At 47.7% G+C, this 144,179-nt stretch overlaps 2 protein-coding genes and 1 long non-coding RNA gene across 3 annotated transcripts; all 3 read left to right on the forward strand.

Moving 5' to 3' along the window:
* The first annotated feature begins 30,245 nt into the window (after positions 1 to 30,245).
* On the forward strand, positions 30,246 to 42,613 carry LOC116991889 (pancreatic secretory granule membrane major glycoprotein GP2-like). Its single transcript, XM_033050866.1, has 4 exons — positions 30,246 to 30,429; positions 30,561 to 30,708; positions 32,028 to 32,104; positions 42,317 to 42,613. Exons 1-4 carry the CDS (start codon positions 30,246 to 30,248, stop codon positions 42,526 to 42,528), a joined length of 621 nt encoding a protein of 206 aa, XP_032906757.1. The 3' UTR covers positions 42,529 to 42,613.
* A 13,214-nt stretch (positions 42,614 to 55,827) lies between these two features.
* LOC116991892 (mucin-7-like) lies at positions 55,828 to 71,737 on the forward strand. Its single transcript, XM_033050867.1, has 4 exons — positions 55,828 to 55,915; positions 58,801 to 58,896; positions 69,451 to 69,561; positions 71,613 to 71,737. The coding sequence occupies exons 1-4, from the start codon at positions 55,828 to 55,830 to the stop codon at positions 71,735 to 71,737; spliced, it is 420 nt and encodes a 139-aa protein (XP_032906758.1).
* Positions 71,738 to 89,241: 17,504 nt separating this feature from the next.
* On the forward strand, positions 89,242 to 96,464 carry LOC116991950. The gene is made up of 4 exons (XR_004416939.1): positions 89,242 to 89,309; positions 91,150 to 91,227; positions 91,839 to 91,945; positions 96,340 to 96,464. It is a non-coding gene; the product is annotated as an uncharacterized LOC116991950 (long non-coding RNA).
* The last annotated feature ends 47,715 nt before the right edge of the window (positions 96,465 to 144,179 follow it).

The raw sequence follows: 144,179 nt of genomic DNA on the forward strand, positions 1-144,179 counted from the left end.
AGTTGAAAGGCACTACTTACTGCAAATGGGGGGCGTGGGTGCATTGGCTTGAAGTTGAAAGGCACTAACTGCAAATGGTGGCTTGTGTGCTTTGGCTTGCAGTTGAAAGGCAGTACTTACTGCAAATGGTGGGTTGGGTGCAATGGCTTGAATTTGAAAGGCATTACCTACTGCAAATGGTGGCATGAGGTTGAAGCACTACTTACTGCAAATGGTGGCTTGGGAGCTTTGAAGTTGAAAGGCACTACCTCCTGCAAATGATGGCTTGGGTGTGGCTTGAAGTTGAAAGACACCACTTACTGCAAATGGTGGCATGAAGTTGAAAGGCACTACTTACTGCAAATGGTGGCTTGGGTGCTTTGGCATGAAGTTGAAAGGCACTATTACTGCAAATGGTGGCTTGGTTGTTTGGCTTGAAGTTGAAAGGGACTACTTACTGCAAATGGTGGCTTGGGAGCTTTGACTTGAAGTTCAAAGGCACCTCTTACTGCTAATGGTGGCTTGGGTGTGGTTTGAAGTTGAAAGCCACTACTTACTGCAAATGATGGCTTGGATGCAATGGCTTGAAGTTAAAAGGCATTACTTACTGCAAATGGTGGCTTAGGTGCATTGGCTTGAAGTTGAAAGGCACCACTTACTGCAAATGGTGGCATGGTTGAAATGCACTACTTACTGCAAATGGTGGCTTGGGTGCTTTGGCTTGAAGTTAAAAGGCACTACTATAAATGCACTTACTTCCTGTTTGCACTGTATATTGATTTTAGATAAAACGCTACCACTTACGGCTGTGATTTTTGGCCATCTTACTCAGTCCCCCTCCGCTGAGCAGATGCAGAGAATTCTTCCCATCAATGAAAAATAAAAGTGTTATTAGTTTAAAAAAAAAAAGCTGAGAATCTCTCCCCTGTCAATACTCCATGAAAGCCACACCTTTTCCGGTGGGGGGGGGGAGGGGTTATAAAACCCGGAAATGTGGGTGTGGCTCAGTCTCTGCAAGATGGAGGAGGGAGAGGTCACGACTCGCTGTCTTTAGTGGCTTCGCACCCTACTTCAAATGGTATGAAACTGCACTTGAAATTGGTGGCCTTGCACCCTGCTAGAAGTGGTAAGAAACTGCACTTGAATTTGGTGGCCTTATACCCTGCTTGAAATAGAATTTCAAGGATTAGCCGTGAGTCAACTACCAGCCCACCAGCCGTGAGTGAGTGAGTTGCCAGCACAACAGGCTTGGTTGACTGAGACACCAGCCCAAGAATCCATTTGGCGCACAATTTGCATACTAGCCCTCTGGAAACCAGTCCCTTCAGCCCACAACACCCATACTAGCGCTCCAGAAAGCCCCGCCCCCCCCAACTGGCCACCAATATTAGAATTGGTGGAGAGGTGGAATATTAACCATATAATAACCATATAACAATTAAAGCACGGAAACAGGCCATCTCGACCCTTCTAGTCCGTGCCGATCTCGTATTCTCCCCTAGTCCCATATACCTGCGCTCAGACCATAACCCTCCATTCCCTTCCCGTCCATATAACTATCCAATTTATTTTTAAATTATAAAAACGAACCTGCCTCCACCACCTTCACTGGAAGCTCATTCCACACAGCCACCACTCTCTGAGTAAAGAAGTTCCCCCTCATGTTACCCCTAAAATTCAGCCCCTTAATTCTAAAGTCATGTCCCCTTGTTTGAATCTTCCCTACTCTTAGTGGGAAAAGCTTATCCACGTCAACTCTGTCTATCCCTCTCATCATTTTAAAGACCTCTATCAAGTCCCCCCTTAACCTTCTGCGCTCCAAAGAATAAAGCCCTAACTTGTTCAACCTTTCTCTGTAACTTAGTAGCTGAAACCCAGGCAACATTCTAGTAAATCTCCTCTGTACTCTCTCTATTTTGTTGACATCCTTCCTATAATTAGGCGACCAAAATTGTACACCATACTCCAGAATTGGCCTCACCAATGCCTTGTACAATTTTAACATTACATCCCAACTTCTATACTCAATGCTCTGATTTATAAAGGCCAGCACACCAAAAGCTTTCTTTACCACTCTATCGACATGAGATTCCACTTTCAGGGAACTGTGCACAGTTATTCCCAGATCCCTCTGTTCACCTGCATTCTTCAATTCCCTACCATTTACCATGTACGTCCTGTTTTGATTTGTCCTGCCAAGATGTAGCACCTCACATTTATCAGCATTAAACTCCATCTGCCATCTTTCAGCCCACACTTCCAACTGGCATAAATCTCTCTGTAGACTTTGAAACTCTACTTCATTATCAACAACCCCACCTATCTTAGTATCATCTGCATATTTACTAATCCAATTTACCACACCATCATCCAGATCATTGATGTACATGACAAACAACAGTGGACCCAACACAGATCCCTGTGACACCCCACTCGTCACTGGCCTCCAACCTGACAAACAACCATCCACCATTACTCTCTGGCATCTCCCATTCAGCCACTGTTGAATCCATCTTGCTAATCCACCATTAATACCCAACCATTGAACCTTCTTAACCAAACTTCCATGAGGAACCTTGTCAAAGGCCTTACTGAAGTTCATATATACAACACCCACTGCTTTACCCTCATCAATTTCCCTAGTAACATCTTCAAAACATTCAAGAAGATTAGTCAACCATGACCTTCCAGGCACAAATCCATGTTGACTGTTCCTAATCAGACCCTGTTTATCCAGATGCGTATATATATTATCTCTAAGTATCATTTCCATTAATTTTCCCACCACTGACGTCAAACTAACAGGTCTATAATTGCTAGGTTTACTCTTAGACCAAAGCACTGCTGTAATATCTTCCCTGATAAGCAATGCAACACCTCCACCTCTTTCCCCTCCAATTCTATCACACCTGAAGCAACAAAATCCTGGAATATTTAGTATCCAATCACAGCCCTCCTGCAACCATGTTTCACTGACCGCCACAACATCATACTTCCAGGTGTCAATCCAGGCTCTAAGTTCATCCACCTTTCTTACAATGCTCCTAGCATTAAAATATACACATTTAAGGAACCCACCCTCTCTTATTCTCTGTTTATTGTCTTTTTCTTCTCTCTCCCCTACATTTTGGGTCAGAGTGCTACCATGCTCTGCCCCCTGCCTCACACACTGACTGCTAGCTTTCCCAATTTGAGTCCCTTCCCCCAACCATACTAGTTTAAAGTCTCCCCAGTAGCCTTTGCAAATCTCCCCACCAGGATATTGGTCCTCCTCGAGTTCAAGTGCAATCCGTCCTTTCTGTACAGGTCGCACCTTCCCCAAAAGAGGTCCCAATGATCCAGAAACTTGAATCCATACCCACTACCCATTGCGTTGGATGACCAGCCCTCCTGTGTGATGCTGGGACCCAACGGGTCCCACTTAGTCTAGTATATTATATAATTAGTCATGTCATATGTCACAGAAATGGGACCGACACATGTTCGCCATGATGTTCCATCTGCACTGCTAATTCGGCCCGTGTCTGTCTAAACCTTTCATGTCCTCTCATCAGCAGCTGTCAGCACCCATCGGGGGAAGGGGGGGGGGGGCTTGTGTTTCCAGTCCAGAACCTGGCACCCTAGGGTGTCAGCACCAGGAGCCGGTCTCAGGGAGCAGGGGCTGCTGTGGGGAGTGTGGGTGGGGAGGGTGAGGGCAGCAGCTCACCGCTGACTGAGGCAGGTCAGACCCGACCGTGGCTTATGATCACTGCTTTACACTGGCTCCACATTCACATTCCTCACCGCACTGTGGCACCGGGTACATTTTACAATGTTTATAATCCTCATTCCAGGTCCCCATCCCAGCGTGGGAGACGGAGAGGTAACCAGGACAGTCTGTTTCACCAAGGATGGAAAGCTCTGTGAGAAACATCTGGAGATCAGGGTGAAGAACTGCACCAGTTACTTTGTGTATCAGCTGTGGCCGTTATGCCAGAAAGACACTGTGTATTGTATAGGTAGGTCCACGTTCCCCATTTACATTGGTTGTTGGGGTTGTAGAGATATTCTGTGATGTACCACGTCACCAACACACACAGTGGGCTGAGTGTTCAGCTTAGGGGTCCCCCGCCCCTGGACGTGTCCCCTCCCCTCCCACCCTGGTCCCAGCTTCGTTCCCTACCATCTTTGCCTCAGCACGGCTACTTCGCCCCCACCCACCTCGCTCCTGGCTTAGACCCCTACACTTCCACCCTCACCCTGTCTTAGTCCCCACTCCCTGGCCGCACAGTTCCCTCCATGCCCCCCCCCCCCCCTCACAATGCAAGACCCTCACTCGTGGACCTATCTCTCCCCTCCCCCCCTCTCTCCAGCATCGGAACTTCTCTTCCCTCTCCCATGCTCCGTTGGGACTTTCCCATTCAACCTGCCGGTTTCACAGTGATTCTCCTGTGTGATGGGGAAGTGCGAGTGAAGGGAGTCGGTATCACTGTTAGGATTGAGCAGAGACAATATGGGCTGTGGAAGGAATTTCACGTTGCACAGTCCCTGGAGTACGTTGAGGACACGTCCAGTAGAACAGATGAGGGAACCAGTGGCTGGGCTGTGGTAGATTTTCAGAAAGCGTTTAGTATGTTCCTGCACAAGAGGCTGGTCAACAAGATCAGAGCACATGGAATTGTTCACACACTGACATGGATTGAGAATTGGCTTTTGGACCGAGAGCAACAGGTGGGAATAAGCAGATCATTCTCAGGTTGGCAGCAGTGACGTGTGGGTACAAGAGGGCTCAGTGCTTGGGCCCCGGTGAGTCACAGTCTGTATCAATAACTTGGCTGGGACGATCAACTGTGGACTGAGATACACCGTGATATCTCCCACTGACCAGCAGTGTCCCTCACTGTCCACAGTCAGTTCCCTGGGAACTGAGATAAACTGTAATATCTCCCACCACCACAAAGTGTCCCTTTATAGAAACATAGAAAATAGGTGCAGGAGGAGGCCATTCGGCCCTTCGAGCCAGCACCGCCATTCATTGTGATCATGGCTGATCGTCCCCTGTCAATCACCCGTGCCTGCCTTCTCCCCATATCCCTTGACTCCACAAGCCCCTAGAGCTTTAACTAACTCTCTCCTAAATCCATCCAGTGACTTGGCCTCTGTGGCAGGGAATTCCATAAATTCACAACTTTCTGGGTGAAAATGTTTTTTCTGTCATAAATGACCTCCCCTTTATTCTAAGACTGTGGCCCCTGGTTCTGGACTCGCCCAACATTGGGTAGGGGGGGGGGGGAATTCTGCATCTAGCTTGTCCAGTCCTTTTCTAATTTTATATGTTTCTATATGATTCCCCTCATCCTTCGAAACTCCAGTGAATACAAGCCTAGTCTTTTCAATCTTTCCTCATATGACAGTCCCGCCATCCCATGGATCAATCTCGTGAACCTACGCTGCACTGCCTCAATCACAAGAATGTTCTTCCTCAAATTAGGAGACCAAAACTGTACACAATACTCCAGATGTGGTCTCACCAGAGCCCGATACATCTGCAAAAGAACCTCTGTACTCCTATACTGAAATCCTCTTGTTATGAAGGCCAACATTCCATTAGCTTTCTTCACTGCCTGCTGCACATGCAAGCCAACTTTTAGTGACCGGTGTACAAGGACACCCACGTCTCACTGCACCCCTCCCCCCTTACCTAACCTAACCCCATTGAGATAATAATCTTCCCCCTTGTTTTTGCCACCAAAGTGGATAACCTCACATGTATCTATATTGTACTGCATCTGCCACGCATCTGCCCACTCGCTCAACCTGTCCAGGTCACCCTGCAACCTCCTAACATCCTCTTCACAGCTCACACTGCCACCCAGCTTTGTGCCATCCGCAAACTTGCTGGTGTTGCTCCTAATTCCCTCTTCCAAATCATGAATATATATGATAAACAGTTGCGGCCCCAACAGCGAGCCTTGCGGCACTTCACTCGCCACTGCCTGCCATTCTGAAAAAGACCCGTTCACTCCTACTCTTTGCTTCCGGTCTGCCAACCAATTTTCTATCCATGTCAACACCCTACCCCCAATACCATGTGCTCTAATGTTGGTCATCCGTCTCCCGTGCGGGACCTTATCAAAGGCTTTCTGAAAATTTAGATACACTACATCCACTGGCACCGCTTCCTCCATTTTACTTGTCTCATCAAAAAATTCCAGAAGATTAGTCAAGCATGATTTCCCTTTCATAAATCCTTGTTGACTTGGACTAATCCTTTTACTGCTATCCAAATGCCCCATTATTATCTCTTTAATAATTGACTCCAGCATCTTTCCCACCACCGAAGTCAGGCTAACTGGTCTGTAATTCCCCATTTTCTCTCTCGTACCTTTCTTGAAAAGTGGGATAACATTAGCTATCCTCCAATCCACAGGAACTGATCCTGAATCTATTGAACACTAGACCAAGTGCAGACCCGTTGGGTCTGTTTCCCCAACGCGCGGTTGCGGGGGGGGGGGGGTGGGGTCTGCAATTCCACACACACACTAACCACCCCCCCCCACACACACACACTAACCCCCCCCCCCACACACACACACACACACTAACCCCCCCCCCCCTTGTATTTATATTATATTTATATTACGCATTCGCTCCTTTTATCCCATCCCCCGCCCTATCCACTCATGCACAGCCTCCCGCACAGGCGCGGGTAGAGAGGGAGAGGGGTGGGTGGGTAGAGCAAGGGGGTACAGGGACACAAAGAGATGGGCAGAGAAAATAACATGATTAAAAAGGACAATTTAATCTTTTGTAGATATTTATAACCTTTTAAAGATAACATTTATCTTTCAAACCATTAACACATAATTAAAAAAGACATTGTGCTGTGTTTCGATTTTGCAAATTTTGAGGGAGGAGTTTCATATACGGCTTAAATGAATATTCGCGAATTAGAACTCGACACCAACAAACAAGAGTTTTAATCGTACTAGACCAAGTGCAGACCTATTGGGTCTGTTCCCCCAACGCGCGGGTGCGAGGGGAGGGGGCGGCGTGAGGTGTCACACACACACACTAACCAACCTCTCACACACACACACACACACACACACACATTAACCACCCCTCACACACACACACTAACCACCCCCATTGATACTATATTAATATTGTTAATTCACTCCTTTTATCCCATGCCCTGCCCTATCCACTCTCACATAGCCCCCAAATCGCAGGCACGGAGGGGGAGACGGAGGCACAGAGAGGGAGACAGAGGCACAGAGAGGGAGACACGGAGGCTCAGAGAGGGACTCGGATGCACAGAGAGAGACACTGAGGCACATAGGGACATGGAGGCACAGAGAAGGACACGGAGGCACAGAGGCACACAGAGAGGGACACGGAAGCACACAGAGGGGCACAGAGAGGGACACGGAGGCACACAGAGAGGGACACGGAGGCATACAGAGGGACACGGAGGCACAGCGAAGGACACGGAGGCACACAGAGGGACACGGAGGCACACAGGGAGGGACACGGAGGCACAGAGAGGGACACATAGATAGGGTCTCAGAAGCACAGAGAAGGACACGGAGGCACAGAGGCACACAGAGAGGGACACGGAGGCACACAGAGGGGCACAGAGAGGGACACGGAGGCACACAGAGAGGGACACGGAGGCACACAGGGAGGGACACGGAGGCACACAGAGGGGCACAGAGAGGGACACGGAGGCACACAGAGAGGGACACGGAGGCACACAGGGAGGGACACGGAGGCACAGAGAGGGGCACGGAGGCACACATAGAGGGTCACATAGGCACAGAGAGAGTGGCCCTTGTGGCTAAAGTGATCAGGGGGTATGGGGAGAAGGCAGAGATGGGATACTGAGTTGGATGATCAGCCATGATCATATTGAATGGCGGTGCAGGCTCGAAGGGCCGAATGGCCTACATTTTCTATGGTTCTATGTTTCTATGAAAGGGAAGGAGGGAGATGAGGGGAGAGAGGGGTGTTTGAGAGAGGGGGTGGAGGGAGGGGGGAGATGGGATGGAGAGGGGGGGAGGGGTGGAGAGACAGGAAGAGGATGGGGCAGATAGGTTGGCGGAGACGGTGAGATGGAGAGGGGGAGATGGAGGTGGGGGTGGGGTGAGAGGGGGATGGGGTGAGAGGGGGGAATGGGGAGGGAGAGGGGGGGGAGGGAAAGGGAGAGGGGGATGGGGAGGTGAGCGGGGAGGGGCAGGGGAGGGGGAGGGATGGAAGAGGAGGGGGAGAGAGGAGTGAGGCGAGGGGGTGAGGGGAGAGGGGTGTGGAGAGAGGGGTGAGGAGAGTGGGGTGAGGAGAGAGGGGTGAGGAAAGAGGAGGATGAGAGAGGGGGAGGTGGAGATGGGGAGAGATTGAGGAGGGGGGGAGGGGGGAAGGGAGAGAATGGGGATTTGGGAGGTGGAGAGGGGATGTGAGAGTGGTGGGGAAGGGGTGGAGAGAGGGGATGGGGAAATGGAGAGGGGTAGGGGAAGGGAAGGGGAGATAGAGTCAAGTCAAGCAACATTTATTTATATAGCACATTTAAAAAACAACTCTCGTTGGCCAAAGTGCTTAACATTTGTTATAAAAATTGTATAAACAAACAAACTACATACATATATACATATAACCCTCGCTCAGTGGACGTCAGGAAAGGCTTGGGAGTATAGATAAGATTTTAGTCTTGACTTAAAGGAGTCGATGGAGGGGGCAGTTCTGATGGGAAGCGGGATGCTGTTCCACAGTCTCGGAGCTGCAACCGCAAAGGCGCGGTCGCCCCTAAGCTTATGCCTAGACCGCGGGATATTCAGCAGCCCCAAGTCGGCCGATCTGCGGGACCTGGATGTGGAGTGGTGGGTGGGAAGACTTTTAATGTAGGAGGGGGCAAGCCCATTGAGGGCTTTGTAGACATAGAGGAGGGTCTTGAAATGTATACGGAACCGCACAGGGAGCCAGTGGAGAGAGGCCAGGATCGGGGTGATGTGGTCCCTTTTTCGGGTGCCCGTCAGGAGTCTCGCTGCGGCGTTTTGGACCAGTTGCAGGCAGGACAGGGAAGATTAGCTGATGCCAGTGTAAAGAGAGCTGCAGTAATCTAGGCGGGAGGAGATAAATGTTTGGATGATCTTTTCGAGGTCATCAAAGTGGAGGAATTGTTTTATTTTAGCTATCGTCCGAAGCTGAAAGAAGCTAGCTTTTACCACGGCATTGACTTGTTTGTCAAATTTCAGTGCTGAGTCAAATATCACACCAAGGTTTTTGACGTGAGGTTTGAGTAGTGTGGTAAGGCTTCCAAGACTGCCTGCTATCATTTTGATTGAGTCCGAGGGGCCGAGAAGGACTCAGACTTACTCTCATTTAGTTGGAGGAAGTTCTGGGTCATCCAGCACATTATATCCTCGAGGCAGCGGGTAAGGTTAAGTAGATTTGATTGGTTTTGGGGCTTCAGGGGGAGATAGAGTTGTGTATCGTCAGCGTAGCAATGGAAGGAAGAGGTGGGAGAGGGGGGCAGAGGGGGGGAGATAAGGGGAAGAGGGCGGAGAGAAGGGGAAGAGTGGGGAGAGAAGGGGAAGAGTGGGGAGGGAAGGGGAGAAGCGTAGGGGGAGCGGTGGAAGGGGAGAGAGGGATGGGGAAGAGAGGATGGAGGGGGAGGGGTGAGGAGAGGGGGCGATGGAGAGGGGTGATGAGAGGTGGGGAAAGAGGGGCGAGGAGAGAGAGGTGAGGATAGAGGGGTGAGGGGAATTGGGAATGGGGGAGAGGGGGGAGGAGAGAGGGGGAGGAGAGAGGGGGAGGGGAGAGGGGTGAGGAGAGAGGGGTGAGGAGAATTGGGAATTGGGGAGAGGGGTGAGGAGAGAGGGGGTGAGGGGGGAGGAGGGGGGAGGAGAGGGGTGAAGAGAGAGGGGCGAGGAGAGGGGAGAGGGATGGAGCAGGAGGGGTGAGGGGTAAGATGGGGAGAGAGTGGGGATGGGGAGGAGAGGGGAGGGAAGGGGAGGAGGAAGGGAGAGAGAGGAGGATGAGGGGAGGAGAGCGGGGAGGGTGAATGGGGAGAAATGGGTAGATGGGGAGAGGGGTGAGGAGAGGAGGAGGTAGGAGGGGTGATGAGAGGGGTGAGGGGAGAGGGGGAGGAGGGAGGGGTGACGAGAGAGGGGAGCGAGGAGCGAGGAGAGAGGGGTGAGGGGAGAGGAGAGTGGGGTGAAGGGAAAAGGGAATGGGGGGAGAGGGGTGAGGAGAGAGGGGAGAGGAGAGAGGACTGATCAGAGCGGGGTGAGGATAGAGGGGTGAGGAGAGAGGGGGGAGGAGAGGGAGAGGAGGGGGAGAAGAGTGGTGAGGAGAGAGGGGTGAGGAGAGGTGGGGAGAGGGAGGGAGCAGTAGAGGAGAGGGGGAGTTAGGATTAGATGGGGAGAGAGTGGGGAGGGGTGGGAGAGGGGAGAGAAGGGGGAGGGGAGAAGGGAGAGAGAGGAGGATGGGGGAGTTGGGGGAGTGTGAAGGGGAGACGGGGAGAGATGGGTGAGGAGAGGGAGATATATAGAGGAGGAGGAGAGAGTGGTGATGATAGAGGGATGAGGAGAGAGTGGTGGGGATAGAGGGGTGAGGAGAGTGGGGTGAGGAGAGTGGGTGAGGAGAGTGGTGTGAGGAGAGTGGCGTGAGGAGAGAGAGGTGAGGTGAGAGGGGGAGAGAGGAGTGAGGACAGAGAAGTGAGGAGAGAGGGCTGATCACGCGCTTCGACACAGGTGGCGGGGGGAGGGGGGGGGGAGCTGGGGCTGGAGCAAAGGGCCAAAAGGCCTACTCCTGCACTTATTTTCTACTAGACTAAGTGGGACCCGTTGGGTCCCAGCATCACACGGTAGGGCTGGTCACCAACGCAATATTCCACCTCTCCACCAATTACAATATTGCTCGCCAGTATGGGGGGGCTTTCTGTTGCACTATTATGGATGTTGCGGGCCGAAGGTACTGGTTTCCAGAGGGCTAGTATAGACGTTGTGGGCCGAATGGATTCTTGGGCTGGCAGCCAACTGTTGCAACGATTTAAAAAGCCAAGCCAAGGCAAACAATTCGGCTGCAGCCACCCGACAACCAAAATTCATTTTGTGAACACAAACTTTTTTAAAAGGCGAGGCAAACAATTTGGATGCAGCCACCTGACAACCAAAATTCATTTTGTCAAAACAAACTTTTTAAAAAGGCGAGGCAAACAATTGGGCAACAGCCACTTTACAGCCGCATCGAGGGGACTCGCCGTGGAGTACACGTGCGTTCAGTGTTATTTGCAGCTCAGAGAGCCGTGACCCTCTCGCTTCCTGGGACTGGCAGAGACTGAATGAGGGACTACACTTCCGTGTTTTATAGTCCCTCCCCCCTGCCGCCAGCGGAGGCAGCAGAGAGAATGGGGAATTTAAAAAAAACATTAATATATCTCTGATTTTTCATCGATGGGGAAAATCCTCCAGTCCCGAAATGCGGAGGGGGGCTCTGAGCGAGGTGGCCAAAAATGACGGCTGTATGTGGCGGCGTTCACTCAGAAATCGCAGCACAGTGGGCCAAAAGCGGTCAAGATCAGACTTTTAGTAATATAGATTTGGAAAATTATCACCAATGCTATTTCTAGAGCCACTTCCCTGAAGACCCTGGGATGCAGACCATCAGGTCCAGGGAATTTATCATCCTTCAGTCCCATTAGCCTACCCAATACTATTTCTCACCTAATGAAAATGTCTTTCTGTTCCTCTACCCCCTTACTCAATCCACAGTGATGCTACCTCGTCAGTCCCTATGTCTTCCCTCGCAAGGGACTAAATTCCATCCCTCACCAGCAGAGCTACCCCCCTCCTGTGCCCACCTGCCTGTCCTTTCTATAGGATGTATAACCCTGAATATTAATGTCCCAGGCCTGATCCTCCTGCAGCCATGTCTCAGTAATCCCCACAATGTCTTTAGTCTTGCAGCTGTCTACAATCTCCCAGTACATTTGTTCATCTTATTCCCGCTGTCTATTTGAGGGCCTATCGTGCACTGCCAACAAGGTGATCATCCCCTTTTCCGTTCTCAGCTTCACTGGATGAACCGTCAGTAATGTCATCTCCAACGAGCTTCTCATTAATTAGTAAAGCAACTGCCCAGGCTATTTTACCACCACCTCTATATTCCCTGCCCCCAGTACCTACTCCTCAGCCACGCATTCATCTATTAATCCTCCTGTTCCTACCCTCACTAGCGTGTGGCACTGGCGGCAATCTAGACATTACTACCCTGGAGGTCCTTTTGCCTAATTCCCTAACTTCAGTCCACAGGACCTCATCCCTTTTCCTGCCTCTGTCATTTGTGCCGACGTACACAACAACTTCTGGCTGCTCCCCCTCCCCCTTGAGAATGTTCTGCAGCGGCTGGGAGACATCCTGGACCCTGGCACCAGGGAGGCAGCACACCATCCTGGATCTCATTTGCTGCCCCAGATTCTCCTGTCTGTTTCCCTAACTAACGATTCTCCAATTATTTGGGGACATGCCAAACTTCCTTACTTCTAAGGGAGTAGAGACGTTTGTGTGCATTGATATGGGTGGTCTGCGACAAATTACTGGTGATATTTACTCCTAGGAATTTAAACCTTTCAACCATCTGGTCTACTCCGTCACTCAATCATGGTTGATCGAACTTTCCCTATCAACCCCATTCTCCTGCATTCTCCCCATAGGTTATGAGGTTCTCAATCTCCTTCCTGTACTCGTTATTAATTGACATCTGGCCCACAATGGTGGTGCCGTCTCCGAATTTGCAAACTGAGATGGATTTGTATTTGCCTGAACAGTCTTGTGTGTACAAGGAGTAAAGAAGGGGACCAGAGGTCGTCCATATGTAGACAGCTGCAGTCCACAATCAGTGTTCCCTGCAGACTGAGATACACCGTGATATCTCCCACTGACCCCCAGTGTCCCTCACTGTCCACAGTCAGTGTCCCTGGGGGCTGAGAAACACCGTGATATCTCCCAGTGACAATCGGGAATGGGAACACATTTACCCTGAAGTCTCACCATTTCCCGTTTAAAGGATTCCCACATGTTGCGTGTTGTTTGATCCATGTAACTGCTTCCAATCTACTTTGGCCGGGTCCTGCCTTACGTTATGGAAAGGGGCCTTCCTTTAGCTTACAATGTGGGATATCCAAGCAACCTCGAGATGGGACTGATGAGATTGATCACCTGGACACTGGCATGAAGCTGATGGGCCGAGTGGTCGACCTTGTGGCAATCAGTTCATGGTGGGATAGCGATAAAGCTGGTTTAGAGACGTGGGATTGGCGCCTGCGTTTATCTGGGAGATGGTGTCATTGGTCAGGGAGTGACGGGAGATTATTGGTGCTCGGGGTTGGTGAGGGTGGAGATGCAGATGAGGGAGGTGGGGAACAAGAGGCTGGGGACATGAGCTGAACTTGACATTAACACCGAACATCATTCTGTCCCTCAGCCACAGACTCCGCACTCGGTGACCCATGTGTGAACCACACCGTCCTGGATCAGCCCTGGAGGAGCACGAATTGTTCCAGCCCTGAGTGCAGCGGTGGGGACATGGATGGATGATGGAAATCTTACAGTGGGATGGTACAGATTTAACAGGTAACGTGAGGTGATCATTGCTGAGAAATTGGACACTGATGGAGAATGTAAACGGGAGAATGAGGGACATGTGAAGGGGAGATGTAGAGACATGGGGATCATCAGTTGCTGCAAAGGGTCAATAGACAATAGACAATAGGTGGAGGAGGAAGCCATTTGGCCCTTCGAGCCAGCACTGCCATTCAATGTGATCATGGCTGATCATCCCCAATCAGTACCCCGTTTCTGCCTTTTCCCTATATCCCTTGACTCCTCTATCTTTAAGAGCTCTGTCTAGTTATCTCTTGAAAACATCCAGAGAACCAGCCTCCACCGCCCCTGGCAGAGAATTCCACCGACTCTCTGTGTGAAAATGTTTTAACTCATCTCCGTTCTGAATGGCTTGCCCCTTATTCTTAAACTATGGCCCCTGGTTCTGGACTCCCCCAACATCGGGAACATGTTCCCTGCTCCAGTGTATTCAGACCCTTAATAATCTTTTATGTTTCAATAAGATCCCCTCTCATCCTTCTAAATTCCAGAGTATACAAGCCCAGCCGCTCCATTCCATCAACATATGAAAGTCCCGCCATCCCAGGAATTAACCTGGTGAGCCTATGCTGCACTCCCTAAATAGCAAGAATGTCCTTCCTCAAATTAGGGGACCAAAACTGCGCACAATATTCCAGTTGTAGTCTCACTAGGGCAATGTACAACTACAGAATAACCTCTTTGCTCCTCTACTCAACTCCTCTTGTTATGAAGGTCAATATGACATTTGCTTTCTTCACTGCCTGCTGTACCTTCATGCGCATGTTGTTCCATTGTTTAAAAAGAGGTCTAAGAGTAAACCTAGCAATTATAGACCTGTTAGTTTGACGTCAGTAGTGGGCAAATTAATGGAAATGATACTTAGAGATAATATATATAAACATCTGGATAAACAGGGTCTGATTAGGAACAGTCAACATGGATTTGTGCCTGGAAGGTCATGTTTGACTAATCTTCTTGAATTTTTTGAAGAGGTTACTCGGGAAATTGATGAGGGTAAAGCAGTGGATGTTGTATATATGGACTTCAGTGAGGCCTTTGACAAGGTTACTCAAGGAAGGTTGGTTAATAAGGTTCAATGGTTGGGTATTAATGGTGGAGTAGCAAGATGGGTTCAACAGTGGCTGAATGGGAGATGCCAGAGAGTAATGGTGGATGATTGTTTGTCAGGATGGACGCCAGTGACTAGTGGGGTGCCACAGGGATCTGTGTTGGGTCCACTGTTGTTTGTCATGTACATCAATGATCTGGATGATGGTGTGGTAAATTGGATTAGTAAGTATGCAGATGATGCTAAGATAGGTGGGGTTGTGGATAATGAAGTAGGTTTTCAAAGTCTACAGAGAGATGTATGCCAGTTGGAAGAGTGGACTGAAAGATGGCAGATGGAGTTTAATGCTGATAAGTGTGAGGTGCTACATCTTGGCAGGACAAATCAAAATAGGACGTACATGGTAAATGGTAGGGAATTGAAGAATGCAGGTGGACAGAGGGATCTGGGAATAACTGTGCACAGTTCCCTGAAAGTGGAATCTCATGTAGATAGGGTGGTAAAGAAAGCTTTTGGTGTGCTGGCCTTTATAAATCAGAGCATTGAGTATAGAAGTTGGGATGTAATGTTAAAATTGTACAAGGCATTGGTGAGGCCAATTCTGGAGTATGGGGTACATTTTGGTCGCCTAATTATAGGAAGGATGTCAACAAAATAGAGAGTACAGAGGAGATTTACTAGAATGTTGCCTGGGTTTCAGCAACTAAGTTACAGAGAAAGGTTGAATTTGAAGAGGGCTTTATTCTTTGGAGCGCAGAAGGTTAAGGGGGGACTTGATAGAGGTCTTTAAAATGATGAGGGATAGACAGAGTTGACGTGGATAAGCTTTTCCCACTGAGAGTAGGGAAGATTTAAACAAGGGGACATGACTTGAGAATTAAGGGACAGAAGTTTAGGGGTAACATGAGGGGGAACTTCTTTACTCAGAGAGTGGTGGCTGTGTGGAATGAGATTCCAGTGAAGGTGGTGGAGGCAGGTTCGTTTTTATCATTTAAAAATAAATTGGATAGTTATATGGACGGGAAAGGAATGGAGGGTTATGGTCTGAGCGCAGGTATATGGGACTAGGGGAGAATACGTGTTCGGCACGGACTAGAAGGGTCGAGATGGCCTGTTTCGTGCTGTAATTGTTATATGGTTATATGGTTATGCTTACTTTCATTGACTGATGAACAAGGACCCCCAGATCCGGTTGTACTTTCACTTTTCCCGACTTGACTCCATTTAAATAATAATCTGCCTTCCTGTTTTTGCAACCAAAGTGGATAACCTCACACTTATTCACTTTAAACTGCTCTGCCATGCATTTTCCCACTTACCCAACCTGTCCGTCACCCTGCATCCTCATAGCATCATCCTCACAGTTCACACTGCCAACAAGCTTTGTGTCATCTGCAAATTTGCTAATGTTACTTTTAATCCCTTTGTCCCGTTAATAGCATCATCCAATACCAATAACCAATCCTCAATGCCAATTTTGCCCACTAATCTCCTATGTGGCAACTTATCAAATGCTTTCTGAAAGTCCAGGTGCACTACATCCACTACTCCATTGTCCATTTTCATGCTTACATCCTCAAAATATTCCAGAAGCTTAGACAAGTACGATTTCCCCTTCGTTAATCCATGCTGACTCGGACCGATCCTGCTACTGGTATCCACATGTGCTGCTATTTCATCTTTTATAATTGACTCCAGCATCTTCCCCACCACCGATGTCAGGCTAACTGATTCAGAATCAGATTCAACTTTAATTGTCATTGTCAGTGTACAGTAGAGAGACAACGAAATGCAGTTAGCATCTCCCTGGAAGAGCGACGTAGAATATGATTTCAATAAATAAATCTATTTACATGCATACAGTCATAGTGTTTTTCCTGTGGGAAGAGTGTCCGGGGGTGGGGGGCGGGGGGGGGGGGGGGGTGATTGGCAGTCACCGAGGTACATTGTTGAGTAGTGTGACAGCCGCAGGGAAGAAGCTGTTCCTGGACCTGCTGGTCCGGAAACAGAGAGACCCGTAGCGCCTCCCGGATGGTAGGAGGGTAAACAGTCCATGGTTGGGGTGAGAGCAGTCCTTGGCGAAGCTGGGCGCCCTTCGCAGACAACGCTTGCTTTGGACAGACTCAATGGAGGGGAGCAAGGAACCGGCGATGCGTTGGGCAATTTTCACCACTCGCTGCAGTGTTTTCCGGTCGGAGACAGAGCAGTTGCCATACCATACTGTGATACAGTTGGTAAGGATGCTCTCGATAGTGCAGCGGTAGCAGTTCACCAGAATCTGAGGAGACAGATGGACCTTCTTCAGTCTCTTCAGGAAGAAGAGACGCTGGTGAGCCTTCTTGACCAGAGTTGAGGTATTGTGGGTCCAAGAGAGGTCATCAGAGATGTTGACCCCCAGGAACCTGAAGCTGGAAACACGTTCCACCTCCGGCCCGTTAATGTGGATGGGGATGTGCGTGCCGCCCCTAGACTTCCTGAAGTATACAATGAGCTCCTTGGTCTTCTTGGATTTAAGGGCCAGGTTGTTATCAGCGCACTATGCTGCTAGGAGCTGGACCTCCTCCCTATAGGCCGACTCGTCGTTGTTGCTGATGAGGCCAATCACCGTTGTGTCATTTGCATACGCGATGAAGGTGGTAGTACCATGTGCAGGTGTGCTGGTCTATAATTCCCTGTTTTCTCTGTCCCGCCTTTCTTAAAAAGTGGGATAATATTAGCTACCCACCCAGGAACTGATCCTGAATCTATAGAACATTGGAAAATTATCACCAATGTGTTCACGATTTCTAGAGCCACTTCCTTAAGTACCCTGGGATGCAGACCATCAGGCCCTGGGGATTTATCAGCTTTCAGTCCCATCAGTCCACCCAACACCATTCCCTGCCGAATGTGAATTTCCTTCAGTTCCTCCGCCACCCTAGATCCTCTGGCCACCAAAATGTTCCCAATGTTGGGCGAGTCCAGAACCAGGGGCCATAGTCTTAGCATAAATGGGAGGTCATTTAAGACTGCGGTGAGAAAAAAAAAATTCACCCAGAGAGTTGTGAATTTATGGAATTCCCTGCCACAGAGGGCAGTGCAGGCCAAGTCACTGGATGGGCTTAAGAGAGAGTTAGGTAGAGGTCTAGGGGGCTAGTGGAGTCAAGGGATATGGGGAGAAGGCAGGCACGGGTTATTGATAGGGGCCGATCAGCCAACGGCTGAATGGCCTCCTCCTGCACCTATTTTCTATGTTTCTATGTTTCTAATACATCAGGGAGGTTGTTTGCATCCTCCTTAGTGAAGACGGATCCAAAGTACCTGTTCAACTCATCTGCCATTTTCTTGTTCCCCATAATAAATTCACCTTATCCAGTCTTCAAGGGTCCAGCTTTGAACTTAACTAATTGTTTCCTCTTCACATACCAAAATAAGCTTTTACAATCCTCCTTTATATTCTTGGCAAGGTTACCTTCCTATCTCATTATCTCCCCGTATGGCCTTTTTAGTTATCTTCTGTTGCTCTTTAAATGCTGCCCAATCCTCTGGCTTCCTGCTCATCTTTGTTAGGTTATACCTCTTCTCCTTTATTTTTATACTGTCTTTGACTTCCCTAGTGAGCCACGGCCGTCCCTTACTCCTCTTGGAATCTTTCTTCCTCTTTGGAATGAACTGATCCTGCACCTTCTATATTATTCTCCGAATATACCTGCCATTGTTGCTCCACTGTCATCCCTGCAAGGGTATCTTTCCAGTCAACTTTGGCCAGCTCCTCCCTCATGGCTCCATAGTCCCCTTTGTTCAACTGTAATACTGACACCTCCGATTTACCCTTCCCCCTCTCAAATTGTAGATTAAACTGTACCGTATTATGGTCACTGCCTCCTATTGGCTCCTTTACCTCAAGTTCCCCTATCAAATCCGGTTCATTATACAACACTAACTCCAGAATTGCCTTCTCCCTGGCTGGCTCCAATACAAGCTGCTCTAAGAATCCATCAGAGAGGCACTCCACAGACTCACTTCCTTGGGGTCCAATACCGACCTGATTTTCCCAGTCTACCTGCATGTTGAATGCTCCATAGCAGTACCTTTACGACATGCCAATTTTAACTCTTGATTCAACTTGCACCCTATATCCAGGCTACTGTTTGGGGACTGTAGATAACTCCCGTTAGGCTCCTTTTACCCTTACAATTCATCAGTTCTATCCATACTGAATCTACATCTCCTGATTCTATGTCACCCCTCGCAAGGGACTGAATTTCATTCCTCACCAACAAAGCTACCCCACCCCCTCTGCCCAACTGTCTGTCTTTTCAATAGGAGGTATACCCTTGAATAATCAGTTCCAGCCCTGGTCCTCTTGCAGCCATGTCTCTGTATTCCCACATCATACTTGTCAATTTCTAACTGAGCCTCAAGCTTGTCCACTTAATTTCTTATACGTTGTACATTCACATACAACACTTCAACTTCGGTATTCACCTCCCCTCTCACTCCGCTCACAATTGGCCCTGGCCGTACTCTCTTATCCCTTCTCGAACTTTATTTCCCATTAATTCGGGAATCGTTTGTAACTTTTCCTGTACTCAATTTCCCTTCAACTCCATCTTTATACTCCCAATTTGTCAATCCCTCCCCCCCCCCCACTATTTAGTTTAAGCCCATACGTGTAGCACTGACTGCCAGGACGTTGGTCTCCTCCAATTAAGGTGTAACCCGTCCATTTTGTACAGGTCACCTCTACCCCAGAACAGTGGTCTATAAAGCTAAAGCCTTGCTCCCTGCACCAGCCGCTCAGCCACACATTCAGACCCCCTATCTCCCTGTTCCTGTCCTCACTAGCACGAGGTACTGGAAGCAATGCAGAAATAACCAACTTAGAAGTCCTACTTTTCAGTCTTCTTCCTAACTCTGTAAACTCGCGTTACAGAACCTCCTTCCTCATCTTCCCAATGTCGTTTGTGCCCACGTGCACAACTACTGCCGGATGTTCACCTTCTCTCTCAAGGAATCTACGGAATTCGGTTTGTGATATCTTGAACCCTAGCACCAGGCAGGCTACAGACCATCCTCACGTCTCGGCTGCTGCTACAGAATCTCCAGTCCGTACCTCAGACAATGGAGTCACCCACCATTATGGCTCTGCCCGACGTTAGTCAAGTCTCATCGCTAGGATTGAAGCCACCAACCTGTCTGCCGCTCGGACTGGAAGCGTTGTCTCCCCCGACAGTTCCTAATGCCCACTTAGGAAACCTGAACGGAAACCTCTGGAGACTTTGCGCCGCACCCAAGGTTCTCGTGCGGTTCCCGGAGGTTTTTGTCAGTCTCCCTAATGGTCAAAAGTGGTTTCCACTTCTTCTATGCTCCGCCGATTATTTCAAAAAATTCAAAACCGGCCGCAACTAAAAATAGGTTGCCGTTTTAAAAATCGGTAATTTTTTAGTCAAAGCCAATTGCGATGCTAGTTGACGGTGGTTGCCGGAGGTTGCAGGTAGTGGAAGGTAAGATCTCCCTGGTGAAATAAAACTGGGTGAAAAAAAGGTCTTACCTTTCATTAGGCACAGCCGCCTGGGTCTCCTGCACTCCACTGTTACTCCCCTTTCTCACAGTCACACACCTTCACTCTTCCTGAATCCTGGGCGTGACCACCTCACTGTAGGTCCTGTCTAGTTAATTCTCGTTTTCCTGTGAACCTGGCCACACTTGCCACAGTTGTAGCAGACAGTGGCTCCATCCGTGTCCCTGGCCTGCCTCTTCCTCACCGACTTCCAGCCAAATCTAGCTCTGGCTGCTCCTGCTCTTCCACCTTCTCGGTAATGCTTGGATCGGGCTTTTGCCGTGCTTTTTAAATCTACTTTCCCTCTGACTCACCGAAGTCCAGCCAATACTAGCTCTGGCTTCTCCTGGCTTCTTCTGCTCTCCCACCTTCAGGGTAACCACGGGCAGGGCGTCAATACTGAGAATGGCGAGATCCCACATTATGGAGAGATAGACCGGGAAGACGGAAGCAGAAGGAAAACAACATTGGATTCCGGGGAATGTTGAACGGGGACGGGGTGCGGTCAGAATGGCCCTGATGCTGGATCTTTCTCTGGGTGAACAAACTCCCTCAGTTCAGGGGCTGACTCTCTGATTGTTGTTTCAGTTCCGGTGGATGGAACATTCCGGAGACTGTCGTTCCAGTGAATCACTGCTCCGGGAAGTACCCTGGCTGGTTAGACGGTAGGATCAGAGTTTACAACAGATGGTCCCAGTTATTGTTAGGGAGGGTCAGACTGACGACCTAGATCTCTCCAGAGGGCCCCTCCTACGGATCCCATCCGCCCGCTGTCCCTGCTCCAGATCAGAACCGGAGCAGTTTCAGTGGAGGAGCAGCACCCAGGGAGTTGGGCCCGTCTCAGGACACCCACCGTTCAGCAACGAGGCGGAGAAATTAAATACACACAACATTTAGTACAAATGTGTTAATGATGTGTGAATGAAATGTTTGTGATGTTTGTGGCTAAAATTATTGCAATCTAGTGACATTTCAGATGAGGCTGAACTACAAAATACATACTGTAATTAGTGATGTCACACGCCACGGAAATGGGCCGACCATGATGTCCCATCTGAGCTACTAATTCGGCCCCTGTCCCTCTAAACATTTCATGTTCGCTCATCACCAGCTGTCAGCACCATCGGGCCGGGGGGGGGGGGGGCTTGTGTTTCCAGTCCAGACCCTGGTACCCTAGGATGTCAGCACCAGGAGCCGGTCTCAGGGAGCACGGGCTGCTGTGGGGAGTGTGGGTGGGGAGGGTGAGGGCAGCAGCTCACCGCTGACTGAGGCAGGGCAGACCCGACCGTGGCTTGTGATCACTGCCTTACACTGGCTCCACATTCACATTCCCCACCGCACTGTGGCACCGGGTACATTTTACAATGTTTATAATCCTCATTCCAGGTCGCCATCCCAGCATGGGGGACGGAGAGGTGACCAGGATAGTCTGTTTCACCAAGGATAAAAAGCTCTGTGAGAAACATCAGGAGATCAGGGTGAAGAAATGCACCGGTTACTTTGTGTATCAGCTGTGGCCGTCACACCACAGTGACGCCGTGTATTGTACAGGTAGGTCCCCGTTCCCCAGTCACACTCCTGAACTTCCACCCTCACCCTGGCTTAGTCCCCACACCGTGGTCCAGCTAAGTCCCCTACACCGCCCCCCCCCCTCACTCTGCAAGCCCCTCACTCATCGACCTATCTCTCCCCTCCCCCCCCCCCCTCGCTCCAGCATCGGAACTTCCCTTCTCTCTCCCATCCTCCGTTGGGACGTTCCCATACAACTTGCCGGGTTCACAGTGTATCCCCTGTGTGATGGAGAAGTGCGAGTGAAGGGAGTCGGTGTCACTGTTAGGACTGAGCAGAGACAATATGGGCTGTGGAAGGAATTTCACATTTCACAGTCCCTGGAGTACGTTGAGGACGCGTCCAGTAGAACAGATGAGAGAACCAGTGGCTGGGCTGTTGGGGGATTTTCAGAAAGTATTTAGTACATTCCTGCACAAGAGGCTGGTCAACAAGGTCAGAGCACATGGAATTGTTCACACACTAACATGGATTGAAAATTGGCTTTTGGACAGAGAGCAACAGGTGGGAATAAGCAGAGCAGATTTAATATGGTTCCACAGGAGATTAGTGGGCAACATTAGGGCACATGGTATTGGGGGTAGAGTGCTGACATGGATGAAAAATTGGTTGGCAGACAAGAAACCAAGAGTAGAGATTAACGGGTCCCTTTCAGAATGGCAGGCAGTGACTAATTTATCCGCAGAGAGTGGTGAATCTCTGGAACTCCCTGCCACAGAGGGTAGTCGAGGCCAGTTCATTGGCTATATTTAAGAGGGAGTTAGATGTGGCCCTTGTGGCTAAGGGGATCAGAGGGTATGGAGAGAAGGCAGGTACGGGATACTGAGTTGGATGATCAGCCATGATCATATTGAATGGCGGTGCAGGCTCGAAGGGCCGAATGGCCTACTCCTGCACCTAATTTCTATGTTTCTATGTTTCTAATGGGTACTGCAAGGCTCGGTGCTGGGACCGCAGCCATTTACAATATACATCGATGATTTGAATGAAGGTATTCAAAGTAACATTAGCAAATTTGCAGATGACACAAAGCTGGGTGGCAGTGGGAACTGTGAGGAAGATGCTATGAGAATGCACGATGACTTGGACAGGTTGGGGGAGTGGGCAGATACATGGCAGATGAAGTTTAATGCGGATAAATGTGAGATTACCCACTTTGGTATCAAAAACATGAAGGCAGATTACTATCTAAATGTCGTCAAGTTGAGATAAAGGGAAGTACAACGGGATCTGGGGGTCCCTGTTCATCAGTCTATGAAAGTAAGATTGCAGGTACCACAGGCAGTGAAGAAAGCGAATGGCATGTTGGTATTTATAACAAGAAAAGTCGAGGATAGGAGCAAAGAGGTCCTTCTGCAGTTGTACAGAGCCCTGGTGACTCCACACCTGGAGTATTGTGTGCAGTTTTGGTCACCTATTTTGAGGAAGGACATACTTGCTATTGAGGGAGTGCAGTGTAGGTTTCTAAGGTTAATTACTGGGTTGGTGGTAGTGTCATATGCTGAGAGAATAGAGTGGCTGGATGTACACTCTGGAGTTTAGAAGGATGAGAGTAGATACTATTGAAACATATATGATTGTTATGGGTATGGACACGCTAGAGGCAGGAAACATGTTCCCGATGTTGGGGGAGTCCAGAACCATGGGCCACAGTTTAAGAATAAGGGGTAAGCCATTTAGAACAGACGAGGAAACACTTTTTCTCACCGAGATTTCTCATGGATTTAAGAGCGAGTTAGATAGAGTTCTAGGGGCTAGTGGAGTCAAGGGATATGGGGAGAAGGCAAGCACGGGTTATTGTTCGGGGACGATCAGCCATGATTACAATGAATGGCGGTGCTGGCTTGAAGGGCCGAATGGCCTACTGCACCTATTGTCTATTGTCTATCATTCTCAGGTTGGCAGCAGTGACGTGTGGGTACAAGATGGCTCAGTGCTTGGGCCCCGGTGAGTCAGTCTGTATCAATAATAGGGCTGTCTCACAGGAGGAGCTGACCCACGAGGTACCCCGAGTGAAAGACTCGTGCTTGTGTACGAGATTCCAAGTGTATGATCAAGAGTTTAACTGAGTTCCCACCGGTATGACAAGTTTGCCGTTTACTTGTCATTTCTGCGATGTTCCAAGTTCGTCTCCCGAGTTACTCGTTTTAATAAGCAACAGTGATGTTTTAATTAGCAACAGTTAAAGAATACCTCTCCATCCTGTGACTTTGTTTTAAAGATAGAATTCAGCGCGGCCGCATCTATTGATGTGACCTACAAAGGAAAAATGCGCACCATCAAGTGCCAGAGCAGTTATACTTATGATTTGTTTGTAACACACGGGTTTGATAAGTTTTAATTGAATTTCCTGCCATGTCTACACACTGCGGGGAGACGGGAGATGAAATCTTTGAATGTGGACGGATGTGCACATCAGATTGTTGGGAGACGGAGCTCAGGGTTCGCCTTTTGAGCTGCTTTGGTGCCCAGGCGTGAGTTGAGGTGGAGAGAGGTTTGGGGGGGGGGGGGGGGGGGGGCTTCACTAATCTGTCTGGGGTGACATGGCTCTTAGGGTTAGGCTGGGATAATTCTCTGCGGGATGATCTTAGTGCGGGAGACAAGTGTAGGAGAGGTGTACTGACTGTGTGGGCAGACACTTTGGAAGTGATTGCCCACCAGTCTCAAAAGCCACTGTGTCTCCCTGTCCCTGGGATAGCAGGGGGGCGATCAAACAGCACAATACCCCCACGCCAACACGAAGGGCAACGATCCCAAGGCTTTAGCGTCAGGGACAGCGGGCAGGCAAAAATCACCTGCCATAGTATAGAAGTTGGGATGTAATGTTATAATTGTACAAGGAATTGGTGAGGCCAATTCTGGAGTATGGTGTACAATTTTGGTCGCCTAATTATAGGAAGGATGTCAACAAAATAGAGAGAGTACAGAGGAGATTTACTAGCATGGTGCCTGGGTTTCAGCAACTAAGTTACAGAGAAAGGTTGAACAAGTTAGGGCTTTATTCTTTGGGGCGCAAAATTGTTAAGGGGGGACTTGATAGAGGTCTTTAAAATGATGAGAGGGATAGACAGAGTTGACGTGGATAAGCTTTTCCCACTGAGAGTAGGGAAGATTCAAACAAGGGGACATGACTTGAGAATTAAGGGACAGAAGTTTAGGGGTAACATGAGGGGGCACTTCTTCACTCAGAACGTGGTGGCTGTGTGGAATGAGCTTCCAGTGAAGGTGGTGGAGGCAGGTTCGTTTTTATTATTTAAAAATAAATTGGATAGTTATATGGACGGGAAAGGAATGGAGGGTTAAGATCTGACCGCAGGTATATGGGACTAGGGGAGAATACGTGTTCGGCGCGGACTAGAAGGGTCGAGATGGCCTGTTTCCGTGCTGTAATTGTTATATGGTTATATGGATATAACGCGAGAGAGATCATGCACTGTTGTAGGTCTCCTTTGCTCGTCGGTGTTTCTGTCTGTCTCCACACATTTTTGGCCCTATCAGTCACCACCCCCACCTACACCCCTCTGCTTCCCAGCCATGTGTGTGACCCCTTCCCTCCCCTCTCACGCTCCCCGCCCATTGCACCGGGCGCGGGGGCTTTGCACTGTCTTCACGTCGGCGATGCCAGCAAGAAAGTGCCAGTCTCCCCGGGGCAGTCGCTCCCTTCAGTTTCCCAGGGGGTCGGGACGGGACTGGAGTTGGGAGGGAAAGGTGGGGGGTGGGGTGGGGGCGGGGATAGGTGGGTTAGGTGATCAGGAGTGTGGGGTTGTTTGCAGTTGCAGAGGGAAGGGGCAAGGGCGGTACAGTTCCCAGTCTCAGCTCCTGTCCAGGGGGGTAGCCGGAGACGTCAGGACCAGCGGGACACCGACCCCCAGGCCCACCAGGCCCACTGCAAGCACGGAGAACCCAGAGACCCACAGCCAGCAGCAACTCCAGCCCAGCCCCGCTCCAACTACAGAGGAACCCGCCCCCCGATGGGCAGCTACGGCGACAAGTGGCAGTTCGCCCACAGCCCGAGCTGCGCCCCCTCATCCGCCACCCCAAGAACAAGACATACCATGCACACGACCAGCGTCTGCCCCTACGGTACCCGCTGCCATTTCATCCAACCGGCAGCTGCAGGAGCTCGGTGTCGGACTGAGGGGAGGGGGTGGAGGTGAAGGACTGCAGGCTCACACATTACTCATGACAGGATAGATATTACTATTATTTAATAACAGGAACATTTTACAATGAAATGCAGAAAATATTAAAGAGCCAGCATGCCTGCTGACTCCCACCCTCTGGGGGATAGCAGCGGGCACACCATGAGCCGCCGCCAACCAAGCCACCCGTCCACGTCCACGTCCACACGCTCGGTGGAACAGGAGCGGAGACTGGGAACTGTACCGCCCTTGCCCCCTCCCTCTGCAACTGCAAACACCCCCACTCTCCTGCTCACCTAATCCACCCCCCCCCCCCCGGCCTTTCCCTCCCAACTCCAGTCCCGTCCCGACCCCCTGGGAAACTGAAGGGAGCGACAATCAACTGGGGGGGGGGGTCAGGTTAAACAGCTGTGCATGGAGCCCGCCACCAGAGTCGTGTATGACTGCCTGGGTAGCCTGAGGATGGCAGATGCACCCTGTCTGTGGAGTGGCCGCGGAGAGACTGCGGGGGGAGTACCTCACTCTGACTGTGATAGGGAGAGACAGAGGCGCGCGCACACACACACACACACACACACACACACACACACACACACACACACACACACACACACACACACACACACACACACACACACACACACATCCACACCTGTGTGTGTGTGTGTGTGTGTGTGTGTAGGGGAGAGAGACACAGAGACAGTGTGGACCTCTGACTGTGTAGGAAGGAGAGAGGGGGAGGGAGACAGAGAGAGAGGCACAGAGGCAGTGTGATGTACTTCGACATGACTGGGGGAAGCGAAAGAGCGCACAGGACCTAGGTCTATCTGTGTGTGTGGGAGGGTCTTATTGTGTGTGGGGGGAGAAAGAGAGAGGTGGGGGGAGACGTACATACACACACAAAGCAGAGTTTTACTGTGTATGTGGGAGACAGAGATGGACTGAGCACAGTACCTTGGTCTTACTGTGTGTGGGAAAGGGGGAGAAAGAGAAGTACACTCACAGAGGCAGAGTCTCTCAGCTTGTGTGAGAGGGATGGAGAGAGAGACACGCACACACAAGGTGGATGTGAAATTTCACCTGCTTGTTTCAGTGACAGCACCCGCCGCCAGTAAATGAAGACACCGCCATCTTCCCCCCCCCCTCCCCTCTCCCCGGACTCTCCACCCTCTTTTACCCACCCCTTCCCCACTGTGCCTCAGAGCCGGGTTTGATGCCACAGACCTGACTGCTGCTGCCCTCCCCTGGCCGCTCACCCCCCCCAACAGTATCCAAAGGGACAAACCTGTTGTCGAGGGGAATGGCCACAGGAGATTCCTGCACTTTCTCACTACTCCCTTTCCTGGTGATCACCCGTCTACTTTCTGCCCCTACCTGAGGCGTGACCACCTCACTGTGACTCCTATCTGTGACATCCTCAGTGTCCCGGATGATGCTGAGGTTATCCAGCTACTGCTCCAGTTCCCTAACACCATCTGTAAGCTGGACACATCTCCCACAGGTATAGTCCTCAGCAACACTGAAGGATTCCCTGAATCCCCACATCCTGCAGGAGGAGCACTAACTGCCATCATTACTGCACGAGACCACGGAGAGTGTATATTAGAAAATTAACCACAAACCAGACCTTATCCCGCTGTCACCCTGTACGCCGAAGCCTCTCAAGCCAAAGCCTCGCACTTACCATCCACACGGCACTTGCAAGTAAACACGGCCGCTCCGTACAGGCCCCTCCACTTGTATCTACCTTCCCTTTATACACCCACTAAGGAGCAATCACTCGGGATGCTATGTGTTTTCAGCTTCTCCAACTGAAACTCACATCTCATTAACTATGGGGCCTCTGTAACCAGATGGCCTATTTAAATGTCCCTCTCTTCTACAGATAGTCAGTGTTCCCTAAGGACTGAGATACAACGTGATATCTTCCATTGACACTTCAGTCTCTCACTATCCACAGTGAATTTAGTTTAGTTTATTGTCACATGTACCAAGGTACAGTGAATAGCATTGTGTTGTGTGCTATCAAGTTAGCGGAAAGCTTATACATGATTTCAATCAAGCCGTCCACAGTGTACAAACACAGGATAAAGGGAATAATGTTTACTGCATGATAAAGTCCAGCAAAGTCCAATTATAGATCGTACGAGGGTCTCCAATGAGATAGATGGGAGGTCATTACCACTCAATAATTGGTGATAGGATGATTCAGTTGCCTGATAACAGCTGGGAAGAAACTGTCTCTGAATCTGGAGGTGTGCGTTTTCACACTTCTATACATCTTGCCTGAAGGGAGAGGGGAGAAAAGGTAGTGTCCGTGAGTGAAGGTACACAAAGGAAGTGTCCGTGAGTGAGACTGGGTCATTGATTATGCTGGTGGCCTTGCCAAGCAGTATGAAGTGTAGATGGAATCAATGGAAGGGAGGTTGGTTTGCATGATGGTCTGGGTGCCTCCACAATTCTCTGCAATGTCTTGCAGACTTGGATGGAACTGTTCCCAAACTAAGCTTTGATGAATCTGGATCAAATGCTTTCTGTGGTGCATCTGTTGAAGTTGGCAAGACTTAGGGACATGTCGAACTTCCTTACTTCTGAGGAAGTAGAGACGTTTGTGTGCTTTCCTGTCCATTGCATTGATATGGGTGGTCCAGGACAAGTTGCTGGTGATATTTACTCCTAGGAATTTGAACCTTTCAACCATCTCTACTTCGGTTCCCTCAATGTATGTGAACCGCTTTGCTTCATAAGTTTATTGGTTTCTGAATGCCGAATACGGCTATTTGGCCAATCAGGTCCACTCCGCCACTCAATCATGGTTGATCTAACTTTCCCTCTCAACCACATTCTCCTGCATTCTCCCCAAAGGTTATGAGGTTCTCAATCTCCTTCCTGTACTCCGTCTCGTTATTAATTGATATCTGGCCCACAATGGTGGTGCCGTCTCCGAATTTGCAAATTGAGATGGATTTGTATTTGCCTGAACAGTGTTGGGTCCACTGTTGTTTGTCATGTACATCAATGATCTGGATGATGGTGTGGTAAATTGGATTAGTAAGTATGCAGATGATACTAAGATAGGTGGGGTTGTGGATAATGAAGTAGATTTACAAAGTCTACAGAGAGAATTATGCCGGTTGGAAGAGTGGTCAGAAAGATGGCAGATGGAGTTTAATGCTGATAAGTGTGAGGTGCTACATCTTGTCAGGACAAATCAAAATAGGACGTACATGGTAAATGGTAGGGAATTGAAGAATGCAGGTGAACGGGGGGATCTGGGAATAACTGTGCACAGTTCCCTGAAAGTGGAATCTCATGTAGATAGGGTGGTAAAGAAAGCTTTTGGTGTGCTGGCCTTTATAAATCAGAGCATTGAGTATAGAAGTTGGGATGTAATGTTAAAATTGTACAAGGCATTGGTGAGGCCAATTCTGGAGTATGGGGTACAATTTTGGTCGCCTAATTATAGGAAGGATGTCAACAAAATAGAGAGAGTACAGAGGAGATTTACTAGAATGTTGCCTGGGTTTCAGCAACTAAGTTACAGAGAAAGGTTGAACAAGTTAGGGCTTTATTCTTTGGAGCGCAGAAGGTTAAGGGGGGACTTGATAGAGGTCTTTAAAATGATGAGAGGGATAGACAGAGTTGACGTGGATAAGCTTTTCCCACTGAGAGTAGGGAAGATTCAAACAAGGGGACATGACTTGAGAATTAAGGGACAGAAGTTTAGGGGTAACATGAGGGGGAACTTCTTTACTCAGAGAGTGGTGGCTGTGTGGAATGAGCTTCCAGTGAAGGTGGTGGAGGCAGGTTCGTTTTTATCATTTAAAAATAAATTGGATAGTTATATGGACGGGAAAGGAATGGAGGGTTATGGTCTGTGCGCAGGTATATGGGACTAGGGGAGAATACGTGTTCGGCACGGACTAGAATGGTCGAGATGGCCTGTTTCCGTGCTGTAATTGTTATATGGTTATATGGTTATATGGGTGTACAAGGAGTAAAGAAGGGGACCAGAGGTTGTCCATATGTAGACAGCTGCAGTCCACAATCAGTGTTCCCTGCCGACTAAGATACACCGTGATATCTCCCACTGACCCCCAGTGTCCCTCACTGTCCACAGTCAGTGTCCATGGGGACTGACATACACCGTGATATCTCCCAGTGACAATCGAGAATGGGAACACATTTACCCTGAAGTCTCACCATTTCCCATTTAAAGGATTCCCACATGTTGCGAGTTGTTTTATCCATGTAACTGCTTCCAATCTACTTTGGCCGGGTCCTGCCTTGCGTTATGGTAAGGGGCCTTCCTTTAGCTTACAATGTGGATATCCAAGCAACCTCGAGATGGGACTGATGAGATCGATCCCCTGGACACTGGCATGAAGCTGATGGGCCGAGTGGTCGTCCTTGTGGCAATCAGTTCATGGTGGGAGAGCGATGAAGCTGGTTTTAGAGACGTGGGATTGGTGCCTGCGTTTATCCGGGAGATGGTGTCATTTGTCAGTGAGTGAACGGGAGATTATTGGTGCTCGGGGTTGGTGAGGGTGGAGATGCAGATGAGGGAGATGGGGAACAAGAGGCTGGGGACATGAGCTGAAGTTAACATTAACACCGAACATCATTCTGTCCCTCAGCCACAGACTCCGCACTCGGTGACCCATGTGTGAACCACACCGTCCTGGATCAGCCCTGGAGGAGCACGGATTGTTCCAACACTGAGTGCAGCGATGGGGCATGGATGCATGATGAAAATCTTGCAGTGGGATGGTACAGATTTAACAGGTAACGTGAGGTGATCATTGCTGAGAAATTGTACACTGATGGAGAATGTAAACGGGAGAATGAGGGACATGTGAAGGGGAGATGTAGAGAGATGGGGATCATCAGTTGCTGCAAAGGGTCAATAGACAATAGACAATAGGTGGAGGAGGAAGCCATTTGGCCCTTCGAGCCAGCACCGCCATTCAATGTGATCATGGCTGATCATCCCCAATCAGTACCCCGTTTCTGCCTTTTCCCTATATCCCTTGACTCCTCTATCTTTAAGAGCTCTGTCTAGTTATCTCTTGAAAGCATCCAGAGAACCAGCCTCCACCGCCCCTGGGCAGAGAATTCCACCGACTCTCTGTGTGAAAATGTTTTTCCTCATCTCCGTTCTGACTGGCTTACCCCATTCTTAAACTGTGGCCCCTGGTTCTGGACTCCCCCAACATCGGGAACATGTTCCCTGCTCCAGTGTATTCAGACCCTTAATAATCTTTTATGTTTCAATAAGATCTCCTCTCATCCTTCTAAATTCCAGAGTATACAAGCCCAGCCGCTCCATTCCATCAACATATGAAAGTCCCGCCATCCCAGGAATTAACCTGGTGAGCCTATGCTGCACTCCCTAAATAGCAAGAATGTCCTTCCTCAAATTAGGGGACCAAAACTGCGCACAATATTCCAGGTGTAGTCTCACTAGGGCCCGGTACAACTACAGAAGAACCTCTTTGCTCCTCTACTCAACTCCTCTTGTTATGAAGGTCAATATGCCATTTGCTTTCTTCACTGCCTGCTGTACCTTCATGCGCATGTTGTTCCATTGTTTAAAAAGGGGTCTAAGAGTAAACCTAGCAATTATAGACCTGTTAGTTTGACGTCAGTGGTGGGCAAATTAATGGAAATGATACTTAGAGATAATATATATAAACATCTGGATAAACAGGGTCTGATTAGGAACAGTCAACATGGATTTGTGCCTGGAAGGTCATGTTTGACTAATCTTCTTGAATTTTTTGAAGAGGTTACTCGGGAAATTGATGAGGGTAAAGCAGTGGTGGAGAATGTAAACGGTAGAACGAGGGGCGTGTGAGGGGAGATGTAGGGAGATGTGGATCATCAGTTGCTGCAACAGGACGGGGCGTCAATACTGAGAATGGGGAGATCCCACATTGTGGAGAGAGAGACCGGGGAAGACGGAAGCGGGGGGAAAACAATATTGGATTCCGGGTAATGTTGAACGGGGACGGGGTGCGGTCAGAGTGGCCCTGATTCCGGGTCTTTCTCTGGGTGAACAAACTCCCTCAGTTCAGGGACTGACTCTTTGATTATTGTTTCAGTTCTGGTGGATGGAAGATTCCGGAGACTGTCGTTCCAGTGAATCACTGCTCCGGGAAGAGACCAGGCTGGTTAGCCGGTAGGGTCAGAGTTTACAACAGATGGTCTCAGTTATTGTCGGGGAGGGTCAGACTGACGACCCAGATCTCTCCAGAGGGGCCCTCACACGGACACGGAACTCAAATTCCCTGAGAGGTACCCCCACAGTCACTCAGACCCTGGATCCTCACAGAGTGCGGTGGGGAAGCTCCAGCTTCCTGGAGTTTCCCGGCAGTGGCGCTACGGATCCCATCCGCCCGTGGTCTTTTTGTAAATGTAAAAATAAACGTTATTCAGGTAATAAATATAACAATACATGAACCGTGGAAATAATTCATCGGAAATTCTCGGAGTCTATACATACATTCAATACAGTTTTCCCAAATAACAATTTTACCCTTATTTTGAGGGGCGTCTCCAGGAGGGCCTGCCCCCCTTGTCCAGCAGCGGGAGGACCCTAGACTGTGGTCCTCCCCCACCAAGCCTTGGCATTGGCTGCACCGAGCTTCAGTGCGTCCCTCAGCAGGTACTCCTGCCGTCTACAGCGGGCCAGTCGGCAACATTCCCCGACGGACATCTCGCTCTGCTGGGAGGTCAACAACACTTGGGCAGAACAAAGAGCGTATTTCACCGAGTTGATGACCTTCCAGCATCACTCGATGTCAGTCTCTGAATGTGTCCCTGGGAACTGTTCGTAAATCACAGAGTCCTCTGTGACGGAGCTATTCGGGATAAACCATGACAGGGACACTTGCAGACCTCTTCAGACTCTCTTTGTGAATCCACGCTCTGCAAAGAGGTGGGCAACCGTCTCATCTCTAAAGCAGCCGTCCCGAGGGCAACGTGCGCTGGTAGTGAGGTTCCGACGGTGCAGGAAGGATCTGACTGGGAGGGCTCTCCTCACCGCGAGCCAAGCCAGGTCTTGGTGCTTGTTGGTGAGTTCTGGCGATGAGGCATTTTGCCAGACAAGCTGGGCAGTTTGCTCTGGGAACCACGCCACAGGATCAAATGAGTCATTTCCCTGCAGTGCCTACAGTTCATTCCATGCTGACCACGGCCCGATGGACTTGGGGTCAAAGGTGTTGGTCTGGAAGAACCTTTCCACCAACCACAGATGAAGTGGCAATGTCCAGCTGACTGGCACATCCTTCGCAACACTGGGGACAGGTAGAACCTCAGCAGGTAGTGACATTTGGTGCCCACGTGCCTTGGCCATCAGGGTGAGGAGCGACGTTGGGCACGCTTTTACCCCCGTTGTCTGCCGACTTGTACATTATGGCCCGTCGCACCCGATCCATTCTCTACCCCCAGATGAACAGCCCGCGTGATTCCTGTGGGGTAGGAGGGAGGGACAGGCCACACTTGCACCAATTACAGCAGCCCCGAGAGCACCTCACATCTGATTACCACAGTTTTCCCCGTTACGGAGAGGGAGAATTGCTTCCACAGCTCCAGCTTCTTCCCCTCCTTGGCTATCCGCTCCAGCCAATTCTTGTTACACGCCTCCCCCCCCCCCCCCCATCTCCCCTACCCCCAACCAGATCCCCAGCACTTTCAAGAAGTCAGGCTTGATGGTGAAGGGGACAGAAGATCGGTGGGCCAGTTGCCAAAGAGCATGGCCTCGCTCTTCCTGCGGTTCACCCTGGCTTCAGTGGCTGACTCAAACTGGTCGCAGATGCTGATCAATCTGCTGACCGACCATGAATCCGAGCAGAAGACAGCAACATCGTCGATGTACAGGGAGATTTTGACCTGAGTGCCCCCAATGCCTGGCAATGTCACTCCTCTTTTGCTCGCATCCTTCCTGATGGACCTGGCAAAAGATTCAATGCAACCGATGAACAAGACGGGGGAGAGAGGGCAACCCTGCTTGACTCCAGCTTCGACATCAGGTCTGGAGTCAGGCAGGGTTGCCCTCTCTCCCTTGTCTTGTTCATCTGTTGTAATGAACCTATTGCCAAGTCAATCAGGAAGGACCCATCTGAGCTGCTAATTCGGCTCGTGTCCCTCTAAACATTTCATGTCCGCTCATCACCAGCACCCTTCTGGGGGGAGGGGGGGCTTGTGTTTCCATTCCAGACCCCGGCACCCTAGGGTGTCAGCACCAGGGGCTGGTCTCAGGGAGCAGGGGGTGCTGTGGGGAGTGTGGGTGGGGAGAGTGAGGGCAGCAGCTCACCGCTGACTGAGGCAGGTCAGACCTAAACGTGGCTTGTGATCACTGCCTTACACTGGCTCCACTTCACAATCCCCACCGCACTGTGGCACCGGGTACATTTTACAATGTTTATAATCATCATTCCAGGTCCCCATCCCAGCGTGGGAGACGGGGAGGTGACCAGGACAGTCAATTTCACCGAGGATGCAGAGCTCCGTGAGATCAGGGTGAAGAACTGCACCGGTTACTTTGTGTATCAGCTGTGGCCGTCACCCAACACAGCCACTGTGTATTGTACAGGTAGGTCCCCGTTCTCAAGTCACACGGGCTGTTGGGGTTGTGGAGATATTCCTGTGACGTCCTACGTCACCAACACACAGAGCGTGCAGATTAACTGCCCCCCCCCCGCCCCTAGATATGTCCCCTCCCCTCCCACCCTGGTCCCAGCTTCGTCCCCTCCCAAATTCGCCTCAGCACGGCTCCTCCAACCCCACCCACCTCGCTCCTGGCTCAGACCCCTGAACTTCCACCCTCACCCTGTCTTAGTCCCCACTCGCTGGCCGCACAGCCCCTTCCATGCCCCCCCCCTCACTCTGCAAGACCCTCACTCATGGACCTATCTCTCCCCTCCGCCCCCCCTCGCTCCAGCATCGGAACTTCCCTTCTCTCTCCCATGCTCCGTTAGGACTTTCCCATTCAACTTGCCGGGTTCACAGTGATTGTCCTGTGTGATGGGGATGTGCGAATGAAGGGAGTAGGTGTCAATGTTAGGACTAAGCAGAGACAATATGGGCTGTGGAAGGAATTTCACGTTTCACAGTCCCTGGAGTACGTTGAGGACACGTCCAATAGAACAGATGAGGGAACCAGTGGCTGGGCTGTGGGGGATTTTCAGAAAGCATTTAGTACGTTCCTGCACAAGAGGCTGGTCAACAAGGTCAGACCACATGGAATTGTTCACACACTGACATGGATTGAGAATTGGCTTTTGGACAGAGTGCAACTGGTGGGTATAAGCAGATCATTCTCAGGTTGGCAGCAGTGACGTGTGGGTACAAGAGGGCTCAGTGCTTGGGCCCCGGTGAGTCACAGTCTGTATCAATAACTTGGCTGGGACGATCATCTGTGGACTGAGATACACCGTGATATCTCCCACTGACCAGCAGTGTCCCTCACTGTCCACAGTCAGTTCCCTTGGAACTGAGATAAACTGTGATATCTCCCAACACCACACAATGTCCCTTTATAGAAACATAGAAAATAGGTGCAGGAGGAGGCCATTCGGCCCTTCGAGCCAGCACCGCCATTCATTGTGATCATGGCTGATCGTCCCCTGTCAATCACCCGTGCCTGCCTTCTCCCCATATCCCTTGACTACACTAGCCCCTAGAGCTTTAACTAACTCTCTCCTAAATCCATCCAGTGACTTGGCCTCTGTGGCAGGGAATTCCATAAATTCACAACTTTCAGGGTGAAAAGGTTTTTTCTGTCATAAATGACCTCGCCTTTATTCTAAGACTGTGGCCCCTGGTTCTGGACTCGCCCAACATTGGAAACATTTTTTCTGCATCTAGCTTGTCCAGTCCTTTTCTAATTTTATATGTTTCTATAAGATTCCCCTCATCCTTCTAAACTCCAGTGAATACAAGCCTAGTATTTTCAATCTTTCCTCATATGACAGTCCCGCCATCCCAGGGATCAATCTCGTGAACCTACGCTGCACTGCCTCAATCACATGAATGTCCTTCCTCAAATTAGGAGACCAAAACTGTACACAATACTCCAGATGTGGTCTCACCAGAGCCCTATACATCTGCAAAAGAACCTCTTTACTCCTATACTGAAATCCTCTTGTTATGAAGGCCAACATTCCATTAGCTTTCTTCACTGCCTGCTGCACCTGCAAGCCAACTTTCATGACCGGTGTACAAGGACACCCAGGTCTCACTGCACCCCCCCCCCCTTACCTAACATAGCCCCATTGAGATAATAATCTACCCCCTTGTTTTTGCCACCAAAGTGGATAACCTCACATGTATCTATATTGTACTGCATCTGCCACGCATCTGCCCACTCGCTCAACCTATCCAGGTCACCCTGCAACCTCCTAACATCCTCTTCACAGCTCACACTGCCACCCAGCTTTGTGCCATCCGCAAGCTTGCAAGTGTTGCTCATAATTCCCTCTTCCAAATCATGAATATATATGGTAAACAGTTGCGGCCCCAACAGCGAGCCTTGCGGCACTTCATTCGCCACTGCCTGCCATTCTGAAAAAGACCCGTTCACTCCTACTCTTTGCTTCCGGTCTGCCAACCAATTTTCTATCCATGTCAACACCCTACCCCCAATACCATGTGCTCTAATTTTGGTCATCAGTCTCCCGTGCGGGACCTTATCAAAGGCTTTCTGAAAGTCTAGATACACTACATCCACTGGCACCGCTTCCTCCATTTTACTTGTCTCATCAAAAAATTCCAGAAGATTAGTCAAGCATGATTTTCCTTTCATAAATCCTTGTTGACTTGGACTAATCCTTTTACTGCTATCCAAATGTGCCATTATTATCTCTTTAATAATTGACTCCAGCATCTTTCCCACCACCGAAGTCAGGCTAACTGGTCTGTAATTCCCCATTTTCTCTGTCGTGCCTTTCTTGAAAAGTGGGATAACATTAGCTATCCTCCAATCCACAGGAACTTATCCTGAATCTATTGAACACTAGACCAAGTGCAGACCCATTGGGTCTGTTTCCCCAACGTGCGGTTGCGGGGTGGGGGTGGGGGGGCGCTGCAATTTCACACACACACTAACCCCCCCCCCCACACACACACACACTAATCCGCCCCCCCCTTGTATTTATATTATATTTATATTACTCATTAGCTCCTTTTATCCCATCCCCCGCCCAATCCACTCATGCACAGCCCCTCTCACAGGCGCGGCTAGAGAGGGACAGGGAGGGGGGGGGGGTTAGAGCAAGGGGGGTACAGGGACACAAAGAGATGGGCAGAGAAAATAACATGATTAAAAAGGACAATTGAATCTTTTGTAGATATTTATAACCTTTTAAAGATAAATTTTATCTTTCATGCCATTAACATATAATTAAAAAAGACATTGTGCTGTGTTTCGATTTTGCAAATTTTGAGGGAGGAGTTGCATATACGGCTTAAATGAATATTCGCGAATTAGAACTCGACACCAACAAACAAGAGTTTTAATCGTTACTAGACCAAGTGCAGACCTATTGGGTCTGTTCCCCCAACGCGCGGTTGCGAGGGGAGGGGGTGGCGTGAGGTGTCACACACACACACTAACCAACCTCTCACGCACACACACACACACTAATCACCCCTCACACACACACACACTAACTTCATTATCCACAACACCACCTATCTTAGTATCATCTGCATACTTACTAATCCAATTTACCACACCTTCATCCAGATCATTGATGTACATGACAAACACCAATGGACCCAACACAGATCCCTGAGGCACCCAACTAGTCACCTGCCTCCAACCTGACAAACAGCCATCCACCATTACTCTCTGGCGTCTCCCATTCAGCCACTGTTGAATCCATCTTGCTACTCCTGCATTTATACCCAACAATTGAACCTTCTTAACCAACCTTCCACCTTGTCAAATGCCTTACTAAAGTCCATATAGACAACATCCACTGCTTTACCCTCATCAATTTCGTTAGTAACCTCTTCAAAAAATTCAAGAAGATTAGTCAAACATGACCTTCCAGGCACAAATCCATGTTGACTGTTCCTAATCAGACGCTGTTTATCCAGATGCTTATATATATATTATCTCTAAGTATCTTTTCCATTAATTTGCCCACCACTGAAGTCAAACTAACAGGTCTATAATTGCTAGGTTTACTCTTAGAAACCTTTTTAAACAATGGAACAACATGCGCAGTACGCCAATCCTCGGGCACTATTCCCGTTTCTAATGACTTTTGAAATATTTCTGTCATAGCCCCTGCTAATTCTACACTAACTTCCCTCAATGTCATAGGGAATATCCTGTCAGGACCTGGAGACTAGTCCACTTTTATATTTTTCAAAAGTGTCAGTACTTCTTTTTCTTTGAATCTCATAGTATCCATAGCTGCTCTACTTGTTTCCCTTACCTCACATAATTCAATATCATTCTCCTTGGTGAATAACGAAGAAAATAAATTGTTCAATATCTCCCCCATCTCATTTGGCTCTGCAGATAGCTGTCCACTCTGTATCTCTAATGGACCAATTTTATCCCTCGTTATCCTTTTGTTATTAATATAGCTGTAGAAACCCTTTGGATTTACTTTCACCTTACTTTCAAAGCAACCTCATAATCTTCTTTTAGCTTTTCTAATTTATTTCTTAAGATTCTTTTTACATTCTTCATACTCCTCAAGCACCTCATTCACTCCATGCTGCCTATAATTATTGTAGATCTCTCTCTCTTTTTACGAACCAAGTGTCCAATTTCCCTTGAAAACCATGGCTCTTTCCAAATTTTACTATTTCCTTTCAACCAAACAGGGACATAAAGATTCTGTACTCTTAAAATGTCCCCTTTAAATGTCCTCCATTTCTCTTCTACATCCTTCCCATAAAACACAATGTCCAAAGTCACTCCTTTTAAATCCTTTCGCATCTCATCAAAGTTAGCCTTTCGCCAATCAAAAATCTCAACCCTAGGTCCAGTTCTGACCCTCTCCATAATTATATTGAAACTAATGGTATTGTGGTCACTGGACCCGATGTGCTCCCCAACGCATACCTCCGCCACCTGACCTGTCTCATTTCCTAACAGGAGGTCCAGCACTGCCCCTTCTCTAGTTGGTACCTCTATGTATTGCTGCAAAAACCTATCCTGCACACATTTTACAAACTCCAAACCATCCAGCCCATTTACAGAATGTGTTTCCCAGTCGATGTGTGGCAAATTGAAATCTCCCACAATCACTACCGTGTGCTTACTACTAATATGTGCTATCTCCTTACATATTTGCCCTTCCAATTCTCGCTCCCCATTTGGCAGTCTATAATACACCCCTACAAGTGTTGCTACACCTTTCCCACTTCTCAGTTCCACCCAAATAGCCTCCCTAGACCAGCCCTCTAATCAAGCCTTCCACTGTGTACAAACACAGGATAAAGGGAATAATGTTTACTGCATGATAATGTCCAGCAAAGTCCAATTATAGATCGTACGAGGGTCTCCAATGAGATAGATGGGAGGTCATTACCACTCTCTAATTGGTGATAGGATGATTCAGTTGCCTGATAACAGCTGAGAAGAAACTATCTCTGACTCTGGAGGTATGCGTTTTCACACTTCTATACATCTTGCCTGAAGGGAGAGGTGAGAAAAGGTAGTGTCCGGGAGTGAGACTGGGTCCTTGATTATGCTGGTGGCCTTGCCAAGCAGTATGAAGTGTAGATGGAATCAATGGAAGGGAGGTTGGTTTGCATGATGATCTGGGTGCCTCCACAATTATCTGCAATGTCTTGCAGACTTGGATGGAGCTGTTCCCAAACTAAGCTGTGATGGATCTGGATCAAATGCTTTCTGTGGTGCATCTGTTGAAGTTGGCAAGACTTGGGGACATGTCGAACTTCCTTATTTCTGAGGAAGTAGAGACATTTGTGTGCTTTCCAGTCCATTGCATTGATATGGGTGGTCCAGGACAAACTGCTGGTGACATTTACTCCCAGGAATTTGTCCTTTTCAACCATCTCTACTTCGGTTCCCTCAATCTATGTGAACCGCTTTGCTTAATACGTTTATTGGTTCTAAATGCCGAATATGGCTGTTTGGCCAATCGGGTCTACTCCGCCAATCAATCATGGTTGATCTAACTTTCCCTCTCATCCCCATTCTTCTGCATTCTACCCAAAGGTTATGAGGTTCTCAATCTCCTTCCTGTACTCCGTCTCCTTATTAATTGATATCTGGCCCACAATGGTGGTGCCGTCTCCGAATTTGCAAATTAGGTGGATTTGCATTCGCTTGAATAGTCGTGTGTGTACCAGGAGTAAAGAAGGGGACCAGAGGTTTCCATATGTAGACAGCTGCAGTCCACAATCAGTGTTCTCTGCAGACTGAGATACACCGTGATATCTTCCAGTGATGATCGAGAATGGGAACACATTTTCCCTGAAGTCTCATCATTTCCCGTTTAAAGGATTCCCACATGTTGCGTGTTGTTTTATCCATGTAACTGCTTCCAATCTACTTTGGCCGGGTCCTGCCTTACGTTATTGAAAGGGGCCTTCCTTTAGCTTACAATTTGGATATCCAAGCAACCTCGAGATGGGACTGATGAGATCGATCCCCTGGACACTGGCAAGAAGCTGATGGGGGATCGATCTCATCAGTCCCATCTCGAGGTTGCTTGGATATCCACATTGTAAGTGAAAGGAAGGCCCCTTTCAATAATGTAAGGCAGGACCCGGCCTAAGTGGTCATCCTTGTGGCAATCAGTTCATGGTGGGAGAGCGATGAAGCTGGGTTTAGAGACGTGGGATTGGTGCCTGCGTTTATCCGGGAGATGGTGTCATTGGTCAGGGAATGAACGGGAGATTATTGGTGCTCGGGGTTGGTGAGGGTGGAGAGGCAGATGAGGGAGGTGGGGAACAAGAGGCTGGGGACATGAGCTGAACTTGACATTAACACTGAACATCATTCTGTCCCTCAGCCACAGACTCCGCACTCGGTGACCCATGTGTGAACCACACCGTCCTGGATCAGCCCTGGAGGAGCACGAATTGTTCCTGCACTAAGTGCAGCGGTGGGACATGGATGGAGGATAGAAATCTTGCAGTGGGATGGTACAGATTTAACAGGTAACGTGAGGCGATCATTGCTGAAAAATTGGACACTGATGGAGAATGTAAACGGGAGAATGAGGGGCGTGTGAAGGGGAGAGGTTGGGAGATGGGGATCATCATTTGCTGCAATGGGACGGGGCGTCAATACTGAGAACGGGGAGATTCCCCAGACCGGGGAAGACGGAAGCGGAGGGAAAACAACATTGGATTCCGGGGAATATTGAACGGGGACGGGGTGCGGTCAGAATGGCCCTGATTCCGGGTCTTTCTCTGGGTGAACAAACTCCCTCAGTTCAGGGGCTGACTCTCTGATTGTTGTTTCAGTTCCGGTGGATGGAAGATTCCGGAGACTGTCGTTCCGAAGAATCACTGCTCCGGGGGGAGACCAGGCTGGTTAGCCGGTAGGGTCAGAGTTTACAACACATGGTCTCAGTTATTGTCGTGGAGGGTCAGACTGATGACCCAGATCTCTCCAGTGGGCCCCTCGCATGGACACGGAACCCAAACTCCCTGAGAGGTTCCCCCACAGTCACTCAGACCCTGGATCCTCATGGAGTGCGGTGGGGAAGCTCCAGCTTCCTGGTGTTTTCCGGCAGTGGGGCTACGGATCCCATCCGCCCGCTGTCCCTGCTCCAGATCAGAGCCGGAGCAGTTTCTGTGGAGGAGCAGCTCCCAGGGAGCTGGGCCCGTCTCAGGACACCCACAGTTCAGCAACGAGGTGGAGAAATTAAATACACACAACATTTAGTACAAATGTGCTGATGTTGTGTGAATGAAGTGTTTGTGATGTGTCGTGGCTAAAATTATTGCAATCAAGTGACTTTTCCGATGAGGCTGAACTAAAAAATACATACTGTAATTAGTGATGTCATACGCCACGGAAATGGGCCCTTCGTCCCATGCCGAGCATGATGTCCCCTCTGAGCTACTAATTCGGCCCCTGTCCCTCTAAACCTTTCATGTTTGCTCATCACTGGCTGTCAGCACCATCAGGCCGGGGGGGGGGGAGGCTTGTGTTTCCAGTCCAGACCTCGGCACCCTAGGGTGTCAGCACCAGGAGCCGGGCTCAGGCAGCAGGGGCGGCTGTGGGGTGTGTGGTTGGGGAGGGTGAGGGCAGCAGCTCACTGCTGACTGAGGCAGGTCAGACCCGACCGTGGCTTGTGATCACTGCCTTACACTGGCTCCACATTCACATTCCCCACCGCACTGTGGCACTGGGTACATTTTACAATGTTTATAATCCTCATTCCAGGTCGCCATCCCAGCGTGAGAGAGGGGGAGGTGACCAGGACAGTCTGTTTCACCAAGGATAAAAATATCTGTGAGAAACATCAGGAGATCAGGGTGAAGAACTGCACCGGTTACTTTGTGTATCAGCTGTGGCCGTCACCCAACACCTCCACTGTGTATTGCACAGGTAGGTCCCCGTTCGCCAGTCACACGGGTTCTCCTCCCCCGGTCTGACCTGTGACCCCACCTTGTCCAATCGCTCCGTGGGTTCCAGCCTCTCCCCCTCACCCCTGTACCTATGCTTCCCTCCCCTTCATGGAAACATCACTCTCCCGCTCCATCCGGACTCTCCCTCCAACCATGTCCCCTCCCCTTGGTAGAGTCCACTCCCCTCGGTCTGCCCCCTGTACAGACACTCTCCCCTCCCTCCCCCAATCCTGCTCAATAACGTCTCTCTCTCTCTCTGAGCTCGCGCTCTCTCCTTCTCTAGAGAGAGAGAAGAGCGCGAGAGCGAGATAGCTCGCTCGAGCGAGCGAGAGAGAGCGAGAGCAAGAGATCTCGCGCGAGAGCAGAGCTCTAGGAGAGAGAGAGAGCGAGACGAGCGAGAGCGAGAGCGAGAGGAAGCGAGAGCGAGAGGGATCCGATAGCGCTAAGATCGTCGCTCTCTCGCAGAGAGAGCGAGAGAGGAGAGAGAGACGAGTCAAGCTCCGAGACCTCTTCCCCACACTACATCTCCTACTCACCACTCTCCTCCTCCCACCCCATCCCTCTCTCCCCCACTCCCTTCCCTCTCCTCCCTTCCCTCCCCCACCACCAACGGGTCTGCACTTGGTCTAGTAACCTATAAAGATGTTGTCATCAAACATAATTACTTACAGACATTGCGTCTAACAAACTCTATGGGGAAGGATGGCAATGGATTAAACGCTGTGAATTACATTGTCTAAACACCATGAGGTACACTTTCTGAGCTGGACTTCCTTGTTTATGACAACTTCCTGTATAACAGGAAATGTAACAAAGCTGCTGTACCAGAACTTCCAGCAGGTGGCATTAATACTTGTAAACAAAATACAGTCCAGTACACTCCCCTCTCTTCCAGCTTTCCCGCATCCTGCAATTGGTCTGAGGAAGGCTCCTGACCTGAAACGCCACCTATCTATGTTCCCCAGAACTGCTGCCTGACCCACTGAGTGACTCCAGCACTGTGTGTCCTTCACATTAAACCAGTCGGGTTCAGTGGAAATGGATGATTCCGTTGTGTGATGTATAAGAGTGTTAAAGGAATACGGTCCGAGACTCTTGATAGGCTGGCACCACCATTGTACCGAGCGTGCTGGATCAGTGGGGTATTACTGGAGTAACAGACATGTGGTGAAATAATCTGAGGATTGAGCAGAGACACTGTTGTCCCTGGAACACATTGAGGACACATCCAGTAGAACAGATGAGGGAACATGTGGCTGGGCTGTGGGGGATTTTCAGAAAGCATTTAGTACGTTCCTGTACAAGAGGCTGGTCAACAAGGTCAGAGCACAGAGAATTGTTCACACACTGACATGGATTGAGAATTGGCTTTTGGACAGAGAGCAACAGGTGGGAATAAGCAGACCATTCTCAGGTTGGCAGCAGTGACGTGTGGGTACAAGAGGGCTCAATGCATGGGCCCTGGTGAGTCACAGTCTGTATCAATAACTTGGCTGGGACGATCATCTGTGGACAGAGATACACCGTGATATCTCCCACTGACCAGCAGTGTCCCTCACTGTGGCCCCTGGGGCCGAGCCTGGGTCCCCCTCCCTGGGTCCGAGATATCCCCTATACCCCTCCCCCCCTCAATGGACCCAAACTGACCCACAACACCTCCCCAATGACCGAATGTTGTCCACCCCCCCCCCCCGGGACCAATACCACCCCTCGAACCTCAACCTAAACCATCCCCTATTCCCTTCCCCAGCGAGTACAGAGAAGGTTCACCTGACTGATTCCTGGGATGTCAGGATTTTCACATGAAGAAAGACTGTACCTGCCTTCTCTCCATAACCCCTGATCCCTTTATCCACAAAGGCCACATCTACATCCCTCTTAAATATAACCAATGAACTGGCCTCAACTACCTTCTGTGGCAGAGAATTCCAGAGATTCACCACTCTCTGTATGAAAAATGTTTTCCTCATCTTGGTCCTAAAAGATTTACCTCTTATCCTTAAACTGTGACCCCTTGTTCTGGACTTCCCCAACATCGGGAATAATCTTCCTGCATCTAGCCTGTCCAACCGCCTAAGAATGTTGTAAGTTTCTATAAGATACCCCCTCAATCTTCTAAATTCTAGCGAGTACAAACCGAGTCTATCCAGTCTTTCTTCATATGAAAGTCCTGACATCAGTCTGGTTAACCTTCTCTGTACTCCCTCTATTGCAAGAATGTATTTCCTCAGATTAGGAGACCAAAACTGTACGCAATACTCCAGGCGTGGTCTCACCAACTGCAGTAGAACCTCCCTGCTCCTAAACTCAAATCCTTTTGCTATGAATGCTAACATACCATTTGCTTTCTTCACGTGCTGCTGCACCTGCATGCCTACTTTTAATGACTGGTGTACCATGATACCCAGGTGTCGTTGCATCTCCCCTTTTCCTAATCGGCCACCATTCAGATAATAGTCTACTTTCCTGTTTTTGCCATCAAAGTGGATAACCCCACATTTATCCATATTATACTGCATCTGCCATGCATTTGCCCACTCACCCAGCCTATCCAAGTCACCTTGCAGCCTCCTAGCATCCTCCTCACAGCTAACACTGCCCCCCAGCTTCGTGTCATCCTCGTGTGGAGTGGGGGAGGAGGTGCGGTATGGGGGGAGGGGTGGGTTGATCATCCGTGGACTGAGATACGCTCTGATATATCTCACTGACCCCCAATGTCCCTCGCTCTCCCCTCTGGGACCGAGCCGTCCCCTTCCTCCCCCCCCCCTCCCCCCTCCCCCCAAGCGACCATAGCTGACCGACGCACCCCTAACCCTGACCGCGTCTTCTCATCCCCTCCTCAAGAAAGCAAGAGCTCCCTTGATCCCCAACCTAAGCTGTCCATTCCCCTACCGCACTCCCCGGTACCGAGCCGTCCCCACCCCCCGCCGGCTCAGAACCAGACACAAGCTCAGGTATCAATGATAGAATTATTTTTTTTAACCCAAATTTCCAGTCTCCCTTTTCCCTGACTCTCAATCTGAAGAAGGGTCTCGACCCAAAATGTCTCACTGAGTTCCTCCTGCTTTTTGTGCCCATCTCAGGAGAAAATTAATCCAGGGTAATCCAATCTCTCTTTAAAGCTAATGCCCTCTATTCCAGGCAGCATTCTGGTAAAATGTTGCAGTTACGTAGGATTTTGGTTGGGCTGCATATAGAGTATTGTTATAACCGTTCTGGCTGCCCTATTACAAGAGTGACGTGGAGGCTTTGGACAAGGAGCAGAAGGAGTTTACCAGAATGCTGCCTGGATTAGAGGGCATTAGCTTGAAGGAGACATTGGACTATCCTGGATTGTTTTCTCTGCAGATGGACACACAAACCTGGAGTAACTCAATGAGAACAGACCCACAGATGTTGCCTAACCCACTAGGTTACTCCAGCAATATCTATCTTTAGCATCAACCAGAATCTGCAGTCTTTATTTCTACATTTTTCCGAGTAGATATTTGTGGCAGGTCAATTAACATTTACAAGCCATTTTGACATGTACATGGACAGGAAACGTTTAGAAGAATTTGGGCCAATTTGTGGGCAAATGGAACTAGCTGAGATGTGGCGGCATGGATGAGTTGGGCTGAAGGCCCTGTGTCCATGCTCTAAAGTCTGTGACTGTGGCCAGTCCCTGAAATTCACCCCGATTCGGACTGAGGGGAGTGACGTGGAGTGACAGACATTTCAGGAGAGTGGGTGAAAGGAGACTGGATGATGCTGCTCTTTCCACAGAGCCAGTCCTCCAATTCCCAAACTCTGCTGACTGTCTGATGACCTGTTGTAGTGTTGCCACACTCCCGTGTCTCTATTCCTTTATTCCAGATCACCAGATGTCCACTCAGGGGTCATCGACTGGAGAATATGTCCAGGATTCGACTTCTGTCCCAGTGGGAGACACATCCCCAGGTACCAAACCCTCTCACACATTTCACTTGTCCTCAATAACCCTGTCATGGGGTCATAGAGTGACACAGTATGGAAACAACTCACCCACACCGGCCAACATGTTCCAGACACTCTAGCCCCACCTGCCAACATTTGGTCCATATCCTTCCAAACTTGCCCTATCCACGAACCTATCCAACTGTTTCTTAAATGTTAGGATGGTCCCTGCCACAATTTCCTCCTCTGGCAGTTTGTTGCATACATCCACCACCCATTGTGAGAAAAACTTACCCCTCAGATTCCTATTAAATCTTTTCCCCTTCGCCTTAAACCTATGTTCTCTGGTCCTCAAATCACCTACTTTGGGCAAGAGACTGCAACTATCCGACCAATTCCTCTCATGATCTCATACACCTCTAGAAGTTCACCCCTCATTCTCCGGTGCTCCAAAGAATAGAGTTCCAGTCTACTCAACCTCTGCTAAGAGCTCAGACTCTCTAGCCCTGGCAACATCCTTGATAACTTCTCTCTGCCTTTTCCAGCTTGACAACATCTTTCCTATAACACGGTGTTCAGAACTGAACACAATACTCTAATTGTGGCCCCACCAACGTCGTAAACAACTGCAACATTACCTCCCACCTTGTATACTCGATAACTTGGCTGATAAAGGCCAATGTGCTAAAAGCCTTTTTGACCACCCGATTTACCTGCAACCCCACCTTCAAGGAATAATGCACATACACTCCTGGATCCCACTGCGCCACAATACTACATAGAGCACTACCATTCATTGTGTAGGTCCTGCTCATGTTAGACTTGCCAAAATTCAACCTCACATTTCTGTATTAAATTCCATCCACCTCAGCCCACCTGTCCAATCGATCAAGACCCTGCTGCAATTTTTCACAACCATCTATATTATCGGTAAAATCACACAGTTTTCTATCATCAGCAAACTTGCTATCTCGCCATGTATGACATATTGCCAAATTATTAATACCACACCTGGAGTTTGCGTACAGTTTTCGTCCCCTAATCTGAGGAAGGACATTTTTGCCATAGAGGGAGTACAGAGAATGTTCACCAGACTGATTCCTGGGATGTCAGAACTTTCATATGAAGAAAGACTGGATAGACTCGGCTTGTACTCGCTAGAATTTAGAAGATTGAGGGGGGACCTTATAGAAACTTACATGGAAACATAGAAAATAGGTGCAGGAGTAGGCCATTCGGCCCTTCGAGCCTGCACCGCCAATCATTATGATCATGGCTGATCATCCAACTCAGTATCCTGACCTGCCTTCTCTCCATACCCCCTGATCCCTTAAGCCACAAGGGCCACATCTCACTCCCTCTTAAATATAGCCAATGAACTGGCCTCAACTACCTTCTGTGGCACAGTATTACAGAGATTCACCACTCTCTGTGTGAAAAATGTTTTTCTCATCTTGGTCCTAAAAGATTTCCCCCTTATCCTTAAAATGTGACCTCTTGTTCTGGACTTCCCCAACATCGGGAACAATCTTCCTGCATCTAGCCTGTCCAACCGCTTAAGAATTTTGTAAGTTTCTATAAGATCCCCCCCTCAATCTTCTAAATTCTAGCGAGTACAAGCCGAGTCTATCCAGTCTTTCTTCATTTGAAAGTCCTGAAATCCCAGGAATCAGTCAGGTGAACCTTCTATGCACTCACTCTATGGCAAGAATGTCTTTACTCAGATTAGGAGACCAAAACTGTACGCAACACTCCAGGTGTGGTCTCACCATGAACCTGTACAACTGCAGTTGAACCTCCCTGCTCCTATACTCAAATCCTTTTGCTATGAATGCTAACATACCATTCATTTTCTTCATTGCCTGCTGCACCTGCATGCCTAATTTTAATGACTGGTGTACCATGACACCCAGGCCTCGTTGCATCTCCCCGTTTCCTGTGTTTGCCATCAAAGTGGATAACATCACATTTATCTACATTATACTGCATCTGCCATGCATTTTCCCACTCACCCAGCCTATCTAAGTCACCTTGCAGCCTCCTAGCATCCTCCTCACAGCTAAACTGCCCCCCAGCTTCGTGTCATCCTCGTGTGGAGTGGGGAGGAGGTGCGTTGTGGGGGGAGGTGTGGGACGATCATCCGTGGACTGAGATACGCTCTGATATCTCTCACTGACACCCAGTGTCCCTCGTTCTCCCCTCTGGGACCAAGCCGTCCCCTTCCACAAACCCCCCCACCCCCCCTCCCCACCCATCCCCCAAGCGACCCTGGCTGACCTACGTACCCCTAACTCTGACTGTGTCTTCTCATCCCCTCCTCCAGAAAGCAAGAGCTCCCTTGATTCCCAACCTAAGTTGTTTATTCCCCGGCCGCACTACCCGGTACCGAGCCGTCCCCTGGATTGTTTTCTCTGCAGATGGACACAAAAAGCTGGAGTAACTCAGTGAGAAGAGACCCACAGATGTTGCCTAATCCACTAGTTTACTCCAGCAATATCTATCTTTAGTATCAACCAGCATCTGCAGTCTTTATTTCTACATTTTTCAGAGCAGATAGTTGAGGCAGGTCTAATAACATTTACAAGCCATTTTGACATGTACATGGACAGGAACGGTTTAGAGGAATTTGGGCCAATTTGTGGGCAAATTGAACTAGCTGAGTTGTGGCGGCATGGATGAGTTGGGCTGAAGGGCCTGTTTCCATGTTCTATAATCTGTGACAGTAGCCAGTCCCTGAAATTCACCCTGATTCGGACTGAAGGGAGTGACGTGGAGTGACAGACATTTCAGGAGAGTGGGTGAAAGGAGACTGGATGATGCTGCTCTCTTCACAGAGCCAATCCTCCAATTCCCAAACTCTGCTGACTGTCTGATGACCTGTTGTAGTGTTGCCACACTCCCGTGTCTTTGTTCCTTTATTCCAGATCCCCAGATGTCCACAGTGGAACAGACCCAGGGATCATCGACTGGAGAATCCTGTCCAGGATTCGACTTCTGTCCCAGTGGGAGACACATCCTCAGGTACCAAACCCTCTCACACATTTTCACTTGTCCTCGTTAACCCTGTCATGGGGATCATAGAGTGATACAGTGTGGAAACAACTCACCCACACCGGCCAACATGTTCCACCCACACTAGCACCACCTGCCAGCATTTGGTCCATATCCCTCCAAACGTGTCCTATCCTCGTACCTGTCTAACTGTTTCTTAAATGTTAGGATGGACCCTGCCATAATTTCCTCCTCCGGCAGCTTGTTGCATACATTGACCACCCATTGTGAGAAAAGGTTACCCCTCAGATTCCTATTAAATCTTTTCCCCTTCACCTTAAACCTATGTTCTCTGCTCCTCAAATCACCTACTTTGGGCAAGAGACTGCATCTACACGACCAATTCCTCTCATGATCTCATACACCTCTAGAAGATCACCCCTCATCCTCCTGTGCTCCAAAGAATAGAGTTCCAGTCTACTCAACCTCTGCCAAGAGCTCAGACTCTCTAGCCCTGGCAACATCCTCCAAATCTGAGGAAGGACATTATTGCCATAGAGGGAGTGCAGAGAATGTTCACCAGACTGATTCCTGGGATGTCAGGACTGTCTTATGAAGAAAGACTGGATAGACTTGGTTTATACTCTCTAGAATTTAGGAGATTGAGAGGGGATCTTATAGAAACATACAACATTCTTAAGGGGTTGGACAGGCTAGATGCAGGAAGATTGCTCCCGATGTTGGGGAAGTCCAGGACAAGGGGTCACAGCTTAAGGATAAGGGGGAAATTCTTTAAAACCGAGATGAGAAGGACTTTTTTCACACAGAGAGTGGTGAATCTCTGGAACTCTCTGCCACAGAGGGTAGTCGAGGCCAGTTCATTGGCTATATTTAAGAGGGAGTAAGTAGTGGCCCTTGTGGCTAAGGGGATCAGAGGGTATGGAGAGAAGGCAGGTACGGGATACTGAGTTGGATGATCAGCCATGATCATATTGAATGGCGGTGCAGGCTCGAAGGGCCGAATGGCCTACTCCTGCACCAAATTTCTATGTTTCTATGTTTCTACCTTTTCCAGCTTGACAACATCTTTCCTATAACACGGTGTCCTGAACTGAACACGATACTATTAATTGTGGCCTCACCAACGTCGTAAACAACTGCAACTTGACCTCCCACCTTATATACTCGATACCTTGTCTGATAAAGGCCAATGTGCTAAAAGCCTTTTTGACCACCCGATTTACCTGCAACCCCACCTTCATGGAATAATGCACCTACACTCCTGGATCCCACTGCTCCACAATACTCCATAGAGCACTACCATTCACTGTGTAGGTCCTGCTCATGTTAGACTTCCCAAAATTCAAGCTCACATTTCTGTATTAAATTCCATCCACCTCACCCCACCTGTCCAATCGATCAAGACCCTGCTGCAATTTTTCACAACCATCTATATTATCGGTAAAATCACACACTTTTGTATCATCAGCAAACTTGCTATCTCGCCATGTATGACATTTTGCCAAATTATTGATACCACACCTGGAGTATTGCGTACAGTTTTCGTCCCCTAATCTGAGGAAGGACATTCTTGCCATAGAGGGAGTACAGAGAAGGTTCACTAGACTGATTCCTGGGATGTCAGAACATTCATATGAAGAAAGACTGGATAGACTCGGCTTGTAATGGCTAGAATTTAGAAGTTTGAGGGGGGATCTTATAGAAACTTACATGGAAACATAGAAAATAGGTGCAGGAGTAGGCCATTCGGCCCTTCGAGCCTGCACCGCCATTCAATATGATCATGGCTGATCATCCATCTTAGTATCCTGTACCTGCCTCATCTCCATACCCCCTGATCCCTTTAGCCATAAGGGCCACATCTAACTCCCTCTTAAATATAGCCAATGAACTGGCCTCAACTACCTTCTGTCGCAGAGAATTACAGAGATTCACCATTCTCCGTGTGAAAAATGTTTTTCTCATCTTGGTCCTAAAAGATTTCCCCCTTATCCTTAAACAGTGACCCCTTGTTCTGGACTTCCTCAACATCGGGAACAATCTTCCTGCATCTAGCCTGTCCAACCGCTTAAGAATTTTGTAAGTTACTATAAGATCCCCCGCTCAATCTTCTAAATTCTAGCGAGTACAAGCCGAGTCTATCCAGTCTTTCTTCATTTGAAAGTCCTGAAATCCCAGGAATCAGTCTGGTGAACCTTCTCTGTACTCCCTCTATGGCAAGAATGTATTTACTCAGATTAGGAGACCAAAACTGTACGCAATGCTCCAGGTGTGGTCTCACCATGACCCTGTACACCTGCAGTTGAACCTCCCTGCTCCTATACTCAAATCCTTTTGCTATGAATGCTGACATACCATTCGCTTTCTTCACTGCCTGCTGCACCTGCATGCCTACTTTTAATGACTGGTGTACCATGACACCCAGGTCTCGTTGCATCTCCCCTTTCCTGTTTTTGCCATCAAAGTGGATAACCTCACATTTATCCACATTATACTGCATCTGCCATGCATTTGCCCACTCACCCAGCCTATCCAAGTCACCTTGCAGCCTCCTAGCATCCTCCTCACAGCTAACACTGCCCCCCAGCTTCGTGTCATCCTCGTGTATAGTGGGGAGGAGGTGCGTTGTGGGGGGAGGTGTGGGACGATCATCCGTGGACTGAGATACGCTCTGATATCTCTCACTGACACCCAGTGTCCCTCGTTCTCCCCTCTGGGACCAAGCCGTCCCCCCCCCCCCAAGCGACCCTAGCTGACCTACGCACCCCTAACCCTGACCGTGTCTTCTCATCCCCTCCTCCAGAAAGCAAGAGCTCCCTTGATTCCCAACCTAAGTTGTCTATTCCCCCGCCGCACTCCCCGGTACCGAGCCGTCCCCTGGATTGTTTTCTCTGCAGATGGACACAAAAAGCTGGAGTAACTCAGTGAGAACAGACCCACAGATGTTGCCTAACCCACTAGGTTACTCCAGCAATATCTATCTTTAGTATCAACCAGCATCTGCAGTCTTTATTTCTACATTTTTCAGAGCAGATAGTTGAGGCAGGTCTAATAACATTTACAAGCCATTTTGACATGTACATGGACAGGAAAGGTTTAGAGGAATTTGGGCCAATATGTGGGCAAATGGAACTAGCTGAGTTGTGGCGGCATGGATGAGTTGGGCTGAAGGGCCTGTTTCCATGTTCTATAATCTGTGACAGTAGCCAGTCCCTGAAATTCACCCTGATTCGGACTGAAGGGAGTGACGTGGAGTGACAGACATTTCAGGAGAGTGGGTGAAAGGAGACTGGATGATGCTGCTCTCTCCACAGAGCCAGTCCTCCAATTCCCAAACTCTGCTGACTGTCTGATGACCTGTTGTAGTGTTGCCACACTCCCGTGTCTCTGTTCCTTTATTCCAGATCCCCAGATGTCCACAGTGGAACAGACCCATGGATCATCGACTGGAGAATCTGTCCAGGATTCGACTTCTGTCCCAGTGAGAGACACATCCTCAGGTACCAAACCCTCTCACACACTTTCACTTGTCCTCATTAACCCTGTCATGGGGGTCATAGAGTGATACAGTGTGGAAACAACTTGCCCACACCGGCCAACATGTTCCAGCCACACTAGCCCCAATAGCCCCATCTGCCAGCATTTGGTCCATATCCTTCCAAACTTGTCCTATCCATGTACCTATCTAACTGTTTTTTAAATGTTCGGATGGTCCCTGCCACAATTTCCTCCTCTGGCAGCTTGTTGCATACATCCACCACCCATTGTGAGAAAAAGTTACCCCTCAGATTCCTATTAAATCTTTTCCCCTTCACCTTAAACCAATGTTCTCTGGTCCTCAAATCACCTACTTTGGGCAAGAGACTGCATCTACCCGATCAATTCCTCTCATGATCTCATACACCTCTAGAAGATCACCCCTCATCCTCCTGTTCTCCAAAGAATAGAGTTCCAGTCTACTCAACCTCCGCCAAGAGCTCAGACTCTCTAGCCCTGGCAACATCATTGTAAATCTTCTCTCTACCTTTTCCAGCTAGACAACATCGTTCCTATAACACGGTGTCCAGAACTGAACATAATACTCTAATTGTGGCCTCACCAACGTCGTAAACAACTGCAACATGACCTCCCACCTTGTATACTCGATACCTTGGCTGATAAAGGCCAATGTGCTAAAAGCCTTTTTGACCACCCGATTTACCTGCAACCCCACCTTCAAGGAATAATGCACCTACACTCCTGGATCCCACTGCTCCACAATACTCCCTAGAGCACTACCATTCACTGTGTAGGTCCTGCTCATGTTAGACTTCCAAAAATTCAACCTCACATTTCTGTATTAAATTCCATCCACCTCAGCCCACCTGTCCAATCGATCAAGACCCTGTTGCAATTTTTCACAACCATCTATATTATCGGTAAAATCACACACTTTTGTATCATCAGCAAACTTGTTATCTCGCCATGTATGACGACCTGGAGTATTGCGTACAGTTTTGGTCCCCTAATCTGAGGAAGGACATTCTTGCCATAGAGGGAGTACAGAGAAGGTTCACCAGACTGATTCCTGGGATGTCAGAACATTCATATGAAGAAAGACTGGATAGACTCGGCTTGTACTCGCTAGAATTTAGAAGTTTGAGGGGGGATCTTATAGAAACTTACATGGAAACATAGAAAATAGGTGCAGGAGTAGGCCATTCGGCCCTTCGAGCCTGCACCGCCAATCAATATGATCATGGCTGATCATCCAACTCAGTATCCTGTACCTGCCTTCTCTCCATACCCCCTGATCCCTTTAGCCATAAGGGCCACATCTAACTCCCTCTTAAATATAGCCAATAAACTGGCCTCAACTGCCTTCTGTGGCAGATAATTACAGAGATTCACCACTCTCTGTGTGAAAAATGTTTTTCTCATCTTGGTCCTAAAAGATTTCCCCCTTTTCCTTAAACAGTGACCCCTTGTTCTGGACTTCCCCAACATCGGGAACAATCTTCCTGCATCTAGCCTGTCCAACCGCTTAAGAATTTTGTAAGTTTCTATAAGATTCCCCCCTCAATCTTCTAAATTCTAGCGAGTACAAGCCGAGTCTATCCAGTCTTTCTTCATATGAAAGTCCTGACATCCCAGTAATCAGTCTGGTTAACCTTCTCTGTACTCCCTCTATGGCAAGAATGTCTTTACTCAGATTAGGAGACCAAAACTGTACGCAATACTCCAGGTGTGGTCTCACCATGACCCTGTACAACTGCAGTAGAACCTCCCTGCTCCTATACTCAAATCCTTTTGCTATGAATGCTAACATACCATTTCCCTTTCTTCACTGCCTGCTTCACCTGCATGCGTACTTTTAATGACTAGTGTACCATGACACCCAGGTCTCGTTGCATCTCCCCTTTTCCTGTGTTTGCCATCAAAGTGGATAACATCACATTTATCTACATTATACTGCATCTGCCATGCATTTTCCCACTCACCCAGCCTATCTAAGTCACCTTGCAGCCTCCTAGCATCCTCCTCACAGCTAAACTGCCCCCAGCTTCGTGTCATCCTCGTGTGGAGTGGGGAGGAGGTGCGTTGTGGGGGGAGGTGTGGGACGATCATCCGTGGAATGAGATACGCTCTGATATCTCTCACTGCCACCCAGTGTCCCTCGTTCTCCCCTCTGGGACCAAGCCGTCCCCTTCCACCAACCCCCCCCCCCCCCCTCCCCACCCATCCCCCAAGCGACCCTGGCTGACCTACGCACCCCTAACCCTGACCGTGTCTTCTCATCCCCTCCTCCAGAAAGCAAGAGCTCCCTTGATTCCCAACCTAAGTTGTTTATTCCCCGGCCGCACTACCCGGTACCGAGCCGTACCCTGGATTGTTTTCTCTGGAGATGGACACAAACAGCTGGAGTAACTCAGTGAGAACAGACCCACAGATGTTGCCTAATCCATTAGGTTACTCCAGCAATATCTCTCTTTGGTATAAACCAGCATCTGCAGTCTTTATTTCTACATTTTTCAGAACAGATAGTTGAGGCAGGTATAATACCATTTACAAGCCATTTTGACAAGTACATGGACAGGAAAGGTTTAGAGGAATTTGGGCCAATTTGTGGGCAAATGGAACTAGCTGAGATGTGGCGGCATGGATGAGTTGGGCTGAAGGGCCTGTTTCCATGTTCTATAATCTGTGACTGTGGCCAGTCCCTGAAATTCACCCTGATTCGGACTGAAGGGAGTGACGTGGAGTGACAGACATTTCAGGAGAGTGGGTGAAAGGAGACTGGATGATGCTGCTCTCTTCACAGAGCCAGTCCTCCAATTCCCAAACTCTGCTGACTGTCTGATGACCTGTTGTAGTGTTGCCACACTCCCGTGTCTTTGTTCCTTTATTCCAGATCCCAAGATGTCGACAGTGGAACAGACCCAGGGATCATCGACTGGAGAATCCGTCCAGGATTCGACTTCTGTCCCAGTGGGAGACACATCCTCAGGTACCAAACCCTCCCACACACTTTCACTTGTCCTCATTAACCCTGTCATGGGGGTCATAGAGTGATACAGTGTGGAAACAACTCACCCACACAGGCCAACATGTTCCAGCCACACTAGCCCCACTAGCCCCATCTGCCAGCATTTGGTCCATATCCTTCCAAACTTGTCCTATCCATGTACCTATCTAACTGTTTCTTAAATGTTCGGATGGTCCCTGCCACAATTTCCTCCTCTGGCAGCTTGTTGCATACATCCACCACCCATTGTGAGAAAAAGTTACCCCTCAGATTCCTATTAAATCTTTTCCCCTTCACCTTAAACCAATGTTCTCTGGTCCTCAAATCACCTACTTTGGGCAAGAGACTGCATCTAGCCGATCAATTCCTCTCATGATCTCATACACCTCTAGAAGATCACCCCTCATCCTCCTGTGCTCCAAAGAATAGAGTTCCAGTCTACTCAACCTCTGCCAAGAGCTCAGACTCTCTAGCCCTGGCAACATCCTTGTAAATCTTCTCTCTACCTTTTCCAGCTTGACAACATCTTTCCTATAACACGGTGTCCAGAACTGAACACAATACTCTAATTGTGGCCTCACCAACGTCGTAAACAACTGCAACATGACCTCCCACCTTATATACTCGATACCTTGGCTGATAAAGGCCAATGTTCTAAGCCTTTTTACCACCCGATTTACCTGCAACCCCACCTTCAAGGAATAATGCACCTACACTCCTGGATCCCACTGCTCCACAATACTCCATAGAGCACTACCATTCACTGTGTAGGTCCTGCTCATGTTAGACTTCCCAAAATTCAAGCTCACATTTCTGTATTAAATTCCATCCACCTCAGCCCACCTGTCCAATCGATCAAGACCCTGCTGCAATTTTTCACAACCATCTATATTATCGGTAAAATCACACACTTTTGTATCATCAGCAAACTTGCTATCTCGCCATGTATGACATCTTGCCAAATTATTGATACCACACCTGGAGTATTGCGTACAGTTTTCGTCCCCTAATCTGAGGAAGGACATTCTTGCCATAGAGGGAGTACAGAGAAAGTTCACCAGACTGATTCCTGGGATGTCAGAACTTTCATATGAAGAAAGACTGGATAGACTCGGCTTGTACTCGCTAGAATTTAGAAGATTGAGGGGGGATCTTATAGAAACTTACATGGAAACATAGAAAATAGGTGCAGGAGTAGGCCATTTGGCCCTTCGAGCCTGCACCGCCAATCAATATGATCATGGCTGATCATCCAACTCAGTATCCTGACCTGCCTTCTCTCCATACCCCCTGATCCCTTTAGCCATAAGGGCCACATCTCACTCCTTCTTAAATATAGCCAATGAACTGGCCTCAACTATCTTCTGTGGCAGAGTATTACAGAGATTCACCACTCTCTGTGTGAAAAATGTTTTTCTCATCTTGGTCCTAAAAGATTTCCCCCTTATCCTTAAACAGTGACCCCTTGTTCTGGACTTCTCCAACTTCGGGAACAATCTTCCTGCATCTAGCCTGTCCAACCTATTAAGAATTTTGTAAGTTTCTATAAGATCCCCCCCTCAATCTTCTAAATTCTAGCGAGTACAAGCCGAGTCTATCCAGTCTTTCTTCATTTGAAATTCCTGAAATCCCAGGAATCAGTCTGGTGAACCTTCGCTGTACTCCCTCTATGGCAAGAATGTCTTTACTCAGATTAGGAGACCAAAACTGTACGCAATACTCCAGGTGTGGTTTCACCATGACCCTGTACAACTGCAGTTGAACCTCCCTGCTCCTATACTCAAATCCTCTTGCTATGAATGCTAACATACCATTCGCTTTCTGCACTGCCTGCTGCACCTGCATGCCTACTTTTAATGACTGGTGTACCATGACACCCAGGTCTCGTTGCATCTCCCCTTTTCCTGTTTTTGCCATCAAAGTGGATAACCTCACATGTATCCACATTATACTGCATCTGCCATGCATTTGCCCACTCACCCAGCCTATCGAAGTCACCTTGCAGCCTCCTAGCATCCTCCTCACACCTAACACTGCCCCCCAGCTTCGTGTCATCCTCGTGTGGAGTGGGGAGGAGGTGCGTTGTGGGGGGAGGTGTGGGACGATCATCCGTGGACTGATATACGCTCTGATATCTCTCACTGACACCCAGTGCCCCTCGTTCTCCCCTCTGGGAACAATCCGCCCCTCCCCCCCCCCCCCAAAGCGACCCTGGCTGACCTACGCACCCCTAACCCTGACCGTGTCTTCTCATCCCCTCCTCCAGAAAGCAAGAGCTCCCTTGATTCCCAACCTAAGTTGTCTATTCCCCCGCCGCACTCCCCTGTACCGAGTCGTCCCCTGGATTGTTTTCTCTGCAGATGGACACAAAAAGCTGGAGTAACTCAGTGAGAAGAGACCCACAGATGTTGCCTAATCCACTAGTTTACTCCAGCAATATCTATCTTTAGTATCAACCAGCATCTGCAGTCTTTATTTCTACATTTTTCAGAGCAGATAGTTGAGGCAGGTCTAATAACATTTACAAGCCATTTTGACATGTACATGGACAGGAAAGGTTTAGAGTAATTTGGGCCAATATGTGGGCAAATGGAACTAGCTGAGTTGTGGCGGCATGGATGAGTTGGGCTGAAGGGCCTGTTTCCATGTTCTATAATCTGTGACAGTAGCCAGTCCCTGAAATTCACCCTGATTCGGACTGAAGGGAGTGACGTGGAGTGACAGACATTTCAGGAGAGTGGGTGAAAGGAGACTGGATGATGCTGCTCTCTTCACAGAGCCAATCCTCCAATTCCCAAACTCTGCTGACTGTCTGATGACCTGTTGTAGTGTTGCCACACTCCCGTGTCTTTGTTCCTTTATTCCAGATCCCCAGATGTCCACAGTGGAACAGACCCAGGGATCATCGACTGGAGAATCCGTCCAGGATTCGACTTCTGTCCCAGTGGGAGACACATCCTCAGGTACCAAACCCTCTCACACACTTTCACTTGTCCTCATTAACCCTGTCATGGGGGTTATAGAGTGATACAGTGTGGAAACAACTTGCCCACACCGGCCAACATGTTCCAGCCACACTAGCCCCACTAAATCTGCCAGCATTTGGTCCATATCCTTCCAAACTTGTCCTATCCATGTACCTATCTAACTGTTTCTTAAATGTTCGGATGGTCCCTGCCACAATTTCCTCCTCTGGCAGCTTGTTGCATACATCCACCACCCATTGTGAGAAAAAGTTACCCCTCAGATTCCTATTAAATCTTTTCCCCTTCACCTTAAACCAATGTTCTCTGGTCCTCAAATCACCTACTTTGGGCAAGAGACTGCATCTACCCGATCAATTCCTCTCATGATCTCATACACCTCTAGAAGATCACCCCTCATCCTCCTGTGCTCCAAAGAATAGAGTTCCAGTCTACTCAACCTCTGCCAAGAGCTCAGACTCTCTAGCCCTGGCAACATCCTCCAAATCTGAGGAAGGACATTATTGCCATAGAGGGAGTGCAGAGAAGGTTCACCAGACTGATTCCTGGGATGTCAGGACTGTCTTATGAAGAAAGACTGGATAGACTTGGTTTATACTCTCTAGAATTTAGGAGATTGAGAGGGGATCTTATAGAAACATACAACATTCTTAAGGGGTTGGACAGGCTAGATGCAGGAAGATTGCTCCCGATGTTGTGGAAGTCCAGGACAAGGGGTCACAGCTTAAGGATAAGGGGGAAATCCTTTAAAACCGAGATGAGAAGAACTTTTTTCACACAGAGAGTGGTGAATCTCTGGAACTCTCTGCCACAGAGGGTAGTCGAGGCCAGTTCATTGGCTATATTTAAGAGGGAGTTAGAAGTGGCCCTTGTGGCTAAGGGGATCAGAGGGTATGGAGAGAAGGCAGGTACGGGATACTGAGTTGGATGATCAGCCATGATCATATTGAATGGCGGTGCAGGCTCGAAGGGCCGAATGGCCTACTCCTGCACCAAATTTCTATGTTTCTATGTTTCTACCTTTTCCAGCTTGACAACATCTTTCCTATAACACGGTGTCCTGAACTGAACACAATACTATTAATTGTGGCCTCACCAACGTCGTAAACAACTGCAACATGGCCTCCCACCTTATATACTCGATACCTTGGCTGATAAAGGCCAATGTGCTAAAAGCCTTTTTGACCGCCCGATTTACCTGCAACCCCACCTTCATGGAATAATGCACCTACACTCCTGGATCCCACTGCTCCACAATACTCCATAGAGCACTACCATTCACTGTGTAGGTCCTGCTCATGTTAGACTTCCCAAAATTCAAGCTCACATTTCTGTATTAAATTCCATCCACCTCAGCCCACCTGTCCAATCGATGAAGACCCTGCTGCAAATTTTCACAACCATCTATATTACTGGTAAAATCACACACTTTTGTATCATCAGCAAACTTGCTATCTCGCCATGTATGACATCTTGCCAAATTATTGATACCACACCTGGAGTATTGCGTACAGTTTTCGTCCCCTAATCTGAGGAAGGACATTCTTGCCATAGAGGGAGAACAGAGAAAGTTCACCAGACTGATTCCTGGGATATCAGAACTTTCATATGAAGAAAGACTGGATAGACTCGGCTTGTACTCGCTAGAATTTAGAAGTTTGAGGGGGGATCTTATAGAAACTTACATGGAAACATAGAAAATAGGTGCAGGAGTAGGCCATTCGGCCCTTCGAGCCTGCACCGCCATTCAATATGATCATGGCTGATCATCCAACTCAGTATCCTGTACCTGCCTTCTCTCCATACCCCCTGATCCCTTTAGCCACAAGGGCCACATCTAACTCCCTCTTAAATATAGCCAATGAACTGGCCTCAACTACCTTCTGTGGCAGAGAATTCCAGAGATTCACCACTCTCTGTGTGAAAAATGTTTTTCTCATCTCGGTCCTAAAAGATTTCCCCCTTATCCTTAAACTGTGACCCCTTGTTCTGGACTTCCCCAACATCGGGAACAATCTTCCTGCATCTAGCCTGTCCAACCCTTTAAGAATTTTGTAAGTTTCTATAAGATCCCCCCTCAATCTTCTAAATTCTAGCGAGTACAAGCCGAGTCTATCCAGTCTTTCTTCATATGAAAGTCCTGACATCCCAGGAATCAGTCTGGTGAACCTTCTCTGTACTCCCTCTATGGCAAGAATGTCTTTCCTCAGATTAGGAGACCAAAACTGTACGCAATACTCCAGGTGTGGTCTCACCAAGACCCTGTACAACTGCAGTAGAACCTCCCTGCTCCTATACTCAAATCCTTTTGCTATGAATGCTAACATACCATTCGCTTTCTTCACTGCCTGCTGCACCTGCATGCCTACTTTCAATGACTGGTGTACCATGACACCCAGGTCTCGTTGCATCTCCCCTTTTCCTAATCGGCCACCATTCAGATAATAGTCTACTTTCCTGTTTTTGCCATCAAAGTGGATAACCTCACATTTATCCACATTATACTGCATCTGCCATGCATTTCCCCACTCACCCAGCCTATCCAAGTCACCTTGCAGCCTTCAGGCATCCTCCTCACAGCTAACACTGCCCCCCAGCTTAGTGTCATCCGCAAACTTGGAGATATTGCCTTCAATTCCCTCATCCAGATCATTAATATATATTGTAAATAGCTGGGGTCCCAGCACTGAGCCTTGCGGTACCCCACTAGTCACTGCCTGCCATTGTGAAAAGGACCCGTTTACTCCTACTCTTTGCTTCCTGTTTGCCAGCCAGTTCTCTATCCACATCAATACTGAACCCCCAATGCCGTGTGCTTTAAGTTTGTAAACTAGTCTCTTATGTGGGAAGCACTCAGACCCAGCATGTAGGGGGGATAGAAGAAAAAGATAATAAACAGAATAAGACGTGGTGGGTTTCTTAAATGTGTAAGCAGAGAGACAGAGGGGTGTAAAATGAGGGTAGAAGCAATAGGTAGCAAGGTGAATAGTAAAAGTGGCAGGCAGACAAATCCAGATCAAAAATCAAAAAGGGCCACTTTTCAACATAATTGTATAAGTGTTGTAAAAACAAGCCTGAAGGCTTTGTGTCTCAATGCAAGGAGCATTCGTCATAAGGTGGATGAGTTGAATGTGCAGATAGCTATTAATGACTATGATATAGTTGGGATCACGGAGACATGGCTCCAGGGTGACCAAGGCTGGGAGCTAAACATCCAGGGATATTCAATATTCAGGATGGATAAGACAGAAAGGAAAAGGAAGTGGGGTAGCGCTGCTGGTTAGAGAGGAGTTTAACGCAATGGAAAGGAAGGACATTAGCTTGGAGGATGTGGAATCGATATGGGTAGAGTTGCAAAACATTAAGGGGCAGAAAATGCTAGTGGGTGTTGTGTACAGGCCACCTAACGGTAGTAGTGGAGTTGGGGATGGCATCAAACAGACGACATTTCGTTCAGACCGAAAGGACCGAATGACAAATAAAGGATTCAATTCAAAACAGGAAATTAGAAATGCGTGCAATAAAGGTAAAACAGTTATAATGGGTGACTTCAATCTACATATAGTTGGGTGAATCAAATTGGCAGGGATGCTGAGGAAGAGGATTTCTTGGTATGTATGCGGGATAGTTTTCTAAACCTACATGTGGAGGAACCAACGAGAGAGCAGGCTATTCTAGACTGGGTATTGAGTAATGAGGAAGGGTTAGTTAGCAGTCTTGTTGTGCGTGGCCCCTTGGGCAAGAGTGACCATAATATGGTTGAGTTCTTCATTAGGATGGAGAGTGACATAATTAATTCAGAAACAAGTGTTCTGAACTTAAAGAAAGGTGACTTTGAGGGTATGAGCCGTGAATTGGCCAAGATAGACTGGCAATTGATTCTTAAAGGGTGGTGGAGGCAGGTTTGATTTTATCATTTAAAATAAATTGGATAGGTATATGGATGGGAACGGAATGGTGGGTTATGGTCAGAGTGCAGGTAGATGGGACTAGGGGAAAATACGTGTTCAGCACGGACTAGAAGGGCCGAGATGGCCTGTTTCCGTGCTGTAATTGTTATATGGTTATATGGTTATGAGCGTTGGGAGCGGAGGGCACGTAGTCCCTCATCGTAGCTCCTCATAAAATAAAGATCAAACTTCAAACTGTAAATTCTCGTTTAATCTTACTATTTTACTTCGGAGTCACTTGAGTGATTACGTGAAGATTTCAAAGCTTCAAACGAATTAACGGTTTATTTTTTACAATGAAAACAATAGTAACCTCTCTATCCCAGGGGGAAACTATATAACTGATAATAAAACAGAATCGGCAAATACCCCCAGCCTTGCAATTGGCTTATGATAAAATCTTTGGAACATCAATTCACTGAACCATCCTGCGGCCGTGATGATATGGTCTATAGGAATGTCCATCGCCCTGGCCGCTGAAGTTGATGCCGCCCTGGTGGAATGAGATTTAAAATTATCAGTATCAATCCCAGCGCTTACCAGAACCTGCTTTAGCCACCTTGAAATTGTTTGCACCGACACCTTACTGTGCGTTTTTTTGTGGCTAAAGAACAACGCTGACTCTGTTCCTCTCAGGGTTCTGGTAGCCTGAATGCAATGGGACAACCATGACACTACACACAGACGGGAATCCTTGGGGTATGCCGAATAGATAATCTTACACCCTGTCGCCCCTATTCTACTATGCTTGAGCAGATCATAAACATAAAAAGTGATGGAATCTGCTGATACCTCCATCCTGTCTAGCCACAGCTTCTGTAATGTCTGCACACGTTGGGCTGATACCAACGCCATAAGCATGACCACCTTTATGGTGAGTTTGGCTAGCGATAGGTCTGTGACAGGAGCCCACTGGCGAAGCAGCATAACAACTTTGCTTACATTCCAGATAACCGAATACCCGGGCCTAGGAGGATTGGAATTAAAAACTCCCTTCATAAATCTAGAGAATAATGGATATGTCCCCACTGAATGCAATTCTGACACCGTGGGTAAATATGAAGACAGAGCACTTCTGGCTGTATTGTTCGCACTATAGCTTAACTTTTGATCAAAATAGAGAGTTGACAAGAATTCTAGACAGAGTTGGCGTGAATCTGGGATGCCTGCAGTTTGATATGAAATATTCTGCCGTAAGCAGAATACCTCCCACTTTCTTATCGAAGAGATGTATTGCTTTTGGGTACTATCCCTCCAGGCCACAGTGATAACATCCACGGTGCGATCGGATAGTCCTCTCCCTAGGTATGGTCTCCTTAGAATCTGCAAATTAACAGATCAATACGATCATGTAAAGGATGTTGATCGCCAGTTACCGGATTCACCAGTAGGTGTCTATGTTTGGGAACAGTCATGTGAGGCTGACTAGCCATCTCCAAAACATGAGCGAACCATGGCTGAGTAGGCCAGTCGGGTACCACTAATACCATTGAAGCGGAGTCCTGCATGATTTTTTGCAGGCATCGATTGACGAGGCAGAATGGAGGAAATACATATATAAACATTCCACCCCAGTGCAGCGAGAATGCATCGACCGTTGCTGCCCCAGGATCTGGTTCCCACGAAACGTATTTAGGCAACTGGTGGTTTAGTCTGGATGCGAACAAATTGCTACCTGGCATACCAAACCGAGCAAAAATATCTTCAAATATATCATGGTTCAACATCCATTCTATGTTGTCATTGAATTGTTGTGACCTTGTGTCTGTGACTATGTTGAATCTACCTGTTAAATGGATTGCTGAAATCCAAATGTGTCTGTCAATACACCAGCTCCAGATCTGATTAGCCAACCTATCACAAGCTTTCGACTTGACTCCACCCATATGATTCACATATGCTACTGCAGTAGTGTTGTCAATCTGAACCTGCACATGCACCTGACTTTTGGTAAAACAATAATCTTTAAGCCCATAGAATGTTCCCAAAAGCTCTAAATAATTGATGCCTCATCACTATTCCATCTGCCTCCACAGCTGGAAAACGTATCAGTAGCACCCCGACCTAGGACACTGACATCAGTCTGTAATGCCCCTGTCCCACTTAGGAAACCGGAACGGAAACCTCTGGAGACTTTGCGCCCCACCCAAGGTTTCCGTGCGGGTCCCGGAGGTTTGTGTCAGTCTCCCTACCTGCTTCCACTACCTGCAACCTCCGGCAACCACCTGCAACCTCCGGGAACTGCACGGAAACCTTGGGTGGGGCTCAAAGTCTCCAGAGGTTTCCGTTCAAGGTTCCTAAGTGGGACAGGGGCATTAGACTATGGAAAGTGGGTCAACAAAAACTTCCCTGGAGCTAGTTGCAACATTCATAATCCACCATTGTATCTCAGAAATGGCTTCTGCTGGCAACTTCATAGGCCTGTCTGAATGAACTACATGTGCCCTCAGTGCTTGTTATTTTGCTCATTGTAATTGTTGATAATGCAGAGGCCCAAACTGCACAGCTGGAAAAGCAGCCACCAGTTTACCAATCAAGCTGGCCACCTGTCTAATTGAGGGTAGTTGTTCCTCAATAAGCTTAACACCTTCTTCAATTAACTGCTACCTTTTACCACTTGGCAGAATCACTACCATGTGAACTGAGTTAATGGTGAAGCCCAAGTAATCAATAACTTTCACTGGTGTTAATTTGGATTTATCTGGATGAATAATGAACCCCAACTTCTCAAAAGTGAGTTTAACATCAGAAACCGATGATTCAGCTGCCTCCCGAGTGTTCCCTACAATACAGATATCATCCAAATAGGCCATTACAACATGACCTTGAGTTCGGAGTAAGCCAAGAATTGGTTTTAACAATTTGGTAAACAATCTCGGAACCGAGGTTATATCATTAGGCAGTGCTTTGATTTGCCATTATTGACTCATCCAGCTAAATTTCAAATATCTCCTATCATCACAATGGACAGACACTGAGTAATATGCATCTTTAAGATCTATGCTAGCCATATAACACCCTTTGGAAACCAGCTGTTTAGCAGTAGAAAAAGTTTCCATTTTGAAATGCCTATACTGCACAAAAGGGTTCAGGCTCGTCAGGACCAGAATGATTCTACACCCCCCCATCATTTTTAGACCTAGGAAAAATACTTGACACAAACTGATGGGATTGACGAACCGACTTCTCAATAACCTCCTTTTTGCACAATATCTCAAGTTCTGCCTGTATCTGCATATTCTCTTTGTGTGAAAACACAAGTGCCCGACATGGGACTTGCTAAGTGGGCGGACACACAGTAGGGTAGAATTCAATTCGAAACCCCTCTAAACTGACTTCCCAGCACAAACGGATCTGATGTTATCTCCTGCCATTCTTTGAGGAACAAGTGTAACCTGCCCCCAACTTGAACATCTTTCCCACTTAATTTGTTTTCCTCAGGAGCAAAATCTCTTGCCTGCACATTTCCTGACAGAGCTTGTTGCCCTAGGCCCCTCGTAGGGAAATTCATCCGTGTGCCTGTGGCAGGATGCGTGTGTTCGGGAATGAACGGCTCGTCCCTTCACTAGCCCCTGTGATAGCACCCCATCGATAGGGGAAAAACCTCCAGCCCATTCTGCTGCTTGTTGGTACTTTTATGAGGCCCTCTTTTTGCCTCTTCATCAAGTTCTTTCACTCGCTTTGCGAGGTCCTCCCTAAACAACAGTTTTGGCAGTTGTATATTGTTAGGTCTGCAGAGTGCTGCAAATTTTGGGTGAATGGTTGGGCGTATGGCACCCTTTCTTAAGCAGTTCACCTCAAAATGTGCACTGCACAGAAGCCCCAAAGCATCCTGATGAACTTCAGTTATGTGCCCCTCGTCCGCCGTTCTGGCGAACGCAGTAATTCCTGCTGCAAGCAACTTGATCACCCTCTGGAGCTTTAACTCTTGTGCCCGCACTGCAATCCCCATTTGGCCCCATATGACATGGTTAACCACCCTGTTCAACACACTTCAACAACCCACAGTTAGCCGGGGTTTCATACCTTTTAGTAGTGTCGTCCATTGTCAGCTCTTGGAGCTGATGGGAGAGCATATAATTAATGGTTGTGGCCAATTCCTCCCCCAATGGCTCCCCTGCTTCTGTGGGGATAGCAAACTTTGCAGCCAAATCAGGTATTAAACCCTCTTGCCCTTCACCCCTTGGGCTCTGTTCACCCACTGATTCGGCATCAGTATACCCCTGCCCTGGCAAACCCTCCTGCTCCATGAGGGGGTGATTATGCAGCCCTATTCCAGGTGCTGCTGGCACAGGCTCTCCAACAGCCGGGCGTGAACACCACTCCTCCTCCCGGAGTGCGTCCTTTTCGAGCATCTTCTCCATTAGGTGCTCGATCTGTGAGAGCCGTGAGCAAACGGACTCCCCTTCCAGAGGTGAATCCACCTGGCCCGACTCTGGGTCAATGGGCCTGGCAGACTTTGATGTGGCCTCACCCCCTACAGGCAACGCTGCTCCCAGGCAACGTGTCTGCAGTCGCAAGCCCCCCTGCTAGCGACGGAATCGGTGAGCTAGGCGGGTACCCGCTACCCGCACTCCCGCCGTCCTCCAAACTTTTAGTAACGGGTCGGCTCACCTTCACCATTGCTTTCTGCATCTTGGAAAATCCTAAGACAACCGTGAGTACAGAAAGCGACCTACAAGACTACTCGTAAATATTAACTCGGGCTGACGCAATATCCTCTCTGGTTTCCCACAATTTCCTCGGATATATCTGATCTGAGGAAGGACATTCTTGCCATAGAGGGAGTACAGAGAAGGTTCACCAGACTGATTCCTGGGATGTCAGGACTTTCATATGAAGAAAGACTGGATAGACTTGGCTTGTACTCGCTAGAATTTAGAAGATTGAGGGGGGATCTTATAGAAACTTACAAAATTCTTAAGGGGTTGGACAGGCTAGATGCAGGAAGATTGTTCCCGATGCTGGGGAAGTCCAGAACAAGGGGTCACAGTTTAAGGATAAGGGGGAAGTCTTTTAGGACCGAGATGACAAAAACATTTTTCACACAGAGAGTGGTGAATCTCTGGAATTCTCTTCCACAGAAGGTAGTTGAGGCCAGTTCATTGGCTATATTTAAGAGGGAGTTAGATGTGGCCCTTGTGGCTAAGGGGATCAGAGGGTATGGAGAGAAGGCAGGTACAGGATACTGAGTTGGATGATCAGCCATGATCATATTGAATGGCGGTGCAGGCTCGAAGGGCCGAATGGCCTACTCCTGCACCTATTTTCTATGTTTCTGTCAGGCCCTGGAGATTTGTCTATCTTCATAAACGATAGTACCTTCAGCATCACTTGGACCATAAAACTGATTGACCTCAAGACACTTCCATTGACTGCTCCAAGTTCCTGCATTCTCCTGTCTTTCTCCTCGGTAAATACAGAGGAGAAACACTCGTTGACGACCTCGCCCATCTCCAGTGGCTCTTGGGGTTGTCCTTAAACGTCACCTATCTATGTTGCCCAGAACTACTGCCTGACCCACTGAGTTACTCCATCACTTTGTGTCCTTCACATTAAACCAGTCGGGTTCAGTGGAAATGGATGATTCCGTTGTGTGATGTGTAAGAGTGTTAAAGGAATACGGTCCGAGACTCTTGAAAGGCTGGCACCACCATTGTACCGAGCGTGCTGGATCAGTGGGGTATTACTGGAGTAACAGACATGTGGTGAAATAATCTGAGGATTGAGCAGAGACACTGTTGTCCCTGGAGCACATTGAGGACACGTCCAGTAGAACAGATGAGGGAACCAGTGGCTGGGCTGTGGGGGATTTTCAGAAAGCATTTAGTACGTTCCTGCGTACAAGAGGCTGGTCAACAAGGTCAGAGCACATGGAATTGTTCACACACTGACATGGATTGAGAATTGGCTTTTGGACAGAGAGCAACAGGTGGGAATAAGCAGATCATTCTCAGGTTGGTAGCAGTGACTTGTGGGTACAAGAGGATTCAGTGCTTGGTACCCCGGTGAGTCACAGTCTGTATCAATAACTTGGCTGGGACGCTCATCTGTGGACTGAGATACACCGTGATATCTCCCATTGACCAGCAGTGTCCCTCACTGTGCCCACTGGGACCGAGCCAAGGACCCCCTCCCTGAGACCGAGATATCCCCTATACCCTCCCCAATGACCGATTCTTGTCCTTCCTTCCCCCCACTGGGTCCAAGCCCACCCCTCGAACCCCAACCTAAGCCGTTCCCTATCCCCTCCTCCAGGGATCTCTCCTCCCCAGGTCCAGGCCGTTCCCTCCCCTCCCCTGAGACCGAGTGAGCCGGCCGGTGATGGGGAAGCAGGGAGAGGGTGAAGTGGGACAGAGGGGGTGGGAGAGGTACGTGGGTGAGAGACAGGGAAAGGGTGGATGAGGGAGAGGCAGGGTCACTCCACTGTGTCTGGGATGTACTGGGGGTGTCAGGATACACGGTGCAGGAGAGGGCTGGACCTTTGGTGTCACCAGAGACTGCACTTCCCTCTGCTCCCGTCCCGCAGAGATGCTGGATTATTTCCACACTACACCCACTGTCTGTCCACACTTTATTACAGATCCAGCCTCCGTACCAACTGAGGAAGCCCAGAAAACAGCCGAACCCCAGGAAACAACAGCTGAACCCCGGGAGAATGTGTCCACCGTCCCAGAACCAGATACAAACTCAGGTATTGATGGATAGATTATTTTTCTAACCCCAAACGTCAGTGCTGGTGCGGAAAGTGTAGGGGAGGGTGACTTGAGGAATATTGGCATCGAGGAGATGGAGGAGAGAGGCTGGGGTGTGGGGTGAGGAAATCTGGAGAGAGTGAGGGAGGAGAGGGGGTGTGGAGTGGGGGGAGGGGGGTAGCGGGGGGAGGGGGTTTGGATTGGGGGGTGTGGAGGGGGGGTAGTGTGGGGAGGGGTGCAGTGTGATGGGGAGGGGTGTAGAAGCAGAAAATAGGTGCAGGAGTAGGCCATTCGGCCCTTCGAGCCTGCACCGCCATTCAATATGATTATGGCTGATCATCCAAATCAGTATCCTTCCCAAAATTCAACCTCACATTTCTGTATTAAATTCCATCCACCTCAGTCCACCTGTCCAATCGATCAAGACCCTGCTGCAATTTTTCACAACCATCTTTATTATCGGTAAAACCACCCACTTTTGTATCATCGGCAAACTTGCTATCTTGCCATGTATGACATCTTGCCAAATTATTGATACCACACCTGGAGTATTGCGTACAGTTTTGGTCTCCTAATCTGAGGAAAGACATTCTTGCCATAGAAGGTTCAGAGAAGGTTCACCAGACTGATTCCTTGGATGTCAGAACTTTCATATGAAGAAAGACTGGATAGACTCGGCTTGTACTTGCTAGAATTTAGAAGGTTGAGGGGGGATCTTATAGAAACTTACATGGAAACATAGAAAATAGGTGCAGGAGTAGGCCAATCGGCTCTTCGAGCCTGCACCGCCATTCAATATGATCATGGCTGATCATCCAACTCAGTATCCTGACCTGCCTTCTCTCCATACCCCCTGCTGATCCCTTTAGCCATCAGGGCCACATCTCACTCCCTCTTAAATATAACCAATGAACTGGCCTCAACTACCTTCTGTGGCAGAGTATTACAGAGATTCACCACTCTCTGTGTGAAAAATGTTTTTCTCATCTTGGTCCTAAAAGATTTCCCCCTTATCCTTAAACTGTGACCCCTTGTTCTGGACTTCCCCAACATCGGGAACAATCTTCCTGCATCTAGCCTGTCCAACCGCTTAAGAATTTTGTAAGTTTCTATAAGATCCCCCCCCCTCAATCTTCTAAATTTTAGCGAGTACAAGCCGAGTCTATCCAGTCTTTCTTCATTTGAAAGTCCTGACATCCCAGGAATCAGTCTGGTGAACGTTCTCTGTACTCCCTCTATGGCAAGAATGTCTTTACTCAGATTAGGAGACCAAAACTGTACGCAATACTCCAGGTGTGGTCTCACCATGTAGGTACAACTGCAGTTGAACCTCCGTGTCATCCTCGTGTGGAGTGGGGAGGATTTTTCTGACCCCAAATGTCCGTGCTGGTGGGAAAAGTACAAGGGAGGGTGACTTGAGGAATATTGGCATCGAGCAGAGAGGCTGGGGTGTGGGAGGAGGAAATCTGGAGAGAGAGAGAGAGAGAGAGAGAGAGAGAGAGAGGGAGGGGATTGGGGTCTGGACTGGGGGAGTGTGGGTTGGGGAGGGTGTCTGTAATGTACGGGACGGGGTGTGAAGTTGAGGGGGAGGGGATGTGAACTGTGGGGCGGGGAGGGGGTGTGGAGTGGGGGAGGGAATGTGGAGTAGGGGAGAGGGATCAGTAGGGGGTTTGTGGGAGGAGGCTTGGAATTGGGGGATGGAGGGATGCTGGGAAAAGGTGAGGCAGATGTCTGGAGTGAGGGGAGGCTGAGCTTGTGTGCGGATTAGGCGAGGGGTGTGAGTGAGTCGGGAAAAGGATGGATTTAGTCAGGATCCAGGGATAGAGCTCTGTAGGAGAGTCGAGGAGGAACAAGGAAGCGTGGCGTGGAGCGTGTTGGAGGAGTGTGTAATGTTCCAGGTGAGATGTGGGACCTGTGAGATTTGGTGTGTGTTGCTGTCAGCATGGACTGGTGACTCTTGGTCTCTGCTGCCGACTTCCCTCCTGATCAGCTGTTCAATGTGTTTTTACTCTTTAACCCTCCCTGTCCCTTCTCCTCTTTCTTCTTCCAGATCCACCGTTGGACACAACTCTGGAACCCCAGGGAGCAGGGACTGCAGACCCTGGTCCGGGTTTAACTCGTGACCCAGCAGGGTCTGCAAGCTCAGGTATCAGTGGTGGGGAGCATGGAACATAGAAAAAGGCAGCACGGTGGCGCAGCGGTAGAGTTGCTGGTTTACAGCGCCAGAGACCCGGGTTTGATCCTGACTATGGGTCCTGTCTGTACAGAGTTTGTACGTTCTCCCAGCGACCAGTGGTTTGATAATAGATTTCTCTATCTTATAACCATATAACATAACAATGACAGCACGGAAACAGGCCATCTCGGCCGTACAAGTCCGTGCCGAACAACCGTTTTCCCTTAGTCCCACCTGCCTGCACTCATACCATAACCCTCCATTCCCTTCTCATCCATATGCCTATCCAATTTATTTTTAAATGATACCAACGAACCTGCCGCCACCACTTCCACTGATAGCTCATTCCACACCGCTACCACTCTCTGAGTAAATAAGTTCCCCCTCAGGTTACCCCTAAACTTCTGTCCCTTAATTCTGAAGTCATGTCCTCTTGTTTGAATCTTCCCTATTCTCAAAGGGAAAAGCTTGATCACATCAAATCTGTCTATCCCTCTCATCATTTTAAAGAACTCTATCAAGTCCCCCCTTAACCTTCTGCGCTCCAGAGAATAAAGACCTAACTTATTCAACCTATCTCTGTAACTTAGTTGTTGAAACCCAGGCAACATTCTAGTAAATCTCCTCTGTACTCTCTCTATTTTGTTGACATCCTTCCTATAATTGGGCGACCAAAATTGTACACCATACTCCAGATTTGGTCTCACCAATGCCTTGTACAATTTTAACATTACATCCCAGCTTCTATACTCAATGCTCTGATTTATAAAGCCTAGCATACCAAAAGCTTTCTTTACCACCCTATCTATATGAGATTCCACCTTAAAGGAACTATGCACGGTTATTCCCAGATCCCTCTGTTCAACTGTATTCTTCAATTCCCTACCATTTATCATGTACGTCCTATTTTGATTTGTCCTGCCAAGGTGTAACACCTCACATTTATCAGCATTAAATTCCATCTGCCATCTTTCAGCCCATTTTTCCAAATGGCCTAAATCACTCTGTAGACTTTGGAAATCCTCTTCATTATCCACAACACCCCCTATCTTGGTATCATCTGCATACTTACTAATCCAATTTACCACCCCTTCATCCAGATCATTGATGTACATGACAAACAACAAAGGACCCAACACAGATCCCTGAGGCACCCCACTAGTCACCTGCCTCCAACCCGACAAACAGCCATCCACCATTACCCTCTGGCTTCTCCCATTCAGCCACTGCTGAATCCATCTTGCTATTCCTGCATTTATACCCAACAGTTTAACCTTCTTAACCAACCTTCCATGAGGAACCTTGTCAAAGGCCTTATTAAAGTCCATATAGACAACATCCACTGCTTTACCCTCGTCAATTTCCCTAGTAACCTCTTCAAAAAATTCAAGAAATTCAAGATCTTCTAATAACCCTTGCTTTTACTCTCTCTCCGTCACACCCCCACCCTCGTTCTCTGACTCGTTTCACAGTCTTCATTTTACTGATATTGTGCCTTGTCATCATCTACCCCTCCCCCCTCCCCCCCTCCACCAGCTAACAATGAACCATTCAACATTTGCTTGACCATTTCTTCTCTCCAGAGATGCTGTCTGTCTCATTGAGTTACTCCAGCTGTTTGTGCCCATCTCCAGAGAAAACAATCCAGGGTAATCCAATCTCTCCTTAAAGCTAATGCCCTCTAATCCAGGCAGAACTCTGGTAAAATGTTGCAGTTACGTAGGATTTTGGTTGGGCTGCATTTAGAGTATTGTTATATCCGTTCTGGTTGCCCCATTACAGGAGTGATGTGGAGGCTTTGGACAAGGAGCAGAAGGAGTTTACCAGAATGCTGCCTGGATTAGACGGCATTAGCTTTAAGGAGACATTGGACTACCCTGGATTGTTTTCTCTGGAGATGGACACAAAAAGCTGGTGTAACTCAGTGAGAACAGACCCACAGATGTTGCCTAACCCGCAATATCTATCTTTAGTGTCAACCAGCATCTGCAGTCTTTATTTCTACATTTTTCAGAGATAGTTGAGGGAGGTATAATACCATTTACAAGCCATTTTGACAAGTACATGGACAGGAAAGGTTTAGAGGAATTTGGGCCAATTTGTGGGCAAATGGAACTAGCTGAGATGTGGCAGCATATAACCATATAACATATAACAATTACAGCACGGAAACAGGCCATCTCGACCCTTCTAGTCCGTGCCGAACACGTATTCTCCCCTAGTCCCATATACCTGCGCTCAGACCATAACCCTCCATTCCTTTCAAGTCCATATAACTATCCAATTTATTTTTAAATGATAAAAACGAACCTGCCTCCACCACCTTCACTGGAAGCTCATTCCACACAGCCAACACTCTCTGAGTAAAGAAGTTCCCCCTCATGTTACCCCTAAACTTCTGTCCCTTAATTCTCAAGTCATGTCCCCTTGTTTGAACCTCCCTACTCTCAGTGGGAAAAGCTTATCCACGTCAACTCTGTCTATCCCTCTCATCATTTTAAAGACCTCTATCAAGTCCCCCCTTAACCTTCTGCGCTCCAAAGAATAAAGCCCTAACTTGTTCAACCTTTCTCTGTAACTTAGTTGCTGAAACCCAGGCAACATTCTAGTAAAGCTCCTCTGTACTCTCTCTATTTTGTTGACATCCTTCCTATAATTAGGCGACCAAAATTGTACCCCATACTCCAGAATTGGCCTCACCAATGCCTTGTACAATTTTAACATTACATCCCAACTTCTATACTCAATGCTCTGATTTATAAAGGCCAGCACACCAAAAGCTTTCTTTACCACCCTATCTACATGAGATTCCACTTTCAGGGAACTGTGCACAGTTATTCCCAGATCCCTCTGTTCACCTGCATTCTTCAATTCCCTACCATTTATCATGTACGTCCTATTTTGATTTGTCCTGCCAAGGTGTAACACCTCACATTTATCAGCATTAAATTCCATCTGCCATCTTTCAGCCCATTTTTCCAAATGGCCTAAATCACTCTGTAGACTTTGGAAATCCTCTTCATTATCCACAACACCCCCTATCTTGGTATCATCTGCATACTTACTAATCCAATTTACCACCCCTTCATCCAGATCATTGATGTACATGACAAACAACAAAGGACCCAACACAGATCCGTGAGGCACCCCACTAGTCACCTGCCTCCAACCCGACAAACAGCCATCCACCATTACCCTCTGGCTTCTCCCATTCAGCCACTGCTGAATCCATCTTGCTATTCCTGCATTTATACCCAACAGTTTAACCTTCTTAACCAACCTTCCATGAGGAACCTTGTCAAAGGCCTTATTAAAGTCCATATAGACAACATCCACTCCTTTACCCTCGTCAATTTCCCTAGTAACCTCTTCAAAAAATTCAAGAAATGCAAGATCTTCTAATAACCCTTGCTTTTACTTTCTCTCCATCCCACCCCCACCCTCATTCTCTGACTCGTTTCACAGTCCTCATTTTACTGATATTGTGCCTTGTCATCATCTACCCCTCCCCCCCCCCTCCCCCCCCCCCCCCCCCCCCGTCCACCAGCTAACAATGAACCATTCAACATTTGCTTCACCATTTCTTCTCTCCAGACATGCTGTCTGTCTCATTGAGTTACTCCAGCTGTTTGTGCCCATCTCCAGAGAAAACAATCCAGGGTAATCCAATCTCTCCTTAAAGCTAATGCCCTCTAATCCAGGCAGGATTCTGGTAAAATGTTGCAGTTACGTAGGATTTTGGTTGGGCTGCATTTAGAGTATTGTTATAGCCGTTCTGGTTGCCCCATTACAGGAGTGATGTGGAGGCTTTGGACAAAGAGCAGAAGGAGTTTACCAGAATGCTGCCTGGATTAGAGGGCATTAGCTTTAAGGAGACATTGGACTACCCTGGATTGTTTTCTCTGGAGATGGACACAAAAAGCTGGAGTAACTCAGTGAGAACAGACCCACAGATGTTGCCTAACCCGCAATATCTATCTTTAGTGTCAACCAGCATCTGCAGTCTTTATTTCTACATTTTTCAGAGATAGTTGAGGGAGATATAATACCATTTACAAGCCATTTTGACAAGTACATGGACAGGAAAGGTTTAGAGGAATTTGGGCCAATTTGTGGGCAAATGGAACTAGCTGAGATGTGGCAGCATATAACCATATAACATATAACAATTACAGCACGGAAACAGGCCATCTCGACCCTTCTAGTCCGTGCCGAACACGTATTCTCCCCTAGTCCCATATACCTGCGCTCAGACCATAACCCTCCATTCCTTTCAAGTCCATATAACTATCCAATTTATTTTTAAATGATAAAAACGAACCTGCCTCCACCACCTTCACTGGAAGCTCATTCCACACAGCCAACACTCTCTGAGTAAAAAAGTTCCCCCTCATGTTACCCCTAAACTTCTGTCCCTTAATTCTCAAGTCATGTCCCGTTGTTTGAATCTTCCCTACTATCAGTGGGAAAAGCTTATCCACGTCAACTCTGTCTATCCCTCTCATCATTTTAAAGACCTCTATCAAGTCCCCCCTTAACCTTCTGCGCTCCAAAGAATAAAGCCCTAACTTGTTCAACCTTTCTCTGTAACTTAGTTGCTGAAACCCAGGCAACATTTAAGTAAATCTCCTCTGTGCTCTCTCTATTTTGTTGACATCCTTCCTATAATTAGGCGACCAAAATTGTACCCCATACTCCAGAATTGGCCTCACCAATGCCTTGTACAATTTTAACATTACATCCCAACTTCTATACTCAATGCTCTGATTTATAAAGGCCAGCACACCAAAAGCTTTCTTTACCACCCTATCTACATGAGATTCCACTTTCAGGGAACTGTGCACAGTTATTCCCAGATCCCTCTGTTCACCTGCATTCTTCAATTCCCTACCATTTACCATGTACGTCCTATTTTGATTTGTCCTGCCAAGATGTAGCACCTCACACTTATCAGCATTAACCTCCATCTGCCATCTTTCAGTCCACTCTTCCAACTGGCATAAATCTCTCTGTAGACTTTGAAAATCTACTTCAGTATCCACAACCCCGCCTATCTTAGTATCATCTGCATACTTACTAATCCAATTTACCACACCATCATCCAGATCATTGATGTACATGACAAACAACAGTGGACCCAACACAGATCCCTGTGGCACCCCACTAGTCACTGGCCTCCAACCTGACAAACAACCATCCACCATTACTCTCTGGCATCTCCCATTCAGCCACTGTTGAATCCATCTTGCTACTCCACCATTAATACCCAACCATTGAACCTTCTTAACCAACCTTCCATGAGGAACCTTGTCAAAGGCCTTACTGAAGTCCATATATACAACATCCACTGCTTTACCCTCATCAATTTCCCGAGTAACCTCTTCAAAAAATTCAAGAAGATTAGTCAAACATGACCTTCCAGGCACAAATCCATGTTGACTGTTCCTAATCAGACCCTGTTTATCCAGATGTTTATATATATTATCTCTAAGTATCCTTTCCATTAATTTGCCCACCACTGACGTCAAACTAACAGGTCTATAATTGCTAGGTTTACTCTTAGACCCCTTTTTAAACAATGGAACAACATGCGCAGTACGCCAATCCTCCGGTACTATTCCCGTTTCTAATGACATTTGAAATATTTCTGTCATAGCCCCTGCTATTTCTACACTAACTTCCCTCAATGTCCTAGGGAATATCCTGTCCGGACCTGGAGACTTATCCACTTTTATATTTCTCAAAAGTGTCAGTACTTCCTCTTCTTTGAATCTCATAGTTTCCATAGCTACTCTACTTGTTTCCCTTACCTCACATAATTCAATATCCTTCTCCTTGGTGAATACCGAAGAAAATAAATTGTTCAATATCTCCCCCATCTCTTTTGGCTCTGCAGATAGCTGTCCACTCTGACTCTCTAATGGACCAATTTTATCCCTCGTTATCCTTTTGCTATTAATATAGCTGTAGAAACCCTTTGGATTTACTTTCACCTTACTTGCCAAAGCAACCTCATATCTTCTTTTAGCTTTTCTAATTTCTTTCTTAAGATTCTTTTTACATTCTTTATACTCCTCAAGCACCTCATTTACTCCATGCTGCCTATAATTATTGTAGATCTCCCTCTTTTTCCGAACCAGTGTCCAATTTCCCTTGAAAACCATGGCTCTTTCCAATTTTTACTATTTCCTTTCAACCGAACAGGGACATAAAGATTCTGTACTCTTAAAATTTCACCTTTAAATGTACTCCATTTCTCTTCCACATCTTTCCCATAAAACAAAATGTCCCAATTTACTCCTTTTAAATCCTTTCGCATCTCCTCAAAGTTAGCCTTTCTCCAATCAAAAATCTCAACCCTAGGTCCGGTTCTGACCCTCTCCATAATTATATTGAAACTAATGGTATTGTGATCACTGGTCCCGAACTGTTCCCCAACGCATACCTCTGCCACCTGACCCGTCTCATTTCCTAACAGGAGGTCCAGCACCGCCCCTTCTCTAGTAGGTACTTCTATGTATTGCTGCAAAAAACTATCCTGCACACATTTTACAAACTCCAACCCATCCAGCCCATTTACAGAATGTGTTTCCCAGTCTATGTGTGGAAAATTGAAATCTCCCACAATCACTACCTTGTGCTTACTACTTACATCTGCAATCTCCTTACATATTTGCTCTTCCAATTCTCGCTCCCCATTTGCCGGTCGATAATACACCCCTATAAGTGTTGCTACCCCTTTCCCATTTCTCAGTTCCACCCAAATAGCCTCCCTAGACGAGCCCTCTAATCTATCCTGCCAAAGCACTGCTGTAATATCTTCCCTGATAAGCAATGCAACACCTCCACCTCTTGCCGCTCCAATTCTATCACACGTGAAGCAACGAAATCCTGGAATATTTAGTTTCCAATCACAGCCCTCCTGCAACCATGTTTCACTGATCGCCACAACATCATACTTCCAGGTGTCAATCCAGGCTCTGAGTTCATCCACCTTTCTTACAATGCTCCTAGCATTAAAATCTATACATTTAAGAAACCCACCCTCTCTTATTCTCTGTTTATTGTCTTTTTCTTCTCTCTCCCCTACATTTTGGGTCAGAGTGCTACCATTCTCTGCCTCCTGCCTCACACACTGACTGCTAGCTTTCCCAAATTGAGTCCCTCCCCCCAACCATACTAGTTTAAAGTCTCCCCAGTAGCCTTTGCAAACCTCCCCGCCAGGATATTGGTCCCCCTCGAGTTCAAGTGCAACCCGTCCTTTCTGTACAGGTCACACCTTCCCCAAAAGAGGTCCCAATGATCCAGAAACTTGAATCCATACCCACTGCACCAGTCCCTCATCCACTCATTTATCCTCCACCTCGCTCCATTCCTACTCTCACTGTCGCGTGGCACAGGCAGTAATCCTGAGATTGTTCCCTTTGCAGTCCTTCTCCTTAACTCTCTACCTAACTCCCTAAATTCTTCTTTCAGGACCTCTTCTCTTTTTTACCTATGTCGTTGGTACCTATATGTACCACAACCTCAGGCTCCTCTCCCTCCCATTTCAGGATTTCTTGGACACGTTCAGACACATCCCTGACCCTGGCACCAGGGAGGCAAACTACCATCCGGGTCTCCTGTCTGCGTCCACCGACTCGCCTATCCGACCCCCTGACTATAGAGTCCCCTATTACAATTGCCCTCATCTTCTTTTCCTTACCCTTCTGAGCAACAAGACCGGTCTTTATGCCAGAGGCCCGGCCGCTGTCGCTGCCCCCAGGTAGGCTGTCTCCCCCACCTTTACTCAAACATGAGTACTTATTTTCAAGGTGTACAGCCACCGGGGTACTCACCAGTCCCTGCCTCTGCCCGTTGCCCTTCCTAACTGTGACCCAGTTTTCTGTCTCCCGTGGTCTTGGAGTGACCACCTCCCTGTAACTCCTATCTATGACCTCCTCGCTCTCCCTGAGCAGACAGAGGTCATCAAGTTGCTGTTCCAGGTTCCTAACACGGTCCCTTAGGAGCCCCATCTCGACGCACCTGGCGCAGATGTGGACGTCTGGAGGGCACTCAGTCTCCATGACCTCCCACATCTGACATCCAGAACAGTAAACTGCCCTGGCCCTCATTCTCCCCCTTATCCGAATGCAATAAAGCCTTACCCAGGATACAAGCAAATCAGCTGCTTCCTCTAGTCCGTTCGACCAATCAGAGGCTTCCACCAGACTCCTTCTCTGGAAGTGAGATCTGCGAATGGAACGTTGCAGATTTTGGTCGCTCCTCCCTCTGTAACGGCTCCTGGGCCTCTGTTGAGACAAGCCCCGCGATGGTTTTTTTAACTCACCACACGAAGGTCGCTCCTCCCTCTGTAACGGCTCCCGGGCATGGATGAGTTGGGCTGAAGGGCCTGTTTCCGTGCTCTATAATCTGTAACTGTAAAATCTGAGAAGAAAATATGGTTGAGTTCTTCATTAGGATGGAGAGTGACATTGTTAATTCAGAACCAAGGGTCCTGAACTTAAAGAAAGGTGACTTTGAGGGTATGAGACGTGAATTGGCCAAGATAGACTGGCCAATGATGCTTAAAGGGTTGACGGTGGATATGCAATGGAAGGCATTTAAAAAATGCATGGATGAACTACAACAAGTGTTCATCCCAGTTTGGCAAAATAATAAATCAGGGAAGGTAGTGCATCCGTGGATAACAAGGGAAATCAGGGATAGTATCAAAACAAAAGATGAAGAATACAAATTAGCCAGAAAAAGCAGCCTACCAGAGGACTGGGAGACCAGAGACCAGCAAAGGGCTTAATTAGGAAAGGGAAAATAGATTATGAAAGAAAACTGGCAGGAAACATAAAAACTGACTGCAAAGGTTTTTATAGATATGTGAAGAGAAAGAGATTAGTTAAAACAAATGTAGGTCCCTTGCAGTCAGAAACAGGTGAATTGATCATGGGGAACAAGGACATGGCAGATCAATTGAATAACTACTTTGGTTCCGTCTTCACTAAGGAAGACATAAATAATCTGCTGGAAATAGCAGGGGACCGCGGGTCAAATGAGATGGAGGAACTGAGTGAAATCCAGGTTAGCCGGGAAGTGGTGTTAGGTAAATTGAATGGATTAAAGGCCAATAAATCCCCAGGGCCAGATAGACTGCATCCCAGAGTACTTAAGGAGGTAGCCCCAGAAATAGTGGATGCATTAGTGATAATTTTTCAAAACTCTTTAGATTCGGGAGTAGCTCCTGAGGATTGGAGGGCAGCTAATGTAACCCCACTTTTTAAAAAGGGAGGGAGAGAGAAAATGGGGAATTACAGACCAGTTAGTCTAACATCAGTAGTGGGAAAACTGCTAGAGTCAGTTATTAAAAATGAGATAGCAGCACATTTGGAAAGTGGTGAAATCATTGGACAAAGTCAGCATGGATTTACGAAACATAAATCATGTCTGACGGATCTGATATAATTTTTCGAGGATGTAACAGAGTGGATAAGGGAGAACCAGTGGATGTGTTATATCTGGACTTTCAGAAGGCTTTCGACAAGGTCCCACATAAGAGATTAGTATACAAACTTAAAGCACACGGTATTGGGGGTTCAGTATTGATGTGGGTAGAGAACTAGCTGGCAAACAGGAAGCAAAGAGTAGGAGTAAACGGGTCATTTTCAGAATGGTAGGAAGTGACTAGTGGGGTACCGCAAGGCTCAGTGCTGGGACCCCAGCTATTTACAATATATATTAATGATTTGGGGGGCAGTGGTAGCTGTGATGAGGATGCTAGGAGGCTGCAAGGTGACTTGGATAGGCTGGGTGAGTGGACAAATGCATGGCAGATGCAGTATAATGTGGATAAATGTGAGGTTATCCACTTTGGTGGCTAAAACAGGAGAGTAGACCATTATCTAAATGGTGGCCGATTAGGAAAAGGGGAGATGCAACGAGACCTGGGTGTCATGGTACACCAGTCATTGAAAGTAGGCATGCAGGTGCAGCAGGCAGTGAAGAAAGCGAATGGTATGTTGGCATTCATAGCAAAAGGATTTGAAAATTGGAGCAGGGAGGTTCTACTGCAGTTGTACAGGGTCTTGGAGAGACCACACCTGGAGTATTGCGTACAGTTTTGGTCTCCAAATCTGAGGAGGGTAATTCTTGCCATAGAGGGAGTACAGAGAAGGTTCACCATTCCTGGGATGTCAGGACATTCATATGAAGAAAGACTGGATAGACTTGGCTTGTACTCGCTAGAGTTTAGAAGCTTGAGGGGGGATCTTATAGAAACGTACAATATTCTTAAGGGGTTGGACAGGCTAGATGCAGGAAGATTGTTCCCGATGTTGGGGAAGTCCAAAACAAGGGGTCACAGTTTAAGGATAAAGGGGAAATCCTTTAGGACCGAGATGAGAAAAACATTTTTCACACAGAGAGTGGTGAATCTCTGGAACTCTCTGCCACAGAAGGTAGTTGAGGCCAGTTCATTGGATATATATAAGAGGGAGTTAGATGTGGCCCTTGTGGCTAAGGGGATCAGGGGGTATGGAGAGAAGGCAGGTACAGGGTACTGAGTTGGATGATCAGCCATGATCATGTTGAATGGCGGTGCAGGCTCGAAGGGCAGAATGGCCTACTCCTGCACATATTTTCTATGTTTCTAACTGTGGTCAGTCCCTCAAATTCACCCCGACTCGGACTGAGGGGAGTGACGTGGAGTGACAGACATTTCAGAAGGAGAGTGGGTGAAAGGTGACTGGATGATGCTGCTCTCTCCACAGAGCCAGTCCTCCAATTCCCAAACTCTGCTGACTGTCTGATGACCTGTTGTAGTGTTGCCACACTCCCGTGTCTCTGTTCCTTTATTCCAGATCCCCGGATGTACACAGTGGAACAGACCCAGGGATCATCGACTGGAGAATCCATCCAGGATTCGACTTCTGTCCCAGTGGGAGACACATCCTCAGGTACCAAACCCTCTCACACATTTTCTCTTGTCCTCATTAACCCTGTCATGGGGTCATAGAGTGATACAGTGTGGAAACAACTCACCCACACCGGCCAACATATTCCAGCCACACTAGCCCCATCTGCCAGCATTTGGTCCATATCCCTCCAAACTTGTCCTATCCATGTACCTATATAACTGTTTCTTAAATGTTGGGATGGTCACTGCCATAATTTCCTCCTCTGGCAGCTTGTTGCATACATCCACCACCCATTGTGAGAAAATGTTACCCATCAGATTCCTATTAAATATTTTCCCCTTCACCTTAAACCTATGTCATCTGGTCCTCAATTAACCTGCTTTGGTCAAGAGACTGCATCTACCCGATCAATTCCTCTCATGATCGTATACACCTCTCGAAGATCACCCCTCATCCTCATGTGCTCCAAAGAATATAGTTCCAGTCTACTCAATCTCTGTCAAGAGCTCAGACTCTCTAGCCCTGGCAACATCCTTGTAAATCTTCGCTCTACCTTTTCCAGCTTGACAACATCTTTCCTATAACACGGTGTCCAGAACTGAACGCAATACTCTAATTATGGCCTCACCAACGTCTTAAACAAATGCAACATGAACTCCCACCTTATATACTCGATACGCTGGCTGATAAAGGCCAATGTGCCAAAAGCCTATTTGAACACCCGATTTACCTGTAACTCCACCTTCAGGGAATAATGCACCTACACTCCTAGATCCCACTGCTCCACAGCACTCCCTAAAGCACTACCATTCACTGTGTAGGCCCTGCTCATGTTAGACTTCCCAAAATTCAACATCACATATTTCTGTATTAAATTCCATCCACCTCAGCCCACTTGCCCAATCGATCAAGATCCTCCTGCAATTTTTCACAACCATCTTTATTATCGGTAAAACCACCTGCAAACTTTGTATCATCTGGTAACTTGTTAATCTTGCCAGTAATTTAAGAAAGAACTGCAGATGCTGGAAAATCGAAGGTAGACAAAAATGCTGGAGAAACTCAGCAGGTGAGGCAGCATCTATGGAGTGAAGGACATTGGCAAAGATTCAGGTCGAGACCCTTCTTCAGACTGATATGAGGGTGGTGGGGGGAGGAAGAAAGGAAGAGGCGGCGACAGTGGGCGGAGGGAGAGCTGAGAAGGGGAGGAGGAAGCAGGGACTACCTGAAATTAGAGGTCAATGTTCAGACCGCTGGGGTGCAGACTGCCCAACCAAAATATGAGGTGCTGCTCCTCCAATTTACGGTGGTTCTCACTCTGGCCAAGCAGGAGGCCAGGACAGAAAGGTCGGATTCGGAATGGGAGGGGGAGGTCAAGTTTAGATCAAGTAGGTTAATGTGAACCGAGCGGAGGTATATTGCCATGTATGTTCTCATCCAAATCATTGATATAGATGTCAAACAGTAACGGGCCCAGCACCGAACCCTGAGGCACACCACTAGTCACAGGCCTCCAGTCCGAGAAGCAACCTTCCACCATCTACTACCTTCCATGAAGACAATTTTCTATTCATTCAGCTATATCTCCTTGGATCCCATTCCATCTAAATTTCCAGAGCAGCCAACAGGAGGAAACATGTCGAATGCGTTATTGAATTCCATTCATACAACATCTATAGCTCAGCCCTCATCGACCTTTTTAGTCACAACATTTGCCACCATCCAGTCTTCCGGCACCTCTCCTGTATTTAAAGACTACTCGTAAATATTAACCAGGGCTGACGCAATTTCCTCTCTGGTTTCCCACAATTTCCTCGGATATATCTGATCAGGCCCTGGAGATTTGTCTACCTTCATACATGATAGTACCTTCAGTATCACTTGGACCATAACACTGACTGGTCTCAAGACACTTCCATTGACTGCTTCAAGTTCCTCCATCCTCCTGTCTTTCTCCTCGGTAAATACAGAGGAGAAATATTCATTGACGACCTTGCCCATCTCCTATGGCTCTACACAGAGTTGACCGCTTTGATTCCTGAGGGGTCCCACTCTCTCTCTAGTTACCCTTTTCCCCCTTATCTATTTATAACATCTCTTGGGGTTGTCCTTAATGCTATCGGCCTGAGCTGTCTCCTGGCCCTGTTTCGCCCTGCTCTAACACATTTCCACTTCAGCACCATTGATGCTGATTGAGGCATATACTCCACCACCCTTCGTGATGTCGGTAACTAGCACCCTCAACTTGCTGACATCGATGGACAGCTTGTTGTCGTGACAGCATTTTAGTAAGCTCTTTATCTTCTTCGTACGTTCCATCCCATCATTGTTCATGATCCATCCATCCACCACCTTGTTGTCATCTGCAAACCTGTGGATAGAGTTAGTGCAGAATTTGGCCCCACAGCCGTCATTGTATAGGGAATTTATTTATGGACTGAGAACACATTCATGTGGGTCACCAGTGTTGAGAATTATTGTGGATGATGTGTTGTTGCTTAACCTCACTGTTTGTGACCCACGGGGCAGAAGGTTGAAAGGGGTCAGAGAATCCATAAATATTTTATACGTACGTACTTAGAGAGACAGAGTCCGGCTCAACTATAGAGATAATAAGGCCCCTCAGAAACCAAAGTGGTAAACTATGCGTGGAACCACAGGAGATGGACAAGGTCCTCCAGGAGTATTTATCTTCTGTTTTTATCATTTAGAAAGACATGGAAGACCTGGGACAGGTAATGTTGATGTCTTGAGGACAGTCTGTATTACGGTCAAGGATGTCTTGAACATCCTATGACAAATGAAGGTGGATACATCTCCCAGGCCTGATCAGATATATCTGTGGACAGTGTGGGAAATGAGAGAAACTCATAAGTCATGAGCTGAATTAGGCCATTCGACCCATCGAGTCTACTCCTCCATTCAATCATGACTGATCTATCTTTTCTTCACAACACCATTCTCCTGCCTTCTGCCCATAACCTTTGACACCCTAACTAATCAAGAAGCTGTCAATCTCCGCTTCACAAATACTCAATGTTGGAGGTAAGAGAAGTTTCTGAGACATAAGATATATATGCATTTTGATTCACAAGGGCTAATTAGGGATAGTCAGCATGGTTTTGTACGTGGGAGGTCGAGTCTTACTAAATTGATTGATATTTGAAGAAGGAACCAAACGGGTGACATACGTAGCTACGGCTGTAGACGTTGTTTATATAGACTTCAGGAAACGCTTTGATAACGTTCTGCATGGTAAGCTGCTCTGGAAGATTAGATCACATGGGATCAAGTGAGAGCTAGCTGACTGGATACGGAAATGGCTTCATGGAAGGAAGGTTGTTTTACAGACTGGAGTCCTGTGACTTGTGAATACTAGACTTGTATTAAACATTGTATCCTTTACTTGTGGACAGCTAGATTGTAATTATCCTTTCTTTGATGGGATAGCATGCAAACAAAAGCTTTTCACTGTACCCTGGAACATGTGACAATAATAAACTAGACTAAACTAAGGGAAAATGGCTAACCAGAGAGAGTGGGTCCCATCAGGAATCAAAACAGTCAACTCTGTGTGGAGCCACAGGAGATGGGCAAGGTCCTCAATAGTATTTCTCCTCTGTTTTAAAATAGCGAGCAATAGGAGGATTGAGGAACTTGGGGCAGTCAATGGAAGTGTCTCGAGAACAATCAGTATTACGGTCGAAGAGGTGCTGAAGGTCCTAACATCAGGGTTCGGCGCTGGGTCCGTTACTGTTTGTCATCTATTTCAATAATTTGGATAAGAATGTACATGACAAGATTAGCAACATTGCAGATGAAGCAAAGGTGGATGGTATTGTAGATAGTGAAGATTGTTGTCAAACATTGCAGCAGGATCTTGATCGGTTGGCTAGGTGGGCTGAGGAATGGTTGATGGAATTTAATACAGAGAAACATGAGGCGTGGCATTTTGGGAAGTCTAAAATGGGCAGGACCTAGACAGTGAATGGTAGATCTCAGGGAAGAGCAGAGGCATCTTGGAGAGCAGGTAAATAGTTCCATGAAGGTAACGTCACAGGTAGATGGAGTGGTCAAAAAGTATTTTGGCACATTGGCCTTCATCAGTCAGAGTATTTATTTATGAAGTTGGTAAATCATGTTGCAGTTGTACAAGAAGTTGGTGAGGCTGCATTTAGTGTATTCTGTTCAGATTTGTGCACCATGTTATAGGTAAGATGATGTCAAGCTGGAAAGGGTGCAAAGAAGATTTGCCTGGACTCAAGGGTCTGGGCTATAGGGAGACGTTAAGCAGGCTGGAATTTATTACCTGCACGCACAGTCTCTTGCAGAGTGGGGGAATCGAAAACCAGGGGGCATAGGTTTCAGGTGAAGGGAGAAAGATTTTATAGGAACCAGAGAGGGATCTTTTCCACACAAAGGGCGGTGGGTGTTAGGAGCAAGCTGCCGGAGGAGGTAGTTGAGGCAGGGACTATCACAACGTTTAAGAAGCTATTAAACAGGGGCATGGATAGGACAGGTTTAGAGGGATATGTTCCAATTAATGGGGTGAATGTACAATCTTTTACCAGGGTAGTGGAATCAGGAACCAGAGAATGTAGGTTTAAGGCGAGAGGTGGGTGGGAAGGTGTTGAGTGAGAGTGGGGTGGGTTGGGGGGGGGGGGGGGCGGGGTGAAAGAGAGTAAAAGCTGGGGGGATGAGTGAGAACAGGGAGGGAATGAGAGATCACTGGATGAGTGCGGGGAGGGGGAGTGAGAGCAGGAAGGGAGTGAGGAAGGAGTGAGCGTGGGGCATAGGTAACGGTGACTGGGTTGGTGTGTGGGGTAGTGATGGTGGGGCATTGGTGGAATGAGGGACAGATGGGACGGGTGGGGACAGAGGGGAGACTGGGATGAGCAGGGCCGTGGTGTGATGAGTGAGGGCTGCACGAAGACTGCACAGCTGCACGAAGACTGTGAGAACGAAGATTGAACAGTTTCAGGAAGCAGAGAATATAGGTCAATCAGACAGTCGGCCCTCCCTGGCCCTCAGAATCAGTGATCCCGCATGGACCCGAATCTGGAGTGAGATCCTGACTCACCCTGACACTGCTGGCCCATCCCGTCCCCACCCCCCCCCCCCCCCCCCCAGCACGGGAACCATCCCTCTCGCCCGGCACTGGTCTGTCCCGTCCCACCCATCCCCCACCCCTCACCCCCCGACACCATCCCCTCACCCCCCTCCCCTGTCCCTGTGCTCCCACTAATACACTGTCCTGGCCCTGTGCTCCATTAACATTGCAGGGAAATACTTTCCCACTTTCCCACATACAATGTTCCCACGTTCTATTGATACTGACACACTTCTGATTCCAACTTTCCCATCTAAATGGCCGGGTTCTCTGTCTGTTTGTGTTGTTGCCGTGTGGTGGGTAAGTGAGTGAATGGGCGTGTGGGAGAGTGAATGGAATAAGATGTGATGACGGTGACAATGTGCTTGTCTACATCAGTACTGTCGAGCATGTGGGGCTGTACTGGAGTAACAGAATACCATGGCAATAATCCTTGCACTGTGCAGGGCCAGTGTGGGCCAGGACAGGAGTTTCACGTTTGTCAGACACTGCAAGTCTCTGACGACATGGTCAGTGGAACAGGAGGGGAACCAGTGCAGGTTGTGTAGTTTCACACGGCATTTAGTAAGTAGAGCTGGTAGAGCTGCTGCCTCACAGAGCCAGAGAACCAGGGTCCATGCTGAGCTCAGCTGCTGTCTGTGTGGAGTTTGCACGTGTGGAGCTTTCACTAGATGCTCCAGTTTCCTCTCACATTCCAGAAGCTTCTGGGTTTGTAATACATCCCTGCACAAGAGGCTGGTCAACAAGGTCAGAGCACAAGGAATTGTTCACACACTGACATGGTTTGAGAATTGGCTTTTGGACAGAGAGTAACAGGTGGGAATAAGCAGATCATTCTCAGGTTGGCAGCAGTGACGTGTGGGTACAAGAGGGCTCAGTGCTTGGGCCCCGGTGAGTCACAGTCTGTATCAATAACTTGGCTGGGACGATCATCTGTGGACTGAGATACACCGTGATATCTCCCACTGACCAGTAGTGTCCCTCACGCAGTAGCCCCGGTCCGCTATTCCCCAGACCCCTGTCCCAGTCTGATGTCCAGTTTCTCCACACACCCGGCATCTATTCCCCAGACCCGTCCCAGTCTGATGCCCTATTTCTCCACACACCCGGCATCTATTCCCCAGACCCCGGGCGCAGTCTGATTCCCTATTTCTCCACACACCCGGCATCTATTCGCCAGACCCCTGTCCCAGTCTGATGTCGTTTCTCCACACACCCGGCATCTATTCCCCAGACCCGTCCCAGTCTGATGCCCTATTTCTCCACACACCCGGCATCTATTCCCCAGACCCCGGGCGCAGTCTGATTCCCTGTTTCTCCACACACCCGGCATCTATTCCCCAGACCCCTGTCACAGTCTGATTCCCTGTTTCTCCACACACCCGGCATCTATTCCCCAGACCCCTGTCCCAGTCTGATGCCCTGTTTCTGTTTTCCACTTGCACCGTCTCTATTCCTTTATTCCAGACCCGGAGACGTCCACAAAGGGAGGACCGGCCACTGGAGAGGCCACCCAGGAACCGTCCTCTGTCCCAGCGGGAGACACATCCTCAGGTATCATGTCTTGTGTCAGTGGGGACATTCAATCTCTCACTCTGTGCCCTGGACCCTCTCGTCCGCCTGTTCACCTGCTGGACGCACAGTGCAGCGTGCGGGTGAATGACGACCTCAGGGCTTCCTCCCTCCTCTCTGCCAAAGTGTCGCTATCTCTGGAACGTTTGATGCCTTTTTCCACCGTGAACCATAAGCCCCTGGGTCTGATGGCGGGACATGGGGCCGCGTGAGGTAGGTTGGCAGCCAGAGCACAGGGTGTGAGTGAGGCCTGGGGTTTGGTTGCTGAGGGAATGGAGAGGGCGAGAGGAGAGGAGCGAGGTGGAGAGGGGAGAGTGGGGATGAAGGGTGAGAAGGGGGGGGGGGGGAGAGGGGTGAGAGTGGGGGGGGGAGGGGTGAGAGTAGGGAGAGGGGTGAGAGTGGGGAGACTGAGGGGAGAGGGGTGAGAGTGCGGGGAGAGGGATGAGAGTGGGGGAAGAGGGGTGAGAGTGGGGGGGATGGGTGAGAGTGGTGGGGGAGATGTGTGAGTGGGGTAAGAGTAGTGGGGAGAGGGGTGAGAGGTGGGGGGGGGGGGTGAGAGTGGTGGGGGAGTGTGTGAGTAGGGGTGAGATTATAGTGGGGGAGGGTGAGAGTGGGGGGAGGGGTGAGAGTGGTGGGGAAGAGAGGTTGAGTGGGGTAGAGTAGTGGGCGAGTGGTCAGAGAGGGGGGAGGGTGAGAGTGTGGGGGAGTGTGAGTGTGGTGAGGTAGTGGGGAGTCGGGGTGAGAGTGGGGGGAGGGGTGAGAGTGGTGGGGGAGATGTGTGAGTGGGGTAAGAGTAGTGGGGAGAGGGGTGAGAGTGGGGGGGAGGGGTGAGAGTGGTGGGGGAGATGTGTGAGTGGGGTGAGAGTAGTGGGGAGAGGGGTGAGAGTGGGGGGGAGAGTGGGGCGGAGGGGTGAGAGTGGGGGCGGAGAGGGATAAGAGTAGGGGTGAGAGTGGGGTGTGGGGAGATCAGTGGTCACTGGGGATGTTTGGGTCAGTGTTGTGCTGGGGTGCGGACCAGGGATGTGGGTGGGAGATGTCACTAAGGATTACAGCCGGGACTAACCACCAGCGCAGGGTGCTGGGCACGGGGAGGCAGGTGGTCAGAGATAACAGTCCGTAGCTCAGGGGGTAGTGAGGTAGTGTGTGGCTTCAGGATGACTGGGGTAGTGTGTGCAGCAAATGTCTGGAGCTGGGACTGAAGGTCTTTAGCCAGAAGGTGGTGAGTCTGTGGGTTTCATTCCCACAGACGGCGGTGGAGGCCGACATTGGGTATTTTTAAAGCAGAATTTGACAGGCTCATTATTTGTAAGGGTGTCAAAGGTTACGGGCAGAAGGCAGAACATGAGGTTCAGAGGGGAAAATCAATCAGACACAATCGAATGGCAGAGCAAACACGATGGGCCGAATGGTATCATTCCTCTCACACATGCCAGATCCTCTGTCTCACTCTCGGACTTCCATCCCTCATTTACCCTTCTCTCTTATGTTCACTCTCGGCACAACTCGCCATTTCTCCCCCAGTCCTTTGCTCTGTTTCTCAGGAGGAAGCTCCATGTTTGCACATCATGGCTAGTTTAATTGCCTGAATCATTGATTCTATTTCAGCCTCCACAGATGCTGCCTGACTTGTTGAGTACTCCAGAACTCTGTGTTCTTCAGCCTTTCACCATCCACAGTCTATCTCAGTGGTTTTCCGTATCTGTTGACCAGTCCATCACCCAGCCTGGTCCCGGAGGCACTGGGATGAAACATGAAGATCTCATTACCGGCATAGGGCCATTTCCACTGCTCCAGGTCTCACTCAGCTCTTCTCTCCTTCCAGATGCGGGCAGAGGGACAAGTGCAGAAGGCAGGGAAGACAAGCCGTCGGATGCCGAATGCAAACCACACATTGGACCAGGTACCTGCTGAGATCTCGCGGGAACCTTCGGGACAGCTATGCACAGATACCCTTTCTGCCCTGAGCCCATACATCGGGCCGGCTGATGGTCTGCTTAATAATCAGATTGGTTGGAGTTTGCAGGAGAAGTCTTCTGGAGCACGGGGAGGATCCCCTTCCTCCAGCCCTTCTCCTCATAGCACCAGGGTAGGGTCAGTGGGTCAGGGGAGAGATTGTTCCTCGCCACTCGCCTGGGTTACTTGTAGTCCAAGTGTGAGTCGTGGAGCCACACAGCACAGAAACAGGCCCTTTGGCCCAACTTGTCCCTGCCCACCACGATGCCCAATCCAAGCTGCTCCCATTTACCTCTGTCTGGCCATTACCCCCTGAATCTTTCCTATTCGCGTACCCGCACAAATGTCTTTTAAACATCTTTTACAAATCTTTTCTTTCTCAAGGGAGGTGGTGGGAGGCAGTGAGTGTTCACGACAACAATCAAATGTTCCTGGAGTAGAGGGGCCGGGGTAGACTGGGATGTGATCTTGTCCCCACCTCCCCCACACTGTCCGTGTTGCTGCCTGTGGGCCTTGCTCAGACAGCGGAGTGACTGAAGACCTCTCTTGATCTTCCAGACTGGTGGGATGAGGAGTGTGAGAAGATGATCGATCAAGTCCAAGTGTTGTACATTGGGCAGAGTGAGCTGGACACGGCTGAGCAGAAGGAGGCATATCTCCATGAGGTGAGAGCTTCACTCCGCAGTTGTTCTCATGTTGGTGTCTCTTGTTAATGTGATCCCCACCCAGCCCGGCCTGTAGTGTTTGTGTATCCTTTATTCACATTAATAATAATAATAATACATTTTATTTAATGGGCGCCATTCAGCCATCTCAAGGACACCTTACATAGTAATCGGAAAACAAACATATAATCGGAATAGAACAGGTAAAAAAGACATCACAGAGACACAAATTAAAAACAGAATTCAATCCAAAAACAGAAAATCAAAAACAGTGTGAAGAGAGAGCAGCGGCAGCCAAAGCGCGCCAGCGTCCACTCTCTCTTCACGGCAGCCATCTTGGACACAGACCTACAGGACTACAATTAGACAAAAAAATCAACCCCCCACAGTGGGTAGCACTGTGGAGGAAGGCACAATGTCCAGTCCCCATCCCATGTTCACCCCAAAGTCAGGCCTATTGAGGCCACCGCAATTGCCTCTACGGAGGCCCGATGTCCCTGGCCGTTCTCACCGGGTGGTCTTGCCCCGGTGTCGGGAGAGTCCTTTCGGCGGCTGGGCCACCTGGAACGGCCGCTTCCTGGTTGGAGCCCGCGGCTGCCGAAGCCGACAAGGCCGCGCCGGTTTGGAGCTCCCAGGCTCCCGATGCTAAAATCGGCATCGCCTCTCCGCACTGCCGCCTCTCCGCACTGCCGCCTCTCCGCTCCGCAGACCCGCAGCCCGGAGATGTTGCTCTCGGCGGTCCAGCTCGCCAGAGCTCCAGCGCATCGCTCCAGCGCGGCGACCCAGGCAAGGCACCGCCCGCTCAACTCCGTTCCGCTCCAGCGCACTCCGCTCCGCTCCAGCGCACTCCGCTCCGCTCCAGCGCACTCCGCTCCGCTCCAGCGCACTCCGCTCCGCTCCAGCGCATTGACTTTTCCTCCCCAGTTAGTACCGATTGACCATTCACAGTCAACCTCATTCCTACTGTGGTCAATGTTGCTTCAACAAGCGACTCATAGAAAGTCAGAGTCATACAGCTGTGAATCAGGCCCTTCTGCCCAACTCATCCATGCTGACCAAGATGTCTTATCTAAGATGGCCCATACGCCACTAAACCTTTCCTGTCCATGTACTTTAACTGTCCATATGTTTCTGACATGCTGTTATTGTATCAACCTCAACTACCTTCTCTGGCAGCTCATTCTGTATACCCACAATCCTCTGTGTGAAAACATTTGCCCCTTAGGTTGCTATTAAATCTTTCTCCTCTCACCATAAATGTATTCTCTCTATTTCTTGCTTCCCCTATCCTGGGAAAATGCCTCTGTGTATTCACCCTAGCTATTCCCCCATGATTTTTTACACTTCTATAAGAACAAGCCACAACCTGCTGCTGCGTTCCAAGGAATCTAGTCTGTCCAATCCCTCCCTACACCTCAGGCTATTGACGCTGGGTTACAGCTTCATTAACCTTCTCTGCATTTTTTCCAGCTGAATCACATCCTTCCTATACAAGGATGATCAAAACAGAACACAATATTCCTAGTGCGACCTCACCAATGTTTCATATTGAGAGAGTGCAGCGTAGGTTCACGAGGTTAATTCCCGGTATGTCGGGCCTGACATATGATGAAAGAATGGGTCGACAGGGCTTGTATTCACTGGTTTCTAGAAGGATGAGAGGGGATCTTATAGAAACATACAACATTCTTGAAGGATTGGACAGGCTAGATGCAGGAAAAATGTTCCTGAAGTTGGGGAAGCCCAGAACCAGGGGCCACAGTTTAAGAATAAGGGGTAGGCCATTTAGGACTGAGATGAGAAAACACTTCTTCACCCATTGAGTTGTGAATCTGTGGAATTCTCTGGCACAGAAGGCAGTGAAGGTCAATTCACTGGATGGTTTAAAGAGAGAGTTAGAGGTAGCTCTTAGGGCTCTGCTGTACAACACTCCCCAGACCTGTACCATTCACCATGAAAGTCGTGCCCTGGTTTGACTTCCCAATATCCAACACCTGTCACTTATCTGAATTAAACTCCATCTGCCTTTCCTCAGCTCGCTGGTCCAGCTGATGAAGATTCCACTGTCATTCTTGATAACAATCTTCACTGTCTATGATACCATATATTTAGTGTAATCTGCAAACTTACTCATCATGCCTTGTACATTCTCTTACAATTCGTTGATATAGATGACGAACAGTAATGGGCCCAGCACCAATCCCTGAGGCACAGCACTAGTCACATGCCTCAGTGTTGAAGGGTCTGTGAGCAAAACCCAGTTATCACCGTTTCTCCACCATCCCTTCTCCTTGAATCTCCATCCTCATTAATGGGCCAGCCCCAGTTAACGTACTTTGCCTTCTGCAGTTGTTTGACCGTCACCAGGTATCATTTATATTCCCTCATTGACACACCGTCGATCTCCACTCAGCATCAGTTGACATTTTCGGATGGATCGTTTGGGGGTGATAATCACCGTTTGATCAGTGAAGGATATCCTTGAGTTTTGCAGGAAAGAATCTCCTGGTTTATGGATGGGACAAGAGAATGACCAATGTTTTTGAGAAACAAACTTACTGTTGTATGGGAAGAGAATTCCACAGGCTTGCGGTTTGCATGTTCCAATGGTGAGCAAAAGGGATGTACACAATGCTGAGGACACCAAGCAGGTCAGGCAACATTGTAGAAGGAGAATTATGATGCGACTATGCAAGTCGACGGTGAGACCACACTTGGAGTACTGTGTACAGTTCTGGTCACACCGCTACAGGAAGGATGTCCTTAAACTGGAAAGGGCACATCGGAGATTCACCGGGATGTTACCTGGGTTTGGAGTTTGCATTATGGGGAGAGACTGGATGGGCTGGGATTTATTCTTTGGAGCGTAAGAGACTGAGAGTTGACATTATTGAGGTGTGCAAGATCATGAGTGGCCTGGATAGAGTGAACACTCAGTCTTTTTCTCAGGGTAGAGGATTCAAAATCTAGAGGGCAAAGGTTTAAGAAGAGGCCTCAGGGACAACATTTCCCATCCAACGTGTAGTCCGTATCTGGAATGAGCTGCTAGAGGAAGCTACATAAGCAGATGCAATTACAACATCCAAAACAAATTTGGACAAATATACTGATAGGAACCGGTTAGAGGACTATGGGCTAAATACAGGCAAATAGCCAGAGGGTGGTGAATCTGTGGAATTCATTGTCACAGGTGGCTGTGGAGACCACATCTCTGGGTATTTCTAAAGCGGAGATAGACAGGTTCTGACAAGGTGCCAAAGATTACAGGATGAAGCAGGAGAATTGGGAGTGAAAGGGAAAGATAGATCAGCCATGATTGAATGGTGGAGTAGACACGATGGGCCGAATGGCCTGATTCTGCTCCTATGACTGAAGAAATAAAGCTATCCCAGAATGCTGCATCAGTCGGCATGGAAATGAAAGCAGAGGGGTTTGTTTCCATGTTGTACAATTCTACGACTGTGAGAAACAGTAATGTTTCAACTCAAAGATCCTTTGTCAGAATTTTGTGGGAAAGAGAGAAGACAAGGACCCATTGCGGTGGTGCAGCATGTGGAGCCGCAGGCGTCATAGACCAGAGATCAATCCTGACCTCGGATGCTGTCTGTGTGGAGTTTGCTCGTTTTTCCTGGTGCTCCTCCCATATCGCAAAGACAGGCAGGCATGTTGGTTAATTGGCCTTTGTAGATTGCCGCATGTTTGTAGGGAGTGGATGAGAAAGGTGGGTAACATGGAACTAGTGTGAACATGGTTGACGTGGACTCTGTGGCCGAGTTTCCATGCTGTATCTTTAAACTAAACTCAACTACTCCAGCCTGTTCTGGAGATGTGAATCCACTGCATCCATTTGCGGGAAGGGGTTGGTTCCATGGGTCTGAATGGAAGTGAGTTGCCCTGTTGTAGCAGAAAGTAATTGCCCTGGTTTGTGGAGATGGGGGACACACCATGATGAGGGGAATCTCATGGTTTGAAGGGGTCAGAATCATTGGAATGAGCTGAAGGGGCTGAGAGGAAAGCACTTTCTCCTCATTTGAGGGAATGAAGTACAGGATTTTGAAGAGGAGATCTCCCTGGTACAGGGGTAGAGGGTGTAGGATTTCCCTGTGGGGTGGTGTGGGAATACCCGTGGCTGGTGGGGAGGGGTGGACGTTTGACATTTCCTAGTTTGTGAGGAATGGGACGACTGATTTGGAAGGAAGGAATGGAATTCATGCCGTGTTTGTGGGGGGTTGTTCCTGGTTTAAGGGAACCAATCTTCTGGAGTTAAGCCATAGATTCTATGGGTGATGAGGGGAGGGGTTTTCTGCTGTTCTGCTCTGTGCCACGATCCTCACGCAGTGCGGTCCCACCCTGGTTCTTCACCGCTACACTTGTCCCCTTCCACTGGTCCACAGGTGCGTCAGATGCTGAGAGAGCAATTCCCCTGCAAGTACTTCCTGCCCAAGGACATTGGTCAACAGACCAGGAAACGCAGCAAGAGAGAAGGGAATTGAACGGGAAGATCGTGGATTGTGATCATCTGATGAATTACAGGATGGTGGTGGGAGGAATAGAGATACATTTTACTTCATCAGATATTATGTTCATTCATTTCTGTTTTGGTGAGTGGTGGTGGGGAAGCCAAGAGAAAAATGTCAATGTTTTCTGAATGAGCGTCCAGCTGATAGTTATTCTGCAATCTCTGGATGTGACTGAATCACATTATTCTGTATTTCTGTCAATTACAGCTTTGATAATTTCTCAATGAGTTGATTCAATGTAATAATGCAATAATATGTTTAATTCAAGCAGCAATATTATTTCTGTATGCTGTACATCTAAAGATAGTTTGTTAATCAAGAATGTCTTCTATTTTATTTTAACTAATATTACACACTATGTAACTAAAAGAAATGTAACTAAAAAATAAATGCACAAATATTCTCAGCAAATACGAGAAAGTAATTTAAAGAGATTATTGACACAACTTGGTGTTGCTGTTGAAAGTGAGGACGACAATCTTGGTTTACAGGATAATAGTTAGTCAATAAAATGGCCAGAGTGATTGGAGTTTAATCCTAATTCATGCGGTATGATGCACTTTGTTAAGGTTTGTTATAGTCACATGTACCGAGGTGCAATGAAAAGCTTTAGGTTGCCTGCTATCTGACCAAATCACTTAGTACTATACAAGGATGCAAATCACTTACTGGTATGTTACTTATTACTATGGCAGAATATGGTCTAAAGTATATTACTTACTACAATGGGGGTAAGGGGGAGGTGCAGTGAGACCTGGGTGTCCTTGTACACCGGTCATTGAAAGTTGGCGTGCAGGTACAGCAGGCAGTGAAGAAAGCTAATGGAATGTTGGCCTTCATAACAAGAGGATTTCAGTATAGGAGTAGAGAGGTTTTACTGCAGTTGTATAGGGCTCTGGTAAGACCACATCTGGAGTATTGTGTACAGTTTTGGTCTCCTAATTTGAGGAAGGACATCCTTGTGATTGAGATAATGAAGCGTAGATTCACGAGATTGATCCCTGGGATGGCGGGACTGTCATATGAGGAAAGATTGAAAAGAATAGGCTTGTATTCACTGGAGTTTTGATGAGGGAGGATCTTATAGAAACATATAAAATTATAAAAGGACTGGACAAGCTAGATGCTGGAAAAATGTTCCCAATGTTGGGCGAGTCCAGAACCAGGGGCCAATGTCTTAGAATAAAGGGGAGGTAATTTAAGAAAGAGATGAGAAAAAACGTTTTCACCCAGAGAGTTGTGAATTTATGGAATGCCCTGCCACAGATGGCAGTTGTGGCCAATTCACTGGATGGTATTAAGAGAGAATTAGATAGAGCTCTAGGGGCTAGTGGAGCCGAGGGATATGGGAGAAGGCAGGCACGGGTTATTGATTTGGGACGATCAGCCATGATCACAATGAATGGCGGTGCTGGCTCGAAGGGCGGAATGGCCTCCTCCTGCACCTATTTTCTATGTTTCTATGTTTATACATGGAATACTATAATGCCTATACTCTACATCAATATACATATACACACACACACATATGTACTAGACCAAGGGAGACACGTTGGGTCCCGTCCCTTCAACGTGCGTTGGGGGGGGGGGGTGCAGCCTGCAGCATCACACACGCACACACACTAACTATCCCCCCCCCCCCACACACACACTAATCCCCCCTTGATATTATATTATGATTAGCGCTGGAGCGTCTAGAGAGGGAGAGGGAGGGGGTAGAGAGGGAGGGGAGCGGGCAGAGAGTGAGTGGGAAGGGAGGGGTTAGAGAGGAGGGGGGTTAGAGTGGGTGAGGGGGGCAGTGATGGAGGGGTCAGAGAGGGGGGGTCAGAGAGGGTGGAGTGCAGAGAAGGTGGGGCAGAGAAGATGGGGGAAGAGAGGGACGGGATGGGGTAGAGAGGGAGGGGGTTAGAGATGGAGGGGAGGGGAGGGGGTAGAGTGGGAGGGGGTTAGAGATGGAGGGGAGGGGAGGTGGTAGAGAGGGAGGGGAGGGGGTAGAGTGTGAGGGGGTTAGAGATGGAGGGGAGGGGAGGTGGTAGAGAGGGAGGGGAGGGGGTAGAGTGGGAGGGGGTTAGAGATGGAGGGGAGGGGAGGTGGTAGAGAGGGAGGGGAGGGGGTAGAGTGGGAGGGGGTTAGAGATGGAGGGGAGGGGAGGTGGTAGAGAGGGAGGGGAGGGGGTAGAGTGGGAGGGGAGGATGTACATAGGGAAGGGGAGGGGGAGAGGGAAGGGTGCGAGTGACAGCGGGAGGGCGGAAAGAGGGAGAGGGAGGTCGTAGAGAAGGAGCGGGCTGTTAGCTGCCTCTTTGAGGCAACGGTGGGAGGGTGCCGGGGGGTATGAATAACCTGGGGGGGGAGTGTGAATAACCTGGGGGAGGGGGGGGGAAGGTGTGATGTCACTTGAAGCACATGGAAGATTCTGTGAGTGAGACGGCTCCCAAAGCATGAAATGTTCAGATAAGGTGTTCCCAGCCTCGGCGAGAAATATGTCAACCGGATATGTAACAATGTTATCGTAACTGCGTATTTAATACTATGAACCCAGTGACTATAATCAGTAATAAGTTGAGAAATAAAGCAAGAGGGGTGTTAGAGAGGGAGAGGGAAAGGTTGAGGGGGCAGAGACAGAGGGGGGCAGAGAGGAAGGGGGTGTAGATAGGCAGGGGGCAGAGACGGAGGGGGACAGAGAGGATGGGGGAGAACCCACTATAAACCCACTGACTCCCATGGCTATCTGGACTACACTCCTCCCACCCTGCTTCCTATAAGGACTCCATCCCCTACTCCCAATTCCTCCATCTACACCGCATCTGCTCCCAGGATGAGTTGTTCCACATCAGGGCATCGGAAATGTCCTAATTCTTCAGGGAACGGGGATTCTCCTCCCCCACTATAGATGAGGCTCGCACCAGGGTCTCTTCCATACCCCGTAACACTGCTCTCTCCCCATCCCCCCCACTCATAACAAGGGTAGAGTCCCCCTAGTCCTCACCTTTCACCCCACTAGCCGTCACATACAACAAATAGTCCTCCGTCATTTTCGCCACCTCCAACATAACCCCACCACTCGCCACATCTTCCCATCTCCCCCCCTGTCTGCTTTCCGCAAAGACCGCTCCCTCCATAACTCACTTTTCAATTCTTCCCTTCCCGCCCGCACCACCCCCTTCCCGGGCACTTTCCCTTTCAACTGCAAGAAATGCAACACTTGTCGCTTTACCTTCCCCCTCGACTCCATTCAAGGACCCAAGCAGTCGCTTCCGGTGCGACAGAGGTTCACCTGCATCTCCTCCAACCTCATCTATTGCATCCTCTGCTCTAGATGTCAGCTGATCCACATCCCCCATTAACCAACTAATCGCTCCCGGTGGCTCAGCACTTCAACTCCCACTCCCATTCCAAATCCGACCTCTCTGTCCTGTGCCTCCTCCACGGCCAGAGTGAGCACCACCGGAAATTGGAGGGGCAGCACCTCATATGCTGCTAGGGCGCAGCCTGCACCCTTGCGGCATAAACATTGAATTCTCCAATTTCCGGTAGCCCTTGCTGTCTCCTCCCCTTCTCATCTCTCCCTCAGCCCTCGGGATCATCCTCTTCCTTTTTCCTTTCTTCTCTCCGCCCCCCCCCCTCCATCAGTCTGAAGACACACACACACGCACACACACAGAATTTTAAAAGTATCGAGATATAGATATGATACTGGACTAAGTTGGACCCGTTAGGCCGCAGTCACACGAGAGGCCTGTTCCCCCAACGCAACCCTTTCCCCAAGGCAATATTCCAACACTCACCCATAGCCCCTAACTGCCCTCCTATACCGCCCCGTCCCCAGCTGCAGGATTCTCCCCACGGGCTTCAGGCAGGGACCGGTGGGGAGCATCCTGCAGCTGGAGATGGGGCGGGTCAGGCGGGGGCCGGTGGAGCGGGATCGTCCTGCAGCAAGGGAGGGTGACGGTTTCAGGCGGGAGCTGTCGGGGGCCGGTGGGGTGGGGGGTGGGGTGCGTCCCGCAGCCTGGGGACGGGGACAGCTTCAGGACGGGGCTGTCAGGGGCCAGAGGGGGGACCGTCCAGCAGCCGGGGGAGGGGGAGGGCTTCAGCCAGTGGTTGGTGGGGAGGGGGGTTTCTGGAAGAGTAGTACGGGTGATGTGGTCCGAAGGGACTGGTTTCCAGACGGGTGGTATAGATATCATGGGCCAAATGGACTTTCCTTAAATCTGGTACAGGTGTTGTGGGCCGGAGGGACTTGCTTCCGGAGGGCTAGTAGGACATTGTGGGCCGAAAATACTTTTATTGGGCTAGTTCAGGTATTTTGGGCTGAATGGACTGCAGCTGAGGACAGGATGGGGACGTCTTCTGGCGGGGAGCGTCCTGCAGCCAGGGGAAGGGGACGGCTTCAGGCGGGGCTTGCCTGTAACCGGTGGAGGGAGGGCGCTGCCATAGCCTATCGCTGCCGCTGCTGGCTTTCCCAACCGGCTTCAGGTGCGGACTGAGGGGGGGGGGGGGGGGGACGTGAGGGAGATGGGGGAGGTGAGGAGAGTGGGGAGGAGGTAGAATAGAGAGAGAGGATGGTGGAGAGGGGGAGGTAGGGAGGGATAGTGGGGGGATAATGGGGAGGTGAAGAGTGGGGGATAGAGGGATAGGAGGGGGTGGGGAAGGCAGAGATGGGGGGAGGAAGAGAGTGACTGAGGGTAGGGGAAAGGACAGGGACGGAGAGGTGAGGGAGGGATTGGGGAGGGGAGATGGATAGAGGAAAGAAGATGGAGGTTGAAGAGGATGGCAGGGAGTGCTGGGAGAGAGGAGAAATGAGCCGTGCGATGTGTGAGTGGTGCAATATTGCGCTGATGGACGGGTTGAAATTGAGGGAATGGGCGAGTGGTGGAATATTGAATTGGGGAACGGGTTGCGTTTGGGGACCAGGCCTCCCGTGTGACCAGGCCTTACCCCAACGGGTCCCACTTAGTCTAGTTACATTTAAATGTGTGACCTGCAATACCCGTTCTGCATTGGGAAATAAAAGCCACGCACCATAGTGGGAGCCGCTGGAAAACAAAACACGAAACTGGAGAGGAACCTTTCGATTGAGCATTCCTGTTACTCCACTGCCGTCCGCTAGAGGGCGAGCAGGCTCACACCAGTCAGTCCACTCCCTCTGAGTTCGGTTAATGTTAGACAGTGTCGTGCAATGATCCAGATTTAATACGAGAACTAGAGTTAAAGGAACCACAAGGAGGCAGTGACCACAATATGATAAGATTTAACCTACAATTTGAAACGGAGAAGGTGACATTGGATGTGTCGGTATAACAGCTGAACAAAGGGGGCCACCGAGGCATGAGGGAGGAGCTAGCAAAGATTGGCTGGAAAAGGGTTTAAGGAGGAATGACGATAGAGCAGCAATGGCAGGAATTTCTGCGGATAATTCGGAAGATGCAGTATCATTTCATTCCAAAGAGGAAGAAAGATTCCTGGGGGAGTATAAGACGACTGTGGTTAACAAGAAATGTCGAGGACAACATAAAAGCCAAAGCAAAGGCATATAACATTGCAAACAATAGTGGGACGCCAATGGATTGGATTGTTTTTAAAAAGGCTGTAGCTTTTATTTACCTAGATTTTTGGAAGGCCTTCGATAAGGTGCCCCACGTCAGGCTGCGAGGGAAGATGAGAGCCCGTGGCATTAAAGGGACGATACTTGCATGGATATCGGGTCGGCTGAATGGCAGAAGGCAAAGAGTTGAAGTAAAAGGTGCTTTTTCAGGTTTGCTGGCAGTGACTAGTGGAGTTCCGCAAGGGTCGCTGCTGGGGCCGCTTCTCTTCGTGTTCTATATTAATGATTTGGATAAATGGTTCGAAGGCTTTGTGGCCAAGTTTGTAGATGACGCTAAGTGGGGCAGGCAGTGTAGGGGAAGCAAGGATTCTGCAGAAGGACTTGGACAGGCTGGAACACTTCAGTGTTCAGTATAGCAAAAGGGACTTGGGAGTGCTGGTGCAAGACTCCCAAAAGGTTAATTTGCAAGTTGAATCAGAAGTAAGGAAGGCAAATTCAATATTCCATATATATCAAGAGGACTGGACTACAAAAACAGAGATGTAATGCTGAGGCGCTAGAAGATGCTGGTCAGGGCGGATTTGGAGTACTGTGAACAGATTTGGGCCCAATATCTGAGGATGGATGTGCTGGCTCTGGAGAGGGTCCAGTCCTGTCTCACTGTGCGAGCTGACCCACGAGGTACCCCGAGATAAAGACTCGTGGTTGTGTACGAGATTCCAAGTGTATGATCAAGAGTTTAACCAAGTTCCCACGGGTATGACTAAAGTTTGACGTTTACTTGTCATTTCTGCGTTGTTCCAAGTTCGACTCTCGAGCCAACCCTGAATGAATGTCTGTTTTAATAAGCAACAGTGTTAAATAAGACATCTCCATCCTGCGGCTTTGATTTAAAGATAGAATTCAGCGCGGCCGCATCCATTGATGTGACGTACAAAGGGGAAATGCGCACCGTCCAGTGCCAGAGCAGTTATACTAATGATTTGTTTGAAACACACATCACGTTGTTAGAAGACCAGCGGGAGGCGGTTTGCTGTATTTTAATTGATCTACTGCCAGGGCTACACACTGCGGGGAGACGGGAGATGAAATATTTGAATGTGGACGGATATACACAACAGATTGTTGGCAGATGGAGCTCAGGGTTCGCCTCCTGAGCTGCTTTGGTGCCCAGGCGTGAGTTGAGGTGGAGGGAGGTTGGGGGGGGGGGGGGGGGGGGGAGTCAGGTTAAACTCACAAGGATTACGAGGATACAGCGAGACTCGGACTGCATGGCCACCACGCCGCCGCCGTCGCCGCCGCCGCCTTGCTCGGACAACCTGTTGGATGTGGAGAGCCGAGACTGCCCGCTGGTGGCCAACTTCCCCCTGCCCTCCGTCACCGCTCTCAGCCGGCCGGGAGGAGCTGTGCATGGAGCCCGCCACTGGAGTCGTGTCTGACTGCCTGGGCAGCCTGAGGGAGGCAGATGCACACTGCCCGGGGAGTGGCCACGGAGAGACTGCGGGGGGATTACCTCACTCTGACTGTGATCGGGAGAGATAGAGGTGTACACACACACACACACAGTGTGGATCTCCTCTGACTGACTGACTGACTGTCTGTGTGTGGGTGTGGGGGGGGGGGGGGGGGGACAGACAGAGAGACACACACACAGGCACCTTTAACTGTGTGTGTGGGAGAGCGAGACAGAGGCAGACACACACACAACGGGCAGTGTGTACCTCAGTCTGTATGTGTGTAGGGGAGAGAGTGACACAGAGACAGTGTGGACCTCTGACTGTAGGAAGGGGTGAGGGGGAGAGAGACAGAGAGAGTGAGAGAGAGAGGGGCACAGAGGCAGTGTGGTGTATTTCGGCGTGACTGTGGGGGATAGAGAAAGAGCGCACAGGACCTCGGTCTATCTGTGTGTGTGGGAGGGAAGGGAGACTAAGCAGAATACATCGGTCTTATTGTGTGTGGGGGAGAAAGAGGGAGGGGGGTGGGTTGGGAGAAAGAGAGAGGTGGGGGGGGGCGGGGTGGGAGAAAGAGAGAAATAGTTGGAGACGTATATACACACACAAAGCAGAGTTTTACTGTGTATGTGGGAGACACAGATGGACTGAGCACAGTACCTCGGTCTTACTGTGTGTGGTAGAGGGGGAGAAAGATACGTACACTCACAGCGGCAGTCTCTCAGCCTGTGTGAGAGGGAGGGAGGGAGGGAGAGAGAGAGAGACACACACAAGGTGGATGTGAAATCTCACCTGCTTGATTCAGTGACAGGCACCCGCCGCCAGTAAATGAAGACACCGCCATCTGTATCCCCCTCCTCTCCACCCCCTCTCCTCCACCCCCCCCCCCCCCCCCCCCCCCCCCCCCCCCCCCCCCCCCCCCCCCACCTTTCCTTCCCAACTCCAGTCCCGTCTCGACCCTCTGGGAAACTGAAGGGAGGGACAATCAACTGCCACGGATACAAATAATGTCATACACAAGAAAGGGCATATGCTGGTTGACAAAAAGTGAACACACGGTGCTGGAGTTACACAAAGACGCAGCAGAAATTTTGAAATGTCATCCCGTCACCCATTCATTCTCTACAGGGATACTGCCTGTCCCGCTGAGTTAAAGAGTGCCCACGGTAGGCGCATGAGTCACTAAGGTAAACGCACGGGCCACTACATTGTTACAACGAGTTTAAATGTTTCAATTTTGAACTTCAGCAGTACATTTTACTCGTGGAAAACTTTAAACATGTTTGAAACTTTTCAAGAGTTAACAAGTTTCATGGGTACCTGCCGTTAGCGCCACGAGTCGCTAAGTTGCGTCCACGAGTTTCGACGTTCCAGCTACGTTAATTGTACGTGAGTTAGTTATTTTAAAGTCGGGGTACCTCGTGGGCCAGCTCGCACAGTGTGACAGGGATGTTTACGTCTCATTTCTAGATGTTCCCAAGTTCTTCTCCCGAGGTACCAAGTTCCTCTCCCGAATTACTCTTGAGCCAACAACAACTACCGACGTGTGGAAAATTCTTCACATGGTAAAAAATGATGTCATACAGTTTTTTTTCACTATAAAAATGCTCCCAGCTCGTTCCATAAACCTACCGCCCTTTTTGCAAATAAAAAAACCGGTGCCCCTCCCACACATATGTATTTAAAGGAGGTGAAGAGGGCAAGTGTTAGAGTAATGCCTACGAGAGGTGGTGGTGGAGGCGCAAAGGATAGAGGAGTGTGAGAGGTTGTTGCCTCCACTGACTTCTGTGGCAGAGAATTCCACAGATGTTCTGCATGAAAACGTTTTCCCTCATCTCAGTCCTAAATGGCCTAATCCGTATTCTAAAACTGTGACCCCCGGTTCTGGACTCCCCCAACATTGGGAACATTGTTCCTGCATCTAGACTGTTCAATCCTTTAAGAATTTATATGTTTCTATAAGATACCCTCTCATCCTTCTCAATTCCAGCGAATACATGCCCAGTTGACACATTCTTTCATCATATGTAAGTCCTGCCATCCCGCGTATTAATCTGGTGAACCTACGCTGCATTCCCTCAATAGCAAGAATGTCCTTCCTCAAATTAGGAAAGGTACAGAAATGTGAAAAAGCATACCTCCAGATCCAGGGACAGTTTCTTCCCAGATGTTATCAGGCAACCGAATCATCCTACCACAACCAGAGAGCAGTGCTGAACTACTATCTACCTCATTGGTGACCCTCGGACTATCTTTGCTGGCTTTACCTTGCACTAAACGTTATTCCTATACCATGTATCTATACATAGTAAATAGCGCAATTGTAATCATGCATTGTCTTTCTGCTGACTGTTTTTAACACGCGACAAAAAGTATTTCTCTGTACACGTGACAATAAACTCAACTGAACTGAGTTCCTTGTATCTAACACGCGAGTCGAGTTGGTTATAACCACTGTGACGGTCATATGGTGAAGTGGTTTATTCCCTTCTGGGCCTGCCTTCCATTCGTAAGATCGCAAGTTTGAAAACGATCATAATCAGAGGTGACCTCATAATGTGCCTGGCCGGTGACCTCACAGTGAACTGCATCCGTAACCATGAGAGACGGGCTCCATTTCATCTGTCAACTTGGCAAACTGGCTCCATTCCATCTGTTAACTTGAAGTGGGTACACCGTACCCATTCACCCATTCACCATTCAACCAGCCCATCAATAATCCAAGCAAGGAGTTTCTAGAATGCCGGTGAAAACGGAAAGCGCCAAGCAGACTTACAAGAGGAGATCTAAGGTAGATCTGAATCTGTTAATAGACCAAGATAAAAGGTGGAGTGACACAGCGGGTCTTATTCTTAAACTGTAACCCCTGGTTCTGGACTCCCCCTACATTGGGAACATAGGGACGTAGGGCTCTTCTGCCACCTCTGAGCTTGAATGAATCCTATCCATCCAGCCTTTTACCCTCTCTGGGCCTTTTTATATTCACTGGTGGTGCAACAACTGTCTTGGCTTCTCCACTCCACTGGCCCACGCAAACCAGAAGGGTCCCAATGTGAAACGACAGGCAGCTCTGTGGAGAACATGGTTAGGTGACGTTTCACAGAGTGCTGGAGTAACTCAACGGGTCAGGCAGCATCTGTGGAGAACATGCATAGGTGACGTTTCACAGAGTGCTGGACTTACTCAGCAGGTCAGGGAGCATCTGTGGCGAACATGGATAGGTGAAGTTTCACAGGACAGTGCAGCTAGTTGGAGAACTAGAGTTGGGGAGGGATGGAGAGAGAGGGAACGCAAGGGTTATTTGAAGTTGGAGAAATCAATATTCATATCGCTGAGTTGTAATCTGCCTGTCCCGCTGAGTTTCTCCAGCATTTTGTGTCTATCTTCAGTGTAAACCAGCATCTGCTTGCTGTTCCTGCACATTCTGTCTTGCCCACATTGAGCAAGATGCTCCATCTACACTAGTCCCATCTGCCTGAATTTGCTCCACATCTCTCCATACCTATCCAATCCATGTATCTGTCAAGAGTGCTTTATTGTCATATGTCCCAAAATGAACAATTAAACACATGCGATAGAACTTTATCTATCCCAGGAGGGAAATTGATCTGGCAACAGTAATAAAGCACAAGATAAAGGTGGTCATGGTGGCGCAGCAGTAGAATTGCTACCTTACAGCAAATGCAGTGCCGAAGACCCAGGTTGGATCCCGATTATGGGTGCTGTCTATACGGAGTTTGTACATTCTCCCCATGACCTGCGTGGGTTTTCTCCAAGATTTATGATATCCTACAACACTCCAAAGCCTTGCAGGTTAATTGGCTATGGTAACACTGTAATTATCCGTAGTGTGTAGAGTAGTGCTAGTGTATGGGATGATCGCTGGTTAGTGTTAATGTGCGGGGATCGCTGGACGGCGCGGACCCGGTGGGCCAAAGGGCCTGTTTCTGCGCTGTATCTCTAAACTAAACTAAAATAAACTAAACATGAAACAGGAAATTAAAGTGACAAGGGGGAGAGCGGGAGGGGGGGTCAGTCTACCCCACGACAGAAGGGGTTGGTGTTGTACAGTTTGATAGCCACGGGGAAACAGGATCTCCTGTGGCGTTCTTGGTGGAACTAGTCTGTTGCTGAAGGTGCTCCTCAGTGTGCCGTGGAGCGGGTTACGTTGCAGCACAACATTCTTCTAAATTCTAGCGAGTACAACTGAGTCTATCCAGTCTTTCTTCATATGAAAGTCCAATCAGTCTGGTGAACCTTCTCTGTGCTCCCTCTATGGCATGAATGTCTTTCCTCAGATTAGGAGACCAAAACTGTACGCAATACTCTAGGTGTGGTCTCACCAAGACCCTGTACAACTGCACTAGAACCTCCCAGCTCCTATACTCAAATCCTTTTGCTATGAATGCTAACATACCATTCGCTTTCCTCACTGCCTGCTGCACCTGCATGCCTACTTTCAATGACTGGTGCACCATGACACTCAGGTCTCGCTCCATCTCCCCTTTTCCTAATCGACCACCATTCAATTAATAGTCTACTTTCCTGTTTTTGCCACCAAAGAGGATAACCTCACATTTATTCACATTATACTGCATCTGCCATGCATTTGCCCACTCACCCAGCCTATCCAAGTCACCTTGCAGCCTCCTAGCATCCTCCTCACAGCTAACACTGCCCCCCAGCTTTGTGTTATCCGCAAACTTGGAGATGTTGCATTCAATTCCCTCGTCCAGACCATTAATATATATTGTACATAGCTAGGGTACCAGCACTGAGCCTTGCCGTACCCCACTAGTCACTGCCTTCCATCCTGATAAGGACCCGTTTACTCCTACTCTTTGCTTCCTGTCTGCCAGCCAGTTCTCTATCCACATCAATACTGAACCCCCAATACCGTGTGCTTTAAGTTTGTATTCTAATCTCTTATGTGGGACCGTGTCGAAAGCCTTCTGAAAGTCCAGATATAACCCATCCACTGGTTCTCCCTTATCCACTCTGCTAGTTACATCGTCGAAAAATTCTATAAGATTCGTCAAACATGATTTACCTTTCATAAATCTATGCTGACTTTGTCCAATGATTTCACCACTTTCCAAATGTGCTGCTATCCTATCTTTAATAACTGACTCTAACAGTTTAACCACTACCGATGTTAGACTAACTGGTCTGTAATTCCCCATTTTTTCTCTCCCTTCCTTTTTAAAAAGTGTGGTTACATTATCTTCTACCCTCCAGTCCTCAGGAACTAGTCCAGAATCTAAAGAGTTTTGAAAAATTATCACTAATACATCCACTATTTCTGGGGCTACTTCCTTAAATACTCTGGGATGCAGCCTATCTGGCCCTTGGTTAGTGTATCGGCCTTTAATCCATTCAATTTACCTAACACCACTTCCCGGCTAAGCTGGAAGATTCAAAGAGGACATGACTTGAGAGTTAAGGGACAGAACTTTAGGGGTAACATGAGGGGGAACCTCTTTACTCAGAGAGTGGTAGCTGTGTGGAATGAACTTCCAGTGGAAGTGGACATGAGGAACCTTGTCAAAGACCTTACTAAAGTCCATATAGACAACATCCACCGCTTTACCCTCATCAATTTCCCTAGTAACCTCTTCAAAAAATTCAAGAAGATTAGTCAAACATGATCTCCCAGGCACAAATCCATGTGTTCAAGAAGGAACTGCAGTTGCTGGAAAATCGAAGGTACACAAAAAAGCTGGAGAAACTCAGCGGGTGCAGCAGCATCTATGAAGCAAAGGAAATAGGCAACGTTTCGGGCCGAAACTCTTCTTCAGACTGATAGGGGGTGGCGGGGAGAAGGAAGGAAAAAGGAGGAGGAGGAGGAGCCCGAGGGCTGGGGTTGGGAGGAGACAACCCGAGGGCTGAGGAAGGGGAGGAGCCAGCATAGGCTAACAAAATCGGGAGAATTCAATGTTCATGCCCACAGGATGCAGACTCCCCAAGCGGTATATGAGGTGCTGTTCCTCCAATTTCCGGTGTTGCTCACTCTGGCAATGGAGGAGACGCAGGACAGAGATGTCGGACGGGGAATGGGAGGGGGAGTTGAAGTGCTGAGCCACCGGGAGGTCAGGTAGTTTCTTGCGGAACGAGCAGAGGTGTTCGGCGAAACGATCGCCCAACCTCCGCTTGGTCTCACCGATGTAGATCAGCTGACATCTAGAGCAGCGGATGCAGTAGATGAGATTGGAGGAGATACAGGTGAACCTCTGTCGCACCTGGAACGATTGCTTGGGTCCTTGAATGGAGTCGAGGGGGGAAATAAATAGACAGGTGTTGCATTTCTTGCAGTTGCAACACTGCTCTCTCTCCCCATCCCCGCACTCTCAACAAGGGCAGAGTCCCTCTAGTCCTCACCTTTCATCGCTCCAGCCATCACATACAACAAATAATCCTTCCCCATTTTCGCCACCTCCAACGTGACTCCACCACTCGCCACAGCTTCCCATCTCCCCCCATGTCTGCCTTCCGCAAAGACCGCTCCCTCCGCAATTTCGTTCAGACTTCGGTCTGAAGGACAATAAAGGCTATCTAATCTAATCTAATCTAAACTCCCTTGTCAATTCTTCCCTTCCCTCCTGTACCATCCCCTCCCCGGGCACTTTCCGTTGCAACCGCAAGAAATGCTACATCTGTCCCGTTACCTCCCCCATTGACTCCATTCAAGGACCGTCCATCCAATATTCTATTGGATGGACGGGCTGTGCAGTGGGGAGGATCTGCATCTAAATGTAGAGCAGGCAAAATGTATAGGAAGGAACTGCAGATGCTGATTTACACCAAAGGCACAAAAATGCTGGAGTAACTTCGGGGGACTGGCAGGATCAAAGGTTTCAAAGGCCTTTTATTGTCACCTGTACCAATTAATGTACAGTGATATGCGAATTACTAATCAGCCGTACTAAAAAAGCAACAAGATGCACAACTACATAAAAGTTAACATAAACATCCACCACAGTGGATTTCCCACATTCCTCACTATGATGGAAGGCAATAAATTCTAACCTTCTTCCCTCATTTCTCTCCTACAGTCGGGGCAGTTGAACCATGTGTCGGGGCAATCGGAGCTCCCACAGCTGCCGGTCGAAGCCCCCGTGTCAGGGCAATCAAATCTCCCGCGTCGGGGCGATCGAAGCTCCTGTGTCGGTGCGATCGGAGTTCCTGTGGCTTGTAGTTCCGGATGTCTGTCTCTGACCAGAGATCGCGGGCTCCGCGATGTTAAGCCCCGTAGGCTGAGGTGGTGGAGCTCTCGAAATCGGTCTCCAGCAAGAGGCAGCCAACTCGATGTTAGGCCGCAGTGTGGACAGCAAAACGATACAGAAAAATGTCACATCTCCGTCGAGGTAAGAGATTAGGGGAAAGTTCCCCAACCCCCACATAAAACAAACTAATGAACACTAAAAACATGCATTTAACACATCCCCATAAAAAACAAAGGAAGGGACAGACAGACTGTTAGCAAGGCAACCATTGCTGGCGCCACCGTGTGGTTGAATTTTGCATGCTATACAAACAGATCAGATAATCCGATACATAAATACTATCATGTCAAACTGAAGTAAAATAGGTAGAGCAAAGGGGAAGGTACAGAGTGCAGAATAAATTGAATCACTTTTATTCGCCAAGTATGTATACATACAAGGAATTTACATTGGTGCTTTGCTCGCAAGTAACAACACAATATATAGTAGACAATTAAAAATAAAACATAATTTAAACAAGTGAAGAATGAAATAAAATACCAGAGCACAAAGGAGGCTTCACACTTTTGGCTGTTGAGTAGAGCTACTGCTCGTGGAAAAATGCTGTTTTTATGTCTGGCTGTGGCGGCTTTGTTCTCAGCATTGTAGCGCACCAGTTCCATAGACAAAGTTCAATGTTTGTAATGGAGTAGAGGTGAATTGGACAGTGACCTTGCTTATGGAAGGACTGTTCAGAAGCCCGATAACAGGTCTGCAACCCTGGGTACTGAAGGAAGTGGCTCTAGAAATCATGGACGCATTGGTGATCATTTTCCAATGTTCTATAGATTCAGGATCCGTTCCTGTGGATTGGATGGTAGCTAATGTTATCCCACTTTTTAAGAAAGGCGGGAAAGAGAAAACAGGGAATTATAGACCAGTGAGCCTGACCTTGGTGGTGGGGAAGATGCTGGAGTCAATTATAACAGATGTAATTGCGGCACATTTGGATAGCAGTAACAGGATCGGTCCTAGTCAGCATGGATTTACAAAGGAGAAATCATGCTTAACTAATCTTATGGAATTATCTGAGGATGTACTAGGAAAATGAACACGGGAGAGCCAGTTGATGTAGTGTACCTGGACTTTCAGAAAGCATTTGATAAGATCCCACATAGGGGATTAGTGGACAAAATTAGGGCACCTGGTATTGGGGGTAGAGTGCTGACATGGATAGAAAATTGGTTGACAGACAGGAAGCAAAGAGTCGTGATTAAGGGGTTCCTTTCAGAATGGCAGGCAGTGACTAGTGGGGTACCGCAAGGTTCGGTGCTGGGACACGCAGATATTTACAATATACATCAATGATTTAGAAGAAGGGATTCAAAGTAACATGAGCAAAATTGTAGATGACAGAAAGCTGGGTGGCAGTGTGAACAGTAAGGAGGATGCTATGACAATGCAGGATGACTTGGACAGGTTGGGTGAGTGGGCAGATGCATGGCAGATACAGATTAATGTGGATAAATGTGAGGTTATTCACTTTGGTAGAAAAAACAGGAAGGCAGATTATTATCTAAATGGTGTCAAGTTGGGGAAAGGGGAAGTACTATGGGATCTGAGGGTCCTTGTTCATCAGTCAATGAAAGTAAGCATGCAGGTACAGCAGGCAGTGAAGAAAGCAAATGGCATGTTGGCTTTCATAACATGAGGAGTTGAGTAAACAAGCAAAGAGGTCCTTCTGCAGTTGTGTAGGGCCCTAGTGAGACCACACCTGGAGTATTGTGTGCCGTTTTGGTCCCCTAATTTGAGAAAGAAAATTCTTGCTATTGAGGGAGTGCAGCGTAGGTTAACAAGGTTAATTCTCAGGATGGCGGGATTCTCATAAACTGAGATAATGGAGTGGCTGGACTTGTATACTCTGGATTTTAGAAGGATGAGCGGAGATCTTAATAGAAACATAAAAAAATAGGTGCAGGAGGAGGCCATTCGGCCCTTCGAGCCAGCACAGCCATTCATTGCGATTATGGCTGATCGTCCCCTATGAATAACACGTGCCTGCCTTCTCCCCGTATCCCTTGACTCCACTAGCCCCTAGAGCTCTATCTAACTCTCTCTTAAACCCATCCAATGATTTGGCCTCCACTGCACTCTGTGGCAGGGAATTCCATAAATTCACAACTCTCTGGGAGAAAACGTTTTTTCTCATCTCAGTCTTAAATGATCTCCCCTTTATTCTAAGTGTGGCCCCCTGGTTCTGGACTCGCCCAACATTGGGACCATTTATCCTGCATCTAGCTTGTCTAGTCCTTTTATAATTTTATATGTTTCTATGAGAAAACCCCTCATCCTTCTAAACTCCAGTGAATACAAGCCTAATATTTTCAATCTTTCCTCATAAACAGTCCCGCCATCCCAGGGATCATTCTCGTGAACCTACGCTGCACTGCCTCAATCACAAGGAGGTCCTTCCTTAAATTAGGAGACAAAAACTGTACTTAATACTCCAGATGTGGTCTCACCAGAGCCCTATACAACTGCAGAAGAACCTCTTTACTCCTATACCGCAATCCTCTTGTTATGAAGGCCAACATTCCATTAGCTTTCTTCACTGCCTTCTGTACCTGCACGCCAACTTTCAGTGACCGGTGTATAAGGAAACCCAGGTCTCGCTGTACCTCCCCCTTACCTAACCTAACCCCGTTGAGATAATAATCTGCCCCCTTGTTTTTGCTGCCAAAGTGGATAACCTCACATATATCTGCAGTGGCTTGCAAAAGTATTCATACCCCTTGAACTTTTCCACATTTTGTCACGTTACAACCACAAACGTAAATGTATTTTATTAGGATTTTATGTGATAAACCAACACAAAGTGGTGCATAATTGTGAAGTGGAAGGAAAATGATACATGGTTTTCAAATTTTTTTACAAATAAAAAACTGAAAAGTGTGGCGTGCAAAAGTATTCAGCCCCCTTTACTCTGATACCCCTAAATAAAATCCAGTGCAACCAAATGCTTTCAGAAGTCACCTAATTAGTAAATAGAGTCCACTTGTGTGTAATCTAATCTCAGTATAAATACAGCTGTTTTGTGAAGGCCTCAGAGGTTTGTTAGAGAACATTGTTAGAGCCCAAGGAACACACCAGACAGGTCAGGGATAAAGTTGTGGAGAAGTTTAAAGCAGGGTTAGGTTATAAAAAATATCCCAAGCTTTGAACATCTCACGGAGCACTGTTCAATCCATCATCCGAAAATGGAAAGCGTAGGGCACAACTGCAAACCTACCAAGACATGGCCGTCCACCTAAACTGACAGGCCGGGCAAGGAGAGCATTGATCAGAGAAGCAGCCATGGTAACTCTGGAGGAGCTGCAGAGATCCACAGCTCAGGTGGGAGAATCTGTCCACAGGACAACTATTAGTCGTGCACTCCACAAATCGGACCTTTATGGAAGAGTGGCAAGAAGAAAGCCATTGTTGAAAAAAAGCCATAAGAAATCCCGTTTGCAGTTTGCCACAAGCCCTGTGGGGGACACAGCAAACATGTGGAGGAAGGTGCTCTGGTCAGATGAGACCAAAATTGAAGTTTTTGGCCTAAATGCAAAACGCTATGTGTGGCGGAAAACTAACACTGCACATCACCCTGAACACACCATCCCCACTGTAATTCATGCTGTGGGGATGCTTTTCTTCAGCAGGGACAGGGAAGCTGGTCAGAGTTGATGGGAAGATGGATGGAGCCAAATACAGGGCAATCTTGGAAGAAAACCTGTTAGATTCTGCAAAAGACTTGAGACTGGGGCGAAGGTTCACCTTCCAGCAGGACAACGACCCTAAACATACAGCCAAAGCTACAATGGAATGGTTTAGATCAAAGCATATTCATGTGTTAGAATGGCCCAGTCAAAGTCTAGACCTAAATCCAATTGAGAATCTCTGGCAAGACTTGAAAATTGCTGTTCACAGACGCTCTCCATCCAATCTGACTGACCTTGAGCTATTTTGCAAAGAAGAATGGGCAAAGATTTCTGTCTCTAGATGTGCAAAGCTGGTAGAGACATACCCCAAAAGACTTGCAGCTGTAATTGCAGCGAAAGGTGCTTCTACAAAGTATTGACTCGGGGGGGGGGGGCTGAATACTTTTGCACGCCACATTTTCAGTTTTTTATTTGTAAAAAAATTTGAAAACCATGTATCATTTTCCTTCCACTTCACAATTATGCACCACTTTGTGTTGGTCTATCACATAAAATCCCAATAAAATACATTTACGTTTGTGGTTGTAACGTGACAAAATGTGGAAAAGTTCAAGGGGTATGAAAACTTTTGCAAGCCACTGTATATTATCCTGCATCTGCCACGCATTTGCCCACCCTCTCAACCTGTCCAAGTCACCCTGCAACCTCCTAACATCCTCTTCACAGTTCACATTGCCACCCAGCTTTGTGTCATCCGCAAACTTGCTAGTGTTGGTCCTAATTCCCTCTTCCAAATCATTAATATACATGATAAACAGTTGTGGCCCCAACACCGAGCCTTGCGGCACTCCACTTGCCACTGCCTGCCATTCTGAAAAGGACCCGTTCACTCCTACTCTTTGCTGCCAACCAATTTTCTATCCATGTCAAAACCCTACCCCCAATACAATATGCTCTAATTTTAGTATTTTAGTCACCAGTCTCCCGTGCGGGACGTTATCAAAAGCTTTCTGAAAGTCTAGATACACTACATCCACTGGCACCCCTTCATCCATTTTACTGAAAAAAATTCCAGAAGATTAGTCAAGCATGATTTACCTTTCATAAGTCAAAGATGATGGACTAATCCTTTTACTGCTATCCAAATGCCCCATTATTACCTTTCCCACCACCAAAGGCAGGCTAACTGGTCTGTAATTCTGCGTTTTCTCTCTCTCGCTTCTTTCTTGAAAATTGGGGTAACATTAGCTATCCTACAATCCACAGCGACTGATCCTGAATCTATTGAAGATTGGGAAATTATCACTGTTTCTAGAGCCACCTACCTGAGGACCCTGGGATGCAGACCATCAGGCCCAGGGGATTTATCATCCTTCAGTCCCATTAGCCTACCCAATACTATTTCTCGTATAATGAAAATTTATTTCAGTTCCTCTACCCCCTTAGATCCTCTGTCCTCCAGTACATCTGGGAGATTGTTTGTGTCTTCCTTAGTGAAGACAGATCCGAAGTACCAATTCAACTCTTCTGCCATTTCCTTGTTGCCCATAATAATTTCACCCGTGTCTGCCTTCAAGGGACCCACATTTGACTTTGCTATTCTTTTTCCCTTAACATATCTAAAGAAGCTTTTACTGTCCTTCTTTATATAGCTGGCCAGCTTCCCTTCACACGTCATCTTTTCAGCCCGTATTGCCCGTTTTGTTTTCTTCTGTTGTCCTATGAAAGTTTTCCAATCCTCTGGCTTCCGGCTACTCGTTGCTGTGTTATACATCTTTTCTTTTCATTTTATTCTATCCCTAACTTCTCTTGTCAGCCATGGTTGCCTCCTACTTCCCCTAGAATCTTTCTTCATGTTTGGAATGAAATGATCCTGCGTCTTCCGGATTATGCCCAGAAATTCCTGCCATTGCTGTTCCACCATCATTCCTGCTAGGATCCCTTTCCAGTCTACCTTGGCCAGCTCCCCTCTAATGCCTTCATAGTCCCCTTTGTTCAACTGCATCACTGCCACTTCTGATTTAACGTTCTCCTTCTCAAATTGCAGATTAAACTAATCATATTATGATCACTACCTCCTTTACCTCGAGTTCTCTTATCATATCTGGTTCATTGCACAACACTAAATCCAGAATTGCCTTTTCTCTGGTCGGCTCCATTACAAGCAGCTCTAAGAATCCATCTTGGAAGCATTCTACAAACTCTCTTTCTTTGGTCCTGAACCAACGTGATTTCCCAGTCGACCTGCATATTAAAACCCCCCATCACCACAGTGGCATTACCTTTGTTACATGCCAGTGTTAACTCCTGCTGCAACTTACACCCTACATCCGGGCTACTATTTGGGGGTCTGTAAATAACACCAATTAGTGTCTTCTTGCCTTTACAATTCCTCAACTCAATCCACAGTGACTTTACCTCGTCAGTCCCTAAGTCTTCCCTCGCAAGGGACTGAATTCCATCCCTCACCACCAGAGCAACCCCCCCCCCTTCCTCTGCCCACCTGCCTGTCCTTTCTATAGGATGTATAACCCTGAATATTAAGTTCCCAGGCCCCATCCTCCTGCAGCCACGTCTCAGTAATCCCCACAATGTCATATCTACCAACCTCTAACTGAGCCTCAAGCTCATCTGCTTTACTTTTTATACTTCGCGCATTCATATAGAATGCTTTTAATTCCTTACGCACCTCACCTTTCACATCGATCCCTATTACACTTGGCCATACTCTCCTATCCCTTTGTCAGCTTCCTTTCCCGTTAATTCTGGGGTCATTAACCATCAATTTACTCTCTTTCCTTTTAACTCCATCCTCGACTATCCTATTTGACACCCCACCCCCCTTATTCAGTTTAAAACCACCCGTGTAGCAGTGGCAAACCTGCCTGCCAGAACGCTGTACCCCACCTGTTAAGGTGCAATCCGTCCCTTTTGTACAGTTCCTCCTTACTCCAAAACATATCCCAGTGATCTAAGAATCTATATCCCTGCCCCCTGCACCAGTTCCCCAGCCACACATTCAGGTCCCGTATCTCCCTGTTCCTGCTCTCGCCAGCATGAGGAACTGGAAGCAAACCGGAAATAACAACCCTGGAGGTCCTGCTTTTCAGCATTTTTCCGAGGTCTCTAAAGTCACGCTGCAGAATATTCATCCCCTACTTTCCGATCTCGTTTGTGCCGACATGCACTACCACTTCCGGCTGTTCACCTTCAACCTTGTGGACGACAGATGGCACAATGGGCTAAGTGTTCGGCTGGCAACCGGAAGGTAGCTGGTTCGAATCCCGCTTGGAGTGCATACTGTCGTTGTGTCCTTGGGCAAGACACTTCACCCACCTTTGCCTGTGTGTGTGGATGTAATTATGTGAAGCACTTTGGGGTCAATGCAAGTTGACTAAAAATGTGCTATATAAATAAATAAATTTAATTTAATTTGTGGATTTTCTGCACTCTGTCCATGACATCCTGGATCCTGACACCAGGTAGGCAGCACACAATCCTCGAATCCCATCTGTTGCCGCAGAAACCCTTGTCGGTACCTCTCACAATGGAGTCTCCCACTACAATGGCGTTGCCTGACGTTGGCCTCTTTGGTTTTGGCTCAACAGCCCTTTTTGCTTCACAATCCAGTCAGCCGCTCAGTGTGATAACGTCTTCTGTCCCGACAGCTTCTAATTGTGTGAACCTGTTCACAAGAGGTACAACACCCGGGGACCTTTGCATTCCATGCTTCCCTCCCTTTCTCACCGTCACCCACCTTCTCTCTTCCAGTACCTTAGGTGTAACAATCTTACTGTAGGACTTGTCGAGGAACGACTCAGTTTCTCGGACGAACCCGAGATCATCCACTATTGAAACATAAAAGATTATTAAGGGTTTGGACACGCTGGAGGCAGGAAAAATGTTCCCGTGTTGGGGGAGTCCAGATCCAGGGGGCCGCTGTTTAAGAATAAGGGGTAAGCCATTTAACCATATAACCATATAACAATTACAGCACGGAAACAGGCCATCTCGGCCCTACAAGTCCGTGCCGAACAACTTTTTGTTTCCCTTAGACCCACCTGCCTGCACTCATACCATAACCCTCCATTCCCTTCTCATCCATATGCCTATCCAATTTATTTTTAAATGATTCCAACGAACCTGCCTCCACCACTTCCACTGGAAGCTCATTCTACACCGCTACCACTCTCTGAGTAAAGAAATTCCCCCTCATGTTACCCCTAAACTTCTGTCCCTTAATTCTGAAGTCATGTCCTCTTGTTTGAATCTTCCCTATTCTCAAAGGAAAAAGCTTGTCCACATCAACTCTGTCTATCCCTCTCATCATTTTAAAGACCTCTATCGTCCCCCCTTAACCTTCTGCACTCCAGAGAATAAAGACCTAACTTATTCAACCTATCTCTGTAACTTAGTTGTTGAAACCCAGGCAACATTCTAATAAATCTCCTCTGTACTCTCTCTATTTTGTTGACATCCTTTCTATAATTGGGCGACCAAAATTGTACACCATACTCCAGATTTGGTCTCACCAATGCCTTGTACAATTTAAACATTACATCCCAGCTTCTATATTCAATGCTCTGATTTATAAAGGCTAGCATACCAAAAGCTTTCTTTACCACCCTATCTATATGAGATTCCACCTTCAAGGAACTATGCACGGTTATTCCCAGATCCTTCTGTTCAACTGGGACTATGTCTCGCAGCGATAGAGTTGCTGCCTCGCAGCGCCAGAGACGCAGGTTTGATCCTGACCACGGGTGCTGTCTGTATGGAGTTTGTACGTTCTCCCTATGACTCATGTCGGTTTTCTCCGGGTTCTCCGGTTTCCTCCCACACTTCAAAGACATGCAGGTTTGTTGGTCAGTTGGCTTGGTGTAAAGTGGGAAACAAATTGTCCCTAGTGCGTGTAGGGTGGTGCTTAGGGTTGCCAACTGTCCCGTATTTACCAGGATATCCTGTATAACCATATAACCATATTACAATTACAGCACGGAAACAGGCCATCTCGACCCTTCTAGTCCGTGCCGAACACGTATTCTCCCCTGGTGCCTTATACCTGCGCTCAGACCATAACCCTCCATTCCTTTCCCGTCCATATAACTATCCAATTTATTTTTAAATGATAAATCATTTAAAAGACCTCTATCAAGTCCCCCCTTAACCTTCTGCGCTCCAAAGAATAAAGCCCTAACTTGTTCAACCTTTCTCTGTAACTTAGTTGCTGAAACCTAGGCAACATTCTAGTAAATCTCCTCTGTACTCTCTCTATTTTGTTGACATCCTTCCTATAATTAGGCGACCAAAATTGTACCCCATACTCCAGAATTGGCCTCACCAATGCCTTGTACAATTTTAACATTACATCCCAACTTCTATACTCAATGCTCTGATTTATAAAGGCCAGCACACCAAAAGCTTTCTTTACCACCCTATCTACATGAGATTACACTTTCAGGGAACTGTGCACAGTTATTCCCAGATCCCTCTGTTCACCTGCATTCTTCAATTCCCTACCATTTACCATGTACGTCCTATTTTGATTTGTCCTGCCAAGGTGTAGCACCTCACATTTACCAGCATTAAACTCCATCTGCCATCTTTCAGCCCATTTTTCCAAATGGCCTAAATCACTCTGTAGACTTTGGAAATCCTCTTCATTATACACAACACCCCCTATCTTGGTATCATCTGCATACTAGAACAGAGATGAGCAAACACTTCTTCACACAGAGAGTTTTGAATTCTGTTGAATTCTCTTCCTCAAAGCGCGATGGAGGCTGGTTCTCTGGATACTTTCACGAGAGAGCTAGATAGGGCTCTTAAAGATTGCTGAGCCAGTGGATATGGGGAGAAGGCAGGAACAGGGTACTGATTGGAAATGATCAGCCATGATCGCATTGAATGGCGGTGCTGGCTTGAAGGGCCAAATGGCCTTCTCCTGCACCTATTGTCTATTGTCTATTGGCTCATCCCCGGATTGCGACTGGGTTCTCTTCCCGGGAGCTCTTTGTAACTCGAATGGTTTGCAAATGGGAAATTCAAGTACGGACCAATTTGTAGAAGATGCCTCCAGTCCCATAGCAACTGCCAAATCCAACCGCTGTACTCCCAAATACTCTGTTGGATGGACGGGCCGTGCAGTGGGGAGGATCTGCATCTAAATGTAGAGCAAGCAAAATGTATAGGAAGGAACTGCAGATGCTGATTTACAGCAAAGTTAGATGCAAATTGCTGGAGTAACTTCGCGGGATGGCGGGATCTCTGAATAGAAGGAATGGGTGACGTTTCGGGCCTATCTTCAGTGTAAACCAGCATCTGCAGTTATTACATCACCCTCTCTATCTCTTGTTTGCCTCACCCCTGACTTTCAGTCTGAAGAAGGGCCTTGACCCGTAACATCACCTACTCCAGCATTTTGTGACTATCTTAAATGTAGAGCAAGATGGGGGCAAATGGCTGGAAGAGAGACCAGAATAAGATGCAATGTCAAATTCTCATCTACGGTCGATCAGTTCTTCTCATTATGGTGATGTTTGGTTTGTGCACAGTCTGTATTGAAGAACTTTATGTTTAGATTTATTATTGTCACGTGTACTGAGATACAGTGAAAAGGTTGTTTTCAAAGGCCTTTTATTGTCACCTGTACCAATTAATGTACAGTGATATGCGAATTAATAATCAGCCGTCCTAAAAAAGCAACAAGATACACAACTACATAAAAGTTAACATAAACATCCACCACAGCGGATTCCCCACATAAAGACAATAAATTCTAACCTTCTTCCCTCATTTCTCTCCTACAGTCGGGGCAGTTGAACCATGTGTCGGGGCAATCGGAGCTCCCGCAGCTGCCGGTCGAAGCCCCCGTGTCAGGGCAATCAAATCTCCCGCGTCGGGGCGATCGAAGCTCCTGTGTCGGTGCGATCGGAGTTCCTGTGGCTTGTAGTTCCGGATGTCTGTCTCTGACCAGAGACCGCGGGCTCCGCGATGTTAAGCCCCGTAGGCTGAGGTGGTGGAGCTCTCGAAATCGGTCTCCAGCAAGAGGCAGCCAACTCGATGTTAGGCCGCAGTGTGGACAGCAAAACGATACAGAAAAATGTCACATCTCCGTCGAGGTAAGGGATTAGGGAAAAGTTCCCCAACCCCCACATAAAACAAACTAATGAACACTAAAAACATACATTTAACACATCCCCAAAAAAAACAAAGGGACAGACAGACTTTTGGCGAGGCAGCCATTGCTGGCGCCACCCAGTGATTGATCAGATAATCAGATAAATAAATACAATCAAGTCAAACTGAAGTATAATAGGTAGAGCAAAGGGGAAGATACAGAGTGCAGAATATATTGATTCAATTTTATTCGCCAAGTATGTATACATACAAGGAATTTACATTGGTGCTTTGCTCGCAAGTAACAACACAATATATAGTAGACAATTAAAAATAAAACGTTATAATTTAAACATGTGATGAATGCTCATGGAAAAATGCTGTTTTTATGTCTGGCTGTGGCGGCTTTGTTCTCAGCATTGTAGCGCACCAGTTCCATAGACAAAGTCCAATTTCCGCAATGGGGTAGAGGTGAATCGGACAGTAATCTTGCTTATGGAAGGACTGTTCAGAAGCCGGATAACAGAGGGGAAGAAGCTGTTCCTGAGTCCGGCAGTGCGCGCTTTCAAGCTTCTGTATCTTCTGCCAAATGTGAGCAGGGAGAAGGAGGAATGTAGGATTTCTTTGATTATGTTGGCTATTTTTCGGAGGCAATGTGAAATGTAGATAGAGTCAATGGTGGAAAGAGCTGTCTATGTGACAGACTGGGCTACGTACATTTCTCTGCAATTTCTCCCTGCCTTGGGCAGAGCTGTTTCCAAACCAAGCTGTGATGCAACCTTAATCTGAACAAGGGTCTCGACCCGAAACATCACCTATACCTTTTCTCCAGAGGTGCTGCTTGACCTGCATTTCCTTCCTATGCAGTATGCTTCCTCTGAACTTTCTGTGGACTTTTGATCCTTTTGCTTTTGTCGGCAGTATTTAGGGGAGAGAGAAAATGGCTGATAGTGGTGTTCCTTCACTGCAGTCAGTCAGTAGGACTAAGATATTCCATGTCTTGTTTCTCTTCTTCCTCTCTCACATTTTACTGAAAATGCAAGTCATACCAAGGTCATCTGACCTAGCAAATGCCGTCTCCTTTCCCTTGCCTTGAAATGTAGGGTGGGATTGTTCTTGTTTCGCACAAGTTGCTTGTGAGTTATTATGATAATCAGATGATTCATAACTGGAAGTTCAGGAACTTTTAAATCTGGAGCTTAGTGCTTCCTCTCAAATTTGCCAGGATTTTATTGGGAAGTTCTTATGCTTCAGCCAACTACCCATATGTTCAATTTATTATGAGTTGCGTGATTTCTCATAAGTCTATGCATTGCCATCAATTAAATAATATTGAATGCCAATGGCAGGGAAATCAGATTGTTTAGTTCAGAGATACTAAACTAATCTTAGGCCTATCAAGTCAATGTCGACCAGTGATCCCGTACACTAGCACTGTCCTACACACGAGGGACAATTTACAATTTTACCAAAGCCAATCAACCTACAATCCTGCATGTCTTTGAAGTGTGGGAGGAAATCGGAGCAGCTGGGGAAAACCCACGCTGTCACAGGGAGAACGTACAAACTCCTTGCAGGTAACACCCGCAATCAGGATCGAACCCGGCTCTCTGACGTTGTAAGGCAGCAACGCTGAGCCACCAGTTGAATAGAGCTGTAGAGCATAGCAGTAGAGTTGCTGCCTTACAGCGCCAGAGATCCAGGTTCGATCCTGACTACGGGTGCTGTCTGTATGGAGTTTGCATGTTCTCCCTGTGACCATGTGGGTTTTCTCCCGGGTACTCAGATTTCAGATTTCCTCCCACTCTCCAAAGACGTACAAGTTTGGAGGACAATTGGCTTGAGTAAAAAAACGTAAATTGTTGTGTGTTGGAACGCGCTTGTGTGTGGGGATTACTGGTCGACACGGACTTGGTGGGCAGAAGAGCCTGTTTCCGCGCTGTATCCCAAATCTAAAACTGAACTAAAGTTGTACAGCACGGAAACAGACCTTTCAGCCCAATGACCTTTGTCTTGGTGCTTTGCCTGCATATGACCTTGCCCCTCTAAACCCTTCCTTATCTATACATCTGTCAAACTGTCTTATAAAAGTCATAATTGCATCTTAGCATCCTCTTCTGCAGTTTCCTCTGGAAGACTTATGTTGATTGTTCAAAATAGATGTCCTTGAATGAACACTGGAAGAACATGGTGAATTTTGGAACCAAATGTGTCTCATGTCAAGTCTTAACACCTCCGTGTCAGAATGCTGACTCTTCAGCTGTTGATTTCAAGTTATTCATTACAAACTAGTGTAGGATTTGACTAATTCTCCAAGGATCAATATTTTGGTCACATTTAAATTATTAACACTACTGACATGACATATATGAATTGGTGGCAATGTTTAGTTAGGATTTGCGAAAGTGCGCACGCTAATTATTTAGTTAGTACAAGTTAACTGAGTTGCATCTTGTTAGTTAAGTGAAATCAGCTCCAACGTGGACTCACAGTCACTTAGCCACCCTCTATAACAATGGGGTAAATAGGATTAAGTCTCAAGAGTCCTGATCCAACGTCACTCGCTGGAGTTTAGGAGGATGAGAGGGTAGACCTCATTGAAACTCACTGAATAGTGAAAGGCCTGGATAGTGTGGATGTGGAGAGGATGTTTCCACCAGTGGGAGAGTCTAGGATCTGAAGCCATAGCCACAGAATAAAAAGACATACCTTTAGAAACATGAAGAGGAATTTCAAGATCAAGATTAAAGAGAGTTTATTGTCAAGTGTCCCAGATAACACAATGACATTCTTGCATTGCTTCAGCACAACAGAATATAGTTGGCATGAATAATACAGAACAGATCAGTATGTCCATATACCATTATATAAATATATACATACATGAATAAATAAACAGATAAAGTGCAAATAAACAGATAATGGGCAATGAATGTTCATAGTTTTGTATGAGTTGAGTTTAATAGCCTGATGGCTGTGGGGAAGTAGCTATTCCTGAACCTGGACTTTGCAGTCTTTAGGCTCCTGTATCTTCTACCTGAAGGTAGCAAGGAGATGAGTGTGTGGCCAGGATGGTGTGGGTCCTTGATGATGCTGCCAGCCTTTTTGAGTCAGCGACTGCGATAGATCCCCTCGATGGTAGGGAGGTCAGAGCCGACGATGGATTGGGCAGTGTTTACTATTTTTTGTAGTATTTTCCGCTCCTGGGCAAGCCACAATGCAACTGGTCAGCATGCTCTCTGCTGTGCACCTGTAGAAGTTAGAGAGAGTCCTTTAGTTATTGGCTAATCTGGGGAATTAATTGATATTTGTATATTTTTAAGGCGATGATTGATAGGTTCTTGATTTATACGGCTGTTAGGTGTTATGGGGAGAAGGCAGGAGAATGGGGCTGAGAAGGAATGATAGATCAGCCATGATTGAATGGCGGAGTAGACCTGATGGGCCGATGGCCAAATTCTGCTCCTATAACATATGGAAGGTCGCCTATCCATGTACTACAGAGATGCTGCCTGAGCCGCTAAGTTACTCCAGTACCCTATGTCTTGTTTTTTAACCAGTATCTACTGTTCTTTATAACCTCCAGTATTTTGTTCAGCTCTTTCTATAGTTGATGCTTGACCTGACTAAAATGTGCACTGGTGAAGTCCAGACTTCAGGCTACTCACTAATTGATTCCATTGTTTTCTTTAATCCTTTTTTGGGGAATTTTGACACCTCAATCTTTTTCTGATTAACATCCTTTATTGCAGCAAACTTGATTGGGGAAAAAAATCATCTTTGTTGTTGTAATATACAACTGGAGGTGACCAGGATTAATATCAGGAAGTTATTAAAACGAAAACAATGTGCTGGTGTGGCCTTCTTGTGCACTTAGCGTGCCCTCTGGTGATTACAGAGTAATAGCAGTCAAATACGGGACAAGGGCGGTCCCGTATCGGACAAACCAATTTAGCCCAACATACAGCTAGGAGCATTGTAAGAAAGGTGGATGAACTTAGAGCCTGGATTGACACCTGGAAGTATGATGTTGTGGCGATCAGTGAAACATGGTTGCAGGAGGGCTGTGATTGGAAACTAAATATTCCAGGATTTCGTTGCTTCAGGTGTGATAGAATTGGAGGGTCAAGAGGTGGAGGTGTTGCATTGCTTATCAGGGAAGATAATACAGCATTGATTTGGCAGGATAGATTAGAGGGCTCGTCTAGGGAGGCTATTTGGGTGGAACTGAGAAATGGGAAAGGGGTAGCAACACTTATAGGGGTGTATTATAGACCGCCAAATGGGGAGGGAGAATTGGAAGAGCAAATATGTAAGGAGATTGCAGATATTAGTAGTAAGCACAAGGTAGTGATAGTGGGACATTTCAATTTTCCACACATAGACTGGGAAACACATTCTGTAAATGGGCTGGATGGGTTGGAGTTTGTAAAATGTGTGCAGGATAGTTTTTTGCAGCAATACATAGAAGTACCTACTGGAGAAGGGGCGGTGCTGGACCTCCTGTTAGGAAATGAGACGGGTCAGGTGGCAGAGGTATGCGTTGGGGAACAGTTCGGGACCAGTGATCACAATACCATTAGTTTCAATATAATTACGGAGAGGGTCAGAACTGGACCTAGGGTTGAGATATTTGATTGGAGAAAGGCTAACTTTAAGGAGATGCGAAAGGATTTAAAAGGAGTAAATTGGGACATTTTGTGTTATGGGAAAGATGTGGAAGAGAAATGGAGTACATTTAAAGGTGACATTTTAAGAGTACAGAATCTTTATGTCCCTGTTCGGTTGAAAGGAAATAGTAAAAATCGGTAAGAGCCATGGATTTCAAGGGGAATTGGACACTTGGTTCGGAAAAAGAGGGAGATCTACAAAAATTATAGGCAGCATGGAGTAAATGAAGTGCTTGAGGAGTATAAAGAATGTAAAAAGAATCTTAAGAAAGAAATTAGAAAAGCTAAAAGAAGATATGAGGTTGCTTTGGCAAGTAAGGTGAAAGTAAACCCAAAGGGTTTCTACAGCTATATTAATAGCAAAAGGATAACGAGGGATAAAATTGGTCCATTAGAGAGTCAGAGTGGACAGCTATCTGCAGAGCCAAAAGAGATTGGGGAGATATTGAACAATTTCTTTTCTTCGGTATTCACCAAGGAGAAGGATATTGAATTATGTGAGGTAAGGGAAACAAGTAGAGTAGCTATGGAAACTATGAGATTCAAAGAAGAGGAAGTACTGACACTTTTGAGAAATATAAAAGTGGATAAGTCTCCAGGTCCGGACAGGATCTCCCTAGGATATTGAGGGAAGTTAGTGTAGAAATAGCAGGGGCTATGACAGAAATATTTCAAATGTCATTAGAACCGGGAATAGTGCCGGAGGATTGGCGTACTGCGCATGTTGTTCCATTGTTTAAAAAGGGATCTAAGAGTAAACCTAGCAATTATAGACCTGTTATTTTGACGTCGGATACTTAGAGATAATATATATAAGCATCTGGATAAACAGGGTCTGATTAGGAACAGTCAACATGGATTTATGCCTGGAAGGTCATGTTTGACTAATCTTCTTGAATTATTTGAAGAGGTTACTCGGGAAATTGATGAGGGTAAAGCCGTGGATGTTGTATATATAGACTTCAGTAAGGCCTTTGACAAGGTTCCTCATGGAAGGTTGGTTAAGAAGGTTCAATGGTTGGGTATTAATGGTGGAGTAGCAAGATGGATTCAACAGTGGCTGAATGGGAGATGCCAGAGAGTAATGGTGGATGGTTGTTTGTCAGGTTGCAGGCCAGTGACTAGTGGGGTGCCACAGGGATCTGTGTTGGGTCCACTGTTGTTTGTCATGTACATCAATGATCTGGATGATGGTGTGGTAAATTGGATTAGTAAGTATGCAGATGATACTAAGATAGGTGGGGTTGTGGATAATGAAGTAGATTTACAAAGTCTACAGAGAGATTTATGCCAGTTGGAAGAGTGGACTGAAAGATGGCAGATGGAGTTTAATGCTAATAAGTGTGAGGTGCTACATCTTGGCAGGACAAATCAAAATAGGACGTACATGGTAAATGGTAGGGAATTGAAGAATGCAGGTGAACAGAGGGATCTGGGAATAACTGTGCACAGTTCCCTGAAAGTGGAATCTCATGTAGATAGGGTGGTAAAGAAAGCTTTTGGTGTGCTGGCCTTTATAAATCAGAGCATTGAGTATAGAAGTTGGGATGTAATGTTAAAATTGTACAAGGCATTGGTGAGGCCAATTCTGGAGTATGGGGTACAATTTTGGTCGCCTAATTATAGGAAGGATGTCAACAAAATAGAGAGAGTACAGAGGAGATTTACTAGAATGTTGCCTGGGTTTCAGCAACTAAGTTACAGAGAAAGGTTGAACAAGTTAGGGCTTTATTCTTTGGAGCGCAGAAGGTTAAGGGGGGACTTGATAGAGGTCTTTAAAATGATGAGAGGGATAGACAGAGTTGACGTGGATAAGCTTTTCCCATTGAGAGTAGGGAAGATTCAAACAAGGGGACATGACTTGAGAATTAAGGGACAGAAGTTTAGGGGTAACATGAGGGGGAACTTCTTTACTCAGAGAGTGGTGGCTGTGTGGAATGAGCTTCCAGTGAAGGTGGTGGAGGCAGGTTCATTTTTATCATTTAAAAATAAATTGGATAGTTATATGGACGGGAAAGGAATGGAGGGTTATGGTCTGAGCGCAGGTATATGGGACTAGGGGAGAATACGTGTTCGGCACGGACTAGAAGGGTCGAGATGGCCTGTTTCCGTGCTGTAATTGTAATATGGTTATATGGTTATACAGGATATCCTGGTAAATACGGGACAGTTGGCAACCCTAAGCACCACCCTACACACACTAGGGACAATTTGTTTCCCACTTTACACCAAGCCAACTGACCAACAAACCTGCATGTCTTTGAAGTGTGGGAGGAAACCGGAGAACCCGGAGAAAACCGACATGAGTCATAGGGAGAACGTACAAACTCCATACAGACAGCACCCGTGGTCAGGATCAAACCTGCGTCTCTGGCGCTGCGAGGCAGCAACTCTATCGCTGCGAGACATAGTCCTAGTATGTAGGATGATGCTAGTGTACTGGGGATGTACGCGCTGGTGCAGGCTCGGTGGGCTGAAGGGCCTGTTCCACGATGTACCCCTAAACAAAACTAAATGTAAGTCCACGTTTTATCCACCAGTGATATCTGTCCTTGGTCGGCATGGGCAATGCTTTATGACTGTGACTCCTTTACTTATGGTGAGAAATAGCTAAAGCATGAGGGCCTTGTGAAATAAATCTCACTTTAATGTTCCTGCTCTGGTTTGCTGATGCTGGGAGAACTAGATGGGAAAATGTGGTGGGTACGAGACATGGGTGAAATATTCCAGGTACATGGTTGGTGGGTCACCGTCATCTATCCCATTCCCACAGCACATGGACTGAAACCCAACCAGGCTTATCGCCCGATTAATTGTTAGGCAAATAAAACAAGCCTGAATTAGCAAGGAGACTGAAAGGATGATTTTATAGATGCAGCATGGAGACAGGCCGTTCAGCCCAAAGACTCCATGCTGACGATCGATCACCTATTCTCACTAGTTCTATGTTATCCCACTTTCTCATATACTCCCGACACACTGAGGCCAATTAACCTACAAACCCGCACGTCTCAGGGATGTGGGTGGAAATTGGAGCACTTGGGCACAGGGAGAACATGCAAACTCCACACAGAGAGCAGCTGAGGTCAGAATCCAACCCGGGGTCTCTGGCACTGCAAGGCAGCGGCTCTAGCGGCTGCGCCACTGTGCTGCCACAAGTTGCCAGTGTCTCCACACCTATGTGAGTTGTCGCATTTGTGTCTGATCCTGTATTGTGCAGACCTGCTCATCTGTGTCTTTTTAATAACCCGTAGGTGGGTGGAAAAGGTGACGTTTCGGGTCGAGACCCTTCTTCAGACAATGGCAACATCACTTTCAGCCTGGGAGAGGAAGGGGATATGCAGAGATGGAATAGAAGAAAAACAGCATTTCCTCTCTTTCCCGTCAGATAAAGTGGCACAACAGTTGACGTACATGGATGCTGTAAGTAAACAAGGATTTCAAGAGTGTTCTAATTGTCAAGTGTCTTGAAATGGAACAATGACATTCCTTCTTGCAGCAGAACAACAGCTCTGTAAACACAATACTCAACAGATAGCATAAGCAAACAAACAAAAAAAGGTTTGATAAAGTGTACAAAATCACATGAGATATAGATCGGGTAGACGCACAGAGCCTCTTGCCCAGAGCATGGGAATCGAGAACCAGAGGACATAGGTTTAAAGTGAAGGGGTAAAGATTTAATAGGAATCTGGGGGGTAACCTTTTCACACAAAGGGTGGTGGGTGCATGGAACGAGCTGCCAGAGGACGTAGTTGAGTCTGCTTCTATTGGAACATTTAAGAAACAATTAGACAGGTCTTGCGTATGGTATGCACAGCCTAAAGTTGTAGATCAAGTGGCATGAAAAACACTACACCTATTTGTTTGTACACGTCGGGTTGATTACATTAGTCGAAACAGGGTCGACCACATGAAGGTTGCAATCGCCCATCCCATTAGACAGGCACATGGATAGGACAGATTAAGTGGGATATGGGCTAAATGCAGGCAGGTGGGACTAGTGTAGATGGGACATGTTGGTTGGTGTGGTCCAGTTGGGCCGAAGGGCCTGTTTCCATGCTGTATGACTATGATTCTAAATAAAAGAAAATCATTATTTGGAATCAAGAACCAGAGGACTCAGATTTCAGGTTGGAAGGGAAATATTTAATAGGAGTCTGAGGGCAATTTTTTTTACACAGAGGGTATGGAATAAACTGCCAGAGGAGGTAGTTGAGGTGGGTACAATAACATTTAAAAAGACATTTGGACAAGTACATGGATAGGAAAGGTTTAGTGGAATATGGGCCAAATTTGGGCAGAGGCTCACGTTGATGGGGCATCTTGGTCGGCAAGTTGGGCCAAAGGGTCTGTTTCAGTGCTGAATGACTCCAGTGCAAAGCAAAAGCCTTGAGTCCTAGTGCACCAACTGTTTGAAGTTTGGTGTGTGTTGTGCTCAGTAGCCGGATGGTTGTAGTGAAGGAGCTGTTCCTGAAGCTGGAGGTCACGGTTTTTAGGCTCCTGTACCTTCTTCCCCATGGTAGGATTGAACTGGGAGCGTGGCCAGGTGGTGTGTGTGTCTCTGATGACCATTTTGTTTGGATCCGTGAGATGAATTTGGGTCCATTTGTTCAGTTTAGTTTATTGTCACGTGTACCGAGGTGCAGTGAAAAGCTTTTGTTGCGTGCTATCCAGTCAGCGGAAAGACAATACATGATTACAACCAAACCATTTACAGTGTATAGGTAGTTTAAGAAGATCATAGTTCAAGTAAGAAATGTTGCTGTGGGAGTGGAGATTTAAGAGTGTGGAGCGATTGTAAGATGAGTTTGTAGATCTGCTTCTGTGGCTAGCACGCAAATAGTCGCCTGAGTGGGACACCATCTTGGAAGAAGTGCCTGATTACTCCAAATGCCACGTATTAGTATTGAGTGAGCACTCCTGTCTTTTCCTCACATTATTAGTGCCGTTAGTACTATGTTAGTTCACTTCTCACAGCAGCATTTGAAAGTTTCAAGATGTTGTTTGAAACACGTGATTCCGATATCAAGATTGGAATCCTTGTGCCAGGGAATATTTCAACAACCTTTTTGTTTTTTTCTGAGCTGGATGTCATGTTATTAAAGATGGGATAGCAGCACATTTGGAAAGTGGTGAAATCATTGGACAAAGTCAGCATGGATTTATGAAAGGTAAATCATGTCTGACGAATCTTATAGAATTTTTCAAGGATGTAACTAGTAGAGTGGATAAGGGAGAACCAGTGGATGTGTTTTATCTGGACTTGAAATATCAAGGTTGCTTGGCCAGAGGAAGGGTGTCATCAATTTTGGAAAGGGTGAAGAAGAGATTCACCAAGACGTTACCTGGACTTGCAGGCCTAGATTATAGCGAGAGGCTGAATAGGCCACGATGCCTCCTTTGGAGTGCAGGAGACTGAGGTGGACATAATCATGAGAGGCGTAGGTAAAGTGACCATTAATTCTTTCATTCTTGACCCTTTGAGCGCATTATTTGAAGTGTAATGTTTAATTGCACCATCACAAGTATAGTTTAGTTTAGAGATACAGCGTGGAAACAGGCCCTTCAGCCCACAAAGCCTACGCCGACCAGCAACCCCCATCCACTAGTTCTATTCTACACGCAAGGGACAATTTACAGAAGCCAATTGACAGTTATCTATCATCTTGCACTTCTGCCAATAGGAATTTCATTGTTTCATTGTCAGTACCAATAACACGTATTGGGGGAGGTAGATTAGTTTAGTTTAGACATACAGCACGGAAACAAGCGCCTTCGGTCCAGCGCATCTGCACCAACCAGCGACCCCCACATACTAGGGACAATTTACATCTAGCCAATTAACCTACAAACCCGTTCATGTTTGTAACATGGGAGGAAACCGGAGCAGCCGGAGAAAACCCACACAGTCACGGGGAGAAGGTACACACTCCGTTCAGACAGGACCCGTAGTCAGGATGGAACCTGGGTCTTTGGCGCTGTGAGGCAGCATCTCTACCATTGTACCGCCCCTTACTTACTTAGTTGTTGTGTTTAATTCCAGGAGCTGTTCAAGAAGGTTGTCCCAGATGACTGCCTGGGCGGCGTCTGGTCGAAACGGGACAAGAAGGGGAATGAGCACCTCGCATCCACCGTCCGGGCCACCATCACTCAGTTCAACACCGTCACCAATTGCGTCGTCAGCACCATACTGAGGGACCTGCAGCTGAAGCCCCAGCAACGAGGCAAAATCATTGAGAAGTGGATCGACGTTGCCGAGGTAACCACATGGCTTCTCCATTCTGCCTCTGTCAGCGGTAGAGTCGCTGCCTCACAGCGTCAGAGACCCGGGTTCGATCCTGACCACGGGTGCTGTCTGTTTGTATGTTCTCCCCGTGACCTGCGTAGGTTTTCTCTCGGTGCTCCGGTTTCCTCCCACACTCCAAAGACGTGCAGGTTTGTAGGCTAATTGGTTTCGGTAAAATTTCAAATTGTCCCTAATGTGTCGGATAGTGTTAGTGTATGGGGTGATCGATGGGCAGCATGGACCCAGTGGGCTGAAGGGCCTGTTCCCATGCTGTATCTCTGAATGAAACCACTGCATCCTGGCTTGTAAGCTTGACATATGCTACAAATTATTTCCATTAGAGGCAAATAAACAACACTGCTTCACTCCGGGTGTTTTTGAGCATCGCTGTGTTCTGTTAAAGATGCTGTGGTTGCTTTGATTAGGAAGGACCTGCAGATGATGGTTTAAACCAAAGATAGACACAAAAAGCTGGCGTAACTCTGCGGGACAGGCAGCATCTCTGGAGAAAAGGAATGGGTGACTTTTCAAGTTGAGAAACTATCTTCAGACCCACTTTGCTTTGTTCCCTTGCTTCATTTAATTGTACAAGCTATCTGGCATCCACATTTCCGGATGCCACGATTATCGTGCAGTTTTAAACATGGTCCATCGGCCCACCTTGTCCATGCTGATCATACTAGTTCACACTAGTTTTATGTTATCCTGCTTTCTCATCCATTCTGTACACACGGGACAATATACAGAGGCCCCACAATATACAGAGGTCCCAGCTACAAAGACAGATGTGTACAGCAATTCGTTCTTCCCACGCACAATTAAAGCATGGAATAATCTCCACCAAACTATAGTTACCCAACCAGATGCAACTAAATTTAAAGTAGCAATTTCTTCCCAATAACCCTTTCTGGCTTAATCCCTCCCTTCACCACCTCCAGTTTAAATTCCAGTTGGAATATTTTGGAGGACCAAGAAACCAAGAACCAAGAACCAAGGCCAATTAACCTACAAACTAATTTAGTTTACGTTAGAGATACACGACCTTCGGCCCACTGAATTCGTTCCGACCAGCGATCCCCACACATTAACACTATCCTACATCAGTGACAATGTTTACATTTATAGCAAGCCAATAAGCCTACAAACCTGAATGTCTTGGGAGTGTGGGAGGAAACAGAAGCTCTCGGAGAAAACCCCACGCAGGTCACGGGGAGAACATACAAACTCCGCACAGACAAGCACCCGTAGTCAGGATCGAACCGGGGTCTCTGACGCCATAAGACGACAGTAGCTCTACCACTGTTCCACCCATGACCTGCTCTGGCTACAAGCTAGATCTTAACCTTTGCCTCATATAATCAAGCCAAGCCTTTCGTTATTTCATTCCCTGAAGTAAAGCAGCAAGACTGCTGAAGGGAAATAGACTGCGGTTACATACGTAACAATCCATGCTTCAGGATGTGTTTGTATGTGAATATTAACAAAGCAAAAACAATATTGCCATTTTTACAATGCACAAAAGCAATCCATCTTCAGAGTTTTAAGTCTGATATAAGTCTGAAAAAGGGTCTCAACCCAAAACGTCACCTATTCCTTTACTCCAGCACTTTGAGTCTATCTTCACATTTTTAAATGACATTTTTTAAATGTGTAGACAGGCTCTTTAACCCATGAGTCTATGCTACACTAATACTGTCCTATACACACTAGGGACAATTTGCAATTTTACCGAAACCTACAAACCTGCACATATTTGGAGTATGGGAGGAAACTGAAGATCTCAGAGAAAATCCACGCAAGTCACAGGGAGAACATACAAACTCCGTATAAACAGCACCCGCAGTCGGCATTGACACGTTGTCTCTGGTGCTGTAAGCGCTGTGAGGCAGCAACTCCACCGCTGCACCACCGGTGCCCTTGTAAAATTATATTGGCTATTAGATGCAAAGCAGTTTCCCAGAGCAGTAAATTGGATAAACATTTAGTTTTTATTTTCTGTGGACCCTCCTTTGTTTTGACCCTTCTTCAATCATTATCATATGCAGTGGGTCATGGACATGAGGTGTTAAGGGCCTGTCCCACTTACGTGTCCTTGGCACGCAAATTACACGACCTCATGGTCGCGTTGAGGCGCACGGGCATCATATGGCCATGCGGGGCCGGTCCCACTGAGAAACGCGGAGGTGTATGGAGTTGTGCGCGACATCGCGCGGGGCTTCGAAATATTTGTAGCAAATTAAATCTTCGCGCAACAACGGCTTGTCGCGGAACTAACGGCCAAAGTGGGACAGGCCCAAGACCCTGGCGTGACGCAACGTCTCACCTCCAACAGCAGTAGAAGCGGGCAAACGATCGCCGAAATCGGCCTGATGTTCACAGCCGTTGTGGTCCGGATCCATCCCCACTCCTACTCCCAGAACGGTGCCAAGAAAATTGAAGATAGACACAAAATGCAGGAGTAACTCAGCGGGTCCAGCAGCACCTCTGGAGAGAAGCAATGGGTGACGTTTCGGGTCAAGACCCTTCTTTCAGACTGAAGAAGAGTCTCGACATGAAACATCATCCATTGCTTCTCTCCAGGGAAGCTGCCGCTCCTGCTGAGTTACTCCAGCATTTTGTGTCCATCTTCAAATGACGTCACGCGCTCTAGACAGATGTGCAGTCGAATAAAGTCGCGCACGACCTTCGCGGAAACATCGCGGCTCAACGTAACCACTTAGTCGCGTAATTTGCGTGCCAAGGACACGTAAGTGGGACAGGCCCTTTAATGTCGTCGTTGCTTTCAATCAATCAATCAATCAATCAACCTTCATTGTCATCTTGCAAAGCAACATTTGTACAGTGCAAAATGAGAAGACGTTTCCCAGGGAATACCTGGAAAACATTAAAACATTTCACACATAATAACAGTAAAAAAACAATCCAGTCCCTGATGAAACAGTATAAATAGTTAAAAGCAGGTAAAACAGCAACATTAAAATACAGTAAAAACATTCATTAAAATGTCCAGGGCAGCTGATTTGAGTGGCCAGTGCCAGAGTTATTAAATTGTCAGTGCAAAGCCGCAGAATCAGGTGGAGTGACTGTTTAGCAGCCTCACAGCCTGTGGCAGGAAGCTGTTTAGCAGTCTGGTAGTCTGGGCTTTGATGCTACGGTATCTCTTGCCTGATGGCAGGAGATCCAGGTGTGTGTGGACGGGGTGCAGTTTGTCCTTAGCTATTATCAGAGTCTTTTTCAGACAGCGGCTCTGGAACAGTTCTTGTACCGAGGGTAGGGTAATCAAACAATGGGATGAAAGAAAGGCTTCCTTTTCTGCCCCCCCCCCCCCCCCACCTCCCCTCCGCACCCACCCACAACTGAAAATACTTCAGAAGTGATGTTTTATAACACTTCTGAAGTCTCTTTTGATGTCCTTGTGTGTACATTTCTCATCCATTCTGCTGAAATAGCAGGGGACAGTCGGTGCTCCAAAGGAGTTGGAGGAATTGAGTGAAATCCAGGTTAGCCGGGAAGTGGTGTTGGGTAAATTGAATGGATTAAAGGCCGATAAATCCCCAGGGCCAGATAGGCTGCATCCCAGAGTACTTAAGGAAGTAGCTCCAGAAATAGTGGATGCATTAGTAATAATCTTTCAAAACTCTTTAGATTCTGGAGTAGTTCCTGAGGATTGGCGAGTAGCAAACGTAACCCCACTTTTTAAGAAGGGAGGGAGAGAGAAAACGGGGAATTACAGACCAGTTAGTCTAACGTCGGTAGTGGGGAAACTGCTAGAGTCAGTTATTAAAGATGGGATAGCAGCACATTTGGAAAGTGGTGAAATCATTGGACAAAGTCAGCATGGATTTACAAAAGGTAAATCATGTCTGACGAATCTTATAGAATTTTTCGAGGATGTAACTAGTAGCGTGGATAGGGGAGAACCAGTGGATGTGGTGTATCTGGACTTCCAGAAGGCTTTCGACAAGGTCCCACATAAGAGATTAGTATACAAACTTAAAGCACATGGCATTGGGGGTTCAGTATTGATGTGGATAGAGAACTGGCTGGCAAACAGGAAGCAAAGAGTAGGAGTAAACGGGTCCTTTTCACAATGGCAGGCAGTGACTAGTGGGGTACCGCAAGGCTCAGTGCTGGGACCCCAGCTATTTACAATATATATTAATGATCTGGATGAGGGAATTGAAGGCAATATCTCCAAGTTTGCGGATGACACTAAGCTGGGGGGCAGTGTTAGCTGTGAGGAGGATGCTAGGAGGCTGCAAGGTGACTTGGATAGGCTGGGTGAGTTGGCAAATACATGGCAGTATAATGCATGGCAGTATAATGTGGATAAATGTGAGGGTATCGACTTTGGTGGCAAAAACAGGAGAGTAGACAATAATCTGAATGGTGGCCAATTAGGAAAAGGGGAGGTGCAACGAGACCTGGGTGTCATGGTACACCAGTCATTGAAAGTAGGCATGCAGGGGCAGCAGGCAGAGAAGCGAGCGAATGGTATGTTAGCATTCATAGCAAAAGGATTTGAGTATAGGAGCAAGGAGGTTCTACTGCAGTTGTACAGGGTCTTGGTGAGACCACACCTGGAGTATTGCGTACAGTTTAGGTCTCCAAATCTGAGGAAGGACATTATTGCCATAGAGGGAGTGCAGAGAAGGTTCACCAGACTGATTCCTGGGATGTCAGGACTGTCTTATGAAGAAAGACTGGATAGACCGATAAAATTCTGAAGATAAGACAAACAATGTCTAGCTCCACCTCAGGGAACATGGCTTTGTCACCTATGCCTCCAGATTCACTAATGAATCTACAACATTTTAAACTTTTAGATTGTGCATCTCTGACTGAAACTGTTCAACAGCTAAAGTCCACTACCTGCTGTCTTGATCTGCTGCCCACAAGCTTCTTTAAAAATATTTTTAACAGTGTTGCACCAGAAGTACTGAATATAGTAAACACTTCCCTTCAATCGGGGCATTTTCCCAAAGCCTTAAAAACAGCAGTGATCAAGCCCCTATTGAAGAAGCCTAATTTGGATGCCTCAGCTATGAGCAACTACAGGCCCATATCTAATTTAGCATTTTTGGCAAAGATTATTGAAAGGGTAGTTTACCAACAAATTTACTGCTTTATGACCCAAAACAATATTTTTAATGTTTTCCAGTCGGGATTTCGGCCACATCACAGCACCGAGACTGCACTCACTAAGGTCCTAAACGACATACATCTAAACAGTGATGCATCAAAAGCTTCAGTTTTGGTACTGCTAGATCTCAGTGCTGCTTTTGATACGGTGGACCACAACATACTGCTTGACAGACTGGAGAAGTGGGTGGGACTCTCTGGTTCTGTGCTGGACTGGTTCAAAACTTACTTGAAAGATCGGGATTATTTTGTTTCCCTTGGTAATTTTGAATCAGAACGTACAAAACTCACATGCGGGGTTCCTCAGGGCTCCATTCTTGGACCCATTTTGTTCAACATCTATATGCTCCCCCCAGCTCAGATCATAGAGCATTTTAACATATCCTACCACACTTATGCCGATGACACACAACTATATATCGCAGTGTCACCACATGACCATAGTCCCCTACACTCACTGAGCCAGTGTGTCAAACATATCAATGAGTGGATGAACCAGAACTTCCTCCAGCTCAATACAAATAAGACAGAAATTATTGTCTTTGGTCCCAAAAAATCAAGGCTAGAGGTGAGTGCTCAACTCGACTCAATTGCACTGAAAACCACAGACAAAGCCAGAAATCTTGGTGTAGTTATGGACTCGGATTTGAATTTTAACAGCCATATAAAGACCATTACCAGATCTGCCTATTACCATCTAAAAAATATAGCAAGAATCAAGGGATTTCTGTCCAAAGACGACACTGAAAAACTTGTTCATGCATATATTTTTAGTAGGTTAGATTATTGTAATGGCATCTTTACAGGTCTCAATAAAAAATCAATTAAACAACTGCAGCTTATCCAAAATGCCGCTGCCAGAGTCTTGACCAACACCACAAAATGGACCACATTACACCTGTCCTTAAATCTTTGCACTGGCTCCCTGTGTGTAAGAGGATAGATTTTAAAATTCTGTTACTGACCTACAAGGCACTGAATGGTCTTGGTCCAAAATACATCTCTGACCTACTTGTTGTATATGAGGCGCCTAGACTCCTCAGGTCTTCAGGGACAGGTTTACTCTGTGTTCCCAGGGTCAGAACTAAAAAGGCTGAAGCAGCATTCGGTTTTTATGCTCCACACCTGTGGAACAAGCTCCCTGAACACCTGAGGTGTGCACAAACTGTAAGCGCATTTAAATCAGGCCTAAAAACACTGTTGTTTAGTATAGCTTTTCCATAACCCGACATGCAGGTAATCTTAACCGTCTAATTTTAACCCTTTTATGTGCTTTTTAAAATCGTTTTATTGTTTCATTGACGTTGTTTTATTATTCATACATTTGTCGTATTGCTTATTTTGCAATTTTTAATTATTGACTATTTTATTTTTTCTTTCCTGTAAAGCACCTTGAATTGCAGTTTGCACGAATGGTGCTATACAAATAAATTTGCCTTGCCTTGCCTTGCCTAGACTTGGTTTATACTCTCTAGAATTTAGGAGATTGAGAGGGGATCTTATAGAAACTTACAAAATTCTTAAGGGGTTGGACAGGCTAGATGCAGGAAGATTGCTCCCGATGTTGGGGAAGTCCAGGACAAGGGGTCACAGCTTAAGGATAAGGGGGAAATCCTTTAAAACCGAGATGAGAAGAACTTTTTTCACACAGAGAGTGGTGAATCTCTGGAACTCCCTGCCACAGAGGGTAGTCGAGGCCAGTTCATTGGCTATATTTAAGAGGGAGTTAGATGTGGCCCTTGTGGCTAAGGGGATCAGAGGGTATGGAGAGAAGGCAGGTACGGGATACTGAGTTGGATGATCAGCCATGATCATATTGAATGGCGGTGCAGGCTCGAAGGGCCGAATGGCCTACTCCTGCACCTAATTTCTATGTTTCTATGTTTCTAAAACGTCGATAATTTGTGTGTCCCAGCCCCCACCCATCCCTGCTCATCGGAATTGAGCAAGGAGAAAGGCATAGGTGATGGTGAGATTAGTGAGTGTTTAATATTCTCGGGCATGTCCATATTAAGGAAGAGCAGCTATTGGGTGTCTTGGAGAACATTAAGGAAGACAAGGCCATGGAGCCTGATAGAATCTATCCAAGGAAACTAATAGAGGCAAGGGAGGAGATACTCGAGGCCTTGACCGGGATAATCTGGGAAACTATAGGCAAGTAAGACGCCTGCTGTCATGGCAGGCGTGGCCAGGGTGCCGGTGGCGGCAAAGACGCGTGGGAACAGCCCAAGGGCTGCTAGCCATGGCGATGGCAGTTGTGGGCGGAGCAGTGATGGTGGTAGCGTTGCTAACAGCAGGAGAGGAGCCACAAGCCAGGGGTTTAAGATTGGCTTTATGCAGGGCAGGTCCTATCTTACAAACATAGAAACATATAAAATAGGTGCAGGAGGAGGCCATTCGGCCCTTCGAGGCAGCACTGCCATTCATTGTGATCATGGCTGATCGTCCCCTATCAATAACCCGTGACTGCCTTCTCCCCATATCCCTTGACTCCACTAGTCCCTAGAGCTCTACCTAACTCTCTCTTAAATCCATCCAGTGATTTGGCTTTTGTGGCAGGGAATTCACAATTTTACTTCGGAGTCACGTGAGTGACTATGTGAAGACCCCGCCAGCACGCGTGTGCGTCATTGCCTCTCACACAGTGCAACAGGGACGGGCGGGGATGGAGCGCTCCCGCGGGAAAAATTCAAACGGACCTACACAGGTAAGGAAAAATTGAATTTATATTCTTCCCCTTGCTGTGCTTTATGTTACAGCACGTTGGACAAGGGGAAGAAAAAACGGACCTGGACCGCAGGCTGCCGCGGGGAAACAGGCAGTTGCCGACAGCCACCAGCCACGAGCTACCAGGGGCTTCAGGACCGCAGGCTGCGGGGAACCAGGTAGGTCCCGGCAGCCGAAAAAAAGAGATGTCCAGCGGCTCCAGGACCACACGCTGCTGCGGGGAACAAGGCAGTTCCCGGCAGCCGGCAGCAGAGATGTCCAGTGACTCCAGGACCGCAGGCTGCTGCGGGGAACAAGGCAGTTCCCGGCAGCCGACACCAGAGATGTCCAGTGACCAGGACCGCAGGCTGCGGGGAACCAGGTAGGTCCCGACAGCCGACACCACGGACGTCCAGCGGTTCCAGGACGACAGGCTGCGGGGAACTAGGGAAAGTCCGGCAGCCCACAGCCATGGGCAAACAGCGGTTCCAGGACCGCAGGCTGTGAGGAACTAGACCAGGGCTGGGCTGGTCCGGAAGAAGGGGACATGGCTGAAGAAAACGACAGTGTGCAGGAGGTGCAGAATCCTAAAGAGCTACTGGGAGTGATCACCAAAATTACGGCTCAACGAAAATTACCATTACAGACCAGGCTGGCGGCCAGCATCGACTACTTCCATCTACTGCAGGAACAGGCAACAAAATTACGCAGAAGTATAGGCCTCCTGTGAATTTTACTTCGGAGTCAAGTGAGTGATTCCGCGAAGAACCCGTTCAGCACGCATGCGCGGCATTACGTCCAACAGAGCAACAGCGGCACAGCGGGAATCAGGCGCTCCCGCTATGGAGGTGAAAGAACGGACCGTCAGGTAAGCTGACGTCGGGTTTTTCTTTCACAGGGAGCCTTCTGCTTTCCGGCAGAGAAGAAAGGCTCTACAACAAACCTGTCCCCCGCTCGACTCCACGGAGGAGCCTTCCATCTGGGGGGGGGGGGGGGGCAGCAACAGAACAGACCTGTCCCCCGCTCGACTCCACGGAGGAGCGTTCTGGAGGAGCCTGAGCAGCGGGCTGGAAGTAAAGCCAAGGAAGAGGCGTCCGGGCGGTGGTTCTGACTTATCGGACGGGGACGTCTCTCCACCGAGGCGGGGGAGAGACAGCCGCTTGAGCCGCTGGGAGCGGCTCTTGGAGTAGGAGCTTCAGCGAGTTGCACCCCAGGAGGGGCGCTCTCGCACAGGGGGGTCAGGCACTCCCTCCACAGTGCCTTGTGCACTCTCCATTGCTTCCTCCTTTCCAGAGGATAGCTTTGGTGACCAGGACTGGGCTGGTCAAGAACAGGGGCAATGGCTGAAGTTCTCGGGAGTATGCAAGGGGTGCTGGAACAGGAAGAGCTGCTAGGTGTGGAAACCCCACGTGCAGGAGGCCGTTAAAAGCTTGACGACAGCCATCACATCGTTTTTTCCTCGTTCCATGGACAAATACGGAGATGACCACAACCTTCGTAAACAAGTCATAAGATCTGCCATAAAATCCTACATTGCGAGGTTGTGCATACCCCAGCAACTGAGCCAGACCCACTGCTCTTTGGAAAAAAACTCACAAAGCATATGAAGGACATGCAAGAGGTTTTACAAAACTTTCGGCTCATGAGGGCAGAGCCGGGACGAGTAACCAAAAACAGTCATTCCTACGCAGCAGCACCCCATCGCGTCCATCAGTCAATGTCTACCATATCGGACTGATGAAAGCTCGGGGTCGCATTCTATCACCGAAAGTCTTCTTTAGACCAGGGCCCAGAGCAGACCCCATGGAAATTGTGCCACCCCCCAACGTCACCGCCACATCAGACGACGTGCAACACTCGTTGGACCGGCAGGAAACAGAAGAATACCCATAACCATGGAGGTAGGTGGGCCTGGTTCCTACCAGTATATAGAGTAATACTAACACATGGGAGTCTATCACGAGTGATCAGTATATACTCAATGGCATTAGTGAATACAATTCATACTAGAAAAATTGCCACCAGGTCAACATTCACCGCAGAGGGTGTATTTCCCCTCTCCGTTAAAGAAACAAGAGGGACAAGCTGAACTGGTGAGAATAATTACAAAGAGTATCTTGGGAAAACCTGAACCCTTGCAATTCGTATCAAATATATTCACTAAACCCAAAAAAGACGGTGGATGTCGCATCAGAGCATTGAGTATAGAAGCTGGGATGTAATGTTAAAATTGTACAAGGCATTGGTGAGACCAATTCTGGAGTATGGTGTACAATTTTGGTCACCCAATTATAGGAAGGATGTCAACAAAATAGAGAGAGTACAGAGGAGATTTACTAGAATGTTGCCTGGGTTTCAACAACTAAGTTACAGAGAAAGGTTGAATAAGTTAGGTCTTTATTCTCTGGAGCGCAGAAGGTTAAGGGGGGACATGATAGAGGTCTTTAAAATGATGAGAGGGATAGACAATGTTGATGTGGATCAGCTTTTCCCTTTGAGAAAAGTGAAGATTCAAACAAGAGGACATGACTTCAGAATTAAGGGACAGAAGTTTAGGGGTAACATGAGGGGGAACTTCTTTACTCAGAGAGTGGTAGCGGTGTGGAATGAGCTTCCAGTGGAAGTGGTGGAGGCAGGTTTGTTGGTATCATTTAAAAATAAATTGGATAGGCATATGGATGAGAAGGGAATGGAGGGTTATGGTATGAGTGCAGGCAGGTGGGACTAAGGGAAAAAAGTTGTTCGGCACGGACTTGTAGGGCCGAAATGGCCTGTTTCCGTGCTGTAATTGTTATATGGTTATATCATCATTGACTTCACTAAATATGTCTGTTAAGTATATACATTTCAAAATGGAACCGGTTGTTACTGCCAAACAGCTAAATTCCAAAGGATACTTCATGGCAAGCATTCATCTTAAAGATGTTTACTATTTAGTACCATCCACAAGGATTATCGCAGATACCTGAAATTTACCTGGATGGGGCAGCTATAGCAGTTTAAAGCGTTACCCAATGGGCTCACATCAGCCCAAGAGTGTCACCCAGACACTAAAACCAGCTCTGGCAATATTCAGAAGACAAAAACATATTGTCATGGCATATCTTGATGATATCCTAAATGGTAGGCAAGACCATGAATTTAACTATGTTAGCTGTTCAGCTACCAAACAGTTATTCGAAACCCTGGGGTTGTCTTTCATCCAGATAAATCTAAGTTGAAGCCATCCTCTATCATGGACTACTTGGGCTTCACAATTAATTCAGTCTACGTGACTGTAACATTGCCAAGAGACAACATAGTTGAATTGGCACAATCATGCAACAATTTAATGGTCAACAAACTACCTGTGGCATATATTAATCATATGGGAGAAAAGATCGATACCATGTGTCAATCTGGCCAATATATTTGGCTATGGTGTGTTAACATACATATTTGACTATCAGCAAACTTACCTACCAGGTAGGCTCAATACTGAGCCACATACCAGGTCATGAACATTCAATGACAGCATCGAATGGCTGTTGGACCACAAAAATTTGCTGATATTACCAAAAGGAGAACACCAGATATCGATCCATTTGCATCTAGACCCAATCACCAGTTAACACATATGCCGCTTGTGAACCACACTTGGGGCAGCAGCAATGGACGTTACTCACTTAATGCGGCATAATTGTTTACAATGTTTTCCCCTCCTGCCTCATCAGTCGGATCCTAAGCAAAAACACATATGGACTCAACATCAAGTGTCTTGAAAGTACCTGATTGGCCTACACAGCCATGGATTCCTGTGGTCTCGGACATAGTCTCTGAACCATAGTCCACCATGCTAGATCCGGGCTGGCGGACAGGACCATGAGCTTGATCACGGCAGCCTATCAAGAAT

The sequence above is a fragment of the Amblyraja radiata genome, chromosome 35 (genome assembly GCF_010909765.2).
Source record: "Amblyraja radiata isolate CabotCenter1 chromosome 35, sAmbRad1.1.pri, whole genome shotgun sequence".
NCBI lineage: Eukaryota > Metazoa > Chordata > Chondrichthyes > Rajiformes > Rajidae > Amblyraja > Amblyraja radiata.

Excerpts from the sequence above, each read along its gene's own strand:
- LOC116991892 (XM_033050867.1), top strand. The coding sequence starts at position 55,828 with ATGTCGACAGTGGAACAGACCCAGGGATCATCGACTGGAGAATCCGTC. Across the intron at positions 55,916-58,800 it reads AGTGGGAGACACATCCTCAG|ATCCCCAGATGTCCACAGTG; the intron begins GTACCAAACCCT and ends CCTTTATTCCAG. Across the intron at positions 69,562-71,612 it reads AGAACCAGATACAAACTCAG|ATCCACCGTTGGACACAACT; the intron begins GTATTGATGGAT and ends TTCTTCTTCCAG.
- LOC116991889 (XM_033050866.1), top strand. The coding sequence starts at position 30,246 with ATGTGGATATCCAAGCAACCTCGAGATGGGACTGATGAGATCGATCCC. Across the intron at positions 30,709-32,027 it reads GGATGGTACAGATTTAACAG|TTCTGGTGGATGGAAGATTC; the intron begins GTAACGTGAGGT and ends TTATTGTTTCAG. Across the intron at positions 32,105-42,316 it reads GAGACCAGGCTGGTTAGCCG|GTCGCCATCCCAGCGTGAGA; the intron begins GTAGGGTCAGAG and ends TCCTCATTCCAG.